Raw genomic sequence first — 103,096 nt, 5'->3', positions numbered from 1 at the left:
TCCACTTCCTGAACAAATACACACATCCAGTTGTTTGCGGTAAAGGTTCTCGAGTCTGACAACAAGTCTAATGTTTCTACCACTATATGTTTTAAAGGATGTAATACTTTTCTGCACTGAAATATAAAGCTATTTGAATGTCATAAATAAGCTTGACTAATACATTCGTAAGATGGCTTATCTGAGAACTCTGATTTTGAAATTGCACCAAAAATCAGCCTATGCTGTCTGAACATAGCTTTAATACAATGTATGGAAATAGGCCGGAAGAACATTGGCTTTATCTCTTTGTTTTTTTTTTTTATTTTCAACTTGTTTTAACCTACAGCTGTATCATCTTTTTTCCAGGAAGCATCTTCTGTGTATCATACAATCTCAAACCCCACACACATCTTGTTCTATTCTATTTTATAGCAATCAGCTGTTTGGGGAAAGACCAGCAGCAATTTTTTTTAATTTTTTTTTTCCCTCTACAATTTATTCCTTATCCAACATATCCAGGGGGATATGAATCAGCAAAGCACCATTGACTTTTATACCACAGTTTATAGATGAGGATCTGGTTTTCAGATGGGGCTTTAATTCCTTCCTTTCCAGTAATCCTTTCTTGGAATGTCAAAGAACTATTGTACTTTGTACCGCCTGGCCACTGACAATGAGCAACTACTGCACAAGGGACTCTGCTGCTCACAGCTCTTCAAGGTATGAGAGACATCCTTTAGTTCATTTCCAATGGAAGAGAGATTTAATAGAACAGCCCGTCCCTCCTGAATGCAGTAAATGAAAAAGGTGTAATTTTAAGAATGCAGAGAGAGGAGTAACTGACAGCAAGCAGACAATATGTTTGACTGAAACGTCCTTCTCATGGCTGCACAATGCTTGGTTGACAGCTGTTTTTTTCATTAGGATGAGCAGTACTAAATGAAAACAGCTTTTGAGGTAAATGCACAAAGACTTGTACACATACTCAAGGAAGTATATTTAAGCTCTTTTTTTATGTGTGTGTGTGTGCTTTCTGCATGGTGTTTGTTTGTTTGTTTTATAATGAAAAATAGGTCACAAAAAACAAGGTACAGGAAAGAGCTAAGAAATGAAATTTTAGATTTAAGGAACACGGAAGATTGTCCGACACTGTTTGAGATCTGCATGAAAAAGTTTAGTCCTAGAGTATCCTTTTAAAGGCATACTTTCTTTTTTAATCAATGTACAAGATGAAAGCAGCAATCCAGTGGCTGGAGGCAACAAATCAGGAAAAAATCAAGTCCAATAGAAATTGTCTCAGATTGTCTGACAAGAAGTACAGACTTAAAGTAAAATTTCTGTTATTTTTTAACTACTTTTGCCTGTTAAGGCAGCTTTTTTGCATGCATATGTACCACATAAAGTGCAAGTGCATGAAAAGTGCCAAACTTGCTTCTTTTAAAGACAGCTCAACCTGAACTCAACCTGAATTCAAAATATCTCCAAGAGCATTGGCTTAATAGTCAGACTTGAATCATTAAGCTTGCCTAATGAATTCTGTGCTATATAGCTCCTACTATAGTTTCATATCATTTCATAAATTCCATATACAAGAGATAAAAAAAATTAAGAATAAACTAAAGGATAACTAAAAAAAAAAAACCACCTTATTTTCCCCCTCCTCTTAAAATTACAAGACACCGGTGCGCCAGAGGTACCCAGAGAGGTAGTGGATGCCCCGGCCCTGGAGGTGTTCAGGGCCAGGTTGGATGGGGCCTTGGGCAGCCTGGTCTAGCATCAGATGGGGAGGTTAGTGGCTCTACCTGTCGCAGGGGGGTTGGAGACTCATGATCCTTGAGGTCCCTTCCAACCTGGGCCATTCTGTGATTCTGTAAGAGGCAAACCTATATGAAATTCATTAAATGCTGAATTAGTTTCTAGAAAATCATGGTCCTCTGGTACAACCACAGTGTGACAATACACAGCTTATGCATCAAGCACCCACACACAAGAAATTCTCACTCCTTAAGCAAATGGTATATTATAAGTTAGCAAGGGAAGGTGAGAATTCTTCATAAAAACATAACCGTGGAAATCTAAAAGTGAGGTCTTTTAAATGTCACTGTTTCCGTTTTCAACCCTGCAGTGACATCTCATGGCCCAATGGTAGTGCCAGCTGTGAATACATGTCAAAGAGCAGGGAGAAAAAAGGGGAACAAATCTATATGTAGAACACAAGGTAGTGTAGTATATGTAGAACATCACTGATGTGAGATAAAGTAACTTCATTAGCAAATAAAATTCAACAGGTTTATCCTCCCAAATAAAGCTACTACAATACAAAACCCCTGTTACAAGGCAGTTAAGGCTGTCTGTGCATAGATACAGGTCAAGAAGAATGAAAGTTTGAAATTAAAATAGAGGATTGTTGGGGAGAATGAAGATCATTTCACTGTACCTTGTCCGCTTACTTCTAAGGAGTAGGGCCAGAGGATCAGCATTAGCTGAAAAACTGATTCCCACCTTTTCTAACATGGGCAAGATGCCATGCCAAAAGTTTGGCTACCTGGTTCAAGCAGAGGAAAATATACATGTCCTAGTTTCAGAGGACTGAATCCATCACATGAGTATCATAACAGGGAGCTTTATATCTGCTTTGCTTTCCTTGCCAGCAAAAAGTAAAATCAAATTCTATTTTAATAAAGTTAACACATTCTCTTCAAACAACTTGTATAAATGCTCAGACAAAACTGAGTCCTAGGACTGAAACCATTCAAGTCTAACAAATCACTGCATCTGTATATCTTCCACAGTTAAATGCAATATAAGTTTTTCTTCCTTAATTTAATGAAACCACAGTATCCTGTTATAGGTCAGAAGTAAATAACTGTGTAATTGATTTTCTTATGAAGAGTAGCAAAGCTTCTAACTATCTAGGTATCTTGGGAGCCTGGTTTCCTTTTGCTTACAGTGCTGCAAACATTACGACACTTCATGGATAAAAGTAAACTGGGGAGAAAAGCAATAGGTAGGCTTACTTTTTTTTGCTGTTGAGATTAGGTTCTGAGCCCAATACAATTTTCTCTGACTATTTAGGAAGGAATCAAACTCACACTTCAGGTGAAATCTCAACTGCCCATACCTGTGCACTACCATACCACCCAAGTCCACAGAGGTCAATTTGCTGTAGTAAATTTTCACTTCAGAGTCTTGGTCTGAATGTTAGCACACTGTCTACAAGAATATAGTTTGGGAAAAGAGTTTACTAGCTCATTTGACTTATTCTGTATTCTACTATATATGTTGAAAAGAGAGTATTTCAAACCAGGACATGGGTAGTTAAGCACTGGAATAGGTTCCCCAGGGAGGTGTTTGAGTCACCATTCCTGGATGCATTTAAAAACCACTTGGATGTGGTGCTGAGGGACACAACTGAGCGAAGGGTTGTTAGAGTTAGGGTAAGTTTGGTTAGACTGTGGTTGGACTTGATGGTCTTTAAGGTCTTTTCCAGCCTGAGCAATCCTATGATTCTATGATTAAAACCTCTACAGCTTCAGCTGGGAGGAAATATGCTAATACTTAGGACTATACATTCTGTTTTATCTTCAAACACTTCAAACAGCAAGCCAAACCTTGCTATAGCCACTTTCAACATTTAGTGAATGTAGTAAAAAAATCCTTAGAGATAGCCCCATCTTTTATAGAAATATATTTTCCTCCTTTGTCAGTCACTAGTTTTAGTAGAAAAGAAAGGAAATTAGAACATCTGGAAGAATGACCTTTGCAACATTCCGAAGAATAGAGGATTTGCTGAGCTTTCTTACATAAATAGTATTTCCCACTTGATTGTCACATAATGATGAGACTAGACCAAGTTAATATAACATTCAGAACTGCATATCCTTACTTCTATTCTTTTGTTTCCGTTAGTGCCGATATAACCCATATCAATCCAATTTATTTATAACTCTTCCTTGTGATCAGATCCCCACATCTCTAGTGAAGTAAAGTAACAATCATTCAGGAGTACAGCAATAATTCAGCAGATTCATTCATTCAAGCACAGATCAAGGCTAATCAAAAGTAAGAAAAGATTCAAAGTGACTGTTCAACCCACTGGTAAAAAGCTCACAAGGCTGTGAAAAATTTACAGACGATGCATAGTCCAAAAGAGAATACGAATTAAGTAAAACTAGATGCTGGCAGATTGGCAGCAACCAGAATGGATAAGTACCATGTACTTAAGTTATGGAATACTTTGCACCATGATGTTATGAATGCTTGAAGTTCAAATTGGCACAAAGACAGAGAAGAAAAAATGAAAGTAAAATGTATCAGAGGTCATTAAATATAAAGGTGTCTCCTTTTAGCTCTAGGAGTCCCTGATCCTTGAGCTGTTGGAGGATGGGAAAAAACTGAAAGGGTATTACTGCGCTTCTCCTTTGTTCCTGTACTATTTATACAGCTGCATTTGTGCATTGTCAGACAACACAGTAGATCAGAGAGAGACCGGTCTGATCAACTGTTGCTATTTGTACTTCTGTGTCCAGTTATCCAGATTCTAAAATAAAGCACCATATAAGTAGAAGCAAGCCATCCAGCTCTACAGATGATGTGAAGGTCTGTTGTAGCTTTGTTCAATTTACTGCCTCCGAGAAACAAGAGATTATGCATATTAAAAAGCAACTCTAACTTTTAACCGAACAGTGGTTATACCTACCTAAGGACAAGAGTTCTTATAACAGCTTTTATCCCACATAGACTTCCAGGGATATGGAAAAATAATTTTAAAAGGTTTTTGCTCAGCCAAGGGTCTTAGAAATTGGTCATCATGAAGAACACGTGGATTCCTCCTAAAACTCAGGCTAAAGAAGATTGCTACAAAGAGACTGAAGTGAAGCTCTCTCCAGCAGTAGGATCCACTTTATAAAAGCTCATGTACGCAAGTCACTTACAAACAGCAGAGCAGAGAGACAATTTCCTGTAACGAACACTGGGGGATTTTGTCCTTAAGTTATAACTTCCAGACTGCCCTGGTTCCAGTTCTAAACTGATCCTTTGTCTGTTTCTAAGCAGAAAAAAAGATGGAACAGGCAAAAAAAATGTTCATCTACCAATACTGCCGGGGGTTCTAGTTCAGGTTTTCAGACCACAGTCAGTGCTACCCTCTTGCCTGCTGTGCAAAAAGAACCCCAATGTTTAAGAATTGCCTGAGTTTAGAAGGACATTTTCAGATCACTGTTTTGTTCATTCAGTGTTACTTTATTACACAGCTAAATACTGCACAATGGTCCCACAGGACTAAAGGGAGACTCTGGCTGCTTTGGGGAAGAATAATAGCTAGCTTTTCATTTGAAGTAAGGAGGGTGTTGGGTGTTTTTTTTCATGCTTGTTTTAGTAACAGCTGGAAAATTAGGGGAAACACATAGTGCACAAATAATTTTTTTTTCATTCCAGCTGTGTAAACACTTATGCACATGAACAACTTTATCCTTGAAAACATCAGTGATAGGACTAAAGGGAATGACCTCCAGCTCTGCCAGGGGAGATTCAGGTTGGATGTTAGGAAAAACTTCTTCGAAAGAGTGGTCAAGTGCTGGAATAGGCTGCCCACAGAGGTGGTGGAGTCACTGTCCCTGGAGGTGTTCAAGGAATGTTTAGATGTTGCACTGAAGAATACAGCTTAGTGTGAAACATCAGTAACAGGTGGATGACTGGACCGGGTGATCTTGGAGAGCTTTTCCAGCCTTGGTAGTTCTATGATTCTATGATCATCAGGATTAAGTAAAAATTTAGAATATACAACAAATATCTGCACCACAAGCAGCTGACTGTTCTTTTCCACTGCACTCTTATGCAGTGCAAGTGGCATTCTTTTAGTGGACGTTGTGAGGTCCATCTGCTGCCTATCTACTCACTTGCTAACAAAAATGCATTTGGCCTCCTACAAAATAATAATTACAAAAATTAATCGTGTCACTTTCTGATACTGAAATGCAGATAATCTACACAAAAACATGGTTAGACCGAGCACAAGTGTTTTGCACACAACAGTAATGACAGAGGAACTTCAAGATGCAAGCAAAATGTTTACTTAGAATGCTATGAAATTAGTTTTCTGCTTTGATTTATGAAGATAAAACTTTCTCAGTACAGTGACACTTTCCAAGATCGATAAAACGGTCTTGGACAGTTACTCAATGTGTTTCCATTACAGGTATTCTGAGCAGTTTCTTTCCTCATTCCCTTACATGCATTTGTTCTTCCCACTCAGATCTTACAGCATAACCCCATCAGGTATCTCCAAAATGATTAACCAAAGTCCAGTGTGAAAATGATCTTTGACTACACAAAGTCTTCCTGGCCCCAGATGACAGTAATAAAGAATACAGAAGTTTGATAGAATTTTGCAAAAATAAACGTTATTGAAGAAACATCCTTTTAATTAAATAAAGATTTGCCTGTTAATGAGAAACATACTAAGCACACCAAAAAGGCTGTTTACAATGGAAAGCTTATGGATCATCAGTAGTGACAAGAGGATATGTTACCCAATTCAGTTGTCAGGCTAGCTTAATTGTGCAATAGCAAGGAACATGCAAAAAATCAGTTTCTTCACAGTCTGCTGAGGTAATCTTATCATTAAATCCAAATGTCATGAAATTTCTTCAGGCCATCCACACCACAGGGCATTTCCATGCTTAAAACATAGATGAAGTTTAGCCCGTTTTGATATATTTGTAATTGAATAGAAGCACTAATGATGCTACCGAATCACATACACTGATGAAAGCTCAAGCACGAAGTGAGATTGGGTCTTTTACTAAAGGGACGCAATACTAGTCTTGCCACTGGATGTATATAGGGCAGAACACTGTATTCCACCTGCCCAGATTCAGCTTCGACATTAGGAAGCACTGAGAAGTAATCAACACTTACCTTAGTGCATTTCTATGATCAATAGGATTTCTTTGGACCACAGTGCTTACAGAAAGCAGAAATTCTGAAACTATCTATGCCAGACATTATAGTACACTGCACACTAATCTCCTACCTAGAGGAGGAGCCTCTAGGTAGCTCAGATGTCTGCAGGAAAGAGTACTTTTGCCAAGACACTCTGAAAGCTTGGAAATGGCAAACTGAAATCGACTTTGATTTGACTTTGACCTAGCAAACAGCAAGACGTGTCAGAAGAATCCAAATAAAGGGGTCAAGAAAGATAGTTATACATCTGAAGGGCTCTCATTTAACTGTACTATATGCAAACAAAATTACTGTTTGGGAAGTTCTAGTATAAACTCAGTTAGCAGCTGCCTCAACCACATTACATTCCTGAAGACAGCATGCACAAACAATTTTTCTTTCTCACTAATCTCACTATTTAGTACTGTGGAGCAAAAGCATTCACATGGTACTTGGAACAGAGCAGCAGAAGCTCACAACACAGCTTTGCTGGTGAAAATGTATTCTAACAGGAACACCCTTCCAACAGCAGAAGTCAACAGTTGTAATATCAAAACCTTCACAGGATCATGCCGCCTCTACTGGAGGGGCAAAGAAATGGAGGATTCCAGTGGTTCTAACTTATATCCTCTTGATAAACAATAGGTTTCAACTGGGTCTTCTACAGGGGCCATCCATATATGATTCAGCAACATCAGATTCTGCTGTGTAAATTCTTCCTGCAGCTATGGTTTTATTTATTTCGTTTAATCTACAAATTTCACTTTGAGGTGTGCCTGTTTACAGTAGTATAAGGTAACCCCAGGCTATAAGCCTGACCTCCATGTACCATGTCTACCCTCCAAGTAGTACCTCATCTTCAGTCATGCCACAAGTGCATAGTATATTCTGGGATACAAAATTCTGATTGTTTAGTTTGGAGGAGAGGAGGCTCAGCGGGTTGGTTCATGGTTGGACTAGATAATCTTAGAGGTCTTTTCCAACCTTAATTATTCTGTGATTCAAAGAGCAGCTAAACCAGTACAAATGACTACTACAGAAGAAGTTTCTCTTATTCTTTAAACAAAATTACATAGGACTGATGCATGTGATTGATTTATATACATGCAGAAACATCACATGTAGATCTTCATGCAATTCATTTGTGCCTTCCACTCTAATATTAATTTCATGTCAAGTTTTATTTTGTAAAACTTCCTTTCACTGTTAGATCATCTTCCTCGTTAACACAGTCAGAAGGAAAAATCTACAGATGCAGTTCTCAAAAAGAAGTGCTCTTACAAAGGTAAAGAACACTGTTTCTAACAAAATATATTTTTTTCTGTTTTCTTCCCTTACTCTACTGTTAAGATCACAATCCCCATCATCACAACCGTTTGCTTCCAAGCAGATGCCACAAATTACAATTTCTAATAAAGCCAAGAAAGTGCCTTAGCTGTATGAGAAGAAATTCTTTACTTTTAGGGAATCATAGTAATTTTCTCTAATAAACTAATTATAAAAACTTCGGAGGATGCCAATCATTTCTGGTGAAAGAGTGCTATTCAACCAGAAGTTATCTACAGGGTGAGGGTAATGGGATTTTATAATTTCTATTACTGTTTCTCTGTTCTTCAAAGGGTGGAGGACAGGGACAGGGCAAATGCTTAAACTTCCCGTCAGTCTGGACGCTGGATATCTGATCATGAAAACAAAGTCTAAATCTCTTTAAGTCCAACAAAATATCAAAATCAAAATGAACCAAAGTAACTTAAGACACATCTGTATTTGTACAATCTGTTACAGATGTATCTAAAGTTCTTTTGGCTGCTTTTTTTAACTACGCAAAATCTTCTATCTCCAATCTAATAGTAGATGGACATCTAGTGGTGCAATGTAGCTGACTTCTTTTATCAGATAGTTTTGTGTATTCAAAGCTATATCAATAGTAATGCTCTCTACCAGTGCTTCCTAGCATACTAATAATTATAATACCATATGGTCACATAAAGATTTTGTGTTCATCTATGTTTTACTTGGCTTTTTAACTTCATAAAGGTACCAATAAGTAAAAATAGAAGGTTTACATTCTGGTTCTGAAGCTTCCAATCAAGAAAAATTTCCTTTTAAAGTGGAAAGTGTTCAGTAAGCAGATAAGGCTTCAGCCCTTAAAATGCAGTACTCAGGCCTATGTTCCAACAATTTGGTGGTTACTTACAATAAAAATAAGTCAACAGATAATCTACATAAAATGACAATTTATACATCAGAGGAACGTAAACTCATCCCTTCCATTTACAGAAGCTGCTCCAGGCCCCTAGTCATCTCTGTGACACTCCACTGGGCTCTCTCTAGAAGTTCTCTATCCTTCTTGAACTGAGGAGTCCAGAACTGGACACAGTACTTCAGTTGTGACCTCACCAAGGCAGAGTAGAAAGGTTTTTAATGCACCCTAATACCATTTGCCTTCTTGGCCATACAAGCACACTGAAGATGTTGAAGATTTTGAAAGTACCTTGTATAGTCTCTCCTCTCTCACAAAACAGAGAGGAACTAGAAGGCAGCTCAGTACAAGGACACTTAGAAGTTCCCACTCAGAACCTTTCTTTAAAAAAAAGCAATGGAGGAAAATCATCAGTAAAACATATGGGATGACATTTCTCAAAGTGGCAATAGGGGGTAGGTCTCTAGGGAACTTGAACATAGCATAACCAACTTCTGTTAAGAAAGAGAGAAAGAGAGAAAGAAAGAGAGAGAGAGGGAAGGAAGGAAGGAAGGAAGGAAGGAAGGAAGGAAGGAAGGAAGGAAGGAAGGAAGGAAGGAAGGAAGGAAGGAAGGAAGGAAGGAAGGAAGGAAGGAAGGAAGGAAGGAAGGAAGGAAGGAAGGAAGGAAGGAAGGAAGGAAGGAAGGAAAAGGAAAAGGAAAAGGAAAAGGAAAAGGAAAAGGAAAAGGAAAAGGAAAAGGAAAAGGAAAAGGAAAAGGAAAAGGAAAAGGAAAAGGAAAAGGAAAAGGAAAAGGAAAAAGGAAAAGGAAAAGGAAAAGGAAAAGGAAAAGGAAAAGGAAAAGGAAAAGGAAAAGGAAAAGGAAAAGGAAAAGGAAAAGGAAAAGGAAAAGGAAAAGGAAAAGGAAAAGGAAAAGGAAAAGGAAAAGGAAAAGGAAAAGGAAAAGGAAAAGGAAAAGGAAAAGGAAAAGGAAAAGGAAAAGGAGAGTCACCTCTTTGTCAGATGGCTACATTTAATGTTCCTCAAAGTACAGTTTACCCCTCTGGCTCATGCAAGAGCACACTGCTGGCTCATGCTGATGCTGCTGTCACCAGCACCCTCAGATCCCTTGCTGCTGAGCTGCATTCCAGCCACTTATATCCCACACTCTACCTTTGGCTGGCATTTTCTTTTGTTGAACTTCATGCAGTTGATGATTGCTCTGTGCTACAGTCTATCTAGATCCCTCTGCAGGGCTCCTTATCCTCTCAGGGTGTCAGCAGCACCTCCCAGTTTAATGTCACTGGCAAATTTGCTGAGGATGCAAACCCACTCCTGCATCCAGATCACTGATAAAAGTGTTCAACAGGACTGGTCCTAGAACTGGGCCCTGTAGTACACCACTAGTGATACAACCAACTAAATGTAGTCCCATTCATGCCAATCCTTTGAGCTCTACAATTAAGCTAGTATGTCCACAGTACAAATGTGTTTATCTCAGAGTTTCTACAGTTTGTCCAGAAATATTCTGTGAGGGATATTAAAAGTCTTACCATAATTCAGAAAGATGATATCCCCTGTCTTCCCTCCAAGTGGGTGACTTTATCATAGAAGGCAATGAAAACAGTACTTTCCCTTCATGATCTCATGTTGACTGCATCTGACAACAGCTTTGTTCTTTAACTGCCTTCCACTACCGTCCAGGATAATCTTCTCCGTAACATTGCTAGAGCCTTAGGTTAGACTTTCAGGTCTGTAGTTCTGTATGTCTTCTCTCATGCCCTTATTGTAGATGGGTATAACACAGGCCAACTTCCAGTCAGCAGATACTTCCCCAGACTCCTATGGCCTTTGGCAAATTGTTGAGAGGGATTCAGCCATAACATCCACAAACTCCCTCAGTTCTCCAAGGTGAATCCCATCAGGCCCCACGGACTTACAGATGGTCAACTGATACAACAGTGACTGCTACAAGAAAGACATTGAGGCCTGGGAGTGTGTCCAGAGATGGGCAACAAGCATAAGAAGGGCAACAGAGCACAAGTCTTGTGGGGAATGGCTGAGGGAGCTGGGACTGTTGAGTCTGGAGGAGGCTCAGGTGAGACCAGATCACTCTCTACAGCTGCCTGAAAGGATGCTGTGGTGAGGTGGGGGTCGGCCTCTTCTTCCAGGTAACAGTGATGGAACGGCCTCAAGTTTCACCAGGGGAGGTTCAGGTTGGGTATTAGGAAGCATTTCTTCTCAGAGGGAGCGGTGCTGCAGTGGCACAGGCTGCCCAGGGAGGTGGTGCAGTCACCGTCCCTGGAGGCGTTCAAGAACCGTGTGGATGTGGCACTGAGGGACATGGGCAGTGGGCATGGTGAGGCTGGTTTGGCAGTTGGACCAGGTGATCTTAGAGGGCTTTTCCAACCTTAATGACTTTGCGATTCCGTGTTGGAAAGTCACTGCTATTTTGAGCACTTCTCTATAAAAAAATATAAGACAAACAAAAGCACGGTACTGCTTTAAAATTAATAACGCCCTTATGACACAGCTCGGGTCACCTGACGCCGACATCCCCACCACACACGATCTGCGCGCGTCCCGCCCCGCGGGAGCCCCCACAGTCAGTCAGGCGCGCTCCGCCTCCTCACAGCCCTAAGTTCAGCCCCTCCGAGCATGCGCAGTGCTTTCCTCTCCCTCGGCGTGCGTGCGCAGTCCGCCTCCATGGCCACTTGTGGGGCGCCAGTGGGCGGAGCCCTTGGGGATGGGGCGGAGTCGGGCGGGGCCAGGCCGGGAAGCGGGCGGGTGAGGCGCAGCCGGCGGCGGGGGTTGGCAGGAGGGGTTCGGTCATGGATGCCAGCGCGTTGGAGGTGGACGCGGTGAAGTTCGCGCAGTTGGCGGTGCAGCGGGATCAGAGCGGGCGCTACCAGGAGGCCGTCTTCTACTATAAGGTGCGGCGGGGGAAGGCTCGGGGGAGGGCGCTTACGGCGGGGGAAGGCGGAAGGCCGAGCGGAAAGTTTGTCCGCCCCCGGAGGAGCGGCGCGGCCCGGCGGTGTGAGGGTGGGGTCGGGCTGGGAGGCTCGTTGGCCTTCATCAGCGTTTGCTGAAGGTTTGTGGAGCCCAGGAGGTGGCCGTGAGCACGATGAGGCAGTGCGTGGTGTGTCTCAGCAGTGGTGGCGGTGGGTCACCTCCGCTGATGCAGGTTTGTGTGAGGGCAGCATGCAGGATCCTGGTCACGACTGGTGACAGCTAATGGTGGTGACAGCGCTGAAAAAAAATGTGTTTTGTCGCTGCGAATTCGTTCTGTCGAATAGTGTTAATGGGCTCTTTGTATCAATTGTCATTTCCGTGGAAATAAACAGGAGGCCTTACTTCAGGAGTGATCTGTATAGGAAAACCATACTTTTCTTGGGTTTCTGTGTGAAAAGATGGAATCACAGAACAGCTTAGATTGAAAGGGACTTCAAAGATGATCCGTTTCCAACCCCCTGCAATGGGCAGGGCTGCCACCCACCGGATCAGGCTGCCAGGGCCCCATCCAATCTGGCCTTCAGCCCCTCCAGGGATGGAGCACCACAGCTCCTCTGGGCAGCTATGTTAGCACATCACTGCTGTCGCTGTGAAAAACTTCCCCCTGACATCTGCTCTAAATATCCCCTCTTTTTGGAGAGATTCTTATATAGGAAGAACATAATGCATTTAACCTACGTTGTTAACTTAGGGTGAGCTAAGTTTACTACGGGAAGTGTGTGTGTACAGAAGTTATAATTAGCAGTAATGATGCTGATAAGGTCTGTGCTTCTCAGCAGCACTTGCATGGTATCTGTTAGCTGTGCACACGCTGCTTTGTGACAACACATTTCTGATGTATCTGGGAGAACTTATCAGGTGCTTCTCAGAAGAAAACCATATTTTTGTGCAAATAACCACTCTTCTGCATTTTCATACAGCATACAGAAAATTGTTTTCCTATGCTGCATTCAGGTGACACTTCTAAAAGCAGAAAGGCACCCCTCAGGCTAAATGCAACCAGGGAATTAGTGCAGAAAATGCTTTGTAGTTTGCACATGTGAAGGCACAAAGCAATGTGAGTGTGAGCACTGCTCTGCACAAGGAAAGCTTTGGATCACAGCCCTGCAGATACAGGTTGTAGTGCTCAGACAGGAGGTTCCTTGCAGCACAAGGTCAGGTGTTGATTCTTGTAGCAGGCTCTGTGTGAAGGTATCTGACCTGTCACCAACTAATTATTGTTCACTTGTGCTTTGATGACAAATGGATGACAAATTGGATTCTGCAAGACCTTGGCCTGAGCATAAAGCATGGGAAATATTATTTCTTGTTGCTGATAGGCAACAAACAGGATGTCTGAATGGATTTGCTGTCTCTGTTTGCTTGTAATGAATCAGAATTACCGGCTCTGCACCACACCTTCATCCTGTGACAGCTGGCATGCTGGCACTGCTGCAAATTAGTGCACAAGGGTCTATTTCTACCTTGGAACCAGGTAGAACAGTTGTGGTCCAAATCAGGGAAATAGCAGTTATGCGTGGATTTGGAAGAGCTGAAGATCTGTATTTGTTTTTTGCATCATGCTCACCATTGCAATACAGCACCTCTACTTCTGCTGTGCCACAGATGTGCGTGCACTCCTGGAGGAGATCTCTGTAATGCATTTTTCTCAGAACTAGTTGTATGTTAGACCTTAATGGTACTTAATTGTTACATTTAAATGAAACTGGACCCATGTTTGCCTCTCTGTTGTTGTGAGCACTTTGTGTGGTGTAATCCTTGAAAGGAGCTTACAAGCAGGAGCAGAACTGACTTTATGCAGGTTGATAGTGATAGGACAAGGGGTAGTCAGTTTAAGCTGAAAGAGGGGAGGTTTAGCTTAGATGGTAGGAAGAAACTCTTCACTCAGAGGGCAGTGAGGCTCTGGCACAACTGCTTAGAGAAGCTGTAGTGCCCCATCCCTGGAGGTGCTCAAGGCCAGGTTGACTGAGGTCCTGGGCAGCCTGAGCTGGTGGGTGGCAGTCCTGCCCATGGCAGGGAGTTGGCACTGGGTGGGCTTTGGGGTTCCTTTCAACCCAGATCATTCAGTGATTCTGTGATTATGGTAATGATTGTTGACAGGGTGTATGCAATGCTTCCTTCTGTTATGCTCAGCAGTAAAATATTTGCCCTCATAAATAAAGGTTGTATTAGGATTTGTTCTAAGCAGACAGGGTGGGTGTATGTGGGAGTAAACTGACAGCTTTTGCAGAATCATAGCCACAAAGCAAGCAAGAGCCCCTCTGGCCTCAGTTCTGTGCTTGCCCTGCACAGAGCCATCTTTCTGAAGACCATCACTGGGGAGCAGCACTGACAGTTATTGTTCTGCTTCCTACATACGTGCCTGCTACGTGACTGCCGCCTTCCCTCACCCACTGCTGCTGGGAAGGAGAGCGCTGCTGTGCGAATGTGGGTTGTTGGGTTTTTTTCCCCTGTGCCAGTAATGAGGTCACGGTAAGGTTTTTATCTTTGTTTTTGAGAGTGATAAATTTCAGGTTTTCCATACGCTTCTGAGACTGTGTCAGCTCTGGCTGTTGATTTCAATACTGCCAAACCTTAACATGGCTTTTTAAAATAAACAAGTGAATATATTGCAACTGAGGGCCTTTTTTTTTTTTTTCCTGATAGATTTGTGTATTACAGAAAAAGTCTTCATGTGGATGACACACTTTGCTTCTGAGCTGGTGATGTTCTTATGCTCCCTTCTGGAAATGGATTTCGATCAATATCTGGTGTTTTCTGCACATGGCAACTTTTAAAGACAAAATTTGAGGAGTTGGGAAATCTTAATTCTATAGAATTTCAAGGTCATAGAATGGCCTGGGTTGAAAAGGACCACAGTGATCGCATTTCAACCCCCCTGCTAAGTGCAGGGTCGACAGCCACCAGACCAGGCTGCCCAGAGCCACATCCAGTCTGGCCTTGAATGCCTGCAGGGATGGGGCATCCACAACCTCCTTGGGCAACCTGTTCCAGTGCGTCACCACCCTCTGTGTGAAAAACTTCCTCCTGATATCTAACCTAAATCACCTTGTATGAGTGGCACAAATAGAAAACTGTTTCTGAATAGAACTCCATAATTCTATGAACTTGTTTTTTAATGGATTTTATATCGGTTTTCTTCTTGTTTTATATGCAAATAATTTGTGAGTAATTAGTTGATTTATTTTTTTTAAGGTTTTTATTTTCTTCTCCAGCCATAAATCTGCACCTCTGAAAATAAGAGACAGTTTGTCTTGAGTTTTACTTAGCTGTTTTCAGTGTGTGACTGAGTAAGTTCATTTAAAATTTCTGTTTTTGTGCATCTGACTGCACATGCAGGCCTAAGATATGGCCTTATGCCCTGTCCCTGGAGGTGCTCAAGACCAGGTTGGATGGGGCCTTGGTCAGCCTGGTCTAGTATTAAGTGCAGAGGTTGGTGGCCCTGCCTGTGGTAGGGGGATTGGAGCTTCATGATTCTCAAGGTCCCTTCCAACCCAGGCCACTCTGTGATTACAATAAAAGTTCGGATGTTCTGCAGTCTTTCAGGTTGTCCTGTGTGAAACTGAACTTAGGAAACTGGATTTCATTTGTAACTTCTCTCTGGCAGGTTCTCTGTGCACCACTGAGCCTTGATGCAGGTGTAGAAGCCAGCTTTCATGCAGACTCATTGTTGCTATAGCCTTCTGTTCATGGAAAGTAATTTCCAGTCACCAACCGTTAACTTTTGTTTCAAATTCCTTTCCCTGCAGGAAGCCGCACAAGCCTTGATTTATGCTGGCATGGCTGGGTCAAGCTTGGAAAATATTCAGGAAAAAATAAATGAGTATTTGGAGAGAGTTCAAGCTCTCCATTCAGCAGGTGGGTAAGGAGCTTTCTAATTAAACCTCTGCATAAATTGAGTAGGAAGCCTTACGATGCCGTGAAATATGTATCTGTGATGTTTGCTCTGCTTCTCATGGTTGTTTTTTGTGAGTCACTGTTTTGAATTCTGCAGTGAATCAGTGTAATGTAGCTCAGTGCAGAAGACATTGCTTAAGGACTTGGTTGTGCATATTCTTTCACTTTAGAGATTCTTAGGAACTACATCTGCATTATATGAAAGAGATCTTATGTATGTTAGTTGACATATGACATCCTGAGAACATGTCTCAGCCTTGGGGGAAGAGTGTGTTTTTTCTTTTTCCTTGTAAAGATGTCTTCAGCAAAGTCTGCCAACTTTCTGCTTGCAGACGGAGAATAGATGTTTCTAATCTGATAGAACTACTAGTGTTTCAGTACTATGGGAAGGATGCTTTTCCGTGTCTGCTACTGTAGAAACAGCACTAAACACTTCTATTTTTCTTTTAGTTCAGTCTCAGAACACAGACCCTCTGAAGTCAAAACAGCAGTTGGACTTGGAGCGTGCTCACTTCCTAGTTACACAGGCTTTTGATGAAGATGATAAAGGCAATGCGGAAGAAGCTATAGAGCTGTACACGGAAGCGGTGGAGCTCTGTTTGAAAACAGTATGTTAAGCTAGAAGTTAACTTGGTGGAATTACGTGATGGTAAGGAATTCTTCCACTTGCACAAGTGACTGACCCCTAAAAGCTGGCTTAAAAATGGAGTACCTGTATTTCTAAAAACTGTCCTTTTTTTTTTCTTTTAATGTTTCTTCCAGTTGTTACATCATTTAATGCTGTAAATTCACAGGGACTGGTCATTTGTGTGTTTTCACTGAGCCACATTATACTAAGAAATACAAATATGCTGAAAATTTGTCTTGTTAACTTTTACACTAGAATTAATGCAGTTTTAAAAGAGAAATCAGAAACTGTTAAAATTGAAGATGATTTCCTAAAGTGTCAATTATTTTATTTTCTGACTATACTAAAGGAAATAATTCTTGGAATTTTTTTGTGTAGCATTTTCTGAAAGCAGAACAGTCTCCTGCTGCTGAAACTGGTCAAAAATGATTACTCAGTAGCTAACATTAAAGCTGTTATGGATGAATTCATTTCTCACTGAAGTTAATGGTAGAGTTAAATTGGCCATTTTGTGAATGATGACAAACGTAATTACAGGTACTGCTTTTTTCTCTGAAGTCCAGTTGTCATAACTAACTCATTATAGGAAGAGCTCACCATCATAATGTAACTCCACCAAGTCTGTTTTTCTCCTCTTTCCTTTTTTTAGTGCAAATATATAAGGGTTGTTGGGAGGGAAATAGTAATATTGCTACATTCTAGATTAAAACCTTTGCTCTGAATTCTACTTAACAGTTTTAGGTAGACTTAAAAACCCTAGTAATACAAGGTAACCAGATCAAGAGCTAGTAGAACTGCTCTAGTTTTTCTGCTTCATCTGTTTAATTGAAACATGTATTGGTTTTTAATGTACAGATGGAAACAAAATGTACAGAAGGTATATAAGTGAATAAGTAAAGGAAAAACTCACCAATGGTGGTGCCTTGACTGAAGCAGCTGGGGCAGTCCTCCCTGGTGAGCGATCTCCAAGAGATACTGCTCCAGTGGGAGTCAGCCCTTAAATGAGGTCTCAGAGGGGATGGAGTCAAGCTCCACCCCTCCCGGGAGCACAGCTACATCACTCTCACCTGTGCTCCCACAGCTGACCCCATACTTGCCTCAGCTGATTAATCAGAGGTTCAGGCTGTGATTACCAATCTCCCATACACTCCACCCCTTCACAGCGTGAACCAATGATTAGGTGAGTTTTCCCTTATCACAGAGACCCAACGCGACGCTGATACAATTTCCCGTCGCACCGAATGCTGATGTTATTCAAATGATGATTGGATGGGTATTCACGATCTTCCGTGGGCCAGTGCTTGATAGATGTTACTGGAGACAAGCCATCTCGAGGTGCAGGTCCATTTGCGTTTCATCAGTCCACACAAATTGTTCTCTGATGGTCCTAGAGGCTTAGAATCTTAGGGAGAGTAATACAGATGTTTCAAGGGTACCAGGAGAGGAAGGTCTGCCCTCCAGGGCAAGATACAGGCCGTATTCTTGTCTTGGGTCAATACTTCTGCTCGCACCGGATTATGTCCCGGCCTCCGATACCATACCCTCTGGCCAGATATCTGTGGCTGTATAACTATATCTGGCACCAGAGGAGGAGTCCTGATCTGCCATAGGGACATGATGGGTGTCCCTTTAGCAATAAAGACCGGAGTATTGACCACGATGTCAGTAGGCCATGTACCTATCACCGAGGGGGTAACTGAACCTCCCACCTCCAATAGTCTCCCCCAAGGTGCAAGTAGGCCACACCACTTGGGTCCTACTTGCACCTTCCAGGGCCAATTTATCTTATGGATTCCTGGTTTTAGATTCTCAGGGGCAGGGAGCAGAAGATTATTGTCATTACCAACCTGCGGTTTTACCTCATTATCAGCACCTGTAATTTGAATCCTAAGAGGGGAGGCCCATATAGTGTGTAACATTTTCAGAGCACTGGGTCTGCCATCCCGAGGTCTTTCGTTCAAGTCCCGCAGGGTTTCGTATAATCTTTTTGTCCACCCCTGCAGGGACTGGGAGTCTGTCTTCAGGGCAGCCTTAAGAATACCATTGTAGCGTTCAATAAGGCCTGCCCCTGTTGGATTATATGGCAGATGGAATCGCCATTCAATGTTGTTCTCTTCTGCCCAGCGCTGTATCATCGCTCCAGTAAAGTGAGTCCCTTGGTCGCTCTCGATGACTTGAGGTGTCCCATATGCAGACATCAGTTTAGTGAGTGCCTTAATTGTATATGCTTGATTTGCCTTTGGTACGGGATAGGCTTGCAGCAGTCCACTTACAGTATCAACGCAGGTCAGGGCATATCTCGCCCCCTCAGACCGAGGGAGGGGCCCAATGTAATCAACCTGCCATCTTTGAAGAGGACTATATCCTCTAGCAATGTGGGATGTTGTTTCAGGCAACGGTCTTGGTCTCATCTTCGAGCAAGCGTCACAGTCCTGACATGCTTGGACGATATCAGATAGCTGTACAGGCAGCCCCCATGCTTTAGCAGCTGCCCACATTATCTTTTGTCCAGCATGCCGTAGCTTCTGATGTAACCATCGGGCAATATTTTCGGATTGTGAATTTCCAATCCATCGAACTCGGGCCAGTGTGTCCGCTTCATCGTTTCCTGGTGACTGCAGGGGTTGATGACCAGAGACATGGTAGACACATACCGTCCTGTGTTTGACTGTATTCCAAATGTCTACCCACATGTCTTTCCCCCAGATCGGTCGAGCGTGGATAGTCCATTCCTGGGTAGCCCACTGCGTAATCCACAGAGTAAGCCCCCGGTACACGGCCCAACTATCCGTACAGATGTTCAGGATGCCATCACCAGGTTCTTTAGTTATAACCATCCACACGGCTCGTAATTCTGCCCATTGGCTGCTCTGACCATCCCCCTCATCAAACCAGATTGTCTCAGTAGAGGGATGGTATGCTATAGCTCGCCACTTGCTCGGATTGCCTCTGCTGGACCCATCCGTATACCAGGCATCTTCAGGAATAGGATATCTTCCTTCCTGAACAGGGCTCTTCTCTGGTGGAGCGACCATTGGTTCTTTCGGCGTATCACTGCGATATGTCACTGGGCCTAGGATCTTCTGTAATTCCTCCTTGAGTGGAGACGAAGACAGGCTGCTTCTTTGACTTAGATAGGCGACCCATCGTGCTACCGTCTGTGCTTGGGCCACCCCTGTCTTAGGAAGGTGAGTTAGATCTCTTACCCACCCCTGGATCGGTAATGTAGTTTTAACTATAACCTCTGCTGTTTGCGTTATTGGCTCTACCGCTTGTAACGCTGAATAGGCAGCCAATAATTGTTTTTCAATCATGCTGTATCTTTCTTCTGCTCCGTGCCAAACCTGAGACCAGAATCCAATGGGGGTTCGAACAGAACTCTGGCGTTGCCACAGGCCCCAGCCAAAACCATCCTGGGTAACATGAACGTCTAGTTCAGCTGGGAGGGTCGGATCAAATATACCCAATGCCTGGGCTTGTTTAACTGCCAGCTTTGCCTGTTGGAAAGCATCTTGTTCTACCTTCCCCCAGTTCCACGATTGACCCTTCTTGGTAAGCTTATACAATGGCCTCAACAACTGAGCTAAGTGAGGTATAAAGGAGCGCCAATACCCCAATATACCTAAAAACTCTTGTAGCTGTTTCGATGTTGTAGGGACTGGGAACGCTTGGACTTTATCCACTACTGCACTGGGTAGTACTTTGGTTTTTCCGGACCAAATTACTCCCAGGAATTTTACAGATAGCCCCGGACCTTGCACCTTCTGTGGGTTTATAGCCCACCCTCTCTTCTGCAGATAAGCTATCAATAAATCTGCTGCTTGTCTCACCGCCTCTAATGAATCGGATGTTAACAGGAGGTCATCAATATAATGATATAAATTTACATTATGTGGCTTCTGCCACTTAGCCAGATCACGCGCCACCAAATTATGACAAAAAGTAGGTGAATGCACGTACCCTTGCGGCAGAACCTGAAAAGTCCACTGCCTGCCTTCCCATGTGAATGCAAACTGGTCTTGTGATTCTTCACTAATTGGAATACTGAAGAATGCATTCGCTAAGTCTAGGACACAGTGATACGTTTTAATTTCTCTACTTAGTGTGTCCATTAGGGAGGCAATATTGGGTACGGCTGCATGAACAGGCGGCGTGACCTTATTTAATTCCCTGTAATCCACTGTCATCCTCCATGTTCCATCCGATTTTCGCACTGGCCATATTGGGGAGTTGTACGGGCTATGTGCAGGCCTTATAATACCCACTTTTTCTAATTCCTGCACTGTTTTTGTTATTTCATCCTGCCCACCTGGGAGTCTGTACTGTTTTACATTAGTAATCCGACGTGGCTTGGGCAGACAAATAGGCTCATGTTTTGCATGGCCTCTCAATATTGTCTGAATTGCCCGGATACTAATGCATCTTTGCCGCAACCGGAACTCTCCCACTGTTGTGTGGAGAGCCAGACCCCACAAGATATCAATTCCCAATATGTATTCCGGAATTGGAGCAATAGATACCTTGTACTCCCGTGGTGGGAGGCGCCCGACCCCCAATTTTACCCAAGTTTGGGTGACTGGAACGGTCTGTCCCCCAAAGCCTCCAATCATTACTTTGTTCCCTCTGAATTTTGTTGGGTCTCCATATATTATAGATGTTTCCGCCCCAGTATCAACGAGGGCCATAACCTTCTGCACATTCTCTCGGGACCAATATATTGTCAATTCCACATAGGGCCTCCGGTCCCGTCTAGAGGCCCTAGGGTGACTGACGTCCCTCATCACGCCATAAACTGGGCCAGATTCAAATCTTTTACCTCTGATGCCTCTGGTATTGTGACCCGAGGTACCTGAGGTGGCCTCTTTTTCCTATTTGGCACGACAAAGTCTTCTAGATTCCAAACTGTTGTTGGTCGTCGTTCTATAAGCCTTATCCCCGGTCTTTTGGGGCGGTTTTGAAATTTTTGTTCATCCTTCAGCTGTTTCCACAACTGAAGCAGAACGTGATTGGGCTGCCCATCAATTTTGGCAAATTGAACACCTGCTCGGAGTAGATCATTAAACATTTGTTTTCGGGACACCCTAATGGGTCCCGCCCGAGGGGTTCGTGGAGCCGATCTCCTGGCTCGGGCTATTGGAAAAACTTCAGAATCTTCAATTACTCTGATATTGCGCTTGGTTCTCAGGCGCTCAGTTTCTCCCAGGTCCGCTACCAATTGGGCAGCATGCTGGACTGCTGCCTCTGCGGCCACTAAAGGATTCAATATAGAAACCAATGTTCCATACATATGTGAGGGAGCCTGCTGTAAGATTAGGTCCCTCATTCCTGCGGAAAACTTCACCATGTCCGGACTAACAGATGCATCTTCATAGACAGCCTCTCGCATGCCTAGTTCCCGGATATAATTTTGTAGGTCTTCCATAGAAGACCACATTCCTGTATGTATTGGCATGTCTGTTTTATTTGACCATACCATACGGCAGGCAGCCATTATCCAATCTACGATTGAATGATTCTCTTCAGGGAACTGGGACCCTGAGTACAATCTCTGCCTCAAGGCAGGATGGACTGTTATTGTTGCTAGTTTAGATACCTCGGGGCCGCTAACTATTACACTTTCTGCTCCCGAGTCCCATAATCGTAGCAGCCAGGCTGGGACACTTTCCCTCGGTCTTTGCCTGAAGCGCTGTACTAGATCCATAAGTTCGGTGGGTGTGTATGGACGTGCTGTTACGTGTAAATAGGAGTCAGCAGGGGTCCATTGATCAGGAGGCACTCCTGCTGGTCGCTCCTGGACTTTTTTTGTTTTTTGAGTTACCATAGGACGGACTTCTAATAAGTCCGTCTTAAGTGGCTCTTCTAGGTCAGATTTAGTGACCTTAGTTTGATCCGATGTTTCAGGATCCCTACTATCATCCATTGTAATATATCTAATTTGGGGGGTATTTGAAAAAAATGATGAATTTTTCCCCGTTAACAGATTAATTTCGCCCTCTAATTTTTCAATGCGGGCTTTTAATAATTGATTTTCATGTTCAATCTTATTTGATTTAATCTCTGCCTGATTTAAAGCATTCAATAAAGGCCAAACAGCCATGGATGCAGCCATTTGCCTTTCCTTGGTTGTCAAAATATCTTTTTGCAACCCCTGAAAGTATTCGGTTAGATAGTAAGGGGACATATTGCCCGTTACCCGTAAGGGCCCCCATTGTTCGATAATCGTCGCTAATTGAAAATATGGGGACGCCTCAAACCCTGGTATTTGTCCAGGGAGGATTTTCCCTAAGGGGGTGATCTTCTCCCCCTTGAACCAGCTAAACACATTCCATAGGAAAGACATTTTTTTTTCCGATATTTGCAGGCTCCTGCCTGGCTCGCCAAATGTATTGGTTTTTAATGTACAGATGGAAACAAAATGTACAGAAGGTATATAAGTGAATAAGTAAAGGAAAAACTCACCAATGGTGGTGCCTTGACTGAAGCAGCTGGGGCAGTCCTCCCTGGTGAGCGATCTCCAAGAGATACTGCTCCAGTGGGAGTCAGCCCTTAAATGAGGTCTCAGAGGGGATGGAGTCAAGCTCCACCCCTCCCGGGAGCACAGCTACATCACTCTCACCTGTGCTCCCACAGCTGACCCCATACTTGCCTCAGCTGATTAATCAGAGGTTCAGGCTGTGATTACCAATCTCCCATACAAAACTGCTTTTGTTTATTATAATAGCAGTATGCTGGTGCAACAGTTGATGACTCTGCTGTTTCTCCTTCCGTTGTACATGCACGTACTGCTTACAAATATAGAAATTACTCTGAAATTATCTCATTAACGGTAGCTATTACCTGACCTTTTATTAGGCGCAGATGCAGCTAATATCTAAAGCTAACGTTTCTTTTCATATTGATAACATGTTGTTTTTGTGGTTTGTTGTTTTTTTTTTTAAATGCCAGTAGGCTTTATCCCTCAAGGGGGGATCAAAAGGTACCTTCTTCTCCCCAGGATGAAAGATGGAAAGAACTCTGTCTTGAATCACTACATCTGTCTTGCTTTCTGCTTGCTCTATTAGGTGGAGAGATCTGCTTCTTTCTTACCCTTAAAGCAGTAAGAGAGCAGCTGTGTCTGTTCTTGGTATCTGTCTCCTAGATATGTCTTCTGGTGTATCACATCCACTGCTTCCCTTCATAAGTCTTTCAAAGTCTTTTCCAACAAGGAACTCCGATGTGTAACTTACTAGCAGATGGAAAAATGGTTACAGTGTTTGTAGTTTCATTTCGTAGGATGAAAGTAGCTTGCCTTTTGTTTCCTCAAGTCACCTAGATGGCTGAGGTGAATCAGTCAAGGTACAAAGCTCAAACCTGAAACCTGCTATTGGGTGTGACAAGAGAAGCCACAGCTCATGTTGTGCTTCCCAGAGATTACCTATCTCCAATAGCTGTAATTCACCTGTAAGGAAGAAAGTATAAACTGGTTATATAAGTGAACTGTCATGACCTACTTCCCAACTGGAAATAGAAGTTAGCACTCCTGATAACGGTTTTGGTGCTCACTGTAGATAATTTTATGCTCTACATGTGGAAAAACAAGAGTTTTAATTTGCGAGCTGACTTTATCAATGAAAGTGAACATTCAAATCTATCTTTTCCTAAGTTACTATGATTATTTTTGACACACTTGTGGGGGAAAAAAATGGCATACATTTTAGTTTAATAGCATACATAACATTTGGTTTTTTTCTGTCCATAGTTCTAATATGGTTTATTAAATTATCTTTTTTTGCATGCAGTATTTCCCCTGCTGAAAAATGTTAAATAACACTTTTGTTCTATGAACATTTCCTAGAATAGGAAAATAATATTCACTTACTTAGTATCCTTTTTATGTTAAGATGAAAGAAAAAAAAAACACAAAACAACACCACATGTATATCCACTCATTTCCAAGGAGGATTGGTGGGGGGTGGGGAGAAAAAATAGGTGGTAACTGTAATTTAAAAGCATGGAGTTTCCTGAACAGTTTAAAATGTTAATTTTCTTTAGATGCGTAGCTTTTTTGTTGTTTATGTGTTTTGAATTGAAGGCTGCAGAAACTTCAGAGGCAGGCCTGCAGTCCAAACTGAAACAACTGGCTCGGCAAGCATTAGACAGGTGAGTATTGCCACTGTTAGCACAGGTAATACTTGTTGATCGTCAGTGCATTCTCTCAGTTGAATTCTCAATCTATTATGTCTGTTCTGTACTGCGAATCATAGGGATTCTGACTAGACCAAACTCAATTAGAATTTTCCAGGCAGATAGCTGCCAGCTGTTGTACAGGTAGTTGAAGTAGCTCTTGTGCCAACCCTCTGGAAATCTCATGCAGAATTAGGGAAGGGCTATGTATTTGTTAGTACCAGTGCACTGTTTCAGTCTTCAGATAGAAGTCAGAGTACTGTACTGCTTTTTTGGCTTTTATAAAAACACTGAATTCAGGTGAGTGCTAAGCCTGGGTGTCAGCATCTCTTCATAATGAAGACAGCTTTGAAATTGGGGAGTACTTGGTTTGAGGCAGTGATTTAATGATGAGGATGAATCTAGTGGATGAGAGTCTGTATCTATAGTGAGTTGTGCAAGTCCAGTGTAACTCCTTTTTAAATCAGCAATATGACTGAGAATAATGGACTGTGCTGGACCGCTTCAGTATTAGCAGGTTTCCAGCACTTTTAGGTCTGTATTTAAAAAAAAATCCACGCTGATTTGCATGTGTGACTATCTCACAGTTTAATGCAGGAACAACAACAAAAAAAAGATGGCTCCTGAATATATAGTCTTCAAGCAGCTGAAATGCTGGATTTTAAGAGTAATTGCTTTTTTCCTGCTATAATAATTGCTAGTCAAATCCTAAAGTCTAAATGAAAGCAAAGCGGTAAGTGATGCTGAAACCAACATTGATGAGTTACCACTGTGGTCCCGCCTCATGGGGGAAGCAGTTAGAAAGTTACGTCCTGTCTGTGAATCACTCTAAAAGGGATTTTCTCTCTCTGGGTTTGTTGACTTTTTCTGAGGTTCAGATAACAAATGCTTACATAAATGCTGCTGTTACTGTAGTCTTAAAGGTGACAAAAACCTTATGAATTCTGCTGGTAGTGTCTTTTAATTGAAATTTAAATGCTATATTTTAATTGATTGTAGAATAGGAAAATAAAGAAATACTAGCGTTAGTACTGAATGATTTCTGATGCTTATCTTCTATTGATATTGTTCATGACTTGATTTTTCATAGGAAAAATGATATTGGTCAGCTTGAGCATCTGTTCATCCCTTTTAACAAATATGAGAGCATGAGCAAGGAAATGAATGACTGACCCATAGCCATATTTTCATTACGACTGTAAACAGAATGCATTTTTCTTTCCTTTAGAGCAGAAGCACTGAAAGTATCAATGTCAAAGTCATCTCAGAAGGAGAAGTCAACTGCTGCTAAACCAAATCAGCCGGTCAGAACATTCTTTCCTCTGGGACCTGATTTTTCTTTAAATGATAAACCACAGACAATCAGAGCAGTACAAGCTAGTGAATCTCAAGGGCAGAGGTACACTGCAGAGGAGATTGAAGTACTCAGGTGAGCAAAGGCCAAGGTTTTACAAAATTTTATCATTTGTGTACACATCCTGTGTGAGTCTTGGACAGTAAATCATTATTCACCTAAGCTTGAGGAATATAAGCAGTGGCTTGGGAATCCACCACTTACAAACTCATTTGTTGCCATTACTCATGCTTTAATAAATTCTTGTATTCTCTATGGTAATGTAATCAGTGGTTTTTATTCACAGAGCATGTTTTCTAGAGCATGTTTAGAAGACAACATGTAGTTGACTGCCAGGAGTATTTTTCATAGCCATATTTTTGTATGTTTGTACCTGATAGAGTTCATGAAATATCTAATTCTCAGGTGCCCAGGTATGAAGGTGGTGGTTTTGCGTATGATACAACTACTGTTTCACAGGAAATCAAGGAAGCATAGTATACTTAAGGATTATGCCTTCTGTTATATTCAATTTGATTTTATTATCGCTGCCTTAATAGATATTTTAACAAATCGATAAAACCTTTATGCAAAGTTGTGAATTTTGAAAATTATTAAATATATGGAAAAAATATATATATAAAAAAGCACTGTAACCCTTACCTGACAACTTTATTCCTTCCCCCTTCTCAGTAAATAAGATTATGACAGAGGTGATGTTCAATGCTGCCCAGGATTTGATCTTAAAACATTTAATCTGTTTATTTACTGAAGGGACTAAGGATATGGTCCTGAAGATAGAAATGTGTGTGAGTTTGAAAAGTTGGGGACTTTTCAGACTCAACCTTTGAAGGATGATAGATAAGTTTGTAACTATGTTTTTCTCTTACAACTTGCAGAAAGACTTCAAAAATTAATGGCATTGAATACGTCCCTTTCATGAGCGTTGATCTGAGGGAACGTTTTGCCTTCCCTATGCCATTTTCGTAAGTGCTGTTCAATTACTGATGTTTCTTTGTTATTTTGAATTCTTTCCAATAATTGGTATTGTTTTCTCTTAAAATTGTTTAAGCACGTTTTTAAGCATAATTCTGGCTTAGGTACTTAAATACTGCAGCCTCATTTTTCCAGTCTGATCTTGGGTCTGTTTAATGTAAGCTGATCCTGCTCTGCAGTGCTTTTACAGTTGTCCCTGCAAGCCTTCAAGAATATTCTGATTTGGCTTTTTGGAGTATGGGGCTATGTTTGCAACTTGGCTCCATTTCCCGAGTCTATTGCCTATTTTTTTTAGTGCTCTCAGTCTCAGTTGTCCCACCTGCAAAATGAAGGTGGTAGCTATCTCCTCCATTAAGGGCTATTCAGAGAAGAGTGTTAGAAAGCTGTTTATGCATGAGTAGTGATATAGGTTCACATTACTTAGGCATAATAGACAAATCATCTGGTTGGTGTTTTTTCTTCAGTTTTCTACTAAAGGCATGACAATTAGGTATACCTCAATATTTTCTGAACTGAAGAAGCCTTTAATTCATCATGTTGAATTAAAGGCAAGAATTTGGGTTTCTGCCAGGGTAGTTGGCTTTTTGGAATTCCTTTCAGTCTCACGAATGAGACTCTTGGGCTTTATTTCATGTTTTCAGTATTTTCTGGTTTTCCCCGCCAAATTATCAACTTTGTTCTCTGAATTTGTTTTCCAGCTGTGTAATTGTTCTGTGCACATTTTACACCATCTTTCAGATATATGTATGACTTGCAGCGTCGTTAAAAGCTTTTCTATCAGAACTGTTATTTCTGCCTTTCTCTCTCAAATCTAGTGATAAATGTGGAAAGTTGCCATTATCCCCCAAACAGAAAGCAATGTTTGCCAAGTGGGTGCGGCCGGATGACATAACAAATAACCCTACGATGATTTATACTGTATCAAGTTTCAGCATAAAGCAGGTAAGCTGTTCCTGAAGAGAAGCATGGGCCTAGAGCTCTTTGCAGGGTATGAGACTTTCTGAAGGAGAAGAGGATTCATTTTTCATAAAGAAACTCCTAAATATGAGAGAGCTTTTCATGGCTCTCTTGATGTTAATTTAATGATGGTACCGCCTCAGATTCCATGTGTACTTTAGCCATGAGAATAAACAAGTGTGTTAACAGTAGATACACCATGTGTTTTGAGAAGAGCTTAAGGGTGAGTAAATGACAAAATAGCTGCGTTTACCTCTCATTGCCTTCAATAAATGTTTTAGCTTAGAGAGCAAGCAATGTTTCCTGCATTTTTCTTTTTAGAAACTCAGCTTCTCTCCATTTAAATTCCATTCCTTACAGGGTTGAAAGGAATCACTAACTGACGGTTCCTTTCTTTTCCATTCAACCCATTTTTCCTTGGTATCTAAATATTGGTAAACATCTTCATTGTCATCTTTTCTTTACAGACAATAGTGTCAGATTGTTCCTTTGTGGCTTCGCTAGCTATCAGTGCTGCATATGAAAGAAGATATAACAAAAAGTTGATTACAAGGTAAATAGCTATTACTTTCTAGGATCATCAGGCTTAACACAGTTAAACTTTTGCAGTATGTTCTATTTAAATTGCTGTCTGTTAAGCTGTCTGTTGTTACTTATTCATGAGTAATATGTAAAAAAATATTTAGAGTAGTTTGGTCTACTTTTATCAGTTTTAATTGAGGTTCTCTATCGAACATTTGGGCACAGTAAAATTAGTGTTTGTTTTGCTTTTATCTCTCTGGGAATCTTGTGGTTTTACCACTCCTAAAAGTAAAACTACTTTAAATGTGCTTTGAGAAGAGCAAATAGTCTGGAAGGCTTTGGTTTTTAATAGAAATTTTACTTAGAGTGCTTTGTAGGTTTGTTTCTTTCTTTGTTATGCCAACTCCTGTACAACAAATAGTTGATATCAAATCTTGCTGCAGAATGGTAACGACATTGTCTCAGTCCAACTTAACAAGAATTCTGTGATAAATTTAGCATGCATTTGGCAGACTGTCTGTCAGGAGCCCATTGCCAGGCAAGCATGTGAATATTACTTCTAGAATTTTGTACTTGCTAGAAGTGAATGTGTATTCTTCATGAGCAGAGAGTTCTGTACAACCACACTCTTGAAACCTTTGACTGTCATTCAAGCTAATGCTGTATTTAAGTAGAAGTTGCGTAACATTACTCATGGGTTTCCTTACTCCAATTAGGAGAGAACTGCATCAGGAGTAAGGTCTGAAAAATCTACTTAGACGTCATTGCTGCTCTTAATAAATTTGAGTGTCTTTTTCACATAAAATTTCATATCTATCTTTTAGTGTATATTATAGAAATCCCACTTTTTCTATTATCAGTGTGCGTACAGCAGTCACTTATGTCACAATTTGTGTTGAATTTTTATTATTTTTTTTTTTAACAGTATAATTTACCCTCAGAACAAGAAAGGAGAACCAGAGTATAATCCATGTGGCAAATACATGGTGAAACTTCATATCAATGGTGTACCTAGGAAGGTAACTGGTTTGGGCAAAACGTAATACTGTTACTGCTAAAATCATATATTTTAAAAGCTTTTTATACTGTAGCAGTCACTATTGCAGTTCATTCCCATTCTTTATGAGAATTCAAAATTCCAGTGCTTGTGTTCATAGAGGAGGGGCTTGGGGAGGGTCCTCAATTGTTACTACACCTTAAAATACAACTTCTAGGTTAGGAAGTCTGTTAGTAGCAAAATCCTGGAATCTGAATGACTGTTAGAAGAAAGTATCACCTCAGTGCTTCCCTGCTCTCCAGCGTATCATCCGATGGCTGCTTTTTGGTAGGATGAGTGGCTGTTTTCTACAAAAGGGATCATCCATTCTTGCACAAATAGGATTTGTCATGAAAATATGCTGTCTCAGTAGTGTATTGGTAATAGACTAATGGTGGTGTGAAATATCTGTGCTGGGAAATTGTTTCAGACCATGATGAGTACTGCAGTAATAATCTATACTAATGGGAATTATAGTTTAAGCAAGAAATTTAAATGTTTTTATTACTGCTACTTTGATAGTTCTTCTTTTCTAGAAAAGAGAAACATAAACTTGGAACTAGGGATTATGAAAGTGATGTGACATGCATTTCAGTCCTTTATAGATCAATGACTAAATATATATAATTCCTCTACTGCATACTGAGCACAGTCAATGTTCTTATTCCTGATTAGGCAAGGGATATTGTTAGGCCTTTCTCTACGTTTTCTAATATTGACAGCCACACTCAGCTTTTCTAGCTGGTGTTAAATACTTGACAAGCAAGTTGTGTCATAACCTCCATTTCCTAAAGAGCAAACCAGGGTAGATGCTCATAGATTACCCAGCGTGGTGTAGGAGAGAGCTACCAACAGAAATACTTGTTCACTATAGGGGCAAGCCTCTGATCGATACAGGTGTCCTCAATCTGAAAAAGTGGTCAGATCTGCATCTTGGACGCCATGTATTACTAAGATTTAGGTTTTATTACCTTTCTAAATTCTTCCAGAATACTTTATTAGCTCTAAGATATTTTTTTTATTTATTTTGCACAGGTGATCATAGATGACCAATTACCTGTTGATCATAATGGGGAGCTTCTCTGCTCTTATTCTAACAATAAGAATGAATTATGGGTATCGCTAATAGAAAAGGCTTATATGAAGGTCATGGGAGGATATGATTTTCCTGGATCAAATTCTGTAAGTACTAGGTTATTTCTAATAAGGAGAAAGTTAGATGATCTCTGTCAAGTTTCTTCATTTCTTTTAGTGAAATCAGGATGAAGTGCTTAGGGAGGTAAGTGTTGAATTTCCTCTGTTTTGTTTTAATTTTTCTTCCTATCACAAATAAGCACAGTTAAGTATGTCAGACTTCTTGGGCAGAGTTAAACTTGCTGCATGAGCTGTAGGACTGAGATTTATGGTTGGAAAGTATATGCTTTATATTGGCCCTAGATGAAAGTTTGGAGCAAACGCATAGATTCTTAGCCTCTGACTGTATCAGTAATGCAGATTTTTTTGTTTCTGTCGTTCTATGAACAGTATGATTCTCTTCTCCCTTGCTAGGCAGAGGAGCCAGCAAGAAAGGAGCAGGCTGAAATACTCCGTGTTTATGGAGGGGATGAGTACTTTGTTATAAGAAGCTTATCAGATTGTTCCACTCATTTATATGAGTGTGTGTCAGGTTCCTATAGTGTGATTACTTAATAAGCTGTGATAGTGCAGCAGCCAGGTTGTTGACATGGAAACTATTCTTTCAAAGAGTCTGGACTATTTGAGCCCAAATAATCTTCGTTCATTACCTAGAACAGATTTTTTATTTATTTTTTTTCATTCAAACTTATTAAATTTAACGGTGTCTTTATTCCATTCTAGTTGATGTCTTTAATTGTATTCTTTGTGGATGTGATGGATAGCTATCACCTTCAGAAATGTTATTATTGAGATAAATGTGATCTTGTATAAGGGCAAAACGTGGCATACATTTCTATGTATGTTTATGTCAGTGGAGGGCTGCTTTGTTCTGCAGAACAATGCTGAAGAAACAGCATAAATGTTTCACTTGCATTGTCCTCCTCTAACTTGCTGTCTGGAAAAACAGCTCCACGTTTAACATTTAATCTCCACCCCCTCTGTTCTCCACTGTATCACAGCTTCATTGTCTAATCAGGGTTACTTATTGTCTGTGTTGTATTTGGAGTTTGCAAAATTCCCACCTGCCAGTGCTGTTCATGACTCTTCAAGCCCTTACAGTCTCTGCTTTTTCCTTTGAGGAGTTCAGAACAGGAGGGGAAGAAGCAATATTTCAAGGAGATAAAATAAGGAGATTAAAGCCTCTTATTACTGAAAAGCATGACAGTGTCAGCCTTACCAAAAAGAATATTAAAGAACTCTGAAATCCTGAGCCTTAGAAGTAAAACATAAATAATTTAAAATGCATATAATAATAGCAAGATTCCAAGTAGTTCTTCTGAGACTGACTTTAGAATTCTATGAACCAAAGAAATAAATAGAATGCATCACAGAACTGAGCAATTGATCCTTTTCGAATGCTTCCATAGCTCAGAAGTTTCAGTTCTTCATCAGCTCATTTTCCACTTTCTTATTGTCTTACTCTTGGGTCTTTATATGTAGAGCTACTGTAATAAGTATCTTTGTTTTCTTTCAAGGCACTTTTATAGTTATTTGCTATGATTTCTTTTGAATGCTTGTATTTCAGAACATCGATCTCCACGCGCTGACTGGTTGGATACCTGAAAGAATTGCTATGCACTCTGACAATCAAGCTTTTGATAGAGATAGCACTTTCAGAATGCTCTATCAGAGGTAGAAGTTTGTTCTTTCTTAACTAATTAAAATGCTTGCTCTATAGTAGTTGGATTACTGACTTACAGTCACCACAGATCCCTCAACAGAATCTTGGTAGTACTACAATCTGCGGCTTATATATCTTCCGCATGCTTTCTGGAAGAAGTAGTAATGTATTGGTGACTTTAATAGAAGTGTAAGATACTATGGAATTTTTTCTTCCCATTTAACATTAAAAAAAAAAAAAAAGAAAACCAGCTAGTTTCTTTGTAAAGAAAATAAACTATAGAGTAAGAAAAGCGGATTAGAACCACTGTACAACTTAAGTCTTTAAAAAGTAGACCTGCTGTCCCTAGCAAGCAGTTCAGCATGATATTCTTAATCATATAACAATATCTTGATTATTAATTTCCAGTCATAAATCTGGAGGAGCAGCAGAAAACCTGTATCAAAACTGTGATCTTGATCTTCAGACCTATTGTAATACAGTTCTACTTACAGTGAAAGATACAGCTGTAAAGTAAATGTCAGCTAGCAAGTACTTAAATTTCTTTCACAACTGTTCTGTGCGACCTGTTCCTTTTGTATTTCAAGGCAGAAGAAATGGAATATTCTGTTGACTGAAAGACCCCCGTTCATGATGGGAGAGTGGGATTATTTCTATAGTGCTTTCTCAGTAGTTTAGGAACTTACATTTGATTGTCAACAGCTTCTCAGACTAATGTTCTGACATTGCAGTTTGTAGGTGTGGCTGCAGTTAGAGTGAGATCTAGTCATTATAGCTTCACTGTTGTTAATCTGTGCTAGACTGACAATCTGTAGTTCAGTGACCCTGTAAACTGTGTAGGGACTTTGAATGTACTTGAATTTTATCATGTTCTAGGAAAGACACTAGCATGTCTTCACAACAGTAATCACTGTGAAGCAAACAACTGCAATTCAGAACAATTGCAGAACTCAGCTGTCATTTGACAGTTCAAACCCTGTAGGCATAATACTGAGTGACACATAAGCTGGGATGTAAGTACGTGCAGAAACCTAGAAGGATTGATATTTATTTATTTATTTCAAGTTTGGGAAGCCCCATCAAAATCCTGGTGTCAATAGATTTAATTTGCTGTATTCAGTGATTTGAGTAAGTGTTGATGAAACCATTTCTGTGTTCAGCTGAAGATCTGTGAGGAGTATTTTTAATAAATGACACAGATTGAATTTTGGACTGACAAATGCTTATTTTTACATTATAATCATAGTCTTTTATATTGCCTGTACTTGAATGCCAGAAGAAAGTAGTCCTGTTTTCTGAAGTGTCTTCAGGTCTGATTTCTGCTTCCAATAAACAACCTGTATTTCTACAAAGTAGGATCACACTAACAGTGTGCAAACATACTATTACAGTATCTGTCAAATGTTAGTTTGCAGCTGCCAAAAACAGCTTAATTAAAACGTTTCCTCTTTCTTTTAAACAGGTTTCATAAGGGAGATGTCCTTATCACAACAGCAACAGGTGTGATGTCTGAAGAGGAAGGAGAAAAATGGGGTTTAGTTCCAACCCATGCCTATGCAGTCTTGGATATAAGAGAACATAAGGTAACAAGTAAAACTGAACATTTTTTTCAGATACCAGCTTGAAACCTTTGTTTAAGATAGACTGCCACTGACTTTTAGTTTGTTTTGTCTTGAGCTTTATTGGGAAATTCTGTAAAACTTAATGATGCTGTATTTCCTAAAGATGCTCATCTCTACTCCATGTTCATGTAAATAGAAAAATAACCTTGAGAAGGTGAACCCAGCAGTTTTATTCTGTGTTTTTTTGTTGTTTTTTTTCAGGGGCTTAGATTCCTCCAGCTGAAAAATCCATGGAGTCACTTACGTTGGAAGGGACGGTACAGTGAAAATGACACAAGAAGTTGGACCCCAGATCTACAAAAATACTTGAACTTTGATCCAAGAACAGCTCAGAAAATAGACAATGGTAATAAGGCACAAGAAGTCACCATATGTTCAAATAATGCAGACCTTGGTGGTTTATCCCTGCAGAAAGGTGGAAGGAAACACTTAAGCACAAGAAACAGGTGGATTAAGTGAGGAAACCCTTTTGTTTAATGCCACTTCATTTTGACAACAGTATGCATCCAAGTCCATTAGATTTTACCATTTCATTATGAACTTCAGGCAATATGTAAGATATAGCAGTCCTGACTTTTGGTAGCTAGGAGAGATTACCTCATTATTTACATAAACTCATTCAGTAATGAATTAGTGCATCTGTAGTGTCTAGTAGTTAAAACTTCATGCAACTTTATATAAATTTTAAGGAAGTTATTTTTCTGACTGGATTTATCTACTGATTTTATAGTCTAAGCGTGTAGCTGTTCTGACTGTGTATCTTGTGCTTCAAGACCTGTGAGTGCCAGTATTGGAGACCTGTTTGAGAGTTCATTTCATCAGGAATCTGTCAGTTTGTAGGTGGTGGTGTTGGTTGGAATTGCAATTAAATGAGCTGTAGAGTGTTAAAATAATTACACAAGAATTGTAAAGATGAAGCAGATGTGGGGTGCTAAAGCAAGTCCCATAATGAAGTGCCTTAGGCATGCACTTCAGGATACTCACATTAATTGAATACTTCACTGTGTTGCTAAGGTGATTAGTTGAACTGGGTTAACCTGTCTTATTATTATTATTATTTGAAACTTAGGAAAGAATAAGGCAGCTCAGTATCAATTTGTGATGTCCTTATTGGATAGAACAGGGGTTCTCTCATGTCTTCTTATTAGTGCTTGAGAATGAAAAATGTCTTGACAGCTTCAGAAAGTACCCAGTGTTAGAGATAAGCAGATTCTAACTAACTTGTCTTTCTTGGTTTAGCTTGTTTGCTTTGTGGGTTAAGTTTAACTTTAGGAATGTAGGCAGTGTAGATGTTACTACTTTGTTTCATATAAATGTGGGGTATCATTTGCCTGAAAAGGGACTCTTGAAAAGTGAGTAAATTCAATGTTTCTGGTAAGCAAACAATAACAGCAGTTCCTTTTTTAGGAATTTTCTGGATTGCCTGGGAGGACCTGTGCCAGTACTATGATGTTATTTATTTGAGTTGGAACCCTGGTCTTTTTAAAGAATCCACATGTATTCACAGGTTGGTCCAAGGAAAAATCTTTTGTGTCAGTACAACACTCAGTGTCTTGATGAGGTGTTTCCATTCTTCCTTTTTTTTTTCTCCTCATTGCTGAAGAGGTTGGGCTCAAGAGCACAGTTGGGGTCTAACTTTGCAATTCCAAATTGTGAGCCCAGGCTTTTGTTTTGAGTTTTTCCATAACATCGTTGAAACTCCTGTGATCTTTGTGATGATACCTTGGACATAAGGTCGCGTAAGTGGATGCTGACCTCAGTACCACATCTCTATATTGGAATAGAAATCAGATTTTTGCACAACTGTTGTTAGTTTACTCAGTCACTAGGAAGTGCTTCAGTGACCTAACTTTTACTTGGAATTCATTTTACTGAGCAGTTCTGAGCCACTTCTGCAGTGCATGTTGTCTTTACAAGGTGTGTTTGTTCATGTCATAGGAGACAAAGTCCATTTCTCTCTAATCATATGTTATCTTCTTTAGCCATCATTTTACACGGTACCTATTTCTCCTAGTGTTCATTCCATTCAATCTTTTTCTAATCCAGTCAGAAGACAAGTGCCTCTGTTTCTGGAAGTGAAGGTTTATTTGTTTCTCTGCTGCAGTACATCAAGCTTCACCCCTACTTCCATACAACTTCTGTATATGTTAGCTCTGCATGAACTCCATCAATAGTACAACTTCTCATTTTGCCTGTAAAGGCTCCTTCCACCCTGGTGTTCAGATTATAAATGTGCTGACATGATGTAGCGATATGATCTCTGAGATGAACATACACATTCAATCATCTTCTACTCTGTATTTCCTTGTATTATTAATGATTGTCATACCACTGTGTAGGGCAGTGCCTAGCACAGTGACAACTGCCATAAACAGTGGTGTAATAAGAGAAAAATCGAAGCTTAGTTAATAATGCAGCCATTCACAAATGCTGTTCAGTTCAAAGGGGTGGGGAGAGTCAGTTACACAAATAGCTTTATCCATTTCTGTTCCTGATGTGTCACATTTTGTGTTGTCATCAGCACATTTTTTTTTCCCCACCTTCCCTACCGCCCCCCCCCTCCCCATGTTTTCTTTGTCTAGACAGTTCCTGATGCAGGTTTTGTCACAGGGTACATCAAGGTACCAGGCACCTTTCCAAATGTTAAGCAGATTAATTTTTATTTAAGAGTTTACCTGAATAGAAGTCTGTAGAGAGGGGGAGAGGGGAAAGCAAGCTTTTGGACATAAAAGCTCATATGAAGCATCCTACAGTTAGAGAAGTATAAGTCTCTTTGTTTTCAAAACTGATCTGATGAAATGTCTGCATTGCTTCTAGTACTTGGGATGCAAAGCAAGGCCCGGTGAAGGATGCCTACAGCCTGGCCAACAACCCGCAGTACAAGCTGGAAGTGCAATGCCCACAGGGTGGAGCTGTGGTCTGGGTGCTGCTGAGTAGGCACATCACGGATAAGGTGGGAGTTCTCTCCTTGTGCTTTCCATATTCTGAGCTCTGTAGCATCTGTCTGTGATGTAGCGTATTACTGCTTATATTTACATATTCAACGGTATGTGTGCATGTATGTGTATAAACTTCAGTTCAGCAGTATGGATACCTGCTTACAAGATGGTTGAGATAGACCCACTATAAAAATTGAGCGAGGGGATTATATTGCACCATAAGAGTACCAGAGTAATTCTGACTGCCACGGGCCTGAACTTTCCTTCAGCTAAAATACTGGTAGTTGGTTTAATTCAAGCATTTTTAAAAGATAAACACAGCAATTGGACCATAGCTTGTGGTGATCAAAAGAGTGGGAGAATGCGTGTTTGATTTACATTAAATGTTGGTTATATTCCACAGAAGCTTATAACTCCATCTGTGTTTTTCTAATAGGATGACTTTGCACACAATAGGGAATTTATTACTATGGTTGTATACAAGACTGATGGCAAAAAAGTTTACTATCCAGGTTAGTATACCATAACTGTCAAAAAAGATGATGCTTAAGAATAAATGGACACTTGCAGAGAGTTTTGTGGGAAAGAGGGGCACAGTTTGCTTTAGTGCTGCAAAGCTCATTCTTTGAGGTCAGTCTTCTGATGCAGTCATTCAGCCCTTTGACCACCTTAACACACTGCATGGAAGGAATAAACCAAGCTGTATGTGCTTAAGATCTTAACTCTATTTGATGAGCTTTACTGCAGCTGCAAAAAGGACATGTGTGTTTTGTTCCAGGAGAGATAGTAGATCTGAGACGCAGGAAGTAAAGGTAATGCTCATGTAGCAGGTAATAGGAGTTTTTGAAGTTCTTCTGAACTAAGAGTGGAAGTTGTGCTTTTTTTTTTCTCATTTGAGTTTGTTTGATTTTTATTATTTTTTTTCTATTGGAATAGCTGATAATGGTTGTGGGGTTCATCTCTGGCCTTGTTCAGTGTACTCTGCCAACCAGTTTGCCTGGAATCCAAGCTGTCTTTCAGTAGAAAACATCTACTGAGACCTTCCCAAAACACCAGGTTTTGCACCAGCTGATCTTGTTTAAGGACAAGCAGATTCTTTCTGCCCAAGAAGTGCTCGTGATGCTGTTAGTCATAGTAGTGCTTATTTTTTATGTGTTATACTGAAAGCATTCGCGTCAACAAACAATGCACTTTTGTATACTGGAGGGAACTGTTTTGCTGTGCTTGAGAAAGAGTTTTCCAGCAAGACCATTAAGGAGAGCTGGATGATTTGTCTGTTTTGTCGTGATAACCAAACTCTTTCATAAACTTTTAATCTCACGAGCTCAAACTCATTTGAAACCTTTTTCCATGGAAATAGATTAGTCAAGCTGCAATATTATTTTTGCCATCTGTTAAAATGAGATCAGAACGAAACAGGTTAATCCTTTGGCACTGAGACAGGGATTTCCCACTCCTAAGCTTCTTGTTGTTTTATATTAATCCTTTCCCTTCTCCCATGTTGCTGTGTGGAAGAAAACAAAGGATGTGATCCTGGGCTAGACTTGTCTCTGCTTCACTAAAATTAAAAGAATTCTGGAAATAACCAATTAGAGACCAGATAACAAATTGCATTGTGTAATTGTAATAGAAAAATGTTTGGAATGCTGATAATGGATACTGGATTTGTATTGTGTAGCGATCCTAAGAGAGAGGGAGAGAGATGAAGATGTTTTTGTTTCTCTAAGACATGAACATACGGCAAAGTCTTGTCTACCAACTGCAGCTGCCCTGTCAACAGAGAAGGGAGCTTCTCTAACAGACTTCTCATAGGTTTTTTTCTTATAGAGGGCTCAAATGTTCTTTATCTTTTTCTTTAAATTTAAGCATAATCACAGTAGGACTCCTTTGAACAGAGATGTTGGTAAGAGCTGGACAAGTAGTTCTCTCATGTCATTTAAGCTGTACTTTCAAGTGCAGAATTTGTCCTTTCATGTGTGATGTACATCTTCAGAAAATGATGGTTGCTCCTATCTGTCCTTGCTTCCTATGAGCAAAGCTTGAGGCTGGTTTCTTCTTAAAGCACTCAAGACTGCTTATAGACTAAACATAGTGCCAACAGTCTGATTTTTCTGGGCAGAATTCACTGATTATAAATGGCTGGGGGGTTTCTTTGACTGGGAGAAGTGTTCATTCTTTTCTTTTTCAGCTGATCCTCTTCCATATATCGACGGCATTCGGATCAACAGTCCTCATTATCTGACCAAGATAAAGCTGACCTCTCCAGGGACCCATACATTTACATTAGTGGTGTCTCAGTATGAGAAACAAAACACTATCCATTACACCATCAGGGTATGTACTGTTGGTTTCATAGTGAGTGTCAATAATTGTACTGTAACATGTCCTTTATTTGTAAATGTGATGAGTGAGCACACTTCTGGGTCCGTGTTGTTACTCTGAGGAGGGAGGCTATGAATGATGGAGTGGAACCGCTGGATGAAATGCTTGATAATGTTCTCCATTGTAGCTGAGATGATATAAGGTATCGATACAGTACAGTGGTGGTGGGGAGCTCCTCTTCTTTTGCCATCAGCCACTACTTTTCCTCTGAAATGCCTTCTGATAAGAGATAGGTAAGACAGAAAGAGTTCACTGGAGCCCAAGTACTAAAGCTGCATTTCCTTTGTGGTTATTTTTAAAGCAAGTAAACAGAGCAAGTATCTAAAACATGTTTGTAGGCAGTTCTGTTGTTTTGTTTTTATTTTTTTTCCCTCTTAATATGTCTTGAGAAATGCCAGATGAATGTGTGATCAACTCCTGCTTTTACCACACAGGTGTATTCCTTGTGCAAGTTCACCTTTTCCAAGATTCCTACACCTTACACCATTTCCAAACGGGTAAAGAATTTTTTTATTTACTAAGTAATTATTCTGTTGTGGTCTTTCTGTGACTGAGATGTACAAGGTTTCTAAATATAATTTTCCACTAATGTCCAGAAATGCCAGCTTCTCAAAAACCAAACTTCCTTAATTAAGGAGGTCAAATGGAGCTTAATCTAAGCATACTCAGTGCAAGACCAACCCTGTGTTTAGGTTGCATATAACTTGCCAAACAATTAGCTCCTTTAAGCATTGTTCATAACAACAAAAAAGCCTTTGGTAGCTGGTTAACTCTTTATACTAGTAAGGAGAGTGGCATAACTTCTATCATCATGAAAGTCCTATTCAGTATATAAGCTCTGTCTTCATCATAGAGAGTGTTACTGGTGCAGATACAAAATAAATCCTTTGGAGAAACTTTGGAGTTGACTTTGGAGTAACAACCTGTGCCCTAATATGTAACGAGTGTGCAGAGTGTTGCTCACTCCTGAGAAAATGCATTATTTTCTTCAAAAGTTCTTGGCCTGAATGTGTGTAGGCAGCAGTGGCAAAGCAAAGGCACCGTTACTGAGACTGTGACAAATGGACTTCTTACTTACAATGGTCACAATGCCTTACAGGTCTTAAATTTATTAAGATATCTCAAAGGTCTGTAATCACTTGTGTAAGCACTTGCACTGTCAAATAGGAATAAGACAGTATGCAGATGGTATATCTCATATAGAGATGCTCCCTGAGAGTAAAGCAGTGGCAAGAGCAAATACTTGGCCAAAATAAGGGAGAAGCCCAGGTGGTCCAGAGGCCACGTGCTGCTGTTATTATTGTCCTTGAATCCCGCCAGCTCAGGAGAACTGTAAGTTGCTAAAGAGATTCCTGGGAACAATGTGACCATATCCTCAGTTGTTCCAGAAAGCACAGTCACTTTTAGCTCTAAAAACTGAGCTTAGTTTGGAAGACTGGTTTAAGAAGTGAAAAATGCACTGCAGATGACATGCTTGCTTTAGACATGTCATCTGTTTTATGCATGTGAGTTTCGAAAGAGAATTAAGCACGTGGAAGCCTCCTGTTAATTATCTGGAGATGTCTGTCTTCTATTCAAATAAAAGGCGTGTTTAATCTGTCCATGGCTGGCTCTGTCTAAATGATTAAATGCAGAAGGCTAGTTGCCTGTTTAATGCTTATTTGGTAACTGTATTGCAGTCATTGCATTTAAAGACAAGCAGATAACTAATTCACAATTTACCAAAGAAAGCATTGTCGAGATGGCCTGTACCAAAGTTGGGTGGTCATTTGTTATGCTTTCCTCCAGGAATCCTACTGCAGCTGAGGTAGAAAAGGCCTGGAAATTCACAGCAGCGTCAGGTTGTGTGGTGGGGGAAGAAATCCCCCTTGCTTTCCTGACTTGTCACATTCTGAGGGTTTTGGATACCGAGTAGAGAAACAAATCACAGGAAAAAATGTTGATCCCTGCTGGTTTGACAGAGAAGGGGGGGAAATAACATACAAGGACTGCCACTCAGCTATAGCTGTGTGAACGCCTGGCATGTCTTAGAACTTTCATTCAGTGACTAGCAGGAGGAACTTGCAAACAGATGGCCTGTTTCTTAAAATCTGAGCAACATTCTGTCTCTTGTATTTCCTTGTCCTTTTGGAGTCTGTCCGTATGGATATCTTTGTCTCAGTAGTGCTGCTTCTCAGAGTGCACAGTGGTGAATGGGCAGCGCTGGAGGGAGAAATTTCCAAAGCAAAGGCTACAACACCAGTATGGTTGTACTTCTTGTGCTGTTTTCATCTCTCATGTAGTGCAACAAAGGAGGTTTGTTGTTTTGTGTTCTGGAGGAAAAGTCAGGAAAAACAGCAACAAAAAAAAACTGCGCAGTTCAGCAACTCCAGGACAGGTGGGAGTACCGATCCTTCATTAGATGCAATCTTTAGCAGTCACAAGCAGCTACCTGGTATTTATGAGCTGAACAATATTACCTTAACAAGGGATCTAAAGCTTTGAGTCAGGTAGTTAAACTTACTGAATTTGGTCACATTCTGACTTTCACTTGCTCTTTAAGGATTCTAAGATTACTGTAGTGACAACTGATGTGAGAGATGCTTCAAGTCTTGTATTGCTTACCTATACACAAATTCTCAGGATATAACATATTTTCTGTATTTTTTCCTTTTTTTAGGTTAATGGACAATGGAAAGGTCACAGTGCTGGAGGATGTGGAAACTTCAGAGACAGCTACAAAAATAACCCCATCTATCAATTCCAGCTGGACAAGAGTGGGCCATTACTAATTGAACTGCGTGGACCAAGGTTTGTCATACATGGTTCTCTACACAGTGAGAGTATCATGCACCAAGGATGAGTTGTCAGAGTCCTCCAAGGGATGGGTGAGAAGATCCCAGAAAAGCCAGAGATAAGATATGGGAAGCAGCTATGTTAAGCTTTATATTAAGCAGGTATAACACTATTTCTTTCTAATGCTGCCATCAGTAGTGATTTAAACCTGCATGCTTTCTACTGAGGAAGTCTTTGACGAGGACCCTTGATGAGGGAAGCAGGAGCCTTCTTTTATATTAGTTTTGGAGTGTGGGTGGAGCCAGGTATTGTGAAGCAGGGAAGAGGCTACAAAAGACTAATTTTCCTCTTAAAAGTAGTCCCAGTCATGATACCTTTTCTTTTGTAGTAGAGCTAATGTGCAGAAGTGCTAAACACTCACAGGTTCTTAAATAACAGCCTGTGTGGTAATTTCAGCTCTGACAATGCATCTACTCTGTAACTGGCAGATCAGGAGGAAGAATTGGATGTCAGTGCCCTATGGAGTGTCTTTCATAGTGAAAGTTTCTTCCCAGAGTTGCAAGTAATACTTATGGGCTCTCAGCTGTTACTGTGGTAGAGAGGACCTTTATTAAATTACTGTATCTCAGAGGGCTCAGGATGGCCAGGATTTGGAGGGGTTTTCAAGAAAGTAGAAAATAAAATAGCTCTAACTTAAAATGTGGTTCAAGTGGCATGATCTTCTCAACTCCTTTGCAATACGTGTCAGTATGCTTAATGATAACTAATAAAGGTTAAGAGGAAGCACTTTCTCACTTCTTGTAGTCCTGTACTAAAGTTGTGTAGGTCAGATTCCTTCTATCTATCTGCCTCAAGATATCAGTATACAGCACTTCTAAATAGCAACATCTCCTGCCATGCAGTCATCACATGATCAATTTATTCACGCAGCTGCACAGTGTCACCATGAAATGGCAGCACGTCTCTATCTACCTTCCCTTTGAGGAAGCTCTCTCTCGTGAAATGCAGATGAGCGAGTACAAGTGTGTTTCCTTGAAGGTGCAATTTTTCCACTCCACTGATTTAGCATTTCTTTTTCTGCATTTGTAGATCATACGTCAGTAGTTTGACTGACAGGGGCAGCGGTGCCTGTCACATTTATGAATAGCAGACGAATTGTCCCAGGTTGCAGTGAAACATGAGAACTGTGCTGAGATTACCAACTTTCATATTCCAATGACGGTGATCAGATCACAGCCCAAAACCTGCGCTGCTCAGCCCAGGAACATGTCACTGCAAGTTTAACCACTTGGGCTCTGCTTTGGTGCTTTGGTGCAGAGACAAGGCTAGTAGAGATTTTCCAGTTCTGAAACCAAAATGCATCTTCCTCCACTCTGTACATTCATGTCACACAGTAAAGCTTCACTCACATGTCAGTCACAGATGTGATGAAACTTAAGTGTATTCCAGATATAGAGTTTTCAAAAACTTGCTTTCCTCCTGCTAGCCCTGATTCCCCAAATAATTAAAGTCATGGTCTGTCACTTGGCTTGCAGGCAGTACAGCGTTGGGTTTGAAGTTGTCACTGTCTCAACAGTAGGAGATCCTGGTTCCTATGGCTTTCAGAAGAAGAGCAGTGGGGACTACAGGTAATAAATAGTTGATTCAGTGCAGTTTTCACTGCTTGAAGAGTTTCAGACCTTGGTTGTAAGAAATCACTTCTTTGATCCTAGGTGTGGATTTTGCTACCTGGAAGTGGAGAACATCCTTGCTGGAGTGTACAACATTATCCCCACCACATTCCTGCCTCAACAAGAAGGTCCTTTTTTCTTAGATTTTAATAGCACTTCTCCTCTTAGGGTATCACAGCTTCAGTGAGGAGACAGACGGATGCATGGTGTTTCAAGGATGTACTTTTGAACTGCTCTGCAGTCTCATAAAGGTGAATAACTCACTACAGATCTGCATAAAATAAGATCTCACTCTAAGTTATAGCCAAGAGCACAGAGTCACCAATTTGGCAATTGATCATGACGGAAAATTAGATGTGTTTTTTGCTGCTATAGTATTGGCATGAGCACTGTTGAGCAGGCTTGTGAACAAGCTCAAGTGTTGTATTCAGACAAACTGGAAGAACGTAATTTGCTGCAGTTTTTCTACACTTTAAATCAAAATCTAGTGAGTTCAGAGAAAAACTACCACCAAAATGCTCTTCTCCTAAAGTAATGGGTCTGTGGGTTGAAGATTTTATTCTGAAATGTAAAAATGTAAGAAAAGTATTCTTGTATATTCTGCTTATTCATTCTCAGGCCCAAATCTGTAGTAAATGCCATTTATACCGCTGCCTTGAATGTTTACAGCATTGAAGCACTTCTCACATTTAAGTGCGAGTTCACTACTGCGGAGCATATATTCCAGACTGCCATTATCCTCTTCAGCTTATCTCAAGTATGTACATAGGAGTAAAATAAGACCCCAGCTTTAGCTACTTCTGAAAAAAGCAAAGGATTTACCCTTACTACCTGCACTTTGACAGCTGTTATTTTGTATTACTTTAGTATACATCATCGCACAAGGTAAATACAGCTTTCTTACTTTAGGCTGCCAGACCCCACCTGATGGGGATCAGTGTTGAGATGGAGAAGGTAACCAACAGCAGTGAGCAGAACATGCTCTTCACTTGGCAGGGGGGAAAGGTTTTCAATCCAAGGTGTGCTGCAAAATGCTCTGTACCTACTGAAGTAGCCTCACTTGCTGGTGCTGCTGGAGAGCAAACTACCCCTCTAGCAAGGAAATGTTTTATCCTTGTTACTTTTGCAAGTACTTGGCTCACAGGAGAAAGATCAGTTAAGCCTCCTCCCTTTCTGAACTACAGCTGCTAGCTGGGGGCTTGCTGTTCCTGTTACAGGTCTCTGTTCTGGAAGGTACCTTTTGCTTCTAAACTGAAACTGATGGAAAAAAAAAATGCAGCAGTTGGCCAGTGCCAGCATTAGAAACAGGGTTAAAGTTCTTTAGAAAGCAGTGGAATTGGGAGTACTCCAGGAAGAACATTGTAAGAAGGCTGCTGCCTGCATTCCTATAAGATATACACATAGAATAGCTGAAGAGGGTTAAAGATAACTGAGTTTTCCTTCTGAATTCAAATACTAACTGCTCTTAATATTGCTGTTGTTTTTGTTGGATGACAGAACCGCGTGTGACAGTTGGGGGAAAAAGGTGCTTTTAAAGCTACCAGAGGAAGCTCTTTGCCCTTCTTTGTCTGGCAAGTTTTCAAGTGAAAAGGTGGCATTTTCAGAGCACTGGTGCCACTTGTTTGTTAGGAAACTGAGCATGTGCCACAGGAGAACTAGAAATACATGGGGGTAAAACTACTCCCACCGAAGTCTCTTTGTCTTCTCCAGATAGTCTGAGCTCCTTTTTACTTCATCCCTACCATCAGGCAGCTGGTTAATAAATGTCAGGCTTTCAAAGGACAGTGAGCACACATGCCTTTTTGGACTGCAGCTCTCTCAGAGACCATCTGGGCCTTGTGCTGAGCTCGTTGCAGTGTGGCTTACCTTCTTTTGCAGCATATCAACACAGGGAACAGCGGGGGCACAAGCTGAGCAAAAACCCGTTAGGTTCTTTGTGGCTCTCCTGGGCTTCTGGGTGCAGTCAGTTGTGCCAAGGACTGTTCCTCCCTACAAAATTTAAACTTCATTTGCTTACATGTTCCCTGTGTTTTGCTCAGGCTAAACAGAGGTATTTTATCACCTGTGACATCTAAACTTACAAGAGGCAGATGCCAGAACTGCCAACCTTCAGAACTAAACCAAGTTGTTGCTCTCCCCAGCTGCTGAGATCAAGCTGGTAGGCCACAGTAAAATCAAGTTCTCTTCTGTACCAGGGTTGTGTTCTAGGGGAAGAGTTTTTTCTATTTATTTATTCAGGCTCAAAGCTTATGTTGGAAGAAACAAGCATATAAGGCTCCGCTTCCATACTGTACTGAAGCAAAAGCAAAGAATGTGCTCACTTTCTCAATGCTCCAGCAATGCTGTATCTACCAGACAGCAACTTATTACACAAAGTACAGTCGGTGGATAGGGCTTATGCCTATAAGGGGACAGGACTGAAGTTTGGTATTGCTGCCTTTTCAGTGTAAGTCTTATTCAAGTACTGCACCTCCATGCTTAGTGGAATATCACTGTTTACAGAGTGCTCAGGTGTAGTGTTTCAAAGGAAATACAACATATTCTTGTAACACTCTACAGTCTCTGCCCTTTCTGCTTGTAACAAAATCCTCTTATGGTGTTTTCTTGCCCCCTTTTTCTTAAGAGAAATCATTCACATGAGTACTTGTGTTTCCCTTTAATCTCTTCTGTCAAATACATAATTCTAGTACTTTTTTTTCCACAAATCTGGAAAAATAAGTGGTGTGAACTGCTCCTTAAATTATAGCACAGACTCAGGTGAAGACGTTGATTATGTTGTTCTTTCCCTTACCTCATTGCTATGATTACACCATAGCATTTCTTATCTCTAAGGACAGAATATTAGATACTGAGTTAAGATTGGAAAGCAAGACTTCCAGAAAGGAGTATATAGGCTGTAGGGAGGGAAACTGAAGGAGCTCACAGCCACAGCTAAACTGAAACAAGGGAGCACTGCCCACATCACTTCCAGCATGGCAGTTATGACCCTCAGCTCTTAGCCTTTTAAACATGAAAATACAAGACCTCATTACTCTTAGCAACAAGCAATACTTCACTCTATTAGTTTACAGCATGCGACAACTGAAAACTGTCCAAGCTGCAGAACAAGGCAGCCAAATACCAATGAAAGCTGGTTGTTGTGAGGAGCCCTAAGAGGGTTTGCGCTTTCCTTGATTCACTGAGGGAAGATTACAACAAACAGATGATTTTTAATTCTCTGTCATTGGTGCTGATGGACAACTGGAGAGCCTTCTTCAGAAGGTTTAACATTCTCCATTCTTATACAGTGAGAAGGCTTTTCTGTATTTTGGTATGGGGTTTTTGTTTGTTTGAAATCCTACCTTAGGCCTCCGTACAACACCCTCTGTGCTGCTGTTGGTAGCTCAGGGTGAGCCACACCTCCCAGCACACGCATCTCTGGTTGCTATGTTGGGAATGTGTGGGATGAGTCCTTCCTAATCAGACCCATCAGTTTTCCTTTCTGCAGTGAGTCTGAGTTTCAGTCCTACTTTCCTGATGCAAGTCTTACTGAACTGTCTTGTAATTACACAGTTAGTTGACCATACAACCTGTAAGGTGTTGGAACAATCAGCTGCTTTGAGTTAAATTATGTACAGAACCATAGAGGTTTTCATCACTTAGGCAAGCAAGGACATATTAAATTGTGTGATAATGCCAAAGAGTAGAAGAATTCCTACATTAACTGTTGCTTTATACATTCGTGCTGCTCACAAATACTTTGATACACCAGAGGCTTATTTTTATACCCATGAAGGCAGCTACTATCATGTTACACATCAAGATATGTAAAGATTCCAACAGAAAACTAACTGGAAAAAGCTCATTGATTTGCCTGTACTCCCCGGTGATGTATGTTCATTTCAGTTTGTCATATTTATAATTACAGCTTTTACAGAGTTTAAAATAAAACGAGTTTTCCATTAATTTAATAGACACGCGGTTGTGCCCGTTTACTTGTACATCTGAAGTGAGGTTTACCTGCCAAGCATTGGCATCGCCAAAGGAAGAGTGCTGCAGTGAGATCCTCGCACAGACCCAGAGCTGCGCTGTGGCTGTATGGGCACGCTGGTTCCATACCCTCCCCTACCTCCAGAGCAATGGCTTCAAGCTGCTGGGAGCTGAATCCAACAATCCCAGCATGCACAAGGCAGCACACACAACTTTCTTTGATCCTGCTGAACATAACATCCCTCATTACACAGCTGCAGAGGTCTCTGGTCAGAAGCGGCACTGTGAGAGGAATGTTGGTAGCAAAAGACTTAAAAAACAACAACGAAAACCAGAAAAGAGCAACAGATACTGACTGACAAGATTAGATACTCGGCCTGATACCAAGGTGAGAGACTCTGCGCTGCCGTCTTCAGCTGAAAGCGATACTTAGAGCCTCGCCTTGCCTATGGTTCTCTGTACTCGAGACACACTGAGCTCAGACCCAAAAGGTGGAAAACAAAAAGGTTTACTGTAGTGTGAAGAATTTTACATTGAGAATCAATACACAAGCTGTGGCAAGGACGAAATACAACAGGACTGCAAAAACAGAATAGAAAATACTTCGGGCAATACTAAAATTCCCATGAAATTAACAATAGAAACCGACGTTTTAGATAAAATGGTGCTTTCAGAAATGCTTAGCCACCAAAACTGAAGAGTCCTAGGATTTTTACTACCACTTATAATGACCAGACACTACTACTGCCTAACAGCGGCCGGCAAACATGCCGGTGCCCTTTCTAGTTTTATCAAACACTTCTCTAGGGCATCCTACACCTCAATCCCTCTTACAGTTATAAAAGCCCACACAGTACAACCTACGGAGAAATTGAAGAACACATTGTCAATCTACACTGGCAGTTCCTTTTCTTCATGCATATTTTAAGGGCGATCCCCTAATCGTAACTGTCCTGAATACATCTGTCATTCCCATTTTTGAGCAATAACACTTTAAAGTGCTGAAAATAGTACTTCACTTCTCAGGGGAGGGGAAGGGCAAGGACCAATCAACTCTTCTCGGTCAGTGGAACCACCCTTAGAGTGCCAGCCGGACTCAGGAAGGGAGCAAAAAAGGGCCCATGGCTGCTGAGTGATACCGTCCTGCTCCTGTCTCTCTTGGGCCAGTTCTTAGAGGCATGACTCGTCTTCATCCTTTCTGTGAGCACCAAGGGAAGAGTGAAGGCTTTTAGACCTCCACGTGCAGCTTTCCTGTATACAAAATGTTTCTACAATTTCAGCGTAATACAGACAAATACAGATGTTCAAAGAATACGCCACTTATACTCAAGAGATCCAGTGTATCTAAAGAGCATCTCGATCTACAAAACCAAAGCCAAACTGCTCTCTGCAAACGTCTGGCTTGAATTTCAGACCCCCCACTGCCATGAATTTGCACGGGAACATTACTGGTTATTGCTTCAGCCAGGCTGCTACAAAACGAGTTACAAAGTCTGTGACATGGGAGCACAGCTTACCAGCTGATGACTTGTCTGGCCTACGAAGGATTTACTCAATAAAAACTTCAGCCCTCGACATCAATTAGACTTCTTAGTGCAGTTTTAAATTCTTAGAGTAAACGCTTAAGATTTGGCATATATTATTGGCACAATGTTCTTCAAACACTTAGAAGTTCATATATAAATATTTATATTCCCATTAATCAGGACGGCTACAAGGAGGACTCAGCCAATCTGGGCAGCCTTCCTGCCCGCGCATATTCCCTCTTTGATTTTCATGCACTGAAGGGAGAGCTGCTTCATCCGGTTATCCAAAGCCAGCCCCTCGGTGGAGCCGCTCCTGTTGCTGCTCCTATTCTTGCTCACTCTGTCGCTTGCCTTGTTCTCAGCCCCTTCCGCCCTATCCCCTGCAAAGAAAAGACAAAGCTCGATGTTAAACCCAGATAGCATTATGGAGCTTATGGTTCAAGTGGATCCCTCGGAAACTTCTTCTGCACACAAAATACACGAGCAGGAGCAAGATGTTTTAACAAAAGCAAAGTTGGCCTTCCCAGCTGTTCTCACTTTGTGTGCTGCATCAGTAACCTTACAGCACAACAGACTTAGGCTGCAGTACACAAGTACAGTGGTAATCCTCCAGTCTGAATCTGTCAGCATGGCTTGGCAGAGCTTACATGAGGTTCCTTTTGGCACATTATTATCTATTTATTTTTCTGGAAAGCAGGACAGCAACTGAAAAATAAACTCAGATTTTCTTTAAGTCAAAGAATCAGAATCCCACCAACTGCTGAGGAACCTTCAAACCCCACTGCTGCACTGAGACCAAACCAGGCAACCTGCGCAGCCAGCAGAGCAGTGAAAGCACTTGAGATGTCAGAGGGGACTGTGGGTCCTTCATGGACTGCCTTCCCCAAAGAAGCAGCAGCAGCTCAGCAAGCCTGTCACACACCGAGGGGAACTGAGAGGGTTTTTCCCACTCCCTTTGTAAAGCTTAACAGCATTGGCCCAGGGTGCATCCAGCTGTGCGTACCTCTTTCAGCTTCACATTCGGGAGATGAAGCCCCACTGCATTCACTTCGGGGGCCAAGGACGGGGAAGATCACTCCAAACTCAGAGAGGGACACGGGGCTGGGCAGATCCAGGGTGCCAGGGCGTGTCGTGGGGGGAAATGGAGTGGGCACCTCGCTGGGGCTTGTAGGCCCAGAGCTGAAGCTGGACACTGACTGAGTTTCTGAGTCTTCCTCGGATACAAAACTGCTGCCGTTGTCATCCTCAAACACTTCAGAGGCCACTGCAATGTTTAAAGACACATTCTCATTAACAAACCTACCCCCTCATCACCTTTCTGGGTAACAGTTCCTCAGTTCTGCACCTCCTGTCCATACACACACTGCTAACCCACAGGCTGCGGTTTCTCATCATCTGCTCCCTCTGCAAAGCTTTACCCAGCATTTCACACACGCACCAGCCCTGTTTCTGGAGAAAAGCTCTGAAAAGCAGCACACCTGCCAGCAACGCCCTGGTCCTTATGGATTGTTACCATTCCCTGCTGACCTGGTTTACTTCAGTTCTTCTGCACATAGCTTAAGGCAGGGCCTGCTCCCCTGCACCTGTCTTGGCCAGCAGCATCCTGACATCAACACAGGCTCGTGAATAGGTACGACATTAATTAAACAGCAGACAGCTTTAGGGACAAACTGCCTCTGCATTCTCTTTCCAGTTATGCAGTTGGAATCCAACAGAACTCCCAACTGGGATTCTGGATGGATCAGTGACGTCTTAAAAAGCCCCGCTCACACGTATTGCTCTCACTGCTCATGGCGGCTCCTACCTGAATTCCAGCTCAGCAAACCAACTCCAGATTAAGCTGTTCTAACAGCTTTTCATTAATGGAAGTTCAATCTTGTACTAAATGCAGGGAGTTGATCTGGCTAAAAACGAACACGTTCACAGGATGGCACCTGCGACCCAAATACCTCCCACGCTCAAGTCCCACCGAGCTCAGAAGATTTATTGTGCATGCCAGAACATGGCCCAGCATCACAGCAGACTGAAGAAGCCCCTCAAACAGCAAAACATTCACAAAGACCTGGGGTCATTTGCAGTTCCGCCTCCTCACCACTCCTGCTGCTGTCAGAGTGGCTCAGAACTGACAGGCAAGAGCAGCAGGACCAAAGCAGCAGCACTAACAGAATGACTCAAAGGAAAGGCTTCAAAGTGGTTCTGCTGCCAGCCCAGCAGCCAGGGGCTCCAGTGCACCACTTGGGACACAAAGGGTGCGAATGGAGGCAGCTGTCAGCATGGGTATTTCAGAGATATTCAGCCTCTTTCTGCTGCATTTTCAGACCGTGGCTCCTTATTCATACAGTAAGAAAAGAATCCAAAAGCTCAAAATTGATCACAATCACCCAACTTCTAAAACCCCCTCCAGGGCACCTCATGCTCAGAGAGAGCTTGTGGTGGTTTGGATTTTGCTGGTTTGCTTTTTAAGGTCAAATATAAGGCTGCAAAGTGGCCTTTCTTTTGACTTGCTGTGCTTTATCAACACATAGGAACCTACACAGGTAACTGCAGAGGGTAAAAGCAAGTAGGGCTGGGCAAAAGAGATGGTTCCCATTAAAGGATTCCGGCAGCACTGACACCAGTGAAGCCACAGCAAGCACAGCTATAACTACAGCCTATTTATTGCCATCTGAGCTTCCATACCAGGCAGCAGCATGTGCTGGGGACATAACGCTCCTGGCTGATGGTGTTTTATTGAACTCCAAGAGACAGAAACTAAGACTGAAAAGGGTCTTGGTGCAAGCTCCCCACACTGCAACACGTTTCTTTTTCCCCATACAGCACAATACAAAGAACAGGAGGGAACAGCTGATGCATTTTAATTCATCTCCCCTCCCCCTGAGGATATAATAAACTCCTGCAATAACCAGAAACATAGCAAGTTAACTGCTCCCACAACAGCCACTGAAATTCAAGCTGCACAATACACAGATCATCTTCATCTCAGCATTTCCTTTCTATCCCACAGCCTGTGAGATATTCCCAGGCAAAGAAATGCTCTGCACTCACTTGAGACAGTGTCCAACTCTGGTTTGCTGGCAGACAAGTCTTCCACAGAGGTGTTGCTCCCTTCAGCACCCACACCGCATCCCCGGGGCCCCATGGCAGTGGACCGTCTCCTCTCATGAATCTCATCTGAGATCATCTCCAGGTTTTTCAAGGCAGTCTTATACTCTCCCTTTGCCAGGGAGAGTTTTGCCTGCAGGTCATCCACCGTTTTCTTCAGTTGCTAACAAGAAAGACAGATGTTAGAGGTACAGACTATAAACAACATGGGCACACAGCATGCGGTTCATTGTGTGCCCCCCTAGCAGGTCCTGCTAAGCTGTCACCCCACTGAAGCCACGGCTGATGGCACAGAACAACACAGCCCGCACCCTCCAGCACTAGCCCCTGTACTGAGCTCAGGGGCGACCAGCTCCCCATTTCTTCCCTCTTGTAACTGAGCAGAGCTCACGCACAGCAAAACTGGCTCAAATAGAGGCTGTATGGGGTAACCCACACTAATTCTTGCATTGGAATTTTCACCTTTGGCAGCTCCAAAGGGCTGCATTGGGATCACCACCCCATGCACAACTGCTGTGTCCAGACCTGGGCCATTGTGGCCCACCACACCAAAGCACAGCTACACATCACTGCAGCGCAGAGATGCCATAAAAGGCTCTGGCTGCATATCCAGCTACATGACAGCCCCATTCTCCCCAAACCTAAATTCACGTCTGAGGGTTGTTTGAGTACTAAAAGCAGCCTGACGCACAAAACGTGGGGGGAAAAATATCCAGACACTTCAGACTACAAGAAGCACAGACAGACCAACTGTATTAGCTTGGTCCTCAAAATGAGGAGCAGGGTTCAAACAGGGGTGTGACCTTACTGCACACGAGGAAACAAGGCCTCTTCGTCTTTTATCTTTAAAGTGTGCTTAGCAAATTGCTCATGATAAGAGGGCTGGAACAATATTGGCTTTGTATAGAAACAGTTGACAGTTACCCCGATAGCACGTTCCACGTAATTTCAGTATTTACCACAAGCAGTAAAGAGTCTCAGGGCGATGCGAACTCTGCACTTACCTCGAGCTGGACGTAGTACTTTGCCTTGAGTTCAAAATAAGGTCTGTGGAACAAACAAACAACAACTGTTTACAGCCATCAGGACTAAATGCAGAGCGCTGGAGCGGGCGTTGCTCTCTGGATAGCATTAACAGAGCTACTTTGTGTCTCAGCGCAATCCTGAGAGACCTCTGTCTGGATGACAAAACACCTACAGGCGCTCTCTGCTCCTCTTTTTTCTCCTCTAACCCATTTATTTCTCCTGGGTCTTTTGACCTAAATACAAATTGCAAAAAACATTCTAGTTGTTGGAGCTGATGATACAACTCCCTCAGGCCTAGATTCTGCAAGATATTGAAACAACGTTCAGCCTACCGCACAGGCATCCTCTCAGCAACCAAGAGCAGCTTTCCTCTGCAGCTGCATTTTGGACAAGAACGAGCAGCCGTATGTACATCTCCAGCTTGCAAGCAAGGACCCAGAAACAAAATTAAAAGCAAAACCAAAGCAAAAACAATCCTGTAATCATCCAGTTGTCAGTCTCACAAGGCAAATAGCCAAACTACTCTCCTTTAGGTCATCCTAGTCTTACTTTAGAACAGTAATGCTTTAAGCATCTTAATCCAGCCCGAAGCATGCAGCAAACACAAATCACTGTTTGCAGGGAAAGCAGCAACACTTCCAGCACATCTGCTGACTCTAGGGGTTTGAGGGGAGGAGTCTGGACAACGTGGTCCTGCAATGCCCCAGAGTCACAGCCAACCTCCAGCAGCAACCAGGGAAGGGGCAGAACAGCCTGCTGTTATCGGCTCCCTTCTGCAAAGCAGCTGCATGCGAGTTACAACACAAGCAGCTGCAAATTCAGTGACTTCAATTCCCAGTTTATGTAGACAGATAAACACCTCTGATAGATACACACCTTCTCAGATACTGCTCTCAGCTACAGGAACCAAGCTCAAAGACAGTAGATTTAGGTTAGATATAAGGAAAAAACCTACCGCACTGAGGGTGGTGAGACAGTGGCATAGGCTGCCCTGTGATGTGGTTGATGCCCCATCCCTGAAGACTTTTGAGATGAGGCCGGATCAGGCCCTGGGCACCCTGATCTAGTTGTGGTGCCCCTGTTCATGGCAGGGGAGTTGGACTAGATGGCCTTCAGAGGTCCATTTCAACCCTAAGGATTCTAGGATCATATGAATCTATCATTTAGCAAGCTGACAATGTTTTTTGCTCAGGCCCTGAGCAGTGCCAGACAAACAGAGCACAGCTCATTCTACAAAGTCACGCTGCCACACTGTTTTAGCAAACATGCCTGCATCTTCCTTGAGAAGTGCTAAACCTTTCCCAAACTGAGCAAACGCCAATCAAAGCAGGCTTTCAGTTGACCAATTTCCCGATAAAATCATTTTTAGATGGTGGGATTAAAAGCTAAACACAGCAAGCAGATTGTTTAGGCAAGCTACAGTCTGGAAATACAAGGAAAGGCTGTGAAATAGAAAGAGGATTAAGAATTGGTTGTCAACAGGGCCAACATTTTAAACAGGTTCTGAGAAAAAGCTGCTCTGTTTCTCTGCAACTGAGCAAAACTGCTCATCAAATGCACACACGTTGCTCAGCGATGCTGCTCAGCTGTGCTCCCCGAAGCATTTCTTTCCCCAAGAGCAGCTCTTGCACAGCTTTGCTAAGGCAGCGTTAGGAAGTAAACAAGTCTGACGTACAGCACGCTGCCTTGATGCAGTCTCACACCTTTCAGGTTTCTGTCACTTGCTTTGCAGTCTTCCCAACTAAACATAAGAATTAAACAGAAGTAAAAACCACACCAAAACAAAACCCTGAAGCTGCAAAACCACCACAGCAAAGCTCTGCAGCTCCACAGGCAGCATCTCTGTGAAATCCCACATGCCTCGTTCTCACGTCACTCATCATGAAAGATTTCAGTGCACTAAAACACAACTAAGAATACACCCAGGAAACTTCTCTAGTACAATTTGTGCTGTAAAGGACAACATCTTTTCACAGGTTTCCAAAATCCCACAGAATCCTACGTCCCACAAACGGACTTGACCACTAAACTCATCTCCAAGTGTGAAACCTACTTTGATTTATTGATGGCTCTTTTCAACTTCTTTTCCAGCTGCTTCATCCTTCCCATGGCAGCATTGTATTTGGCTGCGGTCTCCTTGTGAACCAACTCACTTCTTGTCTTGGTTTGTTCTGCCTCCATGACCTATAAGAAGGAAAACAGAGATTGAGGGGCAAGACCCAAGCATCCATTTCTTACCAACAGTACATCCACAATCTCTCAAATTAGGAGGGGGCTGAAGACCAACCAGGGGGATAAGAGGACAGCATGCAGTTCAGCCTGTCCCCTCTATCTGAAGCACCAGCTACCAGAAAGCAGCCCATCCAATGAGACAGCCTTTGTCATGGAATCCATGAAGGCTGGAAAGACCACTCAGATCATCTAGTCCAGCCATCAACCCATCACCACCATACCACACTATTCAGTGCCATACCTATCCTTTCCTTGAGCACCTATGGGGTCAGTGACTCCACCAGCTCCCCAGGTAGCCTGTTTTGCAGAAGGCAAGGAAGCTCCCTTTCCTCTTGAAAGAGCCAGCCAGCCTCAAATCATGACTTCAACATCAAAAAAGGTTTGGGCCATGAACTGGTCCACTATAGTGCAGGTGGGGAGCATTATGCTGATGATCAGCCCCTAACCAGGGCAGGCAGATGCCTAAGGCACATCAGTCTCATTAGCTGCCCTGCCAACATCCTATAGTCATGTTTTCCCACTAACTTTGCCTAGGGTACTTTCATTTTGCAGATTTGAGCTGCCTGAGGCATCAGAAAATCTGTTTTCTCTAATGTACTGGCAGACAGGATTTAGCAAGAGACAGAACTGATTTGTTTAAAGGAATAGAAGTGGTGACACCTCTCCATTGGTCTGACAGCAAGCAGAAAGCAGGCAGTTTTCAGGCATCCCTTGTTTCAACCCTGAAAGTATTCACATAAAAATGCTGTAGGCCAAAGCTGCACTGCATCCCCATCAGCTGGAAGGTCAGCTGCCAAACTGGAGGCTACAGTTACTCCCCTGCACTCAACACTTGTTTTTACACCAAAGTTGCTATCCGTGAACTAAAAGAATGAAGTTTCCTAAGGCTCTTCTGATTACACATATAATATACTCTGACAACCTTCAACTGCTTCACGTATGAATAAGGCATCCACATTTGAAGTTAAAAAATAAGAAATAAATCTGATTGATAGCAGACGGTCCCCTGAATCCCAGAAACAAGCTATAGCCTCTCATCTTGAAGTCTCAGAAAGCAAGGTTGACGCAAAGACTTTCCCTGGTGAAATATGCCAGCCAAGGCTGGTTTTAGCATGGAACTGACATAAATTAAACTCCAAAGACTGCACACAACCTGGTTTGCTCCTTTGTAGTGTGGCAAGGAAACTGCAATTTAAAAATGCTGGAAGCTACAGAATAATGGAGCAACTGAAACGTGCTGATTCTTAATTAAATGCCAATCTTTGCCATCCATTCTTGGGGTGAAATCAGCATGGGATCAACCACTTCAGCACTATCAGCACCACGGTCCTCTAACAGATTAGGTGTTCTGCCTCTCGTTGACTTTGCACATCTTTCGTATCAAGCACCATAAAAACGCTTCATCCTGCAAGACAGATTTGGGGATGACAGATTGTAAACACCTCAAACTAAGTGACAAAATACGGAATCTGCAGCCAGATATCTACGCCCACATTTGTTACCCTTTTTGGAAAGGAAAAAAGGCTGTATACTTCATCCCCCTGGGAAATCAGCAATGGGAGGCAAGCTTCTCCTCCTGCTGCGTGGTTCTTCAATGGGCACGCTACCAGCCTGCTCACATTACCCAAGTATTCTTCCCGAGGGAGTACAGCTCACGGTGTGTTCACTAGGCTAAAGACATGGACGTGATCCTACAGCACCTGAAAGGCTGTTCCACATCAGTATCACCACAGAGAGCTGCCTGCTGTCAGGATGTATTTAAACCTTTCACCCAGTCAAGAAGAAACCAAAAGATCATCTGCTTATGCACAGAAGCCAAACAGCCCCTAAACACAAAACCTGTCTGCCAGGACACGTGGATAGAAGCAGACCTGCAAACCATGCAGCTCACTAGGCAAGTCAGTGAAAACTCTCAGCTTTTAAAAAGGTCTTAGTAAAGGACAGATAAAGTCTGTGTGGGGAAAAAGCATCAAACAAGCTTTTGGTCACTCTATCTGAATATGCTTCTTTCTAATGTAAGACACAGTGCTTCTACCAAGAAACCTTGCCAAGGCCAGCACAGATGCAAGATCATCTCCTCCAAAAAGCCAGAGACAAGAGTGAAGATGACACCTGCTCCAACCGAGACTTCTCTTGACACCTCTCTCCTCTCAACATCCTAGCTGCCATTCATGCATGGGAGAGGGGAACACTCTTACATAAAAACACACAAAGATGATGAACTTCCAGCACGCTCACACATCCACCAGATGCTTTAAGTGGCCTTGTGTGGAGACAGGAATTGAACTTCATGATCCTTACGAGTCCCTTCCAACTTGGAATATTCTATAATTCTTCATTGGATGGCCACACCAGGCAGGAGTCGTCCTCCCAGGTAGCCCAGGCAGCAAGATGTAGCTATTCAAAATAAAACCAAAAAATACCAACACAGGTATGAACAACTTCCTCTTTCCTCATCTACCCTCTGTTTCCAACCCAGATGCCATGGGAAGGAAGGTCAGTACAAAATATATACGTCTAGCAAATAGGTCTGCGCAAGTGGCTTTGTCCCTCTCAGCCAAGAAATCTTCATGAGCTGAAGTCAAAGATGGACTTCAGGCAAATTTCAGCAATAGCAGCTGCAAAAGAAACGTTCATCAGTGAGATTTAGCAAACCTGATCGTCTGAGCCAGAGAATTACTCTGGACATCTGTTTCTTTCTCTAAAACATCAAATGGGCGACTCTTCTAGAAGAAGAAATACAAGAGGTAAGACAGACAATGCAACACCAGTAAACTAGAAGGACAGAATCAATAACACAAGGGATAAAGATAGCAGAGGGAAGAATGTAAACACTGCGTTTAACTTCCATGGTGAAAGGATGGAGAGATAAGAACAGAGAAGGTTGTGGGTATCCCTGTTGTTTGTTTCACAGCTTTCTTCCCCCCTTTTTCTCCAAGTGGTTCTACCTGCAGGAAGTCTCTCTTCTCTCCACATCATGAAAGCTCCCACGCATTTATACCAACAGATGGGACTTCATGGTGTAATAGCAAAAGGAGCTTTGCAAGCCAAATTAAAGCAAGAGGGAGCAAGCCTTCTCCCTCCTTGCTTCCCCCCCACACCCTTTCCTTTTTAAAACGTCTCGTGATCAAGAGCCAAAACATGTCTTCTCCCTGCCAGAATTTTTCAATGGAACATACCTCACAAAAGACTGTGAAAGCAGAGTCTTTTAAAGACTGCAGATTGCTCTGGCAATTAGAAATCAGCGAGTTCTCACGTGGGATCTTCTTTTCTGCTCCAGTTTGTCTCAAATTTCAGGTAATATTCTGTCAGCACTTTTCTTTTGGATGCACTGATATACAAGAACGACCTTCTACAGAATTATAAATGCAAAGATCTCTGCCCCTCATCCCTCCTTTCACTGACCCTCCTGTAGCCCTGTGCCACCACCTCCAGGTACCGACAGACAGGGAAGACTTCCACACTCAAAACATTTTCTCCAAATCTTCAAGACAAACTGAGATTGACTAAAACACTGGTAAGCTGATGCCTAACAGTGAACTTGTCTTATCCAGGAAGATTAAAAGCTCATCAGCTGGGGTTGTTCAATCTTGAGAAGTCTCCAGGGAGACCTCACAGTGGTTTTCCAGTACTTGAGGTGAGCTTATAAGCAAGAAGGAGACTGACTTTTTACACAAGCAGACAGCGACAGGACAAGTGGGAATAGTTTTAAACTAAACGAGAGGAAATTGAGATTAGAGGTTAGGAAAAATTTCTTTGCTCAGAGGGGGGTGAAGCATTAGAAGAGGCTGCCCAGAGAAGCTGTGGTGCCCCAGCCCTGGAGGTGCTCATGGCCAGGCTGGATGGGGCCCTGGGCAGCCTGATCCAGTGGGTGGCAGCCCTGCCCATGGCAGGGATTGGCACTGGGTGGGCTTTAAGGACCCTTCTAACCCAAAGCATTCTGTGATTTTATAATCAAACCTGCCTACATGCAAGGCAGGTGATTATTTTAACCAACAGAGAATTCATTTTACAATGAATACCCTCATTTGGTCATGCGAATTGTACTCAAGACACCATCAACACGCTGACCAGACAAGCGGAAGTTCTATGGAAGGTCAGGCAAACTAACTCAGACGTACAAAGCAAGGTTCTAGACAGCTAAAACTGACAAGCAGAATCCCAGCCTAAGTGTCACTATATCCATCCCAGATCTTTTGAGAAATGGACTGATAGAAAAAAAACAACCGCAGGAATTTACCCAAGTTAAGGATTAAGGGGGTATAGAAGTTGCCTGACTTGCAGGACAGCAGCCCTGTGCTGCCTTATGCTCAGCACACATCCCAAGCACAGACATTTAAAGGGATAATAGCTGCATCTTCCCAGGAAGGCTGGCATCTTGCTCCTATTTAAACAACAGGCTCCCGTTGCTTCCTTTGGAAACCTAGCTCAAAATGCAAGGTGCAAAAAAATACTGACTGACACCCTGTACTCCCTGTACCTCTCATGCTGGTTGTCTGCTCTGCAAATAGACACATCTTCCACATGCTGTGCTTCTGACCCAACCAGGAGATGAAGATCTTCACCAACACTTGCATTTCTAATCAGTTACACGGATGATTCCTCTATTTCAATGGCTACAAAAGGCTTGTTTACATTATCCTGTTATACCAGTAGTGCTTATTTTCAGTGCGACAGTATCTTTTCAAACCATGGAGAAATCAAAAGGCGGTTACACTGTGCAGCCCTTAGTTCCATTTCCTTTCAACCAGGATCTGCAAACAGCATTTCCTGATAGGTACTTTGCAGTTCAAGTCTTCATCCGCATCCATTAGGTTAAGTGCAAAAGCAACCAGGATTTATTTCCATACAAGACTATACAAATAAAGATGTGTCTGATTTGTCCTCTTGCCTACCCCTTTTCCTTATGTTCTCTGCACTGTCTGTCAGCTACCAAGCTGCTTTAGGGCTCGGATTTGTTCCAAACTTTAAATTAATTCAATAGAGCCTGCTACTGCTGCCTAAGAAGAGCAAATAAAAACACTCTGCTCTTGCCTCTCATTTCTGCCAATATAGAAACAAATGAATTAGTAACTCACTTCTGACATTTGGCCCAGAGATGCTGTTCAGCACTTGATTCATTGCTGTGCAAGGCACAGTGCAAGATTATGCTCTGTCCAATAGATGTAATTTACAGGTATAGGCAAAAAAAAAAAAAAAAAAGAAAAAAAAAAAAGAAAATCCAAAAAAAAGCCACGCAACTAGACTGCAAAAAGCTTCTCCAAGAGTGACTTTCCACATAGAAACAGAGCTGGCTTGACTGATGGACAGAGTAGAGGATGTTGGTGTTTTTTTCCAACCTTAATGATTCTATGATTCAGCGAATTCTGAATATATTTGTATTTTAACCCAAGTCTTCACCTCCTAGTAAACGTTATGCACGATTAGCAATTTCTAATGTCACTAACAGATAGTGATCTGAGTTAAGGAGAACACCAACAGCTAGGAAGAATCTTTGTTCTATTAGATCTCATCTGCCAACCTCTTTTTTCATTCATAGCTTGGGAGGGAATTATGGTGTTTTCTGTTCCTCAAGCACCCCCCAGTTATTTTGCGTACCTCAATGAGCCCTAAGAACCTCACTAATTGCATGCACTGAAACCAAGAACATATTCACTCTGCTTTTAAAGAAGACTGAAACTCAGACAGTAATCCAAACAAACCACTGCCAGGCCTTTTCAGTCAAGACATTTTTGTTTGTTGTTGTTTTTTTTATTCACCCTTGTTGGCTCTGGTTCTAGCCTTGAGATCCCTAGAAGGGTTAATGAAAATCAGGAGGCAAAGTTCCATGTACTTCTTTCCAAACATGCAGTATCCTGGAAAGGCAAAGATATGTGCTTTCTGGGATCCGAGTTTACCCAGACTATTTTCAGTACCAGAAAGAGTAGGGTAACACACTTTGCATCCAGTAAGTCCTCAGCTGCTCTACACAAATCAATCTGTGCCTAGGAGGTTTTACATCAGAGTAAACACAAGGCCCCTATGTATTGTTCAGCTGCAACCATCAGAGATGTCACTGTTTCAGTTAGCCCTCTGACAAGGAGATCTCTTGCATTCAGTGACAATACATCCAAACACCATCAGCTCCACCAAACACTGTGAACTCCTCTTCTGCTCTAAGTCACCAAGTCTGGAAATCTCAGGCATGCTCATCTTGGCTGCAGGATATCTGAGAACAATTAAGGGCTGCTGAAGGACACAGGAATTCCTTAAGGATATCCAAGGAAAGGAGGAATCCATTTAAACCCTGAAAATTCCCAGCATTTCTTCCCTCCCGCCTGCTAGACGGAGTCAGCTGATCCATGGCTGCTCTCAATCGTCACAGCAACTCCTTAGATAAACTCTAAGCAACTCATTAGAAGCTTCTATTTCTTTCTCATCTATCTGCTCTGAGGATTAAAAAAAATAGCGTATGCATTTCTGGACCTCACTCACACGAAACAGGGATAACAGCCAAGGAAAAATTGACAGCTGCTGGTGTCTTGGCACACGCACTGCAAAGCTGGGTTCAGAAAAGCAGAGGTTACCAGATCTGCAAATACTTAATGACAGGGACAGTAACACCTACTATTCCCCAGCAGATTTCTGTGTGTTTTTTGGTTATTCATGTTTTAGTATATACCGGGTTTTCCATCTCTCCCCAGCACAGCCAACATCCTTTTTGTTCTCTGTTTCATCATCTAGCAGCTGGTTTCAGAATTCAGCCTGAAATAGAGGTCTGCTTATAACCAAGAAGCTTCTGCAACAGAACAAAGCTACTGCATTGAGGACTGCAAGACAACGCCAGCGTTGTACGGCACACTCCCCACACTTGGAATAGCAAGTTCAGCTTCAGTGACATATCAGAAGAACTCTGACAGAACAAAGGTTTTCAACTTAGATTTTTGGTTCTTTCATGTTAAAAAGAAAGAAACCACAACACCTTTCTGCATTTTTAACAGGTAAGGAAAAAGAGAGAAGGCAAATGACAGGAAAATTCTTGACAGCTGCTAAAATGAATATTGCCTTTCATTGTTACTGCATCTTTTCTGTAGACTTAAAAAGACCTTACCGGGAAGGTAAGATCCTTTCTAAATTTGAAAGTAAATTTATAACAGAACTATGCAAGCTTAAAATGTAACACATGTTTAGTAATTCTCATGCAGATACACTCCAGACAAAAATGCCTTGCTGAAACTAACGTCGTGCTGAAAATAGGTTACACTAAATTGGAACACGTCCCTGGTACTCCGTGGTCAGTTTCCACAACACATGCACTCAGGAACAGCCATCCCCATGCAATTAAGCCATCCCAATGCAATTATTTTTGCATGGCTTTAAATGCAGATATTCCCAGGGATGCTGTTTACCCCTATTACATAAATGGTGATTTTTTATTATTATTATTTTTTTTAAGCAAGAGCCACTCCCCTACCCACTAGCAAAGTCAGATAGAGAGCTACAGTTTGTGCCAGTAGGAGCCCATGGCCCAAATCATTTAACCTCAGACTTAATAATTTTCAGTAAATTCATTTCCTACAGGTCATATGTCTGGACCAATACATGTGCTTCACAAACCTGCATCACATCTCAAAGAAGAAAACTGAACATAGAAAAGCAGCCTGGTGTTTCTATTACCCTCTGCGTAGCATGGTTGAGCATCTCTTGCCAGGCAGAGTCAAACTGACGTTTGTCATCTTCCAGAAGCCTCTGCTCAGCAAGTGAAATAGTCTCCTTTGCAGCACGCAACACTTCAGTCGCCCTCTGAAAATCCTGAGTCGCTCTCTGGGCTTCCAGCTGTGCCTAAAAATGGAAATATCAGGATTAGAGACAAAGGATCCACCACGTTAATCCCAAGACTTTAAAAACACCTATTCCAGCATTACTGTTTCCCAACTGTTTGCTTAGAACTGACACATATTTGCTCACTGGGGTAAATACTGCTAAGATATTACCTGTTCCACCCAAACAGGTAATTTTCAGGGAACTGTCTCATGATGTTTGCAGCCAAAACTGCAGAGCTGCTGGCCTACAAACAAGCACCCAGCTGAGAGATTAATAACTGATGCTATAGGCTTAACCACTGAGAAACAAAAGAAAAAGCAAAATGCAGTAAACTTGTAGCACGGCACGAATGCGTTGAGAATGTCACTCCCTCACTTCAGTCAGGGTAGATTTTTATCTGGTGCACCATTAATCACACTGAGTTTGGAGTTTCACACTGCTGTAAAGCGTACACAACTTTTCCAAGAAGGTGGCAGTTAGTTTGCTGTGTGTTCTTCTTTGCTACCACTAGGACACAGCTGGTACAGCAAGTCCCCATTGCAGTAACCAGGGCAACCCAGGGAAATTGTGAAGGACATAAGATAATGATGCAGGCTTTGTCGTGTCCTCTGGAAATTGCTGTTTTATTTCAGCAAAATAACCCTGAGTTTGAGCTTGAAGGAAGTGCTTTAAAGTGGCTGCATAAAAGCAGGGGAGAACAGCACCTTCTGGTGAAGCAGTGTTCTTGCTGCGAGAGCAAAGACTCCTCCAAAACAATGCATGACATACTCAATGAAGCAAGCTTAGAAGACATCCAATCAACAAGCTATGATTCTCTCACTTTGGACCAAAAAGTTAAATCACAGAATCATAGAATGGTTTGGAATGAACCTTTAAGATCATCTAATTCCAACCCCCCTGCTATAGGCAGGGACACCTCCCTCTAGATGAGTGTCAGACCAGCTTACAGACCACCAGCATCGTGCCCTGAACGTTTGAAAGGGTAGACTATGATATGCAGACAAAGAATCTCTGTAAACAAGTTACCAGCATTGGTGGTTTCTGGTTTGTTTGTGTTTCACACATTTACAAGCAGTGGGTTAGCTCTGTTTTACACTGAAGTAAAGGCCTTCAAATGTGAGCTTCACATTCAATTAGTTGAACGCTGGGCTTGGTGAAGACAGTTATCATTTACATTACAATGATATATATTTTTTTAAACCAAGTGGGAATTAACAAGTTTATACCTATGGGAAACATCTCTGACCAGATATCAGTGACAGAACAAAATGACTAAACCTTGATATGCCATGATATACAGAGAAAGAAGCTGAGGCTGAGACAGAGGAAAGGACTATTGCATGAAAAATATAAGCTTGAGGAAGATGAAGCCTTTCATGAACAAAGGAAGAGGTTTCATTGTGAAGAAATGGCGGTCACTTGAGAAATAGCCAAATTCCCTGAGACAAAAAGGGAAACGAGTAGAACACACTCCTCCAAGCTCACAGCAGGCTACACATCCTCAACACCAATTGCATCAAGTACCTTCACATGAGAGACACCACACTTACTTGTAAAAGTAATTGAAAAAGCCTTCCTTCCCTCCCTGATCTCATGGCAGGGTGGAGACGGAGACAAAATTTAAACACAGGTCTCAGAAGGAAATTAAGCATGCCATTTCCCCTCACAGTGCCCTGAAATAGCAGCAAGCTCTTCTTATGCCCTTCCCCTTACCACACAGAGAGGTATTTTGCCCCACAGCCACCACAGTAAAATATGAATTATGCGCCAGAGGTCCTTCAGCTATTAGGTGTGGAGGGAAATCCAAGTTGTTACAGTCAGAGGAGGGATTTCCTTCCAGCTGAGGTCCTTGCAGCATTTCCTCCTGAAGTGGTTGTTGCTGTTTTCCACAGATAAGTAATTCTTCCAGTTGCATCCTTTGCTGATTCACCACCTTATCTAAAGCTTTCACTAAGAGACAGAGCATTTAAGCTTTCAGTTCCATGCAGCTCTGCACATCCTAAAGCAGAATGGTGCTTTGCACCAATTAATGTCATCCCAGTGCAAATTTGCTAAACCAACCATACGTGGCATCTCCTCAACGCTCCAGTCACCAGTTGCCTCCTTCTTATCAAATGTAATGGTGCATTTAAACAACTCTGAGAACATCAGGTTAAAGAATGTACTGTTTAGCCACTAACCTGAACCATGGTACCCATCGAGCACAGAAGATCTCTGAATGAGGCTCAACCAATGAGGCTCAACCAAAGCTTTCAACAGAGGACACAGAAGAAGCCTAAATCTAAGCCCTCAAAATATCCTCAATTGAATACTTGGAAAATTTACAGTACTTTGAAGTAGGATGTTAAGAAGTGAAATAAAACATGGGATTCCAGGAATAACCTGACCCAGGTGTAACAGAACAGTGCTGAGGACACAAGGAAGAAGTGTGCCAGAATAGGGCTGATTTTCACAGCAGATCATCTAGGAGACAGCCAGGACCCAATGCCTCCCATGCAGCGAGGCCACTGAAGCCCAGTCCCAGCTCAGGCCTCAGCTCCGTGGCTTTCCCACTGCAGGAGAGGGTCTGCCCGCACTAAGAATTCCCAGCAAAGACAGGAAAACAGATGGGTGACCCATTCCCAGCTCAGGCAGAACCACACCAAATCTGCTTTCAAAACTTCAGTAAAAGCAGATCCCAGGGGCATTCGGAAGTACGGTTTTCTCACCGTAACTGCATCAGCACTTGGATGTTTCTGTTGGCACAGATACCCAGGTCAGGGATCAACACATCTAAGCCAGCAAAGACTTAGCTGAACATCAGGAGCTGAGTTTCTAAATCCCCATGGAAAATGGCACTTAATGGAAACCTGTGCTACTGGTAGCTCTTTTGATGAAGCCCCTAGAGCACAACTGGCTTCACAGCAAGAAAATTCTTTGTGATAAGAAAACCAGATGCTATGGTTACAGTTCATCTGGACTTCCAGTTGTTTGGTATCTCCAGCACCTAGATTTGAGGGCACTGAAGATCCAATGATGGAAATAGGCAGGTCCGTTCTAGTCACCGCTGTTGCATGCCCCAGAACTGCCTGGGTAAATAGAAAGCTCAGACAAAAACAAACACTTTCAGCTGTATTTGTTGAATGCTAATCAACAAGGGCAGTTTGAAAACACTGTGCTGGAAGGCAAAATGTTTTTGACTTAAGCAGAAGAGTTGGTCCAAATAATTTAGCTTCACCTGTCTACTAGTCTTATTTTAAACAACTTATTGAGAGCCTGGCAAAGAAAAAAGCTAAATGCTCAAGTAAAGAAAGATCCATTAGTCATTAGAGAAACATCAACAGGTCTGTGGTTTTGCCGATGTGAAAAAGGATACCCAACTTAAAAGTACTTAAGTTGCAGGGTTACTCAATAATTAGCCTTCATTTAGAACTCCCTCCAGCAGGTACAAGCTGTTCTACAACGTTACCAGCAGATTCCTCTCATGCTCTCAGCCTCGAGTCTACAAGTCATTTGGTCCGATCGAAGAGGTCACAGCCATCATCCTTTGCTTTTAAAACTACAGAGGAAAGGAGCTCACACCTCCATCCAGCCTTCCAACACTGTGACTAAAACCCCCAAAGGGTTCATAATGACAAGCTATTAATGTATTGCTGTAATAAGCTCCCACTGGGGAGTCAGAAGCTGTGTCTTCATGGGAAATTCCCCACCTCTTCTGCATAGAGCCCTGCTCAGCAGGGAGCCACACTCAACAGCAGTTCTTGTTTTAGCTAAAGACAGTGATAGAAATAAAAAGCAAGGCTGTGGCGTGGACGCCAAAGAAAAAGAAACATCATCTTTTAAAATACAGTCATTCTTTCGGAACTGGCAGCAACAGCCAGACATATTTCGAGCTAGCACTGGCACATCAACTTGTCCACTTTCAAAGCAGAAAACCCTGTACTTTTTAATTACAAAGTACAGTTTTTTGTTCAGCCCACATAGCCTTTATTGCCTCAACCCCCGCTCATAGTCAGAGCCTTTGCTCAAACAACTTACAGAGAATTTTTTCCACCCTACAATAGCTCGAGTTTTCTGTTTCAACACCAAAATACACATGTGCCTTCCTCACTCCATCTAACTTTGCAGTTTCTGTTGCTGCCCACATGGTTACGCAGAACTGACTGCCATCACCCGGCCTCCAGAGGACCAGATCATAAGTAAAACGTAAATGCATGAATAAATGCACCACGTTTGAAAGAGTGCTCAGAGGAGTTCTTTCACTACTCTACAAAACAGGTTCACCAGCCTTGTTCAAAATGAGAAACTATCTCACTACTTGCTGCCAAGGTCTTGACATCTGCTTTTCTTCAGCATTTCTTTGCATGGTCAAAAAAAGATACTATTTTTTTTAAAATACAATTGTTATGTTCCCTTTATAATCCAACTTATTCACTGCTCAGAACAAGACACCGCCAAATCACATGTTGGCCCAAGGCTTTTACTTAGAGGTTCTTAATGTGAAATCAACACCTCTAACATTCATTGTTCTTTAAAATAATGGTTTAATTGACGCCATTAAAACTTGCTTAGTGCAAAACAGATAATGACTAACTGGCAGCCAGTAATGTTCTTCAGAAGCAAGCGATTTTCAGATATTTCCATTCCCACTCACTCTCCTTCTTACAACAATATCCCTTGGTGAACTGGTGTGTAAATATAACAGTGAACAACACGCTTTCAAGTAGGAACTCTCCTTCACCGATTGCCACCCAGAGTTGCTAGGCTCTGCTTCAGCGGATCAGCACATCCTTGGTGATCATTTTAATCCTGAAGGCTGCCATACTCTGCACAAACCTCCCACAAGGACAACAGTATCACTCCTCTACCACAACATAGCCTTGTCCACAACCACAGTGAGCTCAGTAACTTGGAAATCCACAAGGTGAAGGTGTATGTGCTCATTGCAACAGAGTAAGTGCCACCAAGTGCTGATGGAGCTCCCAAATCATGAGAGGTCATCACTTCCCCCTACTCAGCTTTGATGTGGTTGAAAACTGAATAGTTTGGGGGCTTTCAGTTCAAGAGGAACATCAAGGCATCGTTCAGTCCAGCAAAGGTCTATCAAAACGGTCAGAGTCTTTAATGTACTCCTATAAAGAGTGTTGAGGGATGGGGTTGGCCTCTTCCCTGCTAGACTAAACTAAGAAGCAATCAAATTAGCTGTCAGCTAAAATTTGAAGGGGAGTTAGAGAACGAACGCTTCTCTATGGTAGTATGCAGTATAATATGGAACAACATAAACTGTGGCTTGGAGATTCAGACTGCACACTGACATTTTTTCTCCCAGAAGGGAAGCATGATACTCAGTCAGGTTATCCAGGGAGGTTGTAAATTTCTGTCTCTGGAGGTTTTCAAGACTTGGCACAACCACGGCTGATGTAATCCTGCAATGGTGACAGATCTGCTTGGAGGAGGAGGTTGGATCAGATGGCCTCCAGAGGTCTTGTACAGCAGCACTTCTAGCAAACGCTAGAATTTCTTTCCTACAGTTTGTCACATGCACAAAAAAAGAAAGCCAACAACACAAGGAATACATTTACAAAAAATTTACACTGATGCTGAATGTCCTCCTAAATTCTCAAGCCCACACATACTTCTAGTTTTTTTAATAATTGGAATAGCAATGGAGCTGGGGGCTTTTATGTAAGACCACAACTTTTATTCCTCTCTCCCCACAAAAAACTCTGAGCCAAACCAGAACTGAGAGTTAGTAAAGACCAAACCCCCTTCTTGTTGTAAGCTATACACAGATAAACAACTTACAAAATCCAAAGCCTCTGGAGTGACCTCATTTTGGCAGATCTGAGGCATTTTGTGAACTATGTATTAATCTGTGCTGACTGTCTGCATTACTGACAGAAAACGCCGTCTCTCAAGAGTCTGAAACACCCTCGTATTCTTTAAACTTTTTCACTGAAAAAGCTATAAAAACTTCCTGGGTTAGAAATTGCTTTTTCAAGAGTAGATTTGAAGAATTTTATTTGGGTGGAGGAAGGCAAGTGCTAAAGGGAGGAAGGAAATGAGTCTCGCTAAAGCTTTTTGTAGCAAAACCCATTTCCTCCCTGCTGCATAACTAATGAAATGCCTGTGGAATACGATGACCAGATGTCACTCAGTCTCTGCTGTCAATCAGGTATCTTGTTCTTGTGCTGGGCTTTCTGGTCCCACTTATGCATCCACTCCTCTTCTTCCAATAACTTAAGTTATAGAACTGACCTGACTTCCGGTTCTAGTTGTTTTCCTGGTAAACCTGTAAACTATTAAAAGGCCCAGGAAATCAGAGCAGACCTATAAAGCATGTTCTGAGTTATCTAACTCTGTGCTAAAGTTAGCTGATATGTTTGGCATCCCTAAGACAGGGTCACAAGCCATATTCCATGAAATAAGAGGCTCAGGGCACAACCAGCCACTCACTTCATTAGCAGTTCTGTTACCAGCATACACACAGTTGGTCTCAAACACAAAATCCTCCCTCCCTTCAGAACCATGGAAGGAAAGAAAAAAGGAAATATCTGAGCACACAATATCAAGCCTTTTTCAAGACCTTGTTTCAAGAACTTGGCCTGCCTGGAGTTACTTAACCTAGTTAATGAGTCTATGGCACCAGAATAAGCCAAACTGTTCATGCCAATACCATCCAGACACAGCTTTCTTGGGCGCTTATCACCATCTGCTTGTTAGCTGTGCAAAATTTAAAGCTGCTGCCTTCTGGAAGATGGGATCATAGAACGTGTCCAGGTTTTCATCTCCAATGTAAATCACTTTATTAAGAGGGGGAAAAAAAACAAAACAAAACACAGCAGCCCTCCTCCCAACATTCACCTGCACCAGGGGCTTAGGCAATGACTCAGTGAGCTCGGGGGTTACATCTGGCTTCTGGGTTTACAGACAGACGCTCTGCATGCTCATCTGCACCTGGCAGCAGTCTTCTTTGCTGAAATTAAATATAGAAGCAAGGAATAAACTCCCACAAATGCACGCTGCTAGATTTACACAGCCTGCCTTCATGGATTTTGCCAATCATCCAAGATAATCCATGCTTAGCAGATACAGGAGATATATGAAGGAGAAACACCAGATCGTTGTTTCACCTAATTGCCACTTGTAGTAGCACACCTTGTGCATGCACAGCTCCCAGTATTTGTGCATGCACAGTTCCCAGTATAAGCAAGGAAAAGACACACAGTCAGAAGTTTCACTGGGGCAAGGGGCTGCTCTGGTCTTGTTGTTCCCCTCCCCATCCCCCCCTTAGAAAGCATTAAACAGCCCAGCAACATCCCAGCCTCCATAACAGGGATGCTACTGAGAGGCCCAGACTGACCTCGTACATCTTCAGCAGAGTACAAGGTGCTTAGAGAACTCCTGAGAGGTTCATGGAACATTCCTAAGGGTCCTGTTGAAGATAATTCATCCGTTGACCCTTCAAAATGTAACCTAATTGAATTAAATACATCGCCACAGCACATATGAATAACAGACCTGCTTGGCTTTAGGAGAAAAGTTGTGGATGGTGATCTGGATACATAAAAGGCTAAGACCATTCCTTAAAGGAAGAAAACTAAGTAGCAGTAGGGACAGAATTTCAATTGCCCTTCACAGTGCTAAAATCCTCCTGTAAGAACAACCCCTCAGCACCTTCTCTAAACTGAAAAACAAGCACGAGAAGCAGCACACAGCTGAACAAGATAGATATTACTTCCAAACCTTCCAGTGACACTTGCCTACTAACATAAGTACTACAAGTTGGCTGCAATTAAAAGAGATGTTTCTTGCTTAAACTGGGAAAATACAGAGCAATTAGGCTCTAGAGACAGTATTTTTCAAACTCATACTGGTTTACTACAAGTCCTAATGAAACACATCCTGAAGGCTATAATAATATAATATATAAATAACGATATTTGATTTGTTCTGGCAGCAACTGCTAGCATAAGCATTTATGATTTCATAATAAACTCCCACCTATTTAAGCCACTGTATATAATAAAGACCGAAAGACTAAAGATTGAACAACTTCTCAAAGCTGCAATACTTGTGCTGCCTGCTAGAAGTCAACATGCAAAACTGGTATGAAGGATAACAACCTGACCTCACATCACCCATCTCAAATGCTGGCTACTATTTTTAACAGATGAGCATGTCTGTGGCTTGAAACAGCCATCAATAATGGCCACAGAAGACTGACAGGGAAGAAGGGGAGAGAAAACAAAGCAGGGGAATCTTTCCTTTAAATTAACAGCAGGTATCTGACACAGAAACAAAACTTTCTCCCTGTTACTTCAAAGAAGAGAAGACACTGCTCCATCAACTTACCCACCCCAGTATTCCATTACTCCAGACTTACGTACACAAGGCGTATTTCACAACAGAAAAAGCGCAAGAAAAGCCATTCTTGAAGAGTAGGAAAATAATTATCTCACTGTATCATTGGCAACTACTGGAGAGGAGGTTGAACAGCCAGCTGGCTTTGTACCACTGCCATCCAGAATAACTAACGACTCCTGGACGCTTTAGAGAAAATGGAATAGAAGACACAAATACAAAGAATTTGTTTCATTTTGTCTATGGAGAAACTCATCAAAACACTTTGGTGGAAGAACAGCATTTTCTTTTACTTCTGGAAGGAAGCACCGAAGAGAAAAGAATCTTTAATTTACAGTCCTCCAAGGCACATCTAGTAATAATGATAAAACCAAACAAAGTTTTTGCATCAGCAGCTAATACAAATATTTATCCACCAACAGAAGAGCATGCTTAAATAAAACAAAGATGCAGGATGTATAATATCAACCCAGAACAACCTCTTCAATGAGGTCTAACTTACAGAGAGAACATACGTGTGCACAGAATTTATCAGTACAGGTATTTCATCAATAGAGTGGCTAAAAATTAGTCCCCACATCCCAAAGGTGACAAGAACATGGCACTCGCAGTAAAACCACCTGCAAATGCTATCTAGTCTGCAGGAAATACAAGTAACAGAGCACTAAATATGAATCAAGTAAGGATTTATGGAAGGTTTTTTTTAGTTAGCATGAAGCAGCAGCTGCTCATATTCCCAAACACGAGGTAGACTTGCAGCTGCCTGGGATTGAAATGGCAGAAACCTGCCTGTCACTCTGACCTACTGTCCCGCATTAGCAGGATGGGAAGGTAAATGCTTTTGGGAGCTCTCCTTTGCAGATCTCATCTTTGGAATAACCTTCCAAAACCCACCAGGTAGCATCTGCCACTTTAGCAGTTGGAAGGCACTGTATGAGACTTTTGAATGCCACACTGCTCAACCAGAACACAACCCTAAGATTGAGGACTTAAAGTAAACAAATAGCAGCACTGATACGTCAGCTGGGCAAACTCCAACTGGCTGACCCAGGTTAAATCCCTCTGATCTCATTTCCCGGCTTCCTAGGCATATTCACAATTTTGGTCTGAAGGAAAATGCAACAGAGGTATAAATGCAGTTTGCGGGTTTATGGACTTCAGGTGGACACACCAAGCACAATGCCATCCAGCAGCAGAGAAACACTGATCCAAGCATACCCAAATACCGGGCAACGACTCACAGGGTGTCAATCACAATTGTGAAAACACAGCACAAGTGCACAAAGCACTCCCACAAATCTGGAGCGTGGCAAAACATTTTCTTTGCTTAACCTAAAGTGCATCCTGCTTTAGTAATAAAGTTTACGAAATTCCGTGGGTTCTATGGTTCAAGTCCAGGAAATGACTCCTCTCCCCCAACAATAACAACAGTAATAAAGTGACTGATGTCTGATCCCCTTGCTTGGCTTATTTCCTCTTCAGATGGGCACCCAGTCCCACAGCCAGCCACATGCCCGTGAAAAGATGAATATACTGTGAAAACGCCCTAGGGATCAAAGCAACGGGAACTACACGTTTCATAGGAGGGCTGATTTCATGACGTGTTTCATAAAAAAAAAGAAGAAAGCATATGTGGGAAAAAGGGGGGCTCGGGTCTAGAGCAGGTCCACAGGGAACAGAAAAAGGATACATAAACGCTTCTTGGATCATTGAGTACAACTCACAGCCTCCGCGCTTCATCCCTCAAGGTCTTTCTTCTTACAGAGCTCACGTAAGATTTTTTTTATCCTTACCACTTACTTACCATGCTGAGATCCTTGATTACCCATACAACAAGTTCTGAGTCTCCTTCTCCTCCGCAGCATCCCAGCCATAGCAATCCCCTACAGGTCTTCAAGATCAGGCTAGATGGGACCTTGGGCAACCTGGTCTACTGGGAGAAGTTCCTGCCCATAGCAAGGGGTTTGGGACTAGGTGGTCTTTTGAGTTGCTTCTACCCAAACCATGCTATGATTCTGTTCTGTCAGCTTAGGACAGAATACTGCAGCTGGCCAAAGAAGTAACATTCAAACCGACTACCTTCTGCTGACTACAACAGCAGCAATACAGCTGGAAATGCTCTTAGAAGCCCCTGAAGTTACTGGCTCTGTGTTAACAGCAATGTTCTCTTTGATGAAAAAGGCACTTCTGTACACACACCACTTTCTGTTTGCTCACCTCAAACAGGGAAAGACCAGAACTGGAGGTCCATTAGTAGTTCTGCACAGAGCAGCAATAGTGCAGTGCTACAGTCAGAAAGCAGTCACGTGCTTTGGACGTGGGGTTTTTTTCCCCTTCAAACACTTGAAAGGGTTTGTAGAAGGTTTGTCATAGTCACTTTTCAATTCTCCGCAGCCTTGCTTGGAAAATTTCAATCCAGCACACAGGTTTTTGGTTTCTAAACAGTTAACCAGAAACACTCCTTCAGCCAGGAAGGGTCAGTTGCTCGCCTCACTGCAACTGTGCCAATAATTTTGCTTTTTACAACTACTCCATGGCAAGCTGCCAAGCAGGAATTCAAGTTTGTCACAGTTCTGCTGACATTTTAATTTGTGCTTCTCAAATTCCCCTTCTCTCCATCTTTTTTTTGCCAAGATAAGCTTACTAGATAACATGAACCATTCTTAACTCCTTGTTCTCTTACATACAAGCATCAGGTCTTCAAGCCCAAAAGGTAGCCATAAAAAGTCTCTTTTCAACCCCACCTCCAGCACACCCGTGCACAGCACACCTAGGAATCAGAGGGGATGACCAGGACTGCTGTGGGATCTAGAACTGGGAGCTGTCACTCACACCCAGAGTCATCCCTCCTTGTTCACAGCCAAGAAGGCTGGTACTGTGATCCAATCAGCTCTCCTTCATTGAGCACATTTGGATGGGAAACTTGAATGCTGCAAGAAACTAGAAAGACAACACTTTCCAATTCCTAATTAATTTTAAGGGTATGATTGGCAGTTTTGAACCTCCAAGTTATGTTTACATAAAAAAACCTTCATCTCCAGAGATAAGCAAGTTACCATCTGTAGTACCATACTGCTTGCAAGAGGGATGTATCTTAGAAGACTTCAAATGCAGCTGTCTCTCACCTCTGATTAGAGCCAGCAGGGACTCAAGTGACTACCTTCAACAAGACTCTAAACCCTTCAGTAGGTACAGCTGATTGAGGTGACTCCTATGTACCCACTTTGGTCTACTGGTGTCCACCATGAACATTTGATCCTCCCAGTCAAATCCAACTAAAATCATATTTGAAAGAGGAAATGATTGCTCAGTGATAACTGAATCAGGCTTTCCAATGACCTTTTTATTAAAGCTAAACAGGGCAGGGAGTGTGGAGAATATCACTAAGCATAACCACATCCCTCCCAGACAGATTCAGTACTAAAGCTGAGCAAAGCATCCACACCTACTCCCATGTGAGCCAGTACTGGGGGAATAAAACATAACTTCTCACTTTGCATACAGAACTTAGTAACAGCAGATAAGTCTCGCTTAAAAGCAACACTCCCAAGGCTTTCATTCTGAGTAGGGTCACTACAAACACATGGATTTTCCTACTTATGGGGGTGAGGGAATACATTTTTATCAGATCTTTTTTTCGTCCCCATCAGAAGCAAAGCAGAAAAGTTCTCCTGTTTGGTTTGTCTCTGGGTTCACGAGAGATGACGTACTAACAGCAGTGTTTTAAAGGCACCTTTTACCCTATAACCCCAAAGTGCTTTCACTTCCCTTAATGAACTCAGCTTCGCAGAAGCCTGACAGCTCCATTTCACATGGGATCTAAGGGAAAGATGAAGTAATTTCTCTAAGCCATGCAGCAGAACAAAACTGACCCTGGACAGCCCAATGATTTATGCAATAGACCACACTTGCTTTTGCACAGCATCCTGTCCCAGAGCATGCTGCCACTGATGAAGTAACGCTTCTCTAATTCCCACTGCTTTCTTGGATACTATTGCATAGGAGTTTTGCAGTCCCAGCCCCAACAAAATGCTAAGTCAACAGTGGCTTAGGACACTCCTTACCTCAGAGGCTCAGGACCTATGCTATTGTTTATATTACTAATGTTTCCTGGTAATGCCCTCCTTCTTTCCCATTACCATTGGGCAGAAAAGAAATAGTATTTTCAGACTAGTCACAGAGCAAAGCAGATTACTAAGTAAAGAAAAGAAAGTAATAAAGACATGGGAAAGGAAATATATAAATAAATAAATAAATAAATCAGTCTTCCCAATGTCTGGAACCCAGACCACCTTCTGGATTAGGTGAACTTCAGATTGCTGTAATGTGATCACTGCTTGCACATGTACACGAGCCCCAGTTATATGCCAAGGTTCTTCCATTGGACACGAGCATTACGGTGTAAGTCAAAGATAACACCATAAAAAACTCCTCGCAGCAAAAACACATTAAAAACCAATTAAGTAAATAATTTGAATCAAAATGCTCTATTCCCACCATGAAAATAAAAGGCCCACCGCAATACCAAATAAGGAACCACAACAAGTTATCTCTGCATAAGTGGTATAAAACCTGCATGGTCAAGAGCATTATCTTTTCGCTTGCAGCCTCAGCAAAGCTGAATATCAATACTTTGGTGTCAATGGGCAGTATTCTGATTCCCTGTGCCACCACTTTGGAGGACAAAGCTCTCAAACACTAAGGCACTATTGGTCTGTTATAGCAAAGTTTGGCTCTGAAATAGACTAAGCTGAAATTCTCTTGGCATACATTATACAAACAAGATGTTACAGGAATCTTGCATAGGAGGATTCGTTTTGAATTCCCCATCTTCTGCCAACACAGGATTGCACAAGATGTGGATAAGGGTGAGGAGACAAAAGGACTCGTGGTCCTAAAGCTTCTCCATGGTGTACTTGATTCGGGGACCTGTTTTTTGCTGACCCTACATCAATGCCCTCGTTCCATTTTATTGCATTTTATCTTAATAAGAGTTATCTCTATGAGAGAATCATGCTGGTGCAACATGAAGGCACAGTCTTTTGTATGATTAAATACAGCTTTTATAAGATAAACTGCCCTACAACTGGCATCTTAAACTCAAGTAACACTAGACAACTCCTGCACTTCATCCAAGCTAGGTTTCTTTAATCACTCAGCTCCTTGTTTCCAGCAGACTTCAATTTATTGGTCATATTTTTACTTCCTTTTGTAGAGAACAAGAATTTACACTTCCCTTTCCCTTACGCACAGTCATGCATTTTGCCACTTATTGTTTATTCAAGCTCTTTCCACCACTGAGAACCTTGCGCCTCTATTTTCAGAAGTAACGTACTGGCTCGAGAATACTTGAAAAGACAAAAGGTAGAAAGAAAAAACTTGATAAGCTCAATGTTTTTTCCAGACTCAAATGGAAAGAGAAAGCTATTCCCACAGTTTCTTTAAAACTTCAGAAATCAAAGCGTAAAAGAAAGGTGCTGGGCTGCCACCTAACCACATTAATATTCTGGTACTCTCCTTCAGTTTCATATCCTATCCTGCTTTATACAGGAAATTTGTTCCCAATTAAACTGAAGTTTCCCAGACTAAGCCAAGACTAGAAAAACTCTTTGGGCAGATGCCGTACTGACACTGCCATCAATCTTTCCTATCTCCCATTTTCCAACACATGCCCTGCTCACAACACTAACATTCCTCTTTCCCTTAATATTTTGTATTTCAAGATTGAAGCTAAACAAGATTGAAGGAGCCAAAAGATAACCAGAAATAACATCCCAGCTTCATCTCCTGAGCAGATACAGAGAGAAAACTCTGTTCCATGACTCAGTACTAAACACAAAAAGGAGAGAAGTCAAATGAATGGTAAGTAGGGGAATCTCCACTTAAAAAAAAAACAAATACATAAAAATAATAATAATTTAAAAAAAAGGTTGGGGGGGGGGGTGTTATGCTGTCAAGTATTAAGGAATTAAAAGATTTGTGTAGCCAATTAGCAGATCTGGGATAAGTAGCAGTTAAATCCAGCTAATGATAAAATGAATCAGAAGAAAAACACGGTATTTCCTAACAAGCCCAACGCAAGAGGAGTGATTTTGCAAATCTCAGGACTTGAAGCAGTTTGGGTTGGTTTTGTTTTTTTAAGAGTTCTCACAGAGCACCTCTGAACAACTGCGATTGAATGAAGTTTGGTTGCAGCAAAGACGTAGGATCAAGAAATTCCATTTCAGGACATAATCTGCTGCCAGCTTCAGGACAGAGGACAAAGTTCACTGCTCTCAGTGTGTGACATTACAAACCTCAAAGTCATCTGAATTTTTGGTACTGCAAATGTCCGTGTTTTCATCACTGACTTTTCCAAGTATAACTCCTGAAATCCTACGCATTCTGCAGTTATTCTGTAGCTGTTTATAGTGAGAGAAGTATGGGATCACATTAGAGGCAAGGCCTTTTTATTTATTGATTGATATTAGGTGCATTAGTTAGCACAAGATCAAGGAGCTAACTGTTCACCTTATTTTATTACTAACTTTCTTTCTCTAGGTCACGACTGGTTTACCTCTACCATACATCACAGTCCCTGTGGATTGGGCTGCTTTCAGAGCAGCAGCCACCACGCTGTGTTCAGAAGCAGAGTTTACTTCTTTACTTTGCAGTTTCTACTCTCAATGATTAAGTTTAATAATCCCCACACATCTCCACTCACTGAGACAATGGCTCAGCACCAGCAGAATCCACCACAGACATTAAGCAGAAGCATTCCCTAAGCCACCGCATACTCAGTTCTCGGTTAATCCTTCTGTAAGGTGAAAAAGATGCCTGCCATCTCAAAAGATTTCTTGCTTCCCTTGCAGCCAGTGGAGCACATCCTTACCTTCACTCATCATCCTTTCCCACCTCAGCCACGCGTGGCCTTTTCAACAAAGAAAAAACCAACATCAAAAACAATTTCTGGGGCCTATCAATAAAAAAGTTAGCTTTGGTACTCGGAGTGAGGCTGGTAAGGTCCACATAATCATACAAAAAGCAAAGCTCAATTTCTACCAATGCCAACAAATTTTAGACCTGCACTTAGCACAATCCTGCTTCAGCACAACCTCATCAGCACCAAAGCATGCAGGCTTCTCCAGGTTTGTCAACTTGAGCCTCTTCACCAGCAGCTTCGAGTTGCAGCCTTTCACCTGTTCAACATTTTGCTTTAAGATGAAAAAGCAAAGCAGACACACAAGGCATACACTATGTTTTCAAACAATTACAACTGCCAAGAGGAAGGCTCTGAAAGGCCATTGGTAATGAGGGAGAAAAGCACTGGTCCTCTTACTGTTCATAGTCCATTTGTTGTAGCTGCTCATGGACTGAAGAACATGTGCAGATGTGACTGCGAATAAGCAGCACACTTTGCCATCGTTTCATATGGCTGACATGCAACCCAAGACAAAAACCAGTGTCAGCCGAGAGCCTACACTTATGATGTTATTAATAGCAGAGAAGTGATGCAGTCACTATGTGCTTTCTAGCATAAGCTTATAAGGCAGAAAGTTCTTACCTGCCTGGCCACCCTCCGAGCTTCCCAGTAAGGTTTAGAATCTTCTACAGCTTTCCCAATCTTCTTTACCAGTTCATCCAGTTTTACTGTAGCTTCAACCAGCACAGAGCGGAACTTCTGGCGTGCATCCTTCAAAATGTTGCAAAGCAAAAAGGGGGAAAAAAAAAAAATCCAAAGATTAGAGCTTTAAAATTTATGTCTGGTTTCCTACTTCCAGGTTGCTCTTCAGACCTGCACACAAGCCAAGAGTTAGTAGTGGTAACAACAAGAACCTAGTACTGCATTGTAATGCTAGGATCCTGGGCAGCAAATGTTTATCTTCCAGAGGCAGCTTTTATAGAAAGCTTGCAATAGCCTGGGCCAGTTGCTGTTGCAGGATTTCTCAGAGAGGAAGAGCTAGGGAAATATTCCAGAGAAGGCAAACAGTAATGTAACCACTTCTGAGATACAGCCAGGTGGCAAACATACCTCATCTGCCTTACCGTTCACACTGGTTCAGGAGCACAAGTAGCATTACAAAAACTCAAGTTTGTCCTCTGTAACGTTATAATACAACGGAAAGCACAGCTATGATAGCAGGATAACGAAGTCCTAGGCTGAAGCAAGTGAGCATTTGCTCAAATAAAGCAGCTGTGGACACAGAAACAGAGGGAAAAATCTGCTTACCCTTGTAAGGCCTCAAGTAGGCAAGGATCTCCAGTGAGATACCCTCACCTCCACTGCCAACCCTTCAGTGAGGTCTGGGAAGGGACAGATCCTGGCTCCACCACTTCCAGTCACTTAGGAGCACTGCAAGCAGCTGAGCTCCCCTGGGTTGGCTCTGCCTTCCCACCAGATGCTCAATCACTGATTCAGGCTGTGACTTCGCATTTCCACCGCACTCTTTCCAAAGGACACTTGCCAGAAGGCTCCCTGATCTTGCTTCACCAGTTTTGATGGCTGGATATTTACTAGAGATTTTCAACACAATTTTTAGCATCCTACTCACTCCTTGTGCCTTTCCTTTCACTAACTAAGCTGGGTTAGCAGGCAGGCCTAATCCCACAGCAAGCTGGCACTCAAACAGGCTCAGCATCTCCTACACTTCAGCACATGTCCCACCCCAATAAGCGTCATCAATAGAGGCACCATTTCATAGTGCAGATGAGGACAGACAGGATTTGCTTTCTGCAGGACGAAGAATCAGACTCTTCCCACATGGCAGTGGTATATTTTCAAGTCAGCTCCTCCTTCTGTTTTATAAACACCTCAAGAGAGACAATAAAAACCTTCCAGGTCATTGAAGAAAGATTATCCATCATTAAAGCCTGTCTTTTCAGACAAGGCTTGTACCGCCTGATACAGGTTTCACTTTCCATTTGATTGTTAATTGTTATATTTAAGAACCGTAAATTCCAACTTCTTCCATATGAGGAGAGTTGCCCTTTACGTGATTAGCTGAAGAGGTTACATTTCTTCTTCTTTTCTGCTCCACTGAAACTTCCACACCATTAAGCAGAGCGATCCTGATTTCAATCTCAGTATCCAACCCAGACTCTAAATCAATGGTACTGCTGCAGAGAGATGCAAATATAAGCTGAGATCTGGCCCAGGGTTTAAAGAGCCTGAGAGGAAGGGCCATGTGAGCTACTGACAAGCCTTGTAATTCTAATTAGAGACCAGGATTTAGGCAGACTGCTAGAGGGATGTGGTGATAAATCAGGAAGCAGCTGGCTTGAGGATGTGCTCTAATTCAGGAGGGTTTCATCATTACTGATGAGGATTTCTAGAATGCACCACTGTTTATTCATTGAAAGAATGAATATACATTGAAGCCTGCAACTATGCTCAGAGAAGTGGAAAAATCTGCAACAGTACACTAGTTTCACAGAAAAGGAAACATACTTCAGTAAAAGCTGATTTGGTTCCTTTTCAGGGTTATTTTAAACCTTAAACAGCACCAGTAGTATTTTTTCCTCCGGAGCAAAAAAGCTTTCTTCTTTAAGGTGCTCCAATTTATTCTAAGGAAATACTTACATGGGTGGCAGAGCCAAAACAGAGACTTATTATTGTAAAAACTTGAATCCAGCCAATAATCCAAGGATGAAATGATGAAGTGAAAGGATGAAGTGTATCATTCAAACAATATGTATAGAGTCAATGAGTTCCTCAGTGAGAAAAGGTTGAATCATTTCTAAACAAGTGCACCTGAAGGTCTGGTTTTCGACTTGTACAGGTTGCGTATCTGGATACCAGGTATGGAAAATGAATAAAGGAAAAACAAACATAAATGTATCAAGCTTTAAAAAAATAATAAGCCCTTATGTAGCACATCATCAAAAAATTCAGTTCCCACGTCAGTAAGATAAGCACTTGGAACAAAGAAATCTGACAACAGCAACTTTGTACTACCACTAGGTGAATCTGTGCTTAGAGACCTACCCCAAATATACTCATGTAACTATTACATACACACTTAGCCAACAGGAAAACAGAAGAGCAAAACCAAACCAAAAAATACCAAGGATAGTGCAGCTTCTGGATCCATGAACCTCCTACCACTGCATTCAAATTACTATACTGTAACTCATCCTCTAACTGGCACCTGAGGCACCCAGGACTTGTAAACCTTTAAACACTTCTCCACCAGGCACCCTGCTCTTGTTGCCCTGATGCTCTAGCTACGCTACAAGAGCAAATGGGTCCCATGTTACACACCTACACTGCCATGTGAGCTCCTCACACATCTCAGTGCATTCACCCTCGCCAGCCTACCTAGTCCACACCAGTTCAGCTCTCATGGTCTTGATGACTGCAGGGTCCTACTGGGAACCAGTGCTTCATCTCCTCCTACAAGCAGGGCACAGCTCCCCTGAAACACATGGCTATATCAGCGTGCTGGCAGGACATCTATAGATGTCAGCAGCCACGGGACAGCAGAAAACTTCCCTGGCAGGCAACCCAGATTAGTTCAAATAAGAAATACAACCATACCAGCTGGTTTTACTCTTCATGTGAAGAACCATAAGCACCCCAGATAGAGAAGCTGTGGCACCCCATCCCAGAAGGCAATCAAGGTCAGGTTGGATGGGGCCCTCGGCAGCCTGATCCAGTGGGTGGCAGCCCTGCCCAAGGCAGGGGGTTGGCACTGTGTGGGCTTTAAGGTCCCTTTCAATCTAAGCCATTCCATGAGTCTATAAACACTCACTCCAAAAATGTACAAGCTCACCATCAGCATGGTGATACAGTATCCCCATGGTTCCAAGCACCGGTGAAGCCTTCCACACCATCCTCATTGCTCATCTAGTCCTGCAGTGCGATGAGCACCCTGTGAGTGTTACTACTGAGCTGCAAACTTGCTACACTCAGACTTTCACCCAGTGCCACAAATACCAGAGAAAGAAAACTCCTGCAATTCCCTGCCGTTAGAAGAGCCAAGACAGCACAGCATATGTTGTGCAGCTTTTCTAGCACAATCCTCAGCTTTTAGCTTCTGTACTTCAGTTCCTCCAAAGAGGCTGGCTTCCCAGCACAAAGGCTAGCAGGTTAGGTACAAATCTGATTAAGACACCTAACCCTCCACACCTGCTGCAAAATGCAAAAGAAAAGCAGTCCTCAAACCTCCCACTGAAGTTACAGCCTTCCTAACTAGACTCTCACTCCACGTCTTTATTTCATTCACAAAGGCTGTCCTATGCCCATCCTGACAATTTGGTGCGTAGAACCTCTGACAACCCATTATACCAGCATGGAGGTGCATGGGCAATGAGGATTCTCCAGAGACGAGCTCTGTGCTTGCAGGAGGGAGGCAGTGCTCCTCCCTGCCTTCCTCTGTCAGAGACACAGTGGGGTCAGAACCAGCAATGTGCAGGGGTGGGAGCAGGTATGCTGTCCCACTGCACACACAGCAGATGCAGGCAGGCATGCGCTCAGAAAACTACCACTAGGAGTTAAGGAAGAAGCCCTTCCTTACTCATCCAAAGACAAAAGCAGATGGCAAAATAAGTACTGTAACACCAATCCCCATGTAGAAGCCATTTCCTACGGAAACAAGCAGATAATACAGACAGGGAAAGAGCTCTTAGTGCTGGACAAATCCATCACACACAAATATCACGCTTCCAAAGACAACAGGAAGAAGGGCTGCTGAACTGCTCCCCCCTCTGCTGAGCACTCTTTGCTGGGATGCTGGAAAACACTGCACGGGGTGGTTGATGGCCCTACAGATAAATTTCCCCAGCGCACTCAGGTATGCACAGAATGAGATTCCTGATGCTGACAGGCCATTTTTCTAAAACCTGGACTTAGATCTTTTCTTTAAAAATAAAAATAAAAGAAGATTCTTACATGGGACATGGTCAAAATATGAAGCTTGAGCCCTATAAACCAAACATATGAAGGGGGAAGTGGAAAGGACAGCCCTTCCTCTTTTGCAAGGGGTTCCCATGCTGGTAGGGCTTACAAGTGAGAGCACCACGGCAGACGCAACCCTTTCCTGTGACACTGTTCCACATCAACCCAGAGTAACCCTTAGGACAAATGTGGGACTAAAAGGAGCACAAAGCCTTGCAGATCGGGACTAAAGGATCTAGACAAGCATACAAGAAGGATCCTAAACAAACCTCACTTAAACATAGCTGGAAGTAGCACTGCTTAGCTCTAGTTTTTGTGTGCAATCATTGTCCCTTAATAAACACTAGCAGGCTTGAAGCTCCAGCAACACAAAAGCTCTAACAAAAACCACATTGGGATTGCTAGGATTCCAGTGGTAATTTTAACGGTATGTGCTGCATTTTTCCCCCTGCAATGCTGCCAGAGGTTCCCTTGATTGATCTGCTGCAGCTGAATCGTACCTCTAGGAGCTGGTCAACAATTCATAGGGGTTAGATGGATGGGCATGCTGTGCACATTTGCTAAGTGCGTTTCCAGGCTCCTGATGAGAGTTCCCATGCAGATGTGTTCCCAGTAAACAGGAAAAATACTGAAATAGCAAGGCGCTGCTCAAACTTGTATTTGGTCAAAACCTGCTTCTATCTCCACTGCAAGATGTTTCCAACACCTCTTCAGAGAGGCTTCCAACACAATCGGGGACACAGGGAAAGCCAAGCGTTCAATCCTCTGGAGGGCCTTTATCATCCTTTTGTTGTGTCAGTAACTCAGTGTTGCACTTAGCAAGATTGGCTTGACGGGTTTTAAATGAAACCAATCAAAGATTCATTAACAGGCAATACATTAAGGGAACACAACTACCAGCCACTCAGTGCCCTTTATCGGCTCTGCAGGTCCTGAACAGGCTGTGAGTACTATAAGGTCAGGGCAGTCCTTCAGGTTTTAGTGGGATAGGCCAAAAGAGCAAAAAATGAGTGATTATACCAACTAAAAGAATAGATTTAGCCAACTTCTACATTTCTCTTCAAGTCATGCCACGCATGTAAAATCACACTTCTCACGGGGTGATTCGGGTACAGATTTTTATTATTTTTTTATTATTATTTTTATTTGTTTTAAGAAGGTAGGCTGATCAGCTCCAAATGGGATCCCTCATTTTGTCACCGCTGTGAGCAGCCAACTCCAACAGCTCTGACATCATTAAAACACGGACACGCCTGTGGCTGCACTGGGAGAGTGCAATGTCACAATCCTAGAGATATTTACTGATGTTAGCCCCACATCATTCCTATCGGGTAAACATGACCGTTTTGCAGATGTAGACCTGAGGCACAGTGAGAACGAAAGCATGGGATTTACAAATACATAACAGCGACAGCATTTTTCCTGTTATTGGGATCTGGAAAGAGCCGGCACACACAGCAATCCAGCTGGAGAAGCCATGCAAAGCTGCAGGAAGTCCAAAGCAGACTCAGAATTTAGATGCCACAAGGTTGCTCTTCCTGCTTATTAGAGAGTACTTCAAGTCAGGAAAACATGAGGGTTTTTCCTGATCTTCCTTCAAGGAAATGTACCCTCCCTTCAAACCCTCCATTCGCTTTTTCAGATCATCCAAGAAATATCCAACAGTGGAAATGAATGGACCACAAAGTAATACCATGAGCTGTACTGTATCAGCTTCCTGTAAAGTAAATAGCCTAATGATACTGTGTTCCCATTAACGTCAACTATTATAAAGTCAGCTACTACATTATTCACTCCGTATTTTCAATAACGGAAGAACGGGATAAATATAACTCCATTGTTCGTAAGGAAACAAAAAAGCTCATCATCTAATGAACCATCTCGCAACAGCAGCAACAACACAGACAAGAAATGGGCAACACAAGGGGCAAGCAGCCAAAACTTCAAAGGCAAATCCAGCACGGCTCTCCCAGAAGCCCATGTTCTTCAGCAGCACTCAAGGATTTCAGAACTGGGATCACTGTTCCAAAGATTCAGCTCCTCCTTCCCAACTGTGGATTTATCCTGTAAGAGAGCTCTGCCAAGCAGCCTTTTCTGTCTGCAGAATAACAGCAAGGACTTATATTTTGCAAGAAAAAATAATCTAGAAACGTTTTAAGTCCATTTAAATTGCCATCTATCAACAGTTACATATATACATATACATAGTAGTACATGTATATATATAGTACTGCTCCTGATGGGAGTTGGAATGCATTTAATTGGTACTGTTGCACCTAAACAGATCAACTAGCATACTGCTTTTCTAAGTTCACTCTTAAAATTCAAATGAAGCTAGTGACACAGAGTACTTTTCACAGCTGAAATATAGTTTAATTCTGCATAACAAATAGTCCTCAGCTCCACCAAGTCTATTTGCCAATAAATTCATGATCTACATGCCAGAAACAGAAAACAAAGAGAAGAAAATTGCCACACAACAAGCTCGGAGATCACTGCAGCCTGTCCAGCTGAATAGAACTATGGTATTCAAAATACTGTTATGCTATCAAATTTATTTAGGAACTAAAGTAAAAACGTTGTGCCAGCTTTCCTCTAACAGTATTTTCACCCCACACTACCACAGGTTTTATCTTTTGTTTTGCAGATAACAAAAGAAAACTTAGATGCACAAGTGGGCCGATTAATTTGCCAGTATTAGATCCACGGTGCTGAACCTTCCATAAGCACGGCTGACCAGCTGAAACTCAAATCAACCACTCCAGAACACACCAGTGGATTTTTAAACAGCGTAGAACACCCCTTTCTCCCCTGAGTAGGAAGTCTTTTCCTTCAGCTCTTCAACTTTCCATCTTGGCAGGCATTTTTATACCAAAGATAACCAACCAAACTTTCACTGCTGATAATCGCAAGAACCCAAACCCAAAGGAGCCACTTGTGAAAGCAGAACTCGTCTTAGTTTCATTTCAAAACCTAAAAATAGGGTTTCGCAGTGGCTGGCTGGGTGTTCCACTTAGGGCTTCCACTCTGTCAGCATCGCTCACACCTTTCAAATTTACCATCAGTTCCTTGCTGCTAAATAACCTCTTGGGATAACCATACAGGAGGGAACCTGCTCAAAAACCTCTTTCGGTTGTCTACAAAACCCAACACGCACAGAAGGAAAATGCAAGGATGAAGTCCCTACCTCCAGTTCCGTCTCCCTCCGATTGATTACATCTGTGGATTGATTCAGCTTTTCCAGCTCCCCCTGAAAAGAAAGGAAGAAAATGTTGAACGTGTATGAAGAAATCTGAGGGAAATGTTTCTGAGAACGGTTGTTCATCATCCCCACAGACAGCTCACAAGGGCCGTGGCTTACACATGTAATGAAAACAGGAAAACCTGAGACACTTGGAACAACTTTGCCACTGGTCTTCTATTCTGCAGCCTAAAAGAAAAATAATCAGAGCAGCTCTACAGCTTTATTTTAAGGCAGCCCCGTTTCCTGTTCTGGCCTATTCCTCACAAGTAAAAATAAACGTCAAGTAGAGTAATTTCTGTTCCTGCTCATCAAGGTACCTTGACATCTGCTACCTTGAACAGGCACCCCCAAATATATTAGCATCACGTTAGTCCGATCACAGGAGATGCTGCAGAAGAAATACACAGCACTGTGCTCTGGATTTTGGCAAGCCTCTCTATAACACAACCAGTCAGTGGGACAGATGACGACGTTTATTAAGCCTGCCTTCGAGCCAACATTCTGATCTCTAACAGCAAAAGCAAAGGTGTAAAACCTTCTGAATAAATACGGACTAGAGGCAAAACTAGAGGAGCCCTCCCCCACTCCGCGGGGACTCCTCACGGCCAGCGGCGACGAACCGCGGACCCGGACCCAAAAATACACGCCGTGCCCGCGGGAGGCAGCAGGTCACGGCTTGGTTAAGGGGAGAAAAAAAATCGTCTGTATAAAACGCGACGGAATAAAAAGCCTTCCGAACGGCACCGACAGAAGGGAAACGGCAGCTGCCATTACAGCTCCTTCTGAACAAGAATTCAAACACTACGCCATCTCCTCCCCCACCCCGTTCCCATCCCCGCATTTCGGGGTGCCGGCCCCGCTCCGCAGCCAAGGTCACGGCCGACAGCAGCCGGGGAGGGGTCCGCACGCCGACAAAGGGCAGCCCCGGGCCGCTCGTGAAGAGAACCGTCCGTCCCCGCGCGCGGGGAGGGAGCGGCCGGAGGTCCCTCACCTGGATGCGGGGGTCCACCTCCTCCTCCTCGGGCCGCGGGGCCTCCTCGGCGGCACGGCCGCGCCTGCCCCCCGGCTCCATGGCGGCTCCCGCCCGCCGCTGCCCGCTCCGCTCCGGCTGCCGCTCGGCGGCCACCTCGGCGCGGCCCCGCCTCCGGGGAAACCCCTCCCTGCCCGCGGCCCCCCCGGCCCTTTGTGCCTGGAGAAGGCAAGGAGAGTGTTATTTGCTCGTTCTTTCCATCCCCTTTATTTTTTAGCCCCTTTTGCTTCTTTTCTTTTGTCGTTCCTCCCTGCCCCGCCGGGCACGGCAGGCCCACGCACGTCCACTGCGCGGAGCCGAGGTGAACGATTTCAGGTGCTGAGGAAAGCCAACCACACCTTGCACCGCTCCTTTTGCCTCCTTCTTTTATGTCTCTACTCTTCCTGCAGGCTCTGCTGGTGAGCTTGCAGCAAAGAAAAGGGAAGGAAAATTTTGTGCTTCCAACAAATGACAACCAGATTCCTTTCGTGTGGCAGCTGAGTAAGCAGCTGTTGTACCGACTGGGTGCTGCAGGACGGGCATCCTGAAGGCACATCCTTGTGTTGCCCACACAAATCAGCCTCTTGCAGAAGACCTGGGCCCCAGCAGCTCCTCCTCAAGCTTTCCTCAGGCCCAGCTGGGATCCCTTCTTGGGGAAATGCCGTTTTAAACAAGACTCTTCCCTTCCCAAAGTAAACCCGTACAGAGATTAGCAGTCCTCCCTCCCTTTGAGTGGATGATAACAGATCAGTGGGGAATGTCTCTGCTTTGAAAGCATCGCTTAATTTAACCCAATTTCTGTTGCTTTCAGATATATGATCTGATTTGGAGGTGGTTCTCTGCAGAGCTAGGAGTTGGATTAGATGACCCTTGTGAGTCCTTTCCAACTTAGGATGGACTATGATTATGTCACTTTAGAAGATTCCCCCCCCAAAAAAATTAAATAAACAAATAAGCAGTTCTTATTCTTGGTGACAGGTCAGGCTGGACAGGGCTCTGAGCTCCTGACACAGCTTTAAGTATCTCTGCTCATTGCAGATGACCTCCAAGGGTCCCTTCCATCTCAAACGATTCTTTGATTCTGTGCTGCTATGGAAGAAACTGGAAAAATCAAAACAGTGTGGGGAGAAAGAAGAGAGTGGCACAAACATTTGGAAAGTGTATAGACATGCAAATTGACACCATCAAACCAAACTAATCAAGGAACAGAGGTGTTGCAAAAACGCAGATGGGCTGTTCACATCTTCATTTCTCACAGCAAGAGAAACCGTGTAAAGAAAAAGAAAACATCACCACACAAAAGTGGTTTGTTCTTGTTGATTGCCATTAAGGGAATGCAATGTCTGCAAACAATACAGAGCTCCGGAGTGCCCTGGTCTCTCGTGTGGCTCATGTGGTTCAACATCCAAAGCTCTGGTCATCCTAAAAACCACAAAGCAGCTTCTGGAAGGGTTAGTGCTGGCAATCCTACCGTAGAGAACACAGCCGTGTAGAAGAGCTGGGGTAGCTTTGTCCCATTTCACCAAGACCTGAGTGGTCTGAACCATTACACAAAAAGTGCTGCTTGCTACTTGGGGTACCAAAATGTTCCAACATGGACTGTGCTCTTCCCAAGGGATTTATCATGTCTGAGTGAGAACCCCATTCTTCCACTGCCACTGTGACAGCCCCAGAGATTATCAGAACTCAGAATCAAGCCAAATCCATCAATCTGCCACCATCGTGTCAGAGCAAGCTGTTTCTCTCTTCATTTGTGCTTGGAGTTAGTGTACTGGGAGAGCTGCCCGCACAGCTTGGCTCTGTGCAAGAGATGGTACGAATGCACATCCCCTTCCCCCACAGCTCCAAAAGCTCACGCACAGCCCCCAAGGCTGCTGAGATCAGTTTGTATCAAGCCAATGCATCAGGGAGGTTTATTTTCAAAAAATTGCTGAAGAATGCACAGATCACAAGTTTGACATCACTAAGGCACAAACAGAAAAATAGCCTTGAGGGAGGAACTTGAAGAGAAAGGGAGACCACTCAGAACGCATGAATATCGATAAAAGACTCAAGAATATTATTTGCATCATCGGTTTTCTCTGTTCCCCATGAATTAGTTTTGACTGAAACCACTGTCACATGCAATGGGCAGAGAGCCCCAGGAGTGCATGAGCAGCCCTACTGCACAGCACGTAGGCAGGGCCCATGCTCTGCTTATGGCAATACGGCACAAGACATCAACGGCAGATGATGACATTTGGGTATTGCTTTCACAAAGTCGTGAGTCATCTCATCCCAGCAAATCTCCTACACGATGTGTCAAAAGTAAGAAACTTCCCCCAAAAAAGACAGCCAGTCATGCTGACCTTTTCAATTCCCTTACACGCACAAAGGCAGCTGAGTAAAGCCTGCACGGGGTTTGACCAAGGCAGCCTGTGCACTTCTTCTACATCAATATTTCAAGCCCTGGTCTGAAGCACTCAGTGTTCAACTATCAAGCAAGGTTCAGGAAGGAAAGAACAGGGCACTCTTTCGTTAATGGTATTCTGGAGTGGCCACAGCGGGGGATTAGCACCAAGTGATGGGGCCAAGCTGTGACTCGACACAAGTTACTCTGGAGGTGGTACAGCTCATCTGAAAAGCACCAGTACAGGGAGAGTCACGGTCCAATTCACTTTAACAACTGTTTTAATCACACCAGACAATGCATCTGTGTTGTGCAATGTGACAGCTGCTGCTTGGGGTACAACCTTTACCATTACTGCCAGATGTGGAGCATAGAAACCTCTGGGCAAGGGCCATGCTCTGGCCAAGCAGCAGTCTTACCTTCAAGAGTAGATAACCCCTTTTTTTGGTCCCACAGAAATTCTCAGTCTATAGGCAGCAGTTGGCAGGGAAAAGCAGGCAAGGGAGGAGTACAGAGAGAATTTTCTCCCTTGTTCTGGAGGATGTTTCATAGACTAAGTATTACATTGTCTGATTAGACACTGGGGAAATAGAAGTTGCATTTTAAATAAAATCAGCCAGGAAGAAGTATGTGTCAGTGAGGGACCACTTAGGGAAACATACCAATGACTGCAGTTAATTTAGCAGAGGGAAAAAAATATCCAAGTGAATGGATAGTGCGATTCTACATATATCTGATGATGGTACATTTTGAATGGATTTCAAGGAAGGGCTGGGTTGGGCTGTTCTGTTGTTTTGATGTGTGGTGCTTTTCAAGTCTATCTTACTTGTGCTTGTACTTACTTACTTGTGCTTGTACTTACTTACTTATTTGTGCTTGTATTGTTCTAAAAGCTTGATTCTGCCCAAGCACTAGAGGGAAGAGCTTAAAATACAAATCAAAGCTGCATCTCCTTCCTCAGAAACAAGTTTTACTATCCCCTTTTTGAATGATGATAAGATACTGAGCAGAGTTCAGGACTAATCGGCACATATCTGATTAGTGAAGACACATTTGTGGTTCCTGGAAAACCCTGCGGAGAAAATTGACTGAGACACTGCCTTGCTTACAGAATATTGCCTCTCTTTCCTCAAGGGGACCAGAAAAATAGTTCTGCTCTGAAAATTCCTCAGCTTTTGTTGATTATGATGCCAGAGGCTAATTTCCCATTGGCCTCAAATATTGAAGCACTATAGCAATTGAAGTAAATTACCATCAAATAAACACAGAAGTATAAACAGTCCAATTCTAACAAAGTACATAAAACTTGGCTCTCAAAATACACTTATGGGCGTAAAATCCTCTACATAATTGCTGTAACTGAACTAATCCTGAAGACCGCTTTAGTGATTTTACACGCTAACTTTGACAACATTACACCATGTATTAGTTCAGCCCAGAGAGTTCTCATGTTAAACCAAGTCACCATCTCTCTCTTCTAAACTGCAGCAAAGACTCTGCTCTACCAGCATTCAAGCCCCATATGCTTTGCTACTTCTCAGAAGCAAACTGTGCATGTTGGAAACGTTTTTAAGCACTAAGTAGGATCTCGCCCACAATCCCAGTACCTTTAAAGATCCGATTCTTCAAGACTTAAATCTTACAGATAAGAGGCCAAGCCCATGCTTTATATTTGAAGATATCTTCATTTACTGAAGGTTTTAATACTCTGTGTATCCAAGGAATTTAAGCACTTCTGAAGTGGTCAGAATCAAACTTCCTCTGGCTTTTTCTATATCTGAGAACTGTTATCACAGTTCTATATTCCCGATGTTAGCAGCATGATCTCTCTCTGCGTTTTAGGAAGCACTAAAAATCAAGCATTCTTTTTTATGGCACCACATTATGATGCTATCACCTTACGAACTTGCACACAAACAGTGAACACAAAGATACATTGTTGGGGCATGAGCATCTATGGTACAAAAAAATGATGTGCTATTCCACCTACAAGGAATGTATTTAAAGAAAATGCTACATCCCAAAATACCATTTAGTTCATTTCTTTTTAACAAGCATCACTTAAGGATGAATAAAAATACCCTCTAGTCTTTCAAGGCTACAAAGAAGGGAGGCTTATTTAAAGAGGTACAGTCTACTTTCTAGCCATGCTTAGCCTAGAAACTTTAAAAAAAGCTAAATATATATTAGCAAAATTACCTTCTTGGCTAGTTGATACTGGATATACCTTTCTATCCCATTAACTACTTTTCTAACTATCATGAAACCTCATCTGGATGATGCTTTACACAGATAGTGTAAGTATATATATTTATATAAAATTTGCATAAGCGTTACTAAATATACAGTGCATGACTAATAGCTCGATGGATGCTTGCTGCTGTTTCATAGAGAATCACCACCACCACAGGACTTTCTTCTCACACAGTCTGTCCAGGGCAAGGTGGGTGGTGTGGAATTTCCCACTGGAAACCACCATCACGACAATGCTGTGTCTCCAGAGAAGAAACGGAGGCCCACTGCCCATCTGCACAAAGTACAAAGTGTGCTGCTTTTGCAGATTTAGGAGATAGCACAGTAACGTGAGACACCCTTACTTGTATCTGGTGCTGAATGATAAGGAAAAATCCCCTTTACGGTGCCTGATGCTTTAACAGGGAAAACTCTACGCTGCATCCTTTTCAGTTGAACAAATTCCCTTCCCTGCCATCTGCTATTCTCGATAAGTAGTCTCCCATCAGTTTCAGTGGGGACAGATCAAGTGCAAAGGTGTAAACTTATACGCAGAATAAGACCTTAGACAAGAGGTGTCTTTTGAGAGCCAACATGAGACACAAGAGCCAACATGAGATGCAAGAGCCATTCTCCTCAGCGCAGCCCGATAATCTGGTAATGCTTCTTCAGTGAGCCAGATACAACACTGCTATTCAGTACAAAAACACCCGCACTCATCTTTTATTTCTTGTGCTCAGACATATATGCAAGCCGCATTTAAAACACTGATTTAAAGAATAACCTATACTGCCCAAACAACATTAGCTTCCCTTTGTTTTTCTTTACAAATCCCACATCTTCGCTGTGCTAATAGTTTAAATATAGGGAAGGAGCAGAGATAATTCAAGAACAGGATGGCCCAGATAACCACAGAAATACTGAAAATAAACTTTCAAATAGGGAGCCAAGTAGCCCAGACAGCTACAGAAAGGCAGTGAGATTTGGGACCTCATTACTGTCACAGCCAACTGATAAGCAAAAAGAAAAGGAAGAAACCAGGGTTTGTCTATAGAAATAGAAGTCAAGGACTGGCAAGCAAACAGGGGAACTCCTGCTTCTGAACTGTGGGGAAAGGCTGGCAGCCAAGAGGAAAGCAACTGGTACAGCCCTTTCATTGCCAAGCCCAATTAAGATATCAAGAGGTCTTTGCACAGTCTTTTTGCTTCCTAACCCAATTGGACTGGCCCATAAGCAGCAATATGAGAAAAAAGAGATGTTTTTCCTACCCTCCTCCTTAGCATTCCTTATAGGCTCATTGTAGCCTAATTTTATGAAGTATCTAGATGCAGAAGCAGTTGTCAGTGTAACCAATTTGATTTTCAGGTCTGCAAGACTCCCAGGGTCCCCCCCTCATGTGTCTCCTTCCTTCCAGATATGTATGGAAATCCAAAAACCACTAAAATACTGAGATATAACAGTCCCTATCAGCTTCATAACAGTAAATGGCTTCTTGTGCACAAAGAGTCTTTGTCCTCTCTCCTATCATTAACAGTGAGATTTCTGCCTTCAGCCTACCACCTGACAGAATCACAGTCTTCAGCACTTCTCATTACATAAAAATCAAGCAGTTGAGCACATTGTGTGTAGGAGTGAAGCAGATTCTGTTTTAGCACCTAACACTATACTTCAGGATAAGAGGCAACGATGATCTGCATTCTCTCTCACAGAATATCCCAAGTTGGAAGGGACCAACAAGGAACAACAGGTCCAACCCCTGGCTCCACACAGGACCACCGAAATTTAAACCCAGTGTCTGAGAGCATCATCCAAATGTTCCTTGAACTCTAGCAGCTTGGGGCTGTGCCCACTGTCCTCTGGGGAAGAACCTTTTCCTAACACTCACCAACCCTGCCTTGATGCAGCTCCATGAGGTTACCATTTTCCGCTGTTCCCACCACCTCAAGTATCATCAAAATGCTTTCTCTTATCCATCCTTGTCCTTCCCTTCTCTTTCCACTCCCTCTTCTGACCGCCTCAACTTTACATCTTGGTAACCCCTCTCTTAGATATAGAATTTTCTCTTCACTCTTCCCAGTTGAGTTTTTTCCTGCCTAACTCTTGTTCACTTTCACACACCTCAACCTTCCACTATAACATGGTCTTAGCAGTGTCCTATGAGCATGGCAACTCAGTCTTCGAGCTGACCTTCCTCCACCAGACACGGATCTCTCCACTGCCTCCCAGCAGAACAGCCTTAAACCAGAGGCTGCTGGACCGCCCCAGCCACCCACAGGGAAAGGGAAGCAGCAGAAGACATACCATAGGCTCTGCCAAAGTGAAAGCAAAACTGCCCACTGCTTCAGGAACTTCTCAGGACTACTACCACTGCAACCTGACATTATGTCCAGAAAGCACAGCATGACAGTGAGGATTTCAAAGCTTTGTGTCAGAGTGTGGGTCAGATCTCCACCAGATGAGGAGCCCTATGGTCAGGACAAAAGGACAAACACAGTAAAAAAGAGCTTGTAGGGCCAGAAGTGAAGCATTTCACATTTAGAGTCCTTGCAGCCCACTCATTGGCCACAGAACTTTATTATTATTGTTATTATTGTGTTATTTTCAGACATATCGTCTTTCATTAACACATGGATGAACACAGATAACTCCCAGCTGAAGATGTTTCTCACATCTACAGTGTGAGCCTTCCCCTGAGTCACTCTTATAGTCACAGAATCATGGAATCATAGAACGGTATGGGTTGGAAGGGACCTTTAAGACCATCTCATTTCAAATCCCCTGCTACAGATAGGGACATTTCCCTTTAAACCAGGTTACTCAAAGCCCCATCCAGCCTGGCCTTGATTGCCTCCTGGGAAGGGGCAACCACAGCCTCACTAGGCAACCTGTTTCAATGTCTCACTACCCTCCCATTAAAGAGTCTCTTCCTAATACCTAGTGTAAATATATTCTCTTCCAGTTTAAAGCCATTTCTCCTTTTTTGGTCACTATATGTGCTTATAAAAAGTTCCTCCTTAACTTTCCTGTAGGCCTCTTTGGGTATTAGAAAGCCACTACAAGGTCCCTCCAGAATCTTCTCCAGTCTGAAGAGCCCCAACTCTCTCAGCCTGTCCTCGCAGGGGAGGTGATCCAGCCTGCTGATCATCTTTGTGCCCCTTCTCTGAATGCACTCCAGCAGCTCCGTGTCTTTCTTGCCCTGGGAGCCTCAGAACCGCATGCAGTTATGTTTGGAATTGCCCCAGTCCAGGTGCACTTGTCGAATTTTATGAGGTTGCCATGGGCACACCTCTCAAGCCTGTCTACGTCCCCCTGGATAGCATCCCTTCCCTCAAGTATGTCAACTGCACCACTCTGGTGTCATCTGTAAACTTGCTGGGTGCACCCAATCCCACTGTCCATGTTACCTACAAAGACATTAAATAACATCTGTCTTAGCACTGATCCCTGAGTGGGCACCACTTGTCACTGGTCTCTATTTGGACACTGAGCCACTGACCACAACTCTGAGTGCAATTAGAGCCAATTCCTTATCCAGCAAGTAGCTCTCTTGGTCTATCTGCATTTTGATTCCATCTTTTCTTTTCCTACACTCCCACAGAGTAGCTCCTTGCAAAAATGAGCTTTAAGCACAGGATGTTGTACATAGCTGCACCCATATCTCCAACCTGCTGTCAAGGCACAAGCAATTCTCCCATGCTGTGAAGCATCTGGGAAAGATTTTATGTCTCCTAAAACTGATCTAAAAGGATACCTTCATTTTTTCAAAGCTTTATGCATTGCTTTTGGTAAAAAAAGAGACTCTCAAACACAGTGTTTAGCAAAGGAAGGGTGCCCAGGTGCTTTGTTGCCAGGACTGTTTCAGCAAACAGACTGAATGGCTCAGGAAATCAGCACGAAAGAATGCAGGTAAGGAGAAAAGTAGTTGAAGGTTTTTGCATTGGACAGGTGTGTGAGCATCATTCAGCCATTGCTTGCAGATGGAATCACATATCACAAAATATTCCGAGAATATATTTAACATGCAGCTCTTCTCAGGAGCAAGTCAACCAGAAAGAAGATTGATTTCCTTTCCTGGGCTCGATCACAGGAGCGAGTTCAGTGCACTGAGCACCCTGGAGACCCAGAAGGCCTATCTCTGAGATCTCTGAAGCAGAACTGCTGTCAAGAGTGTAAAGGCAGTCCTGATGCAAGGGGATGAAATTTATTCTAATTCAGTCTGGTATCTGTGCTGCTGCCCAGCAAGTGGAATGGAGCGGAGCCCCTATAACTGCAGCTGCAGCAGTGCATCAGTGTTCATTTGCCAGTGCAGAGCGCTGGAGATATTCAGCAAGATGGAAGGACAGGAACACCTTCTCCAAACAGCAGGAGATACAATTGATTGTCAGATGCAGGCATTCTGCAGAGAGAACAAAAGGAACAAAGCCAATGCCACCCACTCTGCAGCACAGTTCTCCCCTTGCAAGCACCCTTCTAGAGCAGTAATTCTTTCAAGGGAGCAGAAGAGAAAAACAGATAGCCAGCAGCATGCTAATCCTCACAGACAGAGCAGTTTTAATGCAGTGTAATCTTACAGAAGGAGGAAACAGCATTTCCTTTGTGCCAAAGGTATCAGAATAGTCCAAGATGGCAAGCTCCACTGACGTTAACTTTATTAAAGGAGTGGTGATCCCACAAGCCCTGAGGAGGCTTGGAGGGAGCCAGCCAGAGACAGAGAAGCATCCACTTGAAATGACAGAAAATAACAGACAGCTGGGACCTCTTGAAAGGATATATAGGCAAATGTACACACAAACTGGAAACTGCAAATCACAGCAACAAATTTACAGCTATCATACAGTAGCACAGCAGCAGCAATGTGCTCAGCTAAATAACTGCCTCTGATTCTTCTTGAATTCGGCACCTGTATTATTTTGCAGCAGTTGTACAATTTACCAAAGGGGGAAGTGGTGCCCTGGGGTTATTATTACACGAGTGCCAAACCTTCTCCAGTCAGTTCCTCAGCAGAGAAATGTTTTTCCAGTAAATTGGATTGAGAAGTGAAAGAAAAGAGACTGGTATTCTCTGTAAAGTTCTGAGCAAGAGGAGCCTACTTTTAATTAAGCCTTACTTTAAATAACAGGAGGATTCACATTCTATTCACAGAGGCTCTCCTGCATCTAAATATCAGAAAACAATCAATGCACAGTGGTGCTGAATGTAAAATCACTTCCTGAACACCTTAAGTTAACACACAGGAAATGCCTTCCTGATGGCAGGTCAGTACATCTCATCCAGCTTTTCACAAACACCTTAGAAACAGCAGCTTGCACTATATGGCACTGCTCGGACATGCAAAATCTCCTTGCAGAAATCAGCGGAGGCCTATGTTGTTTGTTAGGATGAGATACTTTTGTTACGTATATTTGGTTCTACAGAATCTTTCAAGCATTCAAAACAGTTGAGAGCCTTGCCTCCTCCTCATACAAAATGGGAAGTGAAATGTGAATCAAGGTTCTGAAACACGAAGCTGTAGTACTGCAACAGAAGCAGAAAATACCAATGCATTCACCTCCCCTTCCCTGCAAACAGTTCAATTATCATCATGTCCCCAAGCAGATTCCACACAATCACTGTGACATCTGTTAGGGAAATGAACACAAATCTATATCTGAACGCAGAAAACACACTGGCAAGGTTGTAGCAGGGGGAGGAAGATTAGGTGTCACTTATCACACAAACTAGAAAATGACAGCTTGTCACATCCCTGAGTAAATACCAGCAGAAGCAAGACGACGCAAGATGCTGCTTCACCTTTTTACCTCAGCACAGCGTAACAAAGATACAGATTAAGAACAGTACTGCAGCTTCCTATCCCCTGCCTGCAGTAATAGCATCTGGATGCCCATCACCCTCTTGGGAGCACTAGCAGTAATGGAATATATCCGCCATTCATGCATGTCAGCAAAGCTGACTGAACTGGAGGGAGCTGAGCCCCTTTCCTAGCTGGAGCCAGAAGGACTGTGGAGGGTGAACATGCAATAACCTCTTTTTGAGTCGCTCACGGATGACAAGGAACTGCCCACAGCCTTGTCAGCAGCAGGACAGTGTTGTGATATAGAAGCAAGGGGCTTAGCCATGACGTGCTGACGTGTGAAAAATCACAATATCACATAGTGCAATCCTCTTTGCTCACTCATCTTAAAGAAGGGAAAATTGAGCTCAAATTCCTGTGTTCCCCCAAGCACAGGTGTGCACCCATGGACAGCTGCAGAGCCCCTCACACACAGTCTGAGCCCACAGGCAGGAGGCCAAAGGCATCTTAGAATCACAGATGAAAAAGACCTCTAAGATCACCTAGTCCAACTGTCCACCTACCACCAATATTACCCACTAAACCATGTCCCTGGGTAGCCTGTGGCAGGGCCCAAACACTCTTTCAGAGTTTGGGAGTCATATTGACAAGCCTTCAGTCATCTGGGACCTCTCTGATCAGGACTGCTGATAGATGGTGGAAAACAGCTTGGAAATTGCATCCACCAGCTTCCTGAGCACCCTCGGGTGGATCTTCCACCACCCTGCAGTCCAACATGCAGTACTTCAATGGCTGCATCATGTGTCTAGGCACAAGGCTGCTCCTAGCTCCAAGATGGAGGAAGGGCTGTGGAACAAAGCTACTGACAAAGAAAAAAATCACCATCTAATAAGAGTTCCTTTAGCTCCAAAAACTGTCCCCAGGGCCTCCCACCTCTACCTTCAGGCAACGCAATGGAGTGTACTCAAGGCATATCACAGCTCCATAAGAAATACATTACACTAACTACACTGCAAGAAATACATTACACTAACGGCTAATCTCATAGCAGTGCAGTGCCCTTTCACTAATGATGGGCTCTTCTCCGGCATTTCCCCCACACCCAGAAGCCTGCATTGAAGGCACTGTATATTCTGATTCATATGATGTTAACACAACTGTGAAAAAGATACTACTCTGGCTCCCTTCTACCTTTAGACACACAGCCTCCCACCCCCTCCTCATTGTGCTTTTACAGTGAGAGTTTGTTCCTAATTGATACCCAAGTGCTCATAATCAGATTAACTCCTCCGCAAAGAAAGGGCTGCTTTTTATCCTGCTGAGAACAGATAACTTAGACTTCACCTACATAATCTGTTTTTTAAAATCATCATAATCAGGCTTTGGTGGTACCACTGTTTTAGCAGATGTGTGGCTGATGTGTTTCCTAGTTTTAGGATAATTTGACTACAGGTATAGCAAATAATTGGTTTGAAAGTAAGCAAAACTTTAGGATCTTGGACAGTGGAGATGAATGCCAAAATCAGAGCTTAGAATTCTACTTGTGACTTCTATTGGTCCATATTCTGCTTCTCCACAATCCTAACCCGAAGCTTTAAATATAAACACACGTAGAGAAAACTCTGGCAATTGGACTCCTGACCTGAATTTGTTTTCTCATGCAAGAGATAAACTTTAAGCTTTCAGGAGTTACACATTTACAGTCTGATTTCACAACAAGGAACACCGATTCTTCTACTCAGTAGAAAAACAGTACCATTTTCTCTAAGAAAGCTGTATTCAGTAGTTAACAGTGAGAAGCTACTTGGAAAAAAAAACAGTAGGACAGGAACAGGAAGGGGTTTTAAGCTATCTAAAGGAAGGTTATTCTTAGAACTACAAGAATACCTTACATCAGAATCATTTAGTAAGCACACTGAAATGGTTCCCTATTAATCACATTTTCAGCAGGCATTTTAAATTCCTGTTTTCACAAATCCATGTGGTTTGAATAGGGGCTGCTGGCTGCAGCAACCCTACTACCAGTTTCAAAGCAGAGGTGAGAGGCCTGTGCTGGTTCTGGCTGCAGCTTGACCCAGAACCACGCTGCTGCTGATGTGCTCCTGCCCCAAGCACTGAAATGGAAGGTTGCAATGGGAGTGTGCACAGGAACACCACAGAAACACCTGTATGCCCTGAAGGGGAAATATAAATGCAGAAAAAGAAACTGCAGAGAAAGAAAATGCAGAGAAAATCTGAGTTTTAAAACTACTTTTGCTTTTAAAAGTTTTAGTTGAAAGGTTACTTCACTGCTTTACATGCAGTAAAAATAAAAGGGAAGTTCAAAAGACTCTGCTTCTAGCTGCCACACAGTTTGCTTTCATGTCTGCAGCCCTGTGTGGTTTCTGAGATGAGCAGATACCTCTTCTGGGTGTTTCTTACACACCTACTGACTTAGATCCCTATCCTGCGAATGCTAATGTACTCGCTCTTGTCTGCAATATCCAAGATATGCTTTATGTGCGTTATATCTAGGACACCTTAGAAACTATGAGTGATGAAGACAGACATTCAACATGGCACATTTTGGTGGAATATCACTGTTGTAGCAAAAAAAAGAGAGCCCGAGAAATCCTGGCCAGCTTTAAGCTACTTAGGCAAGAGCAAATTGGCTCAGTGCACACCCAGTAGCAGCACTGATGCTGTCAAGCACTGCTGTTGTCTTTTGTCTGTATTCATATTATAGTACACACCTCCACCTGAAGCAGCTTTGAAGGTAATAATTAGTTGTACCCACAATTTTCTATCAGTCACAAGTTTCCACAATTTATGTCTTTTGGAACCAAAGCAGAAGCCTGTCAACTTGTGCACCTCTTCTCTGCTACGCAGGAGCCACAGATTCAGACAGGCTCCTCCTCTGCTCTCCCTGGTGAGAAGGCAGGTCTTTCAGTTCCCTCCTTCAGCTGGGCTGCTCCTCTTTTCACCCATACTTTCTAAAGGGAACATGACCCAAAACTGGGAAATGATCGCTCACCCTACAGAGAGCTGTGCTTTTCTTTGCACAGATGTCTGCAAGCACCTGTTGGCTGAAAGGAATTAGAACATCAGTGTATACTGAATGAGGTGTTTTCTGTTTCTGTGCAGCCTTGCAAACATGGCTGCTTTACATGCACATTCACAGACCAGTTAATGCAATTTATGATCTCTAGTAGCTTACTGAGCTGGGAACAAACAACTGAAGGGAAGAGGCTGAATGGCATAGTCTGTATGAACTCTCTAGTCAGAAGAACAAGGAGCCAGAGAAAGATCCTTCCAAAAAGTGCAGTTCATTCCTTTCCCTGGTGTGCACAGCCAGCACTCATCAGCATCCCTACACTAGGTGGGACTGATCACTCAGAGATAAATGTCAGTTAATGAAATATAAATCTAGTCTGTGATGGACAGAAACTTCCCAAGTAGCCATCTTGGTGTATGAAGTATAAACCTTTGCTTCTCAAACAACTGTTTGAGTTGGAAGGGACCCTAAAGGCCATCTAGTCTAACTCCCCTGCAATGAACAGGGACACCTATAGAGAAATCAAACTGCTTAGAGCTCCATGCATGTCTCCAGGCATGGGGCAGCCACCACCCCTCTGAGCAACCAGTTCCAGTGCTTCACTGTCAGGTAGGAGTCCCACAGTGTATCTACAAGGTGAGATAGCCTTGCCACAAGAATGCAGGAGGATTGGATACGTGCATCCACCATGTTCGTGCTAGGCGTGCCTTACAGAACTTTTTCTGAAGCAACAAAGCAAAGAAATATTTGATGTCCTAAAGTCTTCTATGGCATAGAAAAATGCTTCCTTTAAAATTCTTGTTAAGTTTCTCTGGGTTCATATACAAAGTGAATGACCTGGGGGTTCTACCCTCTCCCACAGTAATTAACATATGGGTATCTGTTCAACAGCTCCCCTGTTCATTCCCAGGAGTAATCAATTTACCCATCCCTACCCAGACTTCAGCCCTAGGTTAAGGAGATCTTTACTGACTCTAAGTTGTTTGTTTGTTTGTTTTAACAGACTGGTCCTTTGAAGACATCCTTAAATTCTTTTATCACTGTTTTTTGCCCCATCTCTCTAGGAAGCATACCCATTTGAGGTCAACTATTAGATGAGCCCCAGACTCATTAGCAATTACTGCCCTCCTCCCTCTTACCCTCAAGAAAACTGTAACATTGCCAAATCACATTTTATCTAGATACTCATTTCACATGTCTTACCATTATCACTAAGGCTTTATCTGTTTCTCTTCTGGCTTATCAGTACTCTCCATGTTGATATTCCCATTTATGATGTTATGCTGGTCTGTGGCCCACAAGCTAATTCTCTGTTAATATATCCTGTTTGCTTTAGAGAGGGTAGTCTGCACAGCTTTGGCTGCAGCATTATTTACTTTTCCTTCCTTTCTGAAGCTCCCCACTCTGCAGTCGATGCCACATGCACTGTTGGTACTAGAAAGTAATACAGCCCACCAGTGTACCTGTATTCTTTCAAAAGCTGCGTTGCCTTGGCTCACGATGTTCACCACATTTTGTTTCATGGGAATCTAGTTTTGTGTTGTGGCACGCCTATCTACATTAGATCTCCATCCTTATAGTACTTGTTTTACTTCTCTACTGCATCCAGTGTTGGAGATTGTCATCCTTCGTATATTTCATAATTCGGCCTCGGCACTTTGCTCCACCTTGCAAATTACAGCTGATCT

At 42.5% G+C, this 103,096-nt stretch overlaps 2 protein-coding genes across 4 annotated transcripts; one reads left to right on the top strand and one right to left on the bottom strand.

Annotated features, from left to right (window-relative positions):
- The first annotated feature begins 11,873 nt into the window (after positions 1-11,873).
- Positions 11,874-47,781, top strand: CAPN7 (calpain 7). Of its 3 annotated transcripts, XM_072327560.1 has the most exons (21): positions 11,874-12,037; positions 15,866-15,974; positions 16,464-16,621; positions 24,713-24,780; positions 26,033-26,233; positions 27,037-27,123; positions 27,949-28,075; positions 28,558-28,643; positions 29,538-29,631; positions 30,684-30,830; positions 32,350-32,456; positions 33,908-34,028; positions 34,269-34,413; positions 35,475-35,574; positions 36,885-37,020; positions 37,443-37,518; positions 39,195-39,340; positions 39,823-39,885; positions 42,048-42,178; positions 43,699-43,791; positions 43,876-47,781. In XM_072327560.1, exons 1-21 carry the CDS (start codon positions 11,936-11,938, stop codon positions 44,018-44,020), a joined length of 2,442 nt encoding a protein of 813 aa, XP_072183661.1. In that variant the 5' UTR covers positions 11,874-11,935; the 3' UTR covers positions 44,021-47,781. The 3 variants fall into 3 exon arrangements, with proteins under 3 accessions (XP_072183661.1, XP_072183663.1, XP_072183662.1); XM_072327562.1 differs by lacking the exons at positions 36,885-37,020; positions 39,195-39,340 and having other exon boundaries at positions 11,879-12,037; positions 43,876-44,156; XM_072327561.1 differs by lacking the exons at positions 11,874-12,037; positions 15,866-15,974 and having other exon boundaries at positions 16,563-16,662; positions 43,876-44,156.
- A 504-nt stretch (positions 47,782-48,285) lies between these two features.
- On the bottom strand, positions 48,286-88,088 carry SH3BP5 (SH3 domain binding protein 5). Its single transcript, XM_072327563.1, has 9 exons — positions 87,945-88,088; positions 86,897-86,959; positions 79,378-79,506; positions 63,345-63,509; positions 55,510-55,640; positions 53,435-53,477; positions 52,374-52,593; positions 50,332-50,592; positions 48,286-49,708 (listed from the first exon to the last, which is right to left on the bottom strand). Exons 1-9 carry the CDS (start codon positions 88,023-88,025, stop codon positions 49,527-49,529), a joined length of 1,275 nt encoding a protein of 424 aa, XP_072183664.1. The 5' UTR covers positions 88,026-88,088; the 3' UTR covers positions 48,286-49,526.
- Between the last annotated feature and the right edge of the window lie 15,008 nt (positions 88,089-103,096).

This window comes from Excalfactoria chinensis, chromosome 2 (genome assembly GCF_039878825.1).
Source record: "Excalfactoria chinensis isolate bCotChi1 chromosome 2, bCotChi1.hap2, whole genome shotgun sequence".
NCBI classification, from domain to species: domain Eukaryota; kingdom Metazoa; phylum Chordata; class Aves; order Galliformes; family Phasianidae; genus Excalfactoria; species Excalfactoria chinensis.
The sequence above is the reverse complement of the archived record's forward strand: the minus strand, read 5'-3'. Positions and strand labels throughout refer to the sequence as shown.

Coding starts and splice junctions, on each gene's coding strand:
- CAPN7 (XM_072327560.1), top strand. CDS start 11,936: ATGGATGCCAGCGCGTTGGAGGTGGACGCGGTGAAGTTCGCGCAGTTG. Junction 34,414..35,474: donor AGCTCAGAAAATAGACAATG/GTAATAAGGCAC, acceptor TTCCTTTTTTAG/GAATTTTCTGGATTGCCTGG. Junction 39,886..42,047: donor CTTACACCATTTCCAAACGG/GTAAAGAATTTT, acceptor TCCTTTTTTTAG/GTTAATGGACAATGGAAAGG.
- SH3BP5 (XM_072327563.1), bottom strand. CDS start 88,025: ATGGAGCCGGGGGGCAGGCGCGGCCGTGCCGCCGAGGAGGCCCCGCGG. Junction 63,510..79,377: donor CTCGGAGGGTGGCCAGGCAG/GTAAGAACTTTC, acceptor TTCCATTTTTAG/GCACAGCTGGAAGCCCAGAG. Junction 52,594..53,434: donor AGTACTACGTCCAGCTCGAG/GTAAGTGCAGAG, acceptor CTTTCTTGTTAG/CAACTGAAGAAAACGGTGGA.